This window comes from Lytechinus variegatus, chromosome 3 (assembly GCF_018143015.1).
Source record: "Lytechinus variegatus isolate NC3 chromosome 3, Lvar_3.0, whole genome shotgun sequence".
NCBI lineage: Eukaryota > Metazoa > Echinodermata > Echinoidea > Temnopleuroida > Toxopneustidae > Lytechinus > Lytechinus variegatus.
Genome location: NC_054742.1, coordinates 62,146,353 through 62,290,531, shown reverse-complemented (window position 1 = coordinate 62,290,531; position 144,179 = coordinate 62,146,353). Strand labels below are relative to the sequence as shown.

At 35.4% G+C, this 144,179-nt stretch overlaps 2 protein-coding genes across 7 annotated transcripts; both read left to right on the top strand.

Annotated features, from left to right (window-relative positions):
* The first annotated feature begins 24,729 nt into the window (after positions 1 to 24,729).
* On the top strand, positions 24,730 to 123,724 carry LOC121411587 (filamin-A-like). Of its 6 annotated transcripts, none has more exons than XM_041604378.1 (40): positions 24,730 to 24,940; positions 31,639 to 32,023; positions 51,282 to 51,536; positions 52,219 to 52,316; positions 61,127 to 61,264; positions 64,372 to 64,584; positions 65,362 to 65,524; positions 67,169 to 67,363; positions 68,965 to 69,102; positions 73,308 to 73,574; positions 73,965 to 74,158; positions 74,525 to 74,782; positions 75,218 to 75,335; positions 76,158 to 76,400; positions 77,316 to 78,191; positions 80,591 to 80,767; positions 81,643 to 81,966; positions 82,652 to 82,822; positions 84,109 to 84,232; positions 85,533 to 85,689; positions 86,172 to 86,361; positions 90,404 to 90,508; positions 92,684 to 92,934; positions 107,550 to 107,697; positions 107,995 to 108,135; positions 108,643 to 108,771; positions 109,226 to 109,399; positions 110,258 to 110,410; positions 111,155 to 111,358; positions 112,254 to 112,406; positions 113,313 to 113,447; positions 114,172 to 114,336; positions 114,816 to 114,917; positions 115,794 to 115,931; positions 116,782 to 116,897; positions 117,483 to 117,615; positions 118,321 to 118,497; positions 119,281 to 119,499; positions 120,169 to 120,369; positions 121,245 to 123,724. In XM_041604378.1, exons 2-40 carry the CDS (start codon positions 31,669 to 31,671, stop codon positions 121,430 to 121,432), a joined length of 7,686 nt encoding a protein of 2,561 aa, XP_041460312.1. In that variant the 5' UTR covers positions 24,730 to 24,940; positions 31,639 to 31,668; the 3' UTR covers positions 121,433 to 123,724. The 6 variants fall into 6 exon arrangements, with proteins under 6 accessions (XP_041460312.1, XP_041460314.1, XP_041460318.1 ...); XM_041604380.1 differs by having other exon boundaries at positions 24,731 to 24,940; positions 61,127 to 61,255; XM_041604379.1 differs by lacking the exon at positions 24,730 to 24,940 and adding an exon at positions 28,524 to 28,540.
* Positions 123,725 to 126,259: 2,535 nt separating this feature from the next.
* Positions 126,260 to 142,054, top strand: LOC121411585. Its single transcript, XM_041604377.1, has 5 exons — positions 126,260 to 126,417; positions 131,841 to 131,974; positions 133,165 to 133,301; positions 137,598 to 137,902; positions 138,953 to 142,054. Exons 2-5 carry the CDS (start codon positions 131,878 to 131,880, stop codon positions 141,147 to 141,149), a joined length of 2,736 nt encoding a protein of 911 aa, XP_041460311.1. The 5' UTR covers positions 126,260 to 126,417; positions 131,841 to 131,877; the 3' UTR covers positions 141,150 to 142,054.
* The last annotated feature ends 2,125 nt before the right edge of the window (positions 142,055 to 144,179 follow it).

Here is a 144,179-nt window from a genome sequence, read left to right as displayed (position 1 = left end):
TATGAACGAAATATTCCATATGCTATTATTTCACTGTAGTACACACTTTATTTTGTCTTTCTCTTTACACTTTTGCAGGGGAGTGTTATTCTGTACATTTTCGTTCCTGATTATTCGTTTATTGATATTTGTTGTTTTTATTTACTTATACGATCTTATTTATTTATTCATTAATTTGTTTACTTATTTGTTATTTACTAATTTATTTATTTATTTATTAGTTATGGACGTATTTGTTTGTTTGTTTTTATTCATTTATTAATTTATTTGTTTAGTAATTTATTTATTTATATATGATCATTTACTTGTTGATTTATTGATTCATGTATTTTTTCTGCTTATTAATTTATTAATCACTTTTCTGTATTGCTAGTAAAGATCTTTCCATTATTTCAATGGTTGAAATAAAAACAAATATTAAAATCGACATCGTGGGACTTGTAATAAATGAAAGTACAGCTAGGGAAACGAAGATTTTTTCAGCTAAAATAAAATACAATACAAATTTTGAAAATTATCTAAGAACATAACGGAAATATAAGCTTGGAACTATTCCGAACGAATGTGACTGCGTGGTTTATGTCCATTTTGGCTTAAGGGAACAGTTATGATGTGAAGGATATGAACTAAAATTGTGTTTGATTTGATAAATTTATCAATTTAAATCAAAATCCTTCTTCTTCTTTTGCTACGGATCCACCTGATTTTGGTAATATTAACAATTACATTGATAATTGTGAAAAAAATGTATAGCAAAAACTGCACGTTCTACTTCGAGTGCGAATGTCTACAGGTTTCATGTAAACTAATTCGTTTTAAGTAAATCATGGTCATCTTGTTCATAGAGAAATCACAAGAAAAAAAACACTTTCGAAAGCATGTAACTATATTTACGATAAGCGTAAGTTCCTTCAATTATATCAAAGAATAGGAATTTGTATTCAAAGAAATGAAAAGAACACACGGTTTTAAAAGTATCGTGGTGATTTATATTGGGTTACCTAAGATTTCCTTATCTGGATGATGCCACGGGTTTCATTTTAGTATTTTGTATTCGTTATCTAGAAAACAAGAAACTAAACTTTTGATTTAAATCGCTTATTCTTAGACCTTATAATGCAACGTTATTTGGTAGACCTGAAAAAGGGTAATTTTTAATTAGCACTTTGTTATCATTAAATTGGTGTTTATCAAATTACAAAATCAATGTCAGCGCGAAGCGTACTTAAGCGAATATTTCTCCGTTTACTCACCCGAAAATGGAATCTTTCGTTTCAAGAACTATTATGGGCGAATTGTGAGCTTGATTTTTGTTATTTTCTGACCTGTAAAAGAAACATTTTAAAGGCTGCAATTAAGTGTGAATACAATTCGTTTGTCCAAAGATGCATTTGTTAAGCCCCAGTCACATAAGCACGGATCCTCAAGGATCTACACGCCACGGCAATCCCCGGATTATGCCGGCATGATCCGGGTTGGTCTGGGATAGTTTTGCCCCGGATTAATATTGTCGACGAGCGTTGATGACTCCGTGATGACTGTAAACACGGCATCTTCGCGGATCATCAGGGCATCAACAGATCAGCTACACGGACCACTCCTGATAACTCTGCCAAAAATGCAGTCCATAGATGACACCGGATGTATTTGACCTCCCCAAAATCACCGTCTTGGCCTCCCGGATGTTGACGGACCCCACCACGGACATCCAAGGATGACCAAGGTGTCTACACGGAACTCTCCCCGGATCACCCTGGATCTGGCCTTGGATGGTTCGGCGTCTGTAATTATGTGTCTGGGATTTTACTTTAAAGGGATGTTCCGGGCTGAAAATATTTATATCTTAATACATAGAGTAGAATTCACTGAGCAAAATGCCGAAAATTTCATCAAAATCGGATAACAAATAATAAAGTTATTGAAGTTTAAAGTTTTAGCAATATTTTGTGAAAACAGTCACCATGAATATTCATTAGGTGGGCTGATGATTTCACATCCCCACTTTCCGTTTTCTTACGTTATTACATAAAATCTTACCTTTTTCATTATTTCATGCTTGTGTGAATAATATGTCTCCCTTATAATGAAATAAGTTGCAGCAATAAATATTTAATGCACTAAACCAGTTGTCAATCCAATTTTTCTAGTTCTTGGAGGAAAACATTTGAATAAACCGAATTTCGGATAAAATACACAAAAAAAAACCAAGTGGAGATGTGACATCATCAGCCCACCTAATGAATATTCATGACGACTGTTTTCACAAAATATTGCTAAAGTTTATAATTCAATAACTTTGTTATTTGTTATCCGATTTTGATGATATTTTCGGCATTTTGCTCATTGAATTATACTCTATTTATTAAGCTATTAATACTTTCAGCCCGGACCATCCCTTTAAAGATTGTATGTTTCATGTCAAATCGTTATCTATCGAAGAAAATAAGAAAATCGAATTTTGGTTACGTGGTTAAACCATGTTTTCTTTACCACCCGTCCCCCGTTTTATTTCCCTATTGATAGCCATTACGTAATATATATGGATTCGTATGAATGTCATTCTGAGAAACAGAGCCAGGTTTAGGTTGACATTGAATGAGTTATTGTATATACATGCTTGGCTCTCCGATTATTCTCCTCATCAAAGCAAACATCGCAGGCATACCGGTGATATTACCCATCATCATACACACTCACTCGTGCGCTCACCCACATCATTGCACGCACACACACAAACGATATAAAACTCATCCTTATAATAATGTAGGAGGAGCAGGAGGAGGAGGAGGGGAAGAAGCAGAATAATGATACATTAATCATAATAATGATAACAAGAAGGAGAAGAAGAAGAAAAAAAAGAAGAAGGAAAAGGAGGAGAAGAAAAAGAAGAACGAGGAGGAGACGAAAAGAAGGAGAAGAAGAAGGAGAAGGAAGAGGAGGAGGAGGATGAGGAGGAGGGAGGGGACTATAAGTGGTGCAAATACTAGGTGAAATGGAAATGAAACGATTTAGTAAGCGTGGAAAATGGCAATAGCAAAAATGTTATTAAAGAGAGAAAGGGAAGGAATTGTAATGTAAAAAAAAACAATAGTTGGGAATCATTATGGAGCTACGAAAATATAACAGTGCAGCTGGGATGTGGACGAGACAACAATGACACCATGGCAACAATGATGCACGCCAAAATGTCAGCATATTCATACCAATGTGAATTAAGAATGTATTGTATGAATATAAAAATGAAGAAAACAAACGATCAAAATATACAAATTAATATATCCAGCTACAAAATATATCACAACAAAAGCAAATTATTATAGAAAGGCTCCTATACGAATTCCTTAGTCGCCTCCTTCCACCTTACTCCCAATAACATTAATTTACTTGAGGTGGTGGTGGGGTCGCATTGTCATTTTAGTCACATTAGCATCAATACATGTACCTGTAGCTTTAATTTGATAAATGTAAACAGAATTATTCTCTTTGCACCCCAATCAAGATACACACAAACAAATTATTGCTTTTATTACTAATAACTTCCTTTTCTTTGACCATAGTTCGTTTGATCCCACCCCTTCTCCTTTTTTTAAGGGACCGTATTCATAACCGAATGACAAAAGCTAATGGTTTAAGTTCCAGTATATGAATTTGCTTATTTCTCTCCTGTTTATTTGAAGGTAACTTCCGATAGATAGATAGATAGATGATAGACAGATAGATGGATAAATGGTATTTATTGTGATAAAAATCAATTAGCAGCCAAAGGCTGAATTACATAAATTTGTACAGAGTAAAATTTCAGGAAACAAACAAGGAAAAAACATGAAAAAAATAAAGAAAACCATTGTATAATATTGGAAAGGGGATACAAAAAGAAATGTATACAGAGGGAAAAGTAATGCCAAAAGGATGAATGGGGAAAGGTTAGGAGTAGACTAAAGGTATACACCTTTACATAATGAATAAAAAAAAAAATCCATGTCTGATTAAAAGTTAGAACGGAGCTATGTGGATGCTGCGTCACGCTTCTCGCCCAGTTCCCCAATACCCTACGATGGCAATATTCCTGGCTACGCCAAGCTGAAAAGGTTATGATCTCTAGCGCGAGTATTTAAACCTATGTCAACAGACCTGAATCCTTTCACTTGAAGGCTTGGAGCCTAGCTTGTGAGATCCTCTCTCTTTCGCTCTTACTATACATCGAGCACCACTGCGACCCAATCAAGACTTTCCAGTCATCAGAATATCGTGAAACAGGGCCATATTTTGGATTCGTTTCCATAGAAGCACCTTTATTTACTCTCTTCATAGGTAAGGAAGCACTAGTTTTAGGCATAACTTCAACTCGCTGCAGAACTTGGAATTCGATAATAACATTATTCTATTGACGTAATTAGTATTGTACTACTACAAAGTAGCAAATATTGCATCTCGTGGACTATATTTCTTTGAATAAACATTCCCCTAGGGGTTCGATGCAATGTTGGATGCAATGTTTTATTTATTATCAATTCAGGTTCTGTATATATTTCAAGACCGTCATATCTTGTCAGGAGCTCAAACATTTTTTTGTCAAGCCATGATATTTTTCTTAAAAGCATGAAATTATTCCACGGTGTATTTCTCATCAATCCGATATTGCTATTCGAATGGAACTTTGATAAAACAGTACCAATCTGGGTGGAGAGATATATGAAGAAACAGTTTATGAGAGAGAGAGAGATAGGGGGGGGGGGGTAGTCATAGATTTTTTTTAAATGAATTGTTGCCATCTCTCTTTAAAGGTCAAGTCCACCTCAGAAAAAATGTTGATTTGAATCAATAGAGAAAAATCAGACAAGCACAATGCTGAAAATTTCAATAAAATCGGATGTAAAAAAAGAAAGTTATGACATTTCAAAGTTTCCCTTATTTTTAACAAAATAGTTATATGAACTAGCCAGTAACATCCAAATGAGAGAGTCGATGACGTCACTCACTCACTATTTCTTTTGTTTTTTTATTGTTTGAATTATACAATATTTCAATTTTTATGAATTTGACAATTAGGACCTCCTTACCTGAAGCACAAAATGTTAAAATAATGGAATTCCACGTGTTCATTTCACTTGACAATGACAAGAAAATAAAAATATTTCATATTTCATATAATAAAATACATAAGAAATAGTGAGTGAGTGATGTCATCAGTTCCTCATTTGCATACTGACCGAGATTTGCATATAACTGTTTTGTGAAATGAAGCGAAACTTTAAAATGCCATAACTTTCTTATTTTACATCCGATTTTGATGAAATTTTCAGTATATGCTTGTTTGATTTTTCTCTTTTTATTGAAATCAAGTTTGTGTTGGGGTGGACTTGTCCTTTAAGACGACGAGGACTTTAATTTAGCTGCCAATGTATTTTAAGATGGTGTAATTCCTTGCTGTTAATTCATTGCCACGTTCCTTTCATCGCATCACTACCTGCCTGTAGTTGGAGGCCATGATTAGGGAACCAACATAAGATGGATGAGACACGCTTGATGACTTGTGTTGTCCTAACCGCTTTCACTCTGTCTAGGTAAATATTGGAGATATGAGACATCTTCATCTCACTCGACGTTTGTCGTGTCCAAGTATTTGACCATTGATATGACTACATGAACTAATCCGGGAAGCACAAAGAAGAGTCACTCTGAGCAACGGCGTGAGTCTGGCCTTCATACTTGGCGTATATTAGCATCCTCTGGGCTGGGGCGGTGCTATGTCATACATGCACAATTCACTTTAAGGCAGAAAAAATGTAGCCCATGAATGCGATCATATCGGCCCCAAGGCTAGTCAGTCTTAAAGGACATATGCTTAGAAACATATACATGCGCCAACTTTCAGATTATTACATTTAGATTTGGCGGAATGTTTCCACCCCCCCCCGAAAATGAGCTCACGCTTCGCGATCAGATTATTTGTTAAAAGAATGCTAACAAACCGTTCTTCTCAGTCCCCCATATCAAGTTATTTTAATATTAATTTCAGTTTGCGCTTCGCGCTCTCAATAATTATTTCGTTTATACACACCATGTTAAAGGTGCTTAGAATTTCCCATTTTGAGGTCCATTTTAATTTTTTGTGTTCAGGAGTTTGGTACGTTGCAAGGCCTGAAGTATAATCAACCTAGATAAAAAGATTGTTGAAAATTTCATTTCTTGTATTCTAGATAATTACACAGGTGCAAAATAGTAAAATGAATCTCTTACCGATAAGGAAATGTAAAGTAAAACAGGTGCTTTTGACCCATATATGACCGCAATACTTCGAAAACCGAGAGTGTCCTTTCCATTTCTTTGAATCAAATTACCTAGTATTGGAGAGATTTCAAGGAACTTATGTTTCCTCACAAACATAATTCGAAAGTGAATAGATTATTTCTTTTGAATTCTATACCATGATTATAATCCAGTTTGAATAATTTTTTTTTAGTGCAAGCATGTATCCTTGGAATTGAAGTGAACTACAGACTTAATGTTTCATGATCGTAAAATAAAACCGTTTGGTGCACTTTTTTTCATTTTTGGTCAAAATAAAGCACGTAATTTCGAAAATTGGCACATAGATATGATTATGTTAGACTTTCATGTGACGACATCGATGTTAAAAATTCCGATCGTCACCCTCACTGGCATTATAGCCCAGTCATTTTAGCCCAAATTTTGACCAAAACTTGGAACAAATTGCAACAGAATTTTTTCTATCACAATGCATTTCTGTGAGGTCTCTAGTACAACATACTAAAAGTCCCAAATTTTCCGAATAGGGGAAAGGGAGCTAATTTGCATAAATCCAAGATGGCTGCCAAAATTAATTGATATGCCTTATCCTTAATATTTTTTGTACAGATAATGGAAAAATCTTGAAATGAATACGCAATTCACTATGATTAAGATATCATAAATCGATTGCAATCGTTTCCGGGACTGCCCGGTTCATATTTTTCGAAAAATGTGAGAAATTATGTCAAAATGTCCATGTTTTCGGTCAAAAAATTGCATGTGCGTTGATATCTTTCTGTTTTATCATTAGCATCAACAACTAATGCAAAATATCAGCATTCGACAAGGAAGGGGATATATCAACGAGAAAATTGATATGCTTCATAACAGTATTAATGTCTTAACTTGCTTAGATTAAGCGCAAATACATCCGAATGTATTATGCGATATTGCGACAAAGTGACACCAAAAACCAACCTCCGTGTCCCAGTCACTTTTTTATATCGACTACAACGCGATCGCTGGCATGCCTTTGAAGATAGTACTTAAATCGGTCTAGCCTCTCCTTTGTTGGTGTGACTAACACGCGTAAATACAATGACGTATAGCGATACAAAGGTGTATATTACTTAAATTGATGTGTGGACAAAGGGCTTTTTCTGCATATTAAAGTAACTTTTATGTTAATGAAATCTCTTAGAAAAAGTTAGAGGATGCATTGCTCTGCATCCTGCATGCAATTACGTTCAAGAACATAACAGCATAGCCCCGCAATAGCTTGTCAAAGTTTCCGTAGCTCAACTATTAAAAATATCCTGCTTTTTGGAGCCCCCAATGTGACAAAGCGGTATTTTGCTACAAAAAAACACTTTTATTGTCTTGAAATCACTTGAAGGCAAAAGAGTAGGCTTTTTCTCTATCAGTTACACATAAAGAAGTGATGGCACAGCAAGTCCTACCCTTTCTGGGGTCTTCCGAAGTCACGAAACCCCTTTATGTATTTTGCTCATTTCTTGGAAAATTCGCACAATTTTTAGCCCCATTGAGGCAAAAGGTGTTTCCCCTTTGCAGTAAACCGATTTAATTGTTTTGTAAGCACTTGGGGATGACAAAATAGATTTTCTTTTATCAGATAAGTCTGGCACAGCAATTAAAGTCTATCCCTTACGGGGTTTGCTAAAGTCAATCACCCCTTTCCATATTTTGCCAAGTTTTGGAAAAATCTATAAATCCGGAGCCCTCATTGAGGCAAAAAGATGTTTCTGCTACAGTGTAAACCACTTTTATTGTTTTAAAACCACTTGGAAACAAAAAAGTAGCCTTTCTTCTATGTGCTACGTATAAAGAAGTGCTGGCACATCAAAGCCTACATCCTTTAGGGGGCTGCTAAAATCACCCCACCCCTTTTGCGTATTTTGCCCATTTCTTGTAAAACTTTGGAGCCCCATTGAGGTAAAAGGCGTTTCCCCTTTGCCGTAGACCACTTTTATTCTTTGGAACCACCTGGAGATAACAAAATTAGATTTTCCTTCATCAGGTACATACAAAGAAGTGCTGGCACAGCAAACCCAACCTCTCAGGGGTTTGCCAAACTCACCCATCCCTTTTCCATATTTTGCCTATTTATGGAAAAATCTATCAATTCGGAGCCCTCATTGATGCAAAAAAAATTGTATATATATGTATATATAGCAAACCACTTTCATTGTTTCGTAACCACTTGGAGATAAAAAAATCCTTTATCAGCTTTATATAAAGAAGTGCTGGCTCAGCAAAGCCTACCCCCTCAGAGGTTCCCTAAGTCTCCCCACCCTTTTTGTCTATTTTCCCCTCCTTATTTTTATTTATAATTTATGGGGAAAATCTGCCAATTTGGAGCCCCTATTGGGGCAAAACGTTGTTTCTGCTCTATAGCACTTGGAGGTAAATAGTAGATTTTCCTCTATCAACAACAATAAAGACGTGTTGGCTCAGCAAAGCCTACCCCCTTAGAGGTTCCGAAGTCTCTCCACCCTTTTGTGCTTATTTTTCCTCTTTCTTAAAACAAAATTGCAGTGTTTGACCCCCCCCCTATTCAGGCAAAAGGCATTTCTGCTATATGGTTAAGTCACTTTTATTATTTGAAACTTAGAGATGAGTAGGTTTGGTTTATCAGCGCATCGACCCTTCCATCTTCAGGGACTCCAAAGTGACAGATTTCCCCATAAATTGGCAAAATACGGCGCATCGACCCCTTCCCTCTTCAGGGGCTCAAAATTGACAGATTTTCCTATAAATTGGCAAAATACGGAAAAAGTGTGACTTCGGTATATAGTTTAATAGTAGTATGATAGGATGTGGCAGGTCTAATAGCTACATCTTATTTTTCTCTTGAACAAGCAAGCAGTAAATGTCATTTTTTTGGTGTACAATGTCACGTGACTAGCATATGATAGTTTCCGTGCCTAGACCCTTTCATGTTAAACAATTGATAGAGTCCAAACAGAATCGAATTTATGTATTTAATGTTAATGGTAACAATGTTCTTGTAGTATAAATTTTTGCTTTCTGATATTTATGATATAGCGATAGTTTGAAGAAGTCGATGTTTATAGTATATCGAGGCCGGAATTGATATTATTTGTAATCGGGTCTGAGTACATAGTATACACTAGCGTCGTCTGCTACGTAAACTTAATGAGCGAATATGGCCAAAATTAACCATTATGTTTATGCAAATTAGAACACTTTCCCCTATTCGGATTTTTTGGGACTTTAGTATGGTCTTCTATGGACATCAAAGAAATGTTCTGCATTGGAATAAATTCTGTTGCAATTTGTTCCAAGTGAAAAGTTAAAATGACTGGACTATTACTTGTTTCTTTCCATACGCTACCTTCATGATTCAAGAAATGCTTAGAATGTCCCGTTTTGAGGTCTTGATTAAAAAAAATAAAACATTCGGTTCGTGCTTTGAGCATGCATTATTTATTTAATGTATTCTGCAGACAGTCGTTAAAAAGAAGTTGATTGTATTTGTAACCTCATTGTTGTCTGCAGAACATGTTTTTTTCTTTTCAACCACCACCACTCAATCCTCATCAGGTTGTCATCGCCCTCTTTCTTTCACCGTGCCATTCTTTCTCTTATTTGTTTCTTTTTCTCTGCAAAATTTTTATTTCTCCCTTTTCTTTGCCGCTTTAACGCTCTTTTTTCAACTACACCAACAAACACACAATCCCACACACTCGCGCGCACCCACGCTCCGTATTTTTTTTAGCCGCGGCGGCCAATTCTTCTATAGAGCTACTAAACAGAACTCCATGATCCTTCCAAAATCACGACCATACTTTAACTATATAATGCATCCCACACACGCCCTTACGCACACACACTCACACACACATACCCTCTTTTAATGGCACCCCTAACACCCATCATTTCTATCACGCTTCTTTTCTTACTAACACGCACACACAAATGCACAGTCTCGACACAAAATACTCTCACGCGCAAACACATACTAATATATATAGACAACCAGACAAACATTCTAAATCATCACCCACAAACACACACACATATACACACACTCTCTATAACGGACCGCACCAAACCCCGCCTTCTCACCACTCCCTCACTAAAATGGCGCCCCTTGCTTGCCTCGATGCCCTCGCCAAATCCAGTTCACGCTGTGCGACTAGGTTAAAATACATACTAAAGCTGCAGCTCGATCTATGGATCTCGGGTATGAAGGCGCCTTCATTGGAATGTATAAGTCATGACTTCTCCGTCTGAGGCTTTGTCAATGATCATGAACTTTTAGCGAGAACACGAACGTGTCATGTGTGGATAGTACTCTTTCAAAGGTATTAACGATTAAGTCAAGCACCCATAGTGTAAAGATGATAATGGTTGATCACATTCTAGTTTTATACTTAATAAAACCTATGAGAAATCATCGGGCTTTGGTGGACTGTAACCAAATATAAGGACCTTTTTCATCGCATTGATGGATCATGGACGGATGGGGCAATTTCGCACTCATTTATTTACATCGAAAATTTTAGTATTTAATTGATTTCCATAATCAATCCTAGATATCAATTGACCAAGTCGTACTGGTTATCCACAAATCCAGCCTAATACAGACTCATTCTTAATTTCAAGATAGATTTAGACTCTTAGGCATGACCTAGAAACTTCACGAAGTCTGCGATTGGTCGTTCAACTGCCGTACATTGACTGTACAGGTGTGATGTCATAACTTTTGTTTTTCCTGAAGACGACCACAAGAACACACTTGTTGAAACGTCCAGTTTGGATGGGTCCTTTTTCAGGACCAGCATAATTATGCCCACGGGAGAATACATGGTGTACCGCAAAATCCACCACACTCTTCTTCGTCGCCATGAAAACCTTCAGAGTTTCAAAATCACTCTTACAGTCAATTTCAAAGTTTTGTTGCTATATATAGGTCCTTGGTATGTTCATATCTTCTGCTGATTCCCCGCCGTCTGACCTCTGACCGTTTGATCTAATCGCCTTGACCTTTGACATTCTGTTTCCATATAGGTGTTTTAAAGTCATTACCACCACTCTTCACTCTTGTTGATTACTTTTACTCACTATCATGACTTCATAGTCATTTTTAATCAGTCTCAATAAATTGGGTGAAGGATTAAATGAATGAATGCGTGGATGGATAAGTGAATGAATGAATAATCTTAACGAACGAACGAACGAATGAATATTGAATGAATGATTGATTGATTAAATGAATGAATGAATACGAGAATAATGATAGATGTAGAGTATTTGGGATGCCCTTGGGCAAGAATTTTTGGATTGCTGGTATATAGAAAGAGATAGAGGAGAGAGGGAGAGATGGTAGAGAAGCGATGTGTCTTGGATAAAATAGAGGGTGACAGAGATGAGTAAGACAAAGAGGGGACGTGTAGTATGCTTACACTATGCTTAATAACTCATTACTTCTCCTTTCCAGCTCAATTATACCCTCCCCATGTAGTCCTTTACTGGCCCTGCATGCCTCGTCATGCTCTTTTACTACACTCAAGGTTCAGTTATCCCTGTAACACCGCGATTTGCAATCAATTTTAAATTTCCAACAATGTTTCTGATTGGTTGGCAGTGGGTATGCTGGACATTAGTGAATGCAACATGGATCTTGATTGGTGAATTGCCATTGCGCACTCGCAGATCTGTGTGTCAGTGGGCCTCCTCAATCTTTTCCATGTAAGCCCCTCGGAAAATTCGGATTCTTAGTGTGTGTAATCAAGAAGGTGACTCGCTTAGTCTAATGAATTTAGTTACTTTTTAATGGTCACTTTAAAGATGGGTAGACTCGGTGAAACTGCCATTTGGTCTATCACATGTCGTATATTTCATGTACGTCATTCTACTTGTATATCCCATATCGTTAACACAAAGTTACCATGCTAGATAGGAAACTAGATGGATTGACAGATATTAGATACATAATTGATTGATTGATAGATAAATAGATAGATAGATAAGACATACATGGATTAAATAATGAAATCAATGTAGAAAGGAAAATAAGTAAGAGTTTGATAGATTTATCAGAAAATGAATTATGTTTGGATGCCTTATTTCGATTTCGCCCTCTTATGTTTGCCTATCTCAACTTCTCATAAGAATTTAATGAGTAAGATGCATTTACACCAAAATCTATTACTTCACTATTTCTAAATATCCTGTTTTGAATGAGCTTTATGTGATCGAAGTGTACACGATCCGATTTTTGGAATGTACACAATACACACTTCGGGCAGCTAGTGTCTGTTACCATGGTAACCAAGTGCGATTTTTGTATCGAAATATTTACCCTTTGGTCTTACATGACAGCATCGATTTGAGAATATGTCATCGAAACCACGGAATGCAGATAGGATTTTGAATTATTCCAAAGAAATCTTGATTTTTTGGGGTTCATGCTTTGGGCCATAATTGAGGAGAGGTCAAAAACGTGTATGTTGCTAAGGTTATTTTAGATGTCAACTTGTCTAACTGACAATACTGTGACACCGGGGGGTCGTGACCTTTAAAGGCAATGTAAAGTCTGCTAGAAAAAAATATAATAGTGGGTCTGTACAATCTTTATTCAATCACTGTAAAAAGTGAAGTGCTAATTTAGCACTTACAGTGCTTGTATAGTGACTGCACTACGAGTGCTGAGTTTCTAGTTCAAATTTAAATTAGAAAATCAGCAGTCGTAGTGCAGTCACTATACAAGCACTTTAACGTGCTAAATTAGCACATCACTTTTTACAGTGATGTTGTAGACCTGTTCCTCCCATTGCGTAATATCATGGGCTAGTATAGGTCCATGGTAATATCATCAACGAAGTATTCATTGTTATTCTGTTTTTCTTGTTCGTTGATGATTTTGTTGAATGAAAAGTCATTGTACACCATTGCTCTATCTACCTTTTAACACGACAGGCGTACTGAACTGTTCTGTTTCAAAGGAAACGAGATCGTTCACCATTTTATCCTGCAATGCATAAAATACTATATGGGTTCATACCCCATGAAAATCCTATTTAACGAATTCGCTGTTTAATTTATAGTGATTTCTGAAGTTTTATGCTGTTGCTCATATTATACCAATTACTTTTGAATTCGACCGTATCGAGCTCCCCATAAAACTGTTATGTAGAAGTAGAATACTTGTGGTTTCTAAGAATTTCGTCCCCCATATTAAAATACTTGAAATATTTATAACGGTTGAATGCATTTGTTGGATATAGGAATTTAGGACGCCGTGCAAGTTGAGAACACTTATCTTTTATCAATCATTATTTTTGATGATGATTATGAAAGCATTTGAATATACTGGATTTGTTTATGTCAACCTTTTGTTTAATTGTCTCATTCAAAGCATATTTATGTATAATTCAATTTTTATGAACATTTTGCATACTATGCTTGATTGCCGGGCTCATATCTATAGGAGGGATGTGGGAGTTCCCTTTACACCACGCTAACCTGTTATTCAATATACCGAAGATTAGAAGTTACATTTTTCAAATCATAGGTAGTGTTTTTTTTTATTATTATTGTAATGATTCCTAATTTATATATACATTTTTATTATTTTTGGATGAAATAATTAATCATGATTATAATTAAAAATTAATCAGACCGGAGCGGGTGAGAGAGAGAGCAGGGGGTAGGATATATTCTTATAGAGGACCATGTTAATTTTTTGTTTCATTGTCAAGCATAATTTAATTAATATTGATAATAACAGGGTCATATTTACCCAGAGTAGCCACTTTAGTTTCGAAACCTGTTCTCCCAATGGGTCCTGCTATTATTATTATTATTACCCTGGCTTTAGCTGGGCTATACCTTGAAAGCATTCGATGAATTCCTTCCCACCGTTACCCACTCACATCACCTGGGTTGAGTGTAGCAAAATGTAGGTAAATTTCTTGCTGAAGGAAAACACGCAATGTCTTAGAATCGAACCCACGTCTCTCAGATTGAAAGGCAGACGAGAGTCTAGACCACGCCGCCCAAATGGAGTTGAAGAGGTGTGAAATATTTTAACTCATCAGTTATATATCCATAACATTATAAAAGAACAACCAAACGGAGATATTTATTTATTTATTTGTTGATTTATTTAGATTTATTTATTTAGCTATTTATTTATCTTTGTATTCATTTATTTATTTAGCTATTTATTTATCTTTTTATTTATTTATTTATCTGCTTATATATATTTATTTATTTATTCATATATTTATTCATTCCTGTTTCTTAAATGTATATTTTAATTATTGTTTATTCGTTTTTATTGTATTTTATTTCATTCATTTATTTATTCATTATTATTAATATCCTTTTTTTGGGGGGGGCGGTTGTTGTATCTCTCATAATCTGTATTGTCTATGTTGATACAGAAAGATGCATTTACACTTTGTATTTATGAACAAGTTCATAAATATTGCCAACTAGGTCTTATATGCCCCCCTTATACCACGTAATTGCGATAGACGGTAATATATTTTCCAATACAGTCCCACCTATACACCCACCCATGCATGCATGCCGTTAACTTGGAACTGAGGGTGAGTAGAGGTTAGCTACATACCAATGTCAATTAGATATGGACTGCTACAACATTCCATTTCCATTGCTAATAACATACCGTTCTTATGTTCAACTCCACCACACTGGCTGCTTATGGTATCTTCGAAAGGAATTATCACCACTGAGTCAAAGGGCACTGTAGTCCTGCTCCACATTTTTGGGGTCTATATTGGCAATAGTTTTAAAGGCACTTACATAATTACGAGCGTTAACATAAACCTACATGCGTTTGGTATGTCGAATATCAAGTGCTTTATTTTTATAATAAAAAAAGATGGCATTGACACACTGGTAATGTTCAGCCTCAGATTTTGTGACATTTCTTGTGACGCAAATGCCACATAAGGGTCATCTTTAAAAGTACAATTTCACACCTTTGAAAAAGGTATAAAGTGTAAGGTTACACTTAGAAGACGCAGAGAGCATGTAAATTCCGCAACAGATAGCACCTCGAGGTGACACCAGTGTGTCTAGACCAGTGCAAAGGTTAGCCTACATTTCCAGAGTGTAGTGTTAACCCATAAAATGAAGCGTATTGCAAAGTCATAATTACCTTGTTGGTAACTCTCCCAAAGCTGCACTAAAAATTTGTATATAATTTATATAGTTGCTAAGTTTTACATTTGTTTTCCCTCTTTTAGCACATCAAGCTTAACCCTAACAAGACTTCTCGCACCAACTACAAATATCATTACGCCAACGACCATACTAGATTTCATTTACAGATACGCCATCATAATTCTGTACTGAAAGAAACAAGCCTTGTTCATTCATTTTCTATTCTTAGGTATTGATTGTTCTTTTATAGTTTAGTAGGAGGGTAGTTATTATGTTCTGATTAACACAACGACCGCTTTGTTGCCAATGACCTTCTGTTTACCATTTTCTGTCTTAGCAATTAAGTAAAGTAAACCATCCAAATAACCTATGTGGATGAATTACTTTCAAATTGCTATTCTTCCTTCCGCACTCGTCAATATTTTGTTGGGGCGGGATATTGGTCGCGAAGGATAGCACACATCCGCGTCTAAATCAAAGATTATAGGCATTTCGCAGAAGGCCTTTTAAACAAAATATAATATATTCAGTGTAAACAAATTTGGCTCTCTTTGGTATACTTGATATCCGCATAAAATGTCCTCGTTTTCACACAAAATTAAACTTAAGACCTATACTCGTGGAATTCCAAGATCAACAGGGGCCGATTGCACGAAAGGGTCTTTGCAAGGACCGTCTTTCGTGTCGCCCATCTTTTATGATGCGCCATGTGAAACGCATTTTAAATAATTATCTGCAAACATATTTTATTCGTCCGTTAAATTAAACAAAATATTTGTTTATAAAATGATGTGATATATCATGAAATTGTATAAAATTCGATTTAAAAGCAAACTAACGAATCTTATTCTTTATCATAAATTTCAGAAACACCCCGCCTATAGCGTATCATAAAAGATGGGCGACACGAAAGACGGTCCTTGGAAAGACCCTTTCGTGCAATCGGCCCCCGATTCAGTTTTAGTTTAGGAGTACATAGTCATGGGAGATGCGGGGGTGGGGACAGGGGGCGACGTCCCAATGACCGCCATACGTGGTTTGAAGTGGAAGGAAAGAGGTAGGAAGTACGGAAACTGAATAAAATGTATGGAAAAGAGATGGCATGGTCGTGTAACTAAACAATATCTCCTGATTTCTTATTTTATAAAGTAAATCAAAATCAATATTGGATCTTTCCCAACTATTTTCTATTGTCCTTCTCTGCTTGCATATATTTTCGCTTATAATTCTTTTAAAAATAAGTGATTGGTGCCACAAAATCTTAAAATAGCGGACATACTGAAGCTTTTCGACGTGCACTCATCAGAGTAAAATCAATCACATGAATGACTATGATTTCTTCTTTTATCTTTCGTTCCTCCGAAATATTGTTTACTATTTTCGTCTGCTCCTAAATCCCTCATTAAATCAGTCCCTTTAGTCAGTCAGTGTTCATTATGATCCTACACATGTATCTTGACCAGATGATTGCCCTACAGACCTGGGTCTTGTCTATTGATTATAAGAGACAGTTTTATCATTATAGGATGATCGGTGTGGGTAAGAGAAGCTGCAGATCAACATTCCAAGCATATTATTACCTCTCAACATCGAAAGGTCTGTTTAGTAAATAATATCTCAAAGTCATGATGATGAGAGTGATTATTTCGGTTTAAAGGATTTGAAGACCAACTTCATTAAACACGGATTGACTAGTCAAATGTATTTTTGGAACGAATAATTTCACCTTCTTCACCCCCTCCCTTCTTAGTCTTTTGGTTGATATAATGTTATAATAAATTTACCCATACCTTTTATCAACTATAATTTGTTGACGGTAATAATATTTCTAAATTATTGGTATACAACTTGCATTCGAATTGTTAAAAGTATATGGTGTATAGGGATGGTATACTAATACTGTCTACGGTGTTGAACTGTAGACATGGAAGTTCAAACTTGATACTACTTCAAATGGAAGGTGATGAGTGAGAGATAATTATCTTCCGATATCCAATACTTCACATCTTCATCATTTGTGAAAGGGAAGAGGGAGAGAGAGAGAGAGTAAAAGGGAGGAGATGAGTTGTTTGATAGAGAATGTGATAGATAAAGAGAGATCCAGGGAAGTTTGAAATCAATGCTTTTCTTCATGCATGAGTGGCTGCGTGTCGTCTCCATCCCAGGTGCATGGGTGCTTCATAAATAGAACGACTGGTGATCCCTTTTTGCGGTAAATGGTACATTCATTTGCGATGGTTTAGCGCGTAAGAAAGGGTCACCAGTAGTTCTTAAAGGTCAAGTCCACCTCAGAAAAATGTTGATTTAAATCAATAAAGAAAAATCAGACAAGCACAATGCTGAAAATTTCATCAAAATCGGATGTAAAATAAGAAAGTTATGACATTTCAAAGTTTCGCTTATTTTCAACAAAATAGTTATATGAACGAGCCAGTTACATCCAAATGAGAGAGTCGATGACGTCACTCACTCACTATTTCTTTTGTTTTTATTGTTTGAATTATACAGTATTTCAATTTTTACGAATTTGATGGTTAGGACCTCATTGCCTGAAGCACAAAATGTTAAAATAATTGAATTCCACGTGTTCAGGGAGGAATGAAACTTCAGTTCACATGACGATGACAATGACGAGAAAATGAAATTAGCTCATATTCTATATAATAAAATCCAAAAGAAATAGTGAGTGAGTGATGTCATTAACTCTCTCATTTGGATGTAACTGGCTTTTTCATATAACTATTTTGTTGAAAATAAGCGAAACTTTAAAATGCCATAACTTTCTTATTTTACATCCGATTTCGATGAAATTTTCACTGTTATGCTTGTTGAATTTTTCTCTTTTTATTCAAATCAAGTTTTTGCTGGGGTGGACTTGTCCTTAAAAGTCGCGAGTAACTTACGAACAGTTTTATGCCGTGTCATACCAAACAGAGCCCTCCATTCTAATTTTAGAGTATGAAGTCAATAATTGTCTCTTTTTTTCAAGAAATCGATAATGATTTACCTGTGTATCCACCACAACATAATCTTCAGACAATATTATACCCGCTTCGAAACGGCTTCGGTGAGTTTTTTTTAAGTCGCTATGAATCTTCAAATATAGGAAATTATAGATTATGGGAGAGCTACTCGCATGCTCTCCTTTAAAACCTTTAAAATTTACCACTCGAGTATATTCTTAAATGTTTTTTTTTTTTTTTTTTGGGGGGGGCAAATATTCATTCTCGAGCTCCTCTAATTATTCTGCGGTGGGTTATTGCTGTAGTGATGTCCAGACTCCTCCTTTAACCATGAATCTGTGCAATATATTGACCTATGCAACTGCCCATATTTAACGCCGTGTGTTATCATCCTATTGGATGGAACGAAATGGGATAAACGATGGCCGGTAATATTGGAAATAGTATCTCTTGTTGATAGATGTTCGTAAGCCGGACAACCAAATCACATCTCCTCAAAATTATTGAGTTTTAATATCAAAAGGCGCTAAATCCACTTTGGCCATTTCGGAGAAAGGGAAGATTTTTCTCACACATTTTATTCGAGCATTTATGGAGAAGTGATCTTGTAAGGTGCCCTTTTTTTCAATGAAATTTGTATTGCTCCAAGAGAATAAATATTTTAGTGGACAATTATTTGATGATATGAAATAAATTTGATTTTAATCGAAGTTGGATTCAGCGCTTTGTGCAAATAAACTTTTATAATCTATGTAGAACGGCCAGCATGGTCAGGAAAGAATATTATAGGAGCAACTGAGGGGGGGGGGTGCGATTTGGGGTATCCTTCATGATATGATCATGGAGGTTGGACTCGAATCCTGCTTTGTAGATGTGTTTAGGCCCTATTCATTTATTTTTTTACATTTCTTTCTTTCTTTCGTTTTTTTTCCTTTGTTTTTTTTTTCCTTTCTTTCTTTCTTTCTTTCTGTCTTGCCTTTTTTTTTTTTAGGGGGGGGGGGGTTATTTGTCATTACATTAATTGATTAATTCATTTACATATTTATGCATAAATCTTATTAACTCGCTTGAAGTTCCACCTGGGGCATTTGCCATTGAGTATATACATCGTATTCCCTTGAATAAAAAATCTTGACAAATATCCAGCAATGACTATCGCATCTGCCCCCCTTGTCTGCGGAGTACGTAAGGAAGGCATGTATTAATCAACGATAGGTATGTAGGGGGTATATATTGATGTCATATTCCCGCTGTCCCGAAGGCTATTGCCGTCTAATGACCAGTTCAGTCACGTGATGAGAGAATCGTTTATTGTTTGGGTTGAGAGCTAGGATGGGCGTGGTCTGATACCGGTGTATATTTTGGCGCCATTAGGGAGGTTTTGCAACCACGACGCAAAACTCTTTCAAGAACATTGAAAGTCTATTATCAAATGCCCTTCGTGACAACGAACAAACTATTAGTCTTTGTCGAAAATTTGTGGAAATCAAGGTAGAATTTTCGTCATGGATTCTGGACTAGCGACCTCATGATTATTTGCAAATTTTCGTCAGCCCCGAAACCTTAAGACGAACTGCTGTCCCAGTTCACCAGTTTTCGACTAAGACCTCCCAGTCGTTCAATGTCATTTTGAATGGTATTTTCAATACATTTACTTTGTTCTAGAATTCGTTCTGCGTAGCAGTGTGAAAACTCGCTAATCTAGACGTTGAAACCTCTGAATACAAGTAGACCTTGTTCTTCATAATGATTGTGTCATGGACAATTATTGATCAACCAGACGATATTCCTGTAGTTTTTATTGTCATTTTGATAATAACGTCAATGATAAACTTTCTGATTTTTTTTAAAAAACATCTGAACCTCGAATTGTTGCTTTAGAAAAAAATCCATTGTTTTACATGCACTTTACGTTTTAACCAATAATTGAACTTAACATATCTGTCCCAGAATGCAATTTTATGAGGAGCTTTATTATACATATTACAATGCACTTATTTCAAAGGGAGCAATAACATTTTCATACCAAACTGTTGGAACCTTTTTCGTAATTCTACTTCTAACATACTACATTCTACTTTCTTTTATTGTGAACACAATATTGAAGAAATATTTCGGTTAAGCATAGCAAACCTACAAAAGATACTTTGAAATTAATACAAAATTGTTTAAAAAAAAACTCAGTCATACACATTTTGACACATTCAGGCCTGATGTAAAGTGATCAGAAGGATGTAAACAGAGGCAGACTTCCGATCATGTTCTTCAAACCATTTTGAAAATGCTTGAACGAGTGGTTTGTGGAAGACGGTTATCATAACGGAAGTCGGATTGTGGATATCCGGAAGAGGTTCGGTATAACCTTAATAGTTCCTACATATCAAAACACTGGTAGGTTTAGGATAAACATGTTTATTAGTTAAAGGAAGTATGTTACGTGAGTATAACGTCCTGCTAAAATTGCTGCTCATTTACCTAAAAAGGGTGAAAGGTAAAAAGTCGGAGAAAGAAAAGAATAGGAAGATAAATATTTAAAGTAAAAAAAAGATACAACAAATTATAAGACAAATATTTAAATACATGAATATCTCTTAGAATATAATGCATAGCTTCGCTTCAGTATTTTCTGAATCACGTGTATGACCTTAAAATTCATGGACTAGTATACTGTTTGATGATGCTCTGTATGGAATTGAATTCTTGACAATATTTCACAAAATTTTGCTTTACTGATAATTTATCTGTATGTAATTTTGTTGGTGGAATTTACATACCGGCTTATAATTGAAATACACCCCATTTATACAGGGGCGGATCCAGGATTTTTTTTTTTTTTTTGGGGGGGGTATTTTTGTTCGAAAAACAATAACAAGCAAAAGGAAAAAGGTCGTCACTCCCAGCTGATGGTGATTAACGTCAGAAAGAAAGTTCCTCACTTGCGTATGCACGACTTTTTTTTTTTTTTTTGGGGGGGGGGCACGGTCCGGATGTGACCGCCCTTACCTGGATCCGTCACTTCCTTCATCTTTTAACACCATCATTCAATTGTGATGACGTCATAATTGTCAGTGCTTTGTTAGTATAGTCGTATGTATCTATCGCTATTCGTAATTTCCATTGGAAATATGGATAGGGCCTACATTATTTATAATAATGTTCCCGTTGAGCGTGAGACGAAAAAAAAATATTAGTATACTTGCCCTTCATTAATCAAGAGGTCAATGACCATGCAAGCAATATATCAACCGTTACATTATCTGACATGTGACCTGATCTGGAAAGGAAATATCTTGCAATGCGGAGTGTGTCATAATAAAAATAATTCCAGCCATGACTGCATGGAATGGATAGATCATCTGTGATATTCGAATCACTGGCCGTACGTGATAGAAGGTCGTTGAATAATCGCACGATCCTTCCCAATTAGCCCCCTCCTCCCTCTCCCCTCCCCCGTGGTCATGATATAATCCCTCTGTAATCAAGATTCTAATTTTAGAGTTTAATTATTTAAATTCACTTACTCAAATCCAAATGCAACCCATTCATTTACAAAGTGAAGTGAATTATAAAGACCATACGTATTTATGTCTATATATGTCATGTTTTGGGGTGAAGTCATGAAATGGTCTATAGTATTATACGGAATATGTATACATATCCAGTTATTATTCAGTTATTTTTTGCACATATAGGTCTACACGTCAGCTTAGATGTTTAGCAATCATTTTTGTCGACGAAGGTGAAATGAAATAGCAGAATGGTTTCATTTCATCTTTAATGGAAGGTCAAGATTTTATCATTTTCTTGAAAGTGGTAAAGTGTGACCCATTATTTTTTTTTCTATTTTTCTTGTAAATCTTCTTCAGATGTGTGCAAAAACGTGCAGTTTTCTTTACTTGTTTCATAGATGAGAGTCGAATCGTCAAAAATTTCAACCTTAACTAAAAATTATCTTCATGATCATAAAGCACATAGGTAATTAAACCCCGTCAACATGATTATGACATCATGTTATTTTGATATATAGGCATCGTCAAAACAAAAATACAATACAACAAATGCATACGTTGCATCAATACTTACATCAACAATTTTGTCTAATAGATATCAATATATCTGTGACATGTGACATTATATGAATATGGATAACAAATTCTCTTCAATCTGTGTCTCGAAATTCAACTTTGTTATGACTGGGAACTCTGTTTTCGTCTACGCCTGCGAGTGTTAAGTAACAAAAATTGTTGTAATTATGGCACCCATAAGTGTCGAATTACGCCGCCATAAATGTAAGACCGGATTAAAAATGACTGGTTTGGACCGTCCTCTGCATGTAATCAACGGGGGGGGGGGTATGGGAGGCATTGACTTTGAAAATATAATGTATGTTAGACTGTTTATTGTTAATTATATTTGCATCTGGAGAATCCTTTTTTGTTCAAACATCAGAAAGACGAAAGAGGCAAGAGTATATAAAACTACTAGATATTCTCACGTAGGGTTAAAACTTTTCAAGATTGTACAATTGACTGTAATCTTTCTCAAAAACCATGAAGCACATCTCACTGAGTTGCATGGTTATCGACCGTCAATGCAATATTACAGATATTAATGATTCCTTTGGTGAATAAGGTCAAAAGTTCATTCGGGGTATACACATCTACCGATGATGGTTCGTCAGTTCTGTCGTGATTGTGTTTGGAGCTTTATTAAATTAATTCTCTCTTGGGGTTTGATTTTGTAAGACTTTAATGAGGCGCTAATCAATCTAATCTTAATAGCGCATGTCTTCCAGTTTATTACCCAAGGCGTTTTTGTTATGTTTTAGTCGAGATAACCGTATAGCCTAGAACTAGGTCCAAGTCCCTCCATATCTGTACGCATGCAGTGCTTTTGAGCAAGATCGCTTCGTAACTATTTAATAGTTCAGGAAAGGAAAATATGTAAGGATGCTTTGACGAAAATTAAGTTTTCTTTAACAGAACTTTCTTTTAAAAATATCTTTGAACTTTCTATACTATTTTGGGAAAATGTTTAAGTTTCCTTAGGCTAAGGAGAATATTTTAGGATGTTTGTGCACTTTTTTTATCGCAAGTTGGATAAAATCATTAAAGCTTCTACAGAACTATGAGTCTGTTGGCAAGTTTGAAGTCCACTCATTTGGACATTCTCAAGTCACGTGATCTTTTACAGTCATGATTCACTTGAGAAAAGACAAAGAGTGGACAAAAGTTTGCCTGCGAAACTAAATTTCAGGTTAGAATTAAGCTAACCTTTCTTTATTATGGCTAATTGTCTATGCATTCTTCATCGCTTCTTGCGAAAGTTGTATTTTTTTGTTTTAGTCGTCCTTGCACACTATTCCATGATTGTAGCTTGATGAGCTTAGTGAGTGAATTTTGATGACCAGTAAGGATTACATCCGGGCCTTAGGGATGTGATGAATACACGAGATTAGTTTCCTCTTTGAATGTCCCTCGATAATTCCTCCTTTTATCAACGGCTCTCGACTGATGGAGGACATGAACTTTCAACATTATCTCGAGACCCAAGGATGCTTCAAACAGAAGGACTTGGAGAACTATATCTGGTGGAAGAATTGAATGAAAGTTGTGAAATTAGGTCATGTGTCCATGTTGTCGCTCGTGGCGACATAATACTTTAACTAAAGAATGATAGTCATTATAAACGTTATCAGGATATGTTTGTATTGATTTGTGTGTAATAGCAAAAGTGTGTATGTTCGTCTTCGGAAGATGGTAAAAGTGTACCGTTGAGTGTGGCGTACAGACAGGGGTGAGAGCGCGGAGAGTTATGTGATGTGTCAGGCCTTGTACACAACCCCGTCAATGACCATATAAGGAGTGCAGTGCTCTACCGTTCTCCAAGCACAGTCTCTGACTGGCCTCAATGCCCAAACGTTCATTTAACTGAGAGGGTCTCCCCCGTCGAAAGTTAGGGCTTGATCGTTAGGAAAAGGTTACCAGCACCAATGTGCCCACTTTCTTCCTTCTCTGAACTCCCTCTTCCAGACGCCATTCACTCAACCCCGCATCCTACATTTCGCAAGCATCATCAACAAACCCTTAAACAATCCTCTTTAACAACTCTTCCTTCCACCAATCACGTTCCCTGATAGAAACCCCGGCTATGTAACGAGGAATCTGATTTGTCAGGAGGGCGCGAAGGTTAATTAGATCTCACTGCGATAGTCGGCATAAACTTTGTATGCTGAAGTTAGTGGATAAAATTCTTGGGACGCCTATGCAGACCCCCAGCGAAGCATTGGTCCTATTCTACTACAGTGGATAGCATCCCAGCCTTTTTCACGTTTTCCTGCTTTGGTTGTATTCTACGCCACTCTCTGGTGGATACCATTTTGACGTGGAATTAAACCTTTAGGGTATATTTTTATACTCCTTGTGGGGGCGCAGTGTATCTGGATCAACATCTACACTTTCTATTGGATTCGGGTCTATTTTATCCACAAATAGATCAAACGTTACGGGTAGCAGCTCAGTCATTTATATCCATTTCATTTAGTAAGTCACTTTACTTTATTAATCTAGTAAAAATTATAAATTTGGTACATTGTTTATGACGCGTCGTTAGCTCAGTAATTAGGCCTACATGAGGACATTTGATTGATATTGTGATACGTAAAGAAAAACTTTTAGGGTATTTAAAGATTTTGTGTTATGAAATTCATTGTTCAAAAATAATATCGTTTACTCATAATCACTGTCGTTCATGTTTGTTACCTTTAGAAACCATTAGCGGTTCGACACACATGCCATGGTTAGATAACACGGTCTGTAGTATACACGCATACATTACAGAGGCTGCATAGTTGATTACTTTAGAATTCAGTTACTTCTCTTCGGTCGGTCAGACTTTGATACCCTGTTGTGATTTCAATGCCATATTGAGTTTATTTTCCTTTCAAAAATTTCTTTGTTTTTCTTCTTCTTATTATTATTATTATCATTATTATTATTGTTGCTATTATTATCATATTATCATTGTTATTATTATCATTATTGTTATTATTATTATCATTTTTATTGCTGTGGGGCATATATATCCATATACTTCCTTAACTATTGACTAATTTTGATTTGGTTTGTTGTAAATCTATATTGTGTTTCTTTTCCCTAATATAAGAAAGTAAAATGAACATTATAGTATCAGAAGTGTTGAATTTAGTATCATTCGACACGGAATAATTTGGATTCTCATATTGATGTAATAATCAGACATTTTTTTTGTAATTTCATACTTTTTGCGAGAAGTACTGTCTTTCTGAGGTAATTTCCAGGATGAGAACATGATTGCCATCTTCAAAGGGGTATAATACTCCAAGCTGGAAATAATATGATTTAAAAAGATAGAGAAAAAATAAACAAAACGCAAAAACTGCCAATATCTGACAATGAATAACGAAGTTATGATAGTTTAAAAGATTTGCATTATTTTGAAGAAAAAACCCAAACAATTCTATGCATGTCTTCATGAATATTCAATGAGCAAATTGATGATGTCATACCCCCATTTGTTATTTTGTATCTTATTATTTGAAATTATGTTCATAAAAATTTAGGATTGACACCCGCTTTCTTGCATTAGATATTCATTGCTACAACTTATTTTGTTACAAGGGAGGCATGTCATTCACATATGCATGATAAAATGAAATAATGATGATTTCATGTAATAACATAAGAAAAAGGAAAGTCGGGACATCATCAGTCCATTATTGAGTATTCATGACGATGTGCATATAACTTATCACAAAATTTGCTAAACTTTAAAATTCAATAACATCGTTATTTGTTATCAGATTGTGACGAAATTTTGCAGCATTTTGTTCAGTGAGTGTTACTCTATGTATTTATAGCTAATTATTTTTTTTATCCCGAGTACGCCTTTAAAATAATGATGCTTCTTAACCCGGGAGCAGTTCCACCATAAATGTATTGAATATCAGAGGTCACCTCTCCAGTCATGCCAGCCATCATGTTCTGAGAAAGGGAGAACTCTAACAGGATTTGGCAAATAGCGCCATCTATGTTCAAACACAAGCATGTAGAAGATAGTAGGGCACACATGAGTATTACAGACCCCCATTCACTCACGTGTTATATCATAGCTCATCAAAAAATCATTAAAAATCAATCCCTCGATAGATTTTGCTTTAATTCACTGACATTAGTCACAATTAACAGTACATTAAGACTTGATATGTTAATCAGGTACTTGACCAGCTCAATCAAAAGTTAATGGCCTGAAATAAGACTAACCATAATTTCGGCCAGTTCATCGCCAGAAAAAACAGAACTGCATTGTGGGTAATAATGATTAAAATGAAATACAAAAATGCAGTCTATCCTTCCCAAACGCCTTGATTATGAAAGAGTATGAACATAGCATTATGTCTATCGTTTTTCTTTTGATATACAAACATTTGATCTATTTTTAATGAATTATTTTAATCAATAAAGTCATGTGATCTTTACTTACGCCTGTCCGGCATGCTTTGCGCGCGGTTGAATTACTCTCATGTGCCCTAGTAATAGTGGTCCCTTATGCATCTGCCTTGAAATTACGTAAACTGTTCATAAATGGGGGGGGGGGGTTATGCGGGTGCACCCCATAAAATTGCAACAAGAGAAAGAGGGAGAGAGAAAAAAATGAAGGACCCAATTAATGCGTTGAATTGGGAGTGATTACCCTTTTTAGGCTTGTCAAAATAAAGTTTGGGGAAAAATGCAGCTCCTTGATAAAAACCCCTCAGTGGATCCGCGTCTGTATATGTATATTGTTTATCGCTTGAACTTCCTTGATGTATTGAGTTATTCATTCTTCTTTCCATAATGATCTATTTACTGATTTTTAATTGTTGATGATTCATTCATTTATTTATTCGTTCTATTTGACAGGTATCTATTTATCTATTTCCAAATTATTCAATTTCGTTTCATTTTATTAATTTATTTACTTATAAATTCAACTTTTTAGATATTTTTTCCATCTATTTATTTATCATTGATTTAATTGTTTAAAATTCAGTTGTTATTTGTAATTTTATTGATTATTTATTTATTTATTCGTTTATGTATGTATGTATTTATTTATTTATTTCTACCTATCAGTTCATGTGTGTATCCGTTGTTTATCAAGAGTTAAATTCATTATGAGTACATGTCTCATATCAATTGCACATCCTTTGATGTACATGATAGAAAAGTGAAACAAAGCTAATAAAAAAAACAAGAGTGAGATTCTATATTTTGTAGTAAGATGAGCTCACTCTCCATATTATAGAGCGTAAGGATTGTATTATGAGAAGTACTATCGTCCTTTGTCAAATAGGTGGATTGCTCTTATCGCTGGATTACGAATGAGTGAAAATTAATTTTAGCATCACTCCTTTACATTGAGATATTGATACTCTCCCATCCCAAGTCACATTCATTCTATCAAAGAATGTTACCCCAAAGTGGACAAATTCCAATGCACACACAAACTGTCATTTCATTTCCAAAGACATGATATTTTATGAGGCTATTAACATTTTTTTTAAATTATTGGTATGAAGTTGATTGTTGATAATTCAATGATTGTGTTAATATCATAATTCTTATTGAATATATCACGTGCAGACTATATTAGGAATTTGTCAGTATATGTTTTCTGTATTAAATCATAACCAATTCCTTTTTAGGTGTAAGCACAGTTCTCTTTACATATTGTTGCTTGAATAGTTTATATCTGTGGTTGAATCCATGCAGGTATACTCTAGATTGTAAGTTTTTATAAACGTTATTCAGAACATAATTGTGCATAATTATGTTTTCTAATACGTCTTTAAAGTTTCTCCACATAATCTGCCATGAACTGTTGATCTATATTCCAGGTTTTGATGTCTGCATCTCTCAATTTGTTTTTTTCAATTCACTTTTAATTATTTTCAAGGACTGGGGAACGTCCCCTATAGCAAGTACAGTGAGCATTACATATTTATCTTATGCATTTTTTTAAATCTCCGAATAACCAAACATGAATAATGAGATTCTATCACTTTGGTATATGGGCAAAATTATTTTCCATAGGATACGAAAGAAGGGGCCGAAGGAAAGGAGGTATGCTTTCACCTTTTCTAACATAGCCGATTGGTATCTATTGATTAAAAAAAAACAACTAACACATTCCTTAACCAATGAACACCAACCTATACAGACCAATGTCATTGATTGTGTGAAATGATTATGACCCTTAACCTGAGGGGGGAATCCTTGCCTTGGTGTAAATCCCTTTCCTTATGATAGCGGTGATATGGTCTTCCCTATATACATATTACTCTTAGGATATCAATTTTTTGAAAACTGTTCATTGACTCTGTATATGAAATAAATTTGCAACAATAAACCAGTGTTAGGAATCCTTACCCCCGTTACCACCCCCTATTCCCAACATTTACAAAGATGCTCTTTACAGTCAGCCTATTCAGAACAACCTCGATCAATATAACCAAGGGCCACGGAACGGTTTAGAAAGTGGAGGGGGGGGGGTGAGGAGGGGCTGACCATGCAAACCCCCTAAATAATCTGATGGTATTTTTGCGTTTTGTGCACGTTTATTTACAAAAGAAATATCTGTTGCTTTAACCAGTGGTTGACTAGTTCATATCAAATGAACTAAACATGTTGGTTAAAATTAATGTTAATTATATTTATATTGTCATAATTAACGTGTATCTCGTCTGTAATATGTATGTATCACCTTTTTATAATGGAAACTATAACTTCAAAATGATTTGTCTGAGTGATTGATTTCAGATATTAGACATACATGTTTGTGCCCACATGCATTATTTCATTAAAAAAAGATAATTCATCAATTCATTTGGTTATATATATGTCATAATTGGTTATTAATTTTTAATTGAAATTAAGTACTTAGCTGTGACAAGCTGTAGATTAATTCCCTGTCCAAATAATCATGATGGTATTATTAATATTTATGATAATGAGAAATGTGAAAGACAAAGGAAGTGTAAACAGTAAAAACTACGGGTTTCTAAATCTAACCCTGTTTATTTTATAGTAGTTGCTCAATTGTTTAAACAAGTGTTTAAAGTCTTAAAACAACATTTTTTAAAAATACTTTTACTTCGATAGATTATGCTTGGTTGTTTGAAATTTCAAATACTTGTTTAAACTGTAAAACAATTTTTTTAACGTTCATGTAGTAAAAGTGTTGTAAAAGTAAAAAAAGTATTTTACTGTGTGTCATTCTTGGAACACCCTTTCTGCCTTTCATGAAAGTGTATCACAAAACGTCCCATTAGTACACTGGCGAATCCAGAGGGGGGGGGGGCAAAGCCGATCCGTGCCCCCTTTTGAGAGGCACAATTAAAGTTTATATGTAAAAAATGCCGTTGAAATAAAAGTGCCCCCCTTTGAAAGTGAAGACCCCTTTTTTTTGCTTGTCCGAATTTTTCGTTGACGAATGTCCTGAATTTTTGGTTAAAACCTTTTTTTTGTTTCCATGTCAAACTTTTGTCAAATTTTTCTTCGGATTTTGCCCCCACCCTTTGGAAAATCCTGGATCCGCCCCTGCATTAGTATAATCAATTACTTTGTTGATATTGCGCAAGTAGATATATTTCTTTCCTTTTGGGAAATTTCGGAGATCGTGTTAAAGGTCAAGTCCACCTCAGAAAAATGTTGATTTAAATCAATAGAGAAAAATCAAGCAAAGCACAATACTGAAAATTTCATCAAAATCGGATGTAAATAAGAAAGTTATGACATTTCAAAGTTGCGCTTATTATTAACAAAATAGTTATATGAACGAGCCAGTTACATCCAAAAGAGAGGGTCGAATGATGTCACTCACTATTTCTTTTTTTTTTATGGTTTGAATTATACAATATTTCCATTTTTACAAATTTGACGATTATATGACTTCCTTGCTTGAAGCACAAAATGTTAAAATAATGGAATTCCATGTGTTCAGGGAGGAATGAAACTTTATTTCACATTGCAATGACGAAAAAATATTTCATATTTCATATAATTAAATACAAAAGGCATAGTGAGTGATGTCATCAGTTCTTGCATACCGACCGAGATGTGCATATAACTGTTTTGTGAAATGAAGCGAAATTTTAAAATGCATAACTTTCTTATTTTACATCCGATTTTGATGAAATTTTCAGTGTTATGCTTGTTGAATTTTTATCTTTTTATTCAAATCAAGTTTTTGTTGGGGTGGACTTGTCCTTTAAAGCTCGTTATGGTTCTGAATTTTTGAATATTGAAAAGGAGAAAAAAAATACAGAGCACAGGACGTAGTCACTATGATGCCCCTTGTACAGTCGTACGACGTCCGCGGCGGTCAAATGTGACGTAAGGGCAGAGTGATATACATGTATTTTGATCTTCATCCCGCGGTGATGTGTTTCTACAAGACTTTATGTCATTTTTTTTGGGATTCACTCTTGACACCTATATTCCACCTCCGTATACCCTATCCATCCTCACATGTCCTGGATCAATATCATACGTATCATAATAAATGAGGAATTTAACACATACTAGTAATGTCGAAAATGTGTTCATTAAAAATCTAACATTAATTATTTTGATAGATGAATAAAAGATCAAATATTAAGGTTGTTGGAAATTAGAACAATATTAAAACAAAGTTGTGTTTCATTTATCACTTTTATGTTCTTTAAATTGTAATCAATATTCCTATTGGAATTTCATATTAGTCTCCCTAGTTTTCCTATTAATTTCCCTGTAAATATAAAATTATTCATATTAAACCCCTTTTCATTATGATGATACTTCGCCATTATAGGCTACAAGCACAAAATAAATTTGATATTTCCTTTCGTGCAGATCGAACATTTAGCAACATTGAAACCAAATGGAAAAGTATTGATTTCCAGAGATAAGACAGAGTTCATTACCCAGACATTTTTTTCGGTCGTCATAGCATCCTTCTGTGTATAAAGTTTGCTATTTCCGATTTTTTTAACCAGAAAATAAGTAAAAAACAGAAGCCGCAAGAAAAAAAAACATTACTCGCCGGTAGAATATCCTCTTTGCTTGAACGCCCACTCTGAATATAAACATCTCTTTTGACAATAGATATTATGCATTATTCATGAAAAATACTACGCTCCGCCCATTTTTCTGAATAATCTGCAAATGCTTGTTTTTGATAGGCTCTCGGGTACCGAGTTAGAGGAACCGTCATGAGTACAAACGAGCCAGGCGACGATGGAGCGCAACAGAAGTACGATTTGGAGGAAGAGGAAGAGATGCCGATGGCAGAAAGAGATTTAGCGGACGACGCACCCTGGAAAAGAATCCAGCAAAACACCTTTACAAGATGGTGCAACGAGCATTTAAAGGTGGCCAAAAAGCATATTAGCAGCTTGGAATCAGATCTTAGTGATGGCTTGAGGCTTATTGCTTTGATTGAAGTTCTGTCGCAGAAGAGGATTTCCAAGTTCAACAAGAGGCCGACCTTCAGGTCGATGAAATTGGAAAATGTCTCCATTGCCATCAAATTCCTTGAAGATCAGAACATCAAGATTGTCAGCATTGGTAAGTGAATCATTGTATATTATTCATGTTTAAAATGAAATTCAATGATATCTGAAAATACACAATGCAACCCGTCACATCACAATACCACCTGTATGAGTGGAGGCGGTGTTGCTTGGAATGCGGGGACTTCCCCGTGCATTGAATTTGAACGCATCGCGAGCCGGCTGAGAATGCTGCTGAGAATTCAGCTCAGAGATTGATTTGAACATTCATATTTCAATTTACCTCTTTTATCTAAACCTGTATGAATAAACCGGTTGCATATTCATATACCATACCATCTTTGAATGCCACTATGCGAGTGAATTATAATATATTGTTGGCATTTTTATGCTTGGCAAAATGGGTGACCGGAATATAATAGAGAAAGTATTCCGGGAAGTACGGTACCGTATTCCAGTGGGCAAGGAAATCACCTACTAGTACATTGCGTATGCGTACTGAAAACTATGCATTGAGTGCTGTACATAATACTAGTAATAATACTGTGTATGCATACATCACACAGTTCATATTCGCTTGCTTATCGCCAATAATGAAACTTATTTATTGACAAAACTGGGGGCAAAACTCATACAGGTGTCAAGTGCAGCTGGTTACATTGTTATCAATACAAGAGCCTGCAGTATGGTAATATTTCAGTCATATTTTGGTCCCCATGTTTTGATATCATGATCATGCTGTTCATTGAATGAGTGATAAAACCTCTGATTTATCATGCCAGGGGATAGGGAAGTCTGCCCACGCCCCCTCCCTCTTCCTTGGCCTCCAGATTTGGGACATGCATTGCATTAAAGGTCAAGTCCACCTCAGAAAAATGTTGATTTGAATCAATAGAGAAAAATCAGACAAGCGCAATGCTGAAAATTTCATCAAAATCGGATGTAAAATAAGAAAGTTATGACATTTCAAAGTTTCGCTTATTTTCAACAAAATAGTTATATGAACCAGCCAGTTACATCCAAATGAGAGAGTTGATGATGTCACTCACTCACTATTTCTTTTGTTTTTTATTGTTTGAATTATACAATATTTCAATTTTTACGAATTTGACGATTAGGACCTCCTTGCCTGAAGCACAAAATGTTAAAATAATGGAATTCCATGTGTTCAGTGAGGAATGAAACTTCATTTCACATGACAATGACGAGAAAATAAAAATATTTCATATTTCATATAATAAATTACAAAAGAAATAGTGAGTGAGTGATGTCATCAACTCTCTCATTTGGATGTAACTGGCTCGTTCATATAACTATTTTGTTGAAAATAAGCGAAACTTTAAAATGCCATAACTTTCTTATTTTACATCCGATTTTGATGATATTTTCAGTGTTATGCTTGTTGAATTTTTCTCTTTTTATTCAAATCAAGTTTTTGTTCGGGTGGACTTGTCCTTCAAGAGGGCGGTGGAACTAATTTGACTGGTGTTCTCTGATAGATAAACTATTGTTTGACTTTCCTTTAAAAATTTATGCCGTCTTGCAATCACGTCAATGTTAATTGGAGAAGTGATGTTTTCCATTGTTACTAACATTGCTGGTGTATTGCCAGACCTAGCAACAAAGAATACCATCCAGATTTGCTAATATGTGTGATTGCTGAAAAGCAATTAATGGATTGTTATTCATGGATGAATTAATCAGAGGATTAACTGGCTTTAGTCGCCCGATGCCCCAGGAAGTATTTTCATCATTCTTAGAATTGATTGTCATTGTCATTATTACCATGTGCATGAGCAGGGCTCAACATTAGCAGTGGCCCGGGGCAACCAAAAATAAGAGAAGGGCCACCGAAATTCTTCCAAAGCCAACACTTGGTGGTCTGGTTGGGCTACCAAAGATTTTATAAATTGTAGGCCTAATGTTTTCTATTGTTTTACTTTATGGCCACCAAATTTGCTTGGCAGGCTCCTAAGAATGTGAAATTAATGATTTTTGGTGTACTGATCAGGCCACCAAGAAAAAAAGTTAGTGTGAGGCCTTGGCATGAGTCATGGTTCTTTCCTTTTTCTCTAGTAAAACTGGATAAGTCAACAATAGTTCATAAATGCTGAACATTGCTTTTATTATCATTCTTAGAGCGATTGAATTCCCCTGCAAGCGCTAACCTTTTTCTCTAGTAAAACTGGATAAGTCAACAATAGTTCATAAATGCTGAACATTGCTTTTATTATCATTCTTAGAGCGATTGAATTCCCCTGCAAGCGCTAACCAATCTCAAAATTTAAAGTAGATTACACACCCTCACAAATTACCTCCCTTCATCAGCATTGCAAAGCTGGGGTGTATTATATTTCACAAAGCTTTATATCAATGACAAATCAAAATCTACTATTTGATTGGTCAAGAGCAAATCAATCAAAAATTCCAAGCATTTGTAAGTAATTGCCAGTTTTGTAAAAGAGGCTCAAATAGTTGTGCTCAGAACAAGATGTTATGATTCCAGTCTTTTGTCAGTTTGTGTTCCTTTTTCTATTGGCATTTATCATTGTGCCTTGGCATGGTATAGGCCTATATGATTAAATTTTGTGCATTCCATTTATTGTATGCATTTACCTTCAAAGGAATGAAGTTGAGTTAACCATTTTTTCATCATACTTCAGTAGTAAAACCTTTAGCTTTGCAGTATTCTTCTATCACAAGGCCATAACATTATGAGGCCACCTGTGAATGAAAAGAATTCTTTTTCTGAAGACCTTACTTGATCTATAGACCAACTGCTTCACACAAAGGACCATGGTCAACACATTCTCTTTATAGGAGATAGCACTGATTTGTAATGATTGGATGCCTTTCAATGAGAGGATGGATGTTCAATCTTTCTATGGCTTTAGCATTGTAAAAGGAATGTAGGCCTAAATACATATTATTCTTGAATGAGTAATGAGATTGGTTTCTTGCATTATTTATTTGACAGCAATACTTTGAATACTTTTAACCAGAAAATAATCATTTAAAATTTAAATATTGTATTATCTAGAGTTTGAATTTCCAAATTTTGATTTTATTGTTAGATTAATAAAATGATATACTGTAGTATGATAAAACATATGTTGTGTGAAGGATGTAAGATTTTTGAAATGTGAAATTTGTTGGTAAATTTACAATTGAATTTTGTTAAACCATGGATCATGGAGAAGATTTAGGGTAGGCCTAAATATTTGTAGCTTTCTGATATGCAACTATTAATTTTGTATGATAAAATGTTTGAATAGTCTTTATTTAGAAAATGAAAAGCATCACCAAGAGATCAAATGAATAATTAAAATGTTCATAGAGAATCAATGTGGAAAGTCTTGTTAACTCTTGTCTCCCAATTCTATATTCCTCTTCTTTTGTCTCCCTCTTTCCTTTTCTCTCTTCCCCACTCCTCGAACCATCACTGTAACTTTCAAAATATGTGTCAACTACGTCATTGATATGAGAATATTTCAATGATAATGGTAAAGCATTCCTCATTCCTGATATAAAGCAGGAGTGAAAGGCAACAGTCATGACCCTTATTGACTTTATGAGGTGTTCCTTCTGAGGTTGTGTAGACTCTTCAGATTTAGTCAAGATAAATCAAATAGCATGAGAATAAAAGATGAGTAATAGATCTATGTGGTGGCGGGATAGTGCTTCCGTTCAGCCAGACGAACCAAGGGCTTCATTCACCAATGGCTAAAATCATTGAGTGAGATACGATCGATTTTCTCAGAATCTGATTGGTCTGTCAATTTCAATAATTGATTTTACAATAGGCCTATGTGTAGATGTTCGTGATTCACCCCTTCTTGATAGCAGCTGGTTAATTGTAAGCTGCGAGGCAAAGTTTGATGGTGTAGTCAATGAAATGATAACAATTTATAATGAATGATAATTCAATCATCCGTTCATGATAATGAAATTAGGAGTGGAGGTAATGAAGTATATAAAAAGTGGTAATGAGTGTTGGTTTCTGGGAGAATCTTAGTTGTCAATCAAAGCCAGATGATCTTTTGAAGGAAAGCAATCTTGATATTCAAACCAAGTGGTATGATGGACACATCCATCTTGAAAGTCTTGTCTGAAAGAAGTCTTAGGAAAAAATCTTACACATAATTACACAGAAAAACTTGAGCCATTCCTTTGGCATTAAAACGATGGACCTAGTCTCTTGTTTGCTATTATCAATGTGTTGAACTTGAATAAAGTTATGATGGAACACACACAATCGTACAACTTATTTCTGTATGTTGAATAGTGGACGGAAACAGAAGTTATCCTGTTGATCCTTTATCAAATCCTTTGGCAATTACAATTATTCAGTAATCAGTAGTCATTAAGACTTTTGAGTTAAAGTAGCAGGACATTTTGATTTTTTATGAGGCAAAATGATAATAATTAAAGATAAGGTAGGAAGGTCACACTTAGCACATTTTTACAAATAAATTGAGTAACATCTCTTTATGGAAACATATTACAAATTTCATCAGCAGTGTTATTGGTTGTTTCAGATTGGTGTGAAAAACTTGATATCTTTAAGTATTGCCATTGCTCTCACTTATGCCAAAGTGCAAACCTGATATGCTGTGGTGTTTTGTATTCTATTGATTTGTCTTAATTATGTATTTGTATAGATTTAATATCATTTTTACAGTCAGCAAATATGAAATGATAGGCCTTTACATGTAGATAGGCCTATATGAATGAACTCTCTATTAGCTAGTGGAGCACATTCAATATGTATTGAACCAAGTTGGGTGCCTTTGTGCACAGGGCAGAAGCTCAGTGAGCTATTAATAAATCCAAGAATTAGTTTGTCAGAATGAATTTCATCGTAGAGAGGATTCAGGGATACAAAATTAAACACATCCATGTCTAGTGAAAGAGGTCCGGATATTAGTACTTTCCTGTGTTATAGATGGGACTGTGGTGGGTAGCCCTCAATCTTATCTTCTTCAATAAGCTCACGAACATGACCATTACTACTAGATTACCCTTGATATAAACTTCTAAATTTGATTTGGTTAAGGCAGTATTGAGTAAAAATTATATATCTTGTAGAAGAAATGATTTTAACCCCTCTTTTAAAATTATTACTAGCATGTAATAATGGAATATCCCTGACTTAATATTGCAGATATTGGAATTATGATTTTGGACCTTTTCAATAATCCCCTGTCCACTTTCCTGGCCCACTTCACCCGTTCTTATTCCTTGGTATTTTGGAAATTCTGATTTATTTTTTATTAAAGATAAATTCCAGTTTTGGTAACGATCTCAAAATGACTTTTTACAGAATCTTATATAATGACCACCCAAGTGTCTGTTTGTATGAATAAAAAATATGTGCCAAAGGATTCTGGAAGAAATTGTGTAATTGCTGAGAAATAAAGCAAAATATGAGCGGATTCGGTCACTTCCGTCGGGTCTTTATTCCAGCAATAATAATACACTGTCCCACGTGTTCCTATCTGTGTTGGTGATCTTCAGTGTGATCGTATTTCAGCTTGGATTTTATGATTTCACAAAGTTCAGTTTATGTAACTGGATCCACGATATACATGTAGTCATACTTAACTTTGGTTTTACAGACTTTCTCACAAAATTAGTGTTTTACTGCAACTACTATCATTTAGCTTTAACTCATTTTTATTGATCTGAATTTAGAGAATTTTTTTTCACTTGGCAGAAGAAAGGAAAATTAGGAAATAACAATTAATCTAATTAGGTCATCATTGTCAAGCTGTTAACTTCAGTGTCATCATGTGCAATCTAATAAACAACTCGGCTTGATGAGGTTTATCCCATGTTACAAAAAAAGAAAGAAATTGAATCAATCAAACAGTATTATCATTATTAATATGCCTGTTCACATATTTTTTTTTACTTTTATAAATTATAGGCCCTATTAGAATTTAAACATACATTTTTTTTAAATGTTGTTAACAACCTGAAAGCTTGTCAGAGGTGTGCCCAACATAGTATAATGTAGTGTAGCATTATTGCAAACTGAATTCCAAGAAGTGCTTTATTTTACCAAGAGGATAGGCCTATATGTACTGTGTCCCTATTAAAGAAATATAGTTTATACTACTAGTTTAACTGATGATTTTCAATCAATTGTAGTATCATGGACCTCATAGGTCCATGCTTGTATGCATCATGATTCAAGCTGCTCTCTAACTTTCCATGTCCCTTTGCTGTGATGACAGATAGGTAGCTAGCAACATAACAGGAAATTTATATGACATCTAATTTCTTCCTCCAAGCTCTTACCAGACCAATAGGGGCTCCAACCAGTTCTGGTCACGCTCTTTCATCATGAGTGTTATGAAGGGTACACGCACCCAGTATGACCATAATGGCACACACGTGAATGGGGGGTCTTTAAATTTATTTGTTCCTGGAGTGCTGTCTGGTCGGTAACCATATGTCATAGACACAACAAGCCCTAGCTTGTCAACAAAAGCTATAAAAAATGATGGATTGGTGATCAGAGACATTGATAATGATTTTTTGTTGTTTTCTGCAGTATTATTCGATCATGTGGGTTAAATATTTTGTCATTAGTCGTGCACTTTTTTTTAGAGTAGAAGACCTCAATATTCATTTAGTTTACTTAGGGGTATAAATAAGCAAAAACTTTGAAGGCTTTTATTTTGATGCATGCACCATCTCAGAAAATTTGTGACTGAGCAAATAAAAAACTAAATTTAGATCGATGATCTAGTTTATATTGAATTTGATGTTTAAGAAGTTATGAAAAGTTTTGATGTTGGATAGAAAAAAACACTTCCACTTTCTGAAAATGTAGGGTTCCCTAAAGGTCAAATGCCAATAAGGCAGCAGTTGTGAGTAAACTGAAAATGATTGTCCACAAACTTCTTATATTAATTCTTCACATTCTTTATCATGTTTGTTTCCAGCTTTGCTCACATTTCCAAATGCCCAAAGAGCTTTGCAAATCAGATAAAGGAATTAACATTTAAACCGGAACATTTTGATTATCAATAACACTTAAGATATATTGTGTTTTTATTTGTATTCTATCTAAAACTCCAAAGTTTATTGACTTATTTAATCTCTAGAATGCTGTGAGTAATGCTAACGTTGATAAAATGGGCACTGATACCAGAGCTCATTATTTGAAAAACATTTTCAGAGAAAACTATGTGATAGAAGTCTAGAGCTCGATATGTTTTGTAGCATTTCTTTAGTAGTACACATAATATGTTGTGAATGTAGAAACTTCACAGACAGAAACATGTATAGGCCTAAGTTTGGTACAGATCTGGGCCCTTATCAATAGACTTTACAACTATGGCAACTTTGCCATTATTGTAACAATTGTAATTGGCTGCCGAGTCATGTTGCCATGGTACTTTCCAAAATGGCCTAGGCCCTGAAGATCAATTCTGCAAATTTGAATCAGAGTCAGATAAAGTCACTGGAAGAGTATCATAAAACACATAGGCCAATGATGTTGGCCCTACTCGGTTTAGAGTCTAAAAAGGAGATGTAGGCCTATATTATCTAACAGTCTTCCATACTTTTCTGCATATTCAGGTAACAGAAAGTTGGTTTCAAAAATCTAGAGTCAATGTCTGATTGTTTATAATGTTGTTAGAATCAATATTTTCACATTTTTACAACTTTTTATAAAGGTTGAGTCTTATTAAAATCGTGGTCCAAGCATGAATGGAATTCCAGGAGTTTGAATGATGAGTCACAGGTTATAAATGTTCTGTTGTTTATCTTGTCTGGTGTTCATAGTGGAGTGGGAGGTTTGTTCCTGTTTAGCATGAATGCAAACCCTATTCTTCAAATAAATCTCACAATCACTCTTGAAAAGTGAGAAGCGGAAGAAAATGAAATGGAGAGCAGTTTTTATCTGATTCTAGATTGCATTGGGATAACAACACCCGTAGGGTTGAAATAAGAGATGTAATATTATGTGCGCATCAGAAACTTTAAAGACTCCCCTGTAAAGTATCAAAGTCTAGAGTGTATAATTGAATATGATTACACTTTGCCCTTTTATCTCCATGATACCCTTCAACACTGTCACTTTATTAGTTGTTACTAACACTTCCCTGCATAGACAGCACCCTGTGCTGTGGTTCTGCTAAATCGTGAAAAAATCTGCCATTTTGTAGTTTGGCCAAAAAACTGGAACAAAAAATTAGGCATACTCTGTACAAGAAAGGCATATTTTCAGTCAAATTCCTGGAATATTTTCTTTTTGCCGATTAAAGACCAATAAAACAATTTTAAAGTGTTCTCTGATTTCTACAGAAAAAGAAGTTACCTTTAATGAGCATGGCTTTGACCTCAGCAAATGTTTGACTGAGAGCAGGTTTCCCCCAACAGTTGTGATGTCATAGGAATTGGAATGCTGGTGGTGGGTTTAAGGTCAGGGGGTCAGACATGTTGTTGGGCGGGGCCTTCTCATAGCCTGTCTCCCTAGTCTTTATTGCAAGACTTTCTCTTTACTTTCATAGATCTTGTTGTAAGTTTTGAAAAACAAGTTCCCTTTTTCGTCATGGGAATGATCTACGGCTTTATGCCCTCTCCTAGGGACATTTTAAAGGAGAAGTTTACCCTGCCAAAGATCTTATTCTTGAGAATAGCAGAAAAATGTTGAAAGTTGTGGTCATAATGAAGTTTAGAAATTCTAGATCTTGTCTTATGTGCCATACAATGTACGGCTAACTGAAAAGTTGCTATGAACTTAAATACAGTTTTGGAACACATAAATTGCTTCATAAATTGCTTCATGTGCCAGATACTAGTGCTGGATAGTTGATAATTCAATTCTCCTTGATTTGCAGATTTGGTGTGTACATGTAAATTAAGAAGAGAATATTCCAAAATCATTGTTTGGCATCAACGCTTGTCAGCAGATCTCCTGTCTAGCCAAGCAGACCGCTTTGTTTGTTATCCATATGGCTTAAAAGCCGCTCAATGAATAATCTGAATGTAATCCAGATTATTCTTTGTTCATCTAGAGCTCTTAAATTCTTAGTACAAAATACTGTTTGTTGTGTTTTTTTCTACATCTCTTATTTCAAGTGCTGCTACAATTATTGGCAAAACAGGAGAATTAGTTCAAAAATCTAGTAGCCTACATTGCTTCCACTGCCTGTAAAAAATGAATCATAATATAATGAATCTTTTGACTTTCCTATAGGCTGAATGTAGAGTTACAATGCGAGGAGGGAAATGCCATTAATCATGAAAGAACATTCCAGGACTAGAGCCACTCCATTGACATTGTGATTAATGACTTATACTTGTTACCTAGCAACTGTGCTCATTATGTAAACAAACATATTGACATTTTGAATTATGTAGAGGAGAAAATGTAACTTTAACCACCTATCCACAATGCATGTGTGGGTCTATGGTATTTGAGGGTAATATGTCAATATGTCGTCTCTCTATTAGCCTTGATCTTCATATAAATGACAGCTTTACTATTGAACTTGATTATGAGGTCTATTGGAAATAATCTCTTCTCTGCATTGGATTGAATGCTTTGAATTCTGGAATGAATGTAATACTCTTGTTGATTGAAGGAGAATCTTATGCATAAGATAATAATTCTTCTTTTGATTTCGGATTAAACAAACCTTGAAGGTAGACTAAGGACCCACAGAGTATTTTGACAACTCCAGTTGAGGCCAAGGCTCAAATGATATTTGCATAACAAAGCCTGGAGTCTGTCTGTTGAATGCTGTAGCCTCCTGTTCGCTTTGCGTATGATCGCTGACGGTTATTTTGTGTGCGTGTCTTGTATGAGATACATTCTGTAGTAGTAAATTGCAAGATATATATTCCTCATAAATTTGCTGACTGTTTTTATTAAGCAAAGGATTGTGCATCTCCGATAGCATAGTTCATAATTGTGGTAGGGTACCCTTGGAATGGCTTCAGTTTATGAAGCTATCGGCTAATATAAAAATCTTAAAATGCATTGTTATGAATTATTTTCAGACTCCCATGATATTTTTCCTTAATAGCACAACTGCGTCATTGTGTTAATGTGATGTTCATTTATTTTTTAGATATTTTCAGTTCTATGAAAAGTATGATGCATGCCTAGGCCCTATATGATTTCATCTTGGATGGCTCATGTTAATAGGCCTTTATGCTTTATGCTTTAATATTGCTATCAGATAACTTCTCAGATTTAATACAATTAATAACCATGACTACCTTGTGCAACTTACTAGTGGATGCGACATACATGTATATGCTAGCGCTGCTATCGATAACCTCTTTATCGCTAGTCTTGTTGATAATCGCTTGTTTTTGCCACTTAAGATATCGATAACCTTCTCTCGTTGTCGATAATACCCGCTAATTTGTAGGGACATGACAGTGATTTTCGCGCCTTGTGAAAGTTGTTTTTCAAACGGCAAATCACTGAAAAAGTATTTTTCCTCAAATAATAATAATAATCCGCTTTTATATAGCGCTTAATCCATCGGAACGACGTTTCTAAGCGCTTTACAGATATATTATTACCCCCGGTCATCGGATTCAATCAGTCATTCCCGCACACAATGTGTGCACATCCTCCACTCCCTGGGGAGTATTCCAGTCAGTCGCCTGTGAGGCGCACACAATACTGGACAAGCTACAATGACTTTCACATCCTACCGGGTACCCATTTAGCACCTGGGTCAAGAGTGGCAAAGTGTGGATTAACGCCTTGCCAAAGGACGCCAGACCGTGGTGGGATTCGAACACACGACCTCTGTTTACAAGGCGAGAGTCAGAACCACTACACCACGGCTCCTCCACATGCACAGAACAGCAACAGAAATTACTCCAAAATCCGAATAGCTACTATATAGTTCCAATAATACACTGTCTCACATGTGCTTAGGCCTACATGTATCTGTGTTGTCGGTCTACAATGTGGTCATTTGTCATCTTTGTTTTCAGGATTTTATGTTATCTAGATGATAAATACAGACTTTCATGCCTTTGGATATTCTGTAACTGCTTACAGCATACCTATGGGGGTGGGGGCAGTCTTCCCCCCACGAGTCACAACCCATGCAAGGAATGTATCCTGCCCCCCTGATGAGCTTGAAGACCTTTTTTTTTTTGCTTTTTTGCTTGAAAATTGTAGGTACGCCACTGACTGGATACATTGTTGCAAATGTACTGAAATATGTAGCCTTTCCATAGATTTGAAAACAAAATCATTCTACCTGTATGAATTTAAAAAAAAGTGGCACAATGATCAATACCACATCAACCTCTCAGTATATGAGTTGAAATGTTTTCAAATTTATCATCATAAATTATGGAAGCTTATGTGTCATTGTCTTGATCATGTTTGAGATATTCTCATTGTCCTCAAAACTACAGATCCCTCCAAATGATGTAAAGGGACATTTTGACAAGCCCTTTGGGAGATGGGTATATGCTCGGGTTCATCTAACCTGTCATAGTAAGTCTATTCAGAGGCATACAGTGTAACCTGGAGAATGTAATCGGCTTTCATTGGACAAGAGGTGTACTTGGCCCCACCCACTCCTCCACATAGGTCAGAGTTAAGGTCAAATATCAATGATACCCTTAGGAATCGTGGGTCTGTCAGAAAATAGATCAACTGTTCTGAAACTGAACCAATTCTGAGAAAGCATTCCAAATCCCACTGGGGGGGGGGGGGATCATAAGAATTGAATGAATAGTATGTAGGCTATCATATCAATTTTTGATTTCAGGCTGAATTCTGAGTAATTATTTTGATGCTTGCTTCAGTATCATATTGTCTGACTTTTTTTTGCAAGTGTAATTAATTAACATTGACTGTATATTTAGGGGATATGTTTTGGTATACACTGTACATCTGTAATATGCTCTGAATATTGTCTTTCATGTAAAAGAGGTTCTTGGTCAAAGTTTTTGGTCAAGGTTTTTGGTCAGTTTCACTACCAACTAGGACCTTAATTGAATATTTAATTAATCTCTTTTTTAATAAGTTGTAATCAGTCTCAGGTTGCTTTCATCTCTGCAGAAGAATACATGCAGTAGACATGTTTGTTATGTATTATGAGGAGGAAAATGAATGACTAAAGTTAAACATATTGAATCAGAACATTCCATGCCAGTGTCATTTATCCTTGGGTTTGATGAGTGTACATAATCTAGACAATAGAGCGATCAGAAAGTGTGAATGGTCTGGTCTGGTAGAATGTTGAATGGAGGGAAGACTCATCTGTGAGCTGTAATCATAACAAACATATTGGTTTATAATTACTATGTCTTTCATACGACAATCCTCCTGAGTCCCCCTCCCCCCAAAATACCTTAATCAAATCAAGGATCCAATCATGTCTTGGTATTGCTTTCTATCCTCAAGTGGTGGCGATGATGGTGCCCTTGTAGAAAGTGTAAGTTTGGATGGGATTGTACTTTTGGGGTAATTGATTTCATTATAATATGTATGGTTTCTTCATTCATCATTCTTTCGAGGTATTCTGCCATCAAGATGTCTTATTCGTTACGCTGTTCGATTCTTTCTCTGTGTGCTCTTGCTGATTTCTGTTTTATTCTGTACACATCAAAGTTCTATTGATAAACAAGGTTCTCTTGCTACTATATGATCCCCTACTGTGAAACTCTTCTACACAGTTTCTTATTTTTCTTATTTCCAATGTACCACTTCTAGAAATGAAAATTTTACTGTATAGTCGTATTTGGAGTTGACATAGTATACTCATCATGAATTGAACCAGTCCAAAAGTAGTGCTGTTGTAATCAACATGAGCTTTACATAGTGCCTCACAGAAAAGGTGATAAATTACAGATTAATACAAATTTCAGTTTCATTTTGGACCGTATCTATTCAGAGATGCCAAGATCAAATACTCGGCTATGCATGAGATTTACTATGACTCTATATGAGATCACGTTCATTGTGGGAATTTGAGGGGATGAGCAAGAGTGTCCCCTATGCATAAGACTTGGCATCATCTGTCTATTATATATTTATGGCATTAAAAAGGTAGGCCTAATAGTACCATAGACCAAAGGTCCATGATATATGCATACATATGTGATGTCACTTTATTCATGTGGGGAGATGATGGAATCAACCCCCCCCCAACACTAGGTATCAAAATATTAAGGTACAAACAAATGCAAAAAACAAACAAACCCACAAATAAAACATCTGAAAGGAGACGTGTTCTACATTGTAGATGCTAATACCCTTCAATTTATCTTTACATGCAATTAATAAAAGCATCAAGTTATTGGCCTAGCCCTCCAGACCACTAGAGGATTTATTGCCATCAGTATCTTCCTAATCCTCCAAGGAAGTACTTATTTACTCCTCTTTAGATCGAGATAACATTTAGGCCTATACCTCCATTCATGAGGCGCCAACTTCTTTTGCTGGGCAAACCCTTCACTCGAGTTCAGGGTCTGAACGTGCAGCCTACTCATGCCTTGTGTACTGAAGGCTTTCTCGCTCAAGTTTTGTATGTGCTAGTCTTTGCGTGGAGGCACACTTGTTGATCAAAGTTCCAATCAGGGTCTGTGCCTGCAGACTAGGGCCAACTTGATTCAGAAGCTCTGGTTGTGTTACAGATAACCATCAACACAGATTAGCAGTGACAGCCACAGTTATATGCAAAGTGGTCCCAATGGAATGCTTATAGGATTTACTCCTGTGGAGTATTTAGAAACCATCATAAGTCTCACCCAAATCCTTAAAAGCCAGAAGCGAGATAACAGGTTTTGAAATTACTGCTATTGTCAGGAATTCTGAAAGGTTCATACAATATTGTTCTGTTTACAAACATACATCTCCCAGTGTTTACATGAAGATTTAGCATTAGTTAATCCATTTGTTCTAGTAGGATCCACCTGGGGTTAATCTTAGTTATTATTAAAGTTCTGTGTATAGGTCAATGTAGCATTTTTTTTCTTTGGTGAAAGAATTCAAAAGTAGAACTACCAATACCAATTAGAAAACAGAGACTTCATTTTCATTACAATCTTAAAATGAGTTTAGTGGTAACTGGATCAGGAAACCAGTTTGGAAGATCGCTTTGCTAGCATTTGTGTTTGATTTCCTGAAAGTGGTTTTCAAAACCACCTCACGTGTAGATATATAAAGCAGTCCTGTTGCTATGGGAGCGCTCTCTTTGGGGGCAGAGGTTTTGCACTAAATTGAAACCCAGCATTGACATTCTATACACAGTGTTTAGTAGCACACCCAACATGCCCAAAGATTGCTTCCCGTAGAATGGTTGTCTTCACCTATGCTAGAACTATTTCAACACGGAAAAGCAGTCTTGAATTTTGTAAACCACATCGCAAGGTGATTTTCCAAACTTGAATGGTGGTTTGAAACACCACTCAAGATCGCTTCTTATACTGCTTTGAATGTTCCCATTACATGTTAAAATAGTTTCCACTAAACTGAGCTTTAGGACTGTAATGAGAACAGGGTCATTGTCGTTTGAAGCCATTTTGGTGATGGAAGCATATCACATCTAGATATTTTTAAAATTTACTTGAAATTTTATGAACTAAAGAACCAAGGAAAGGTTATTGCGTTCTAAAAATAAACACAGACTTTCCAAGATATAAAAGAGACAAGAATAACTCGTAAAATTTTTATTATTTCGATATTTCTTTTGAAATGTGTTTGGGTGTTTGTAAATTGTGATGGGATATTGTCCCAGAGGGTTTTCAGCAACGTATAAGAGAGTTCGATGTGATTTAATGTTAAAGCTTGTTGCTGTAGGCCTATATATATTTCAAAGTAATGCGAGGGGTAGTTATGGAAATATCTTCCCCAATTGATCTGTGAACAACTAATGCAATTTAGAAAACACATTAAGCTCCTTCCCTGGTTGTTGGTTAATGAGGTGAGAGGTGTTACCAAAGCCACAAAAATTTTTGACTTCAGACAAATTAAGAGAAAAACAGAGAATAACATTCGTAAGCTCAAAATATTTTTTGTCATCTCCCGTTTGCGGCTCCACAACCACCTTTTGACTTCCATTTCATACTTGATTTATTTTGTAAATGAGTATATTGTGGTTTTTCCATGTTATTTGTGAGTTTACTATATATGAATCATCTGTCACTCTTGAATGTTTTTAAGGTTCCAGTCAAACTGATCAAACATTATAATACTATGTCGAAAATCGTATTTGCATTGATTGCACGGTTTCTTGGGCATTATCAAGTGTTCTGTTCATCGATCAGCTGAGGTTACAATGTGAGCTGTTGTCATAAATGAGATATTAACCTAAGTGCTTGATCTAAATGACTTCCTTGCCGACACACACGTCATGTTATAGACCCCTGACTCATCTATGCACCATCCATCTTCATTTCTTGTGTTCCTTTCATTAAACACAACCATTCAAATATCAGAATCCTATAAGGGCTCTCAGTATGGGTAGATATTACTGATGTGGTCTGTGGAAAATTTCAAGAATTCAAATACATATACGGTATGTATACATACATATACTATACAGTAGAGGACCATAGGCTAATGCACATGTGCAATATTGGCCTTAACTTAATTTCTGGTAGGCCTATTCCTTTCTGAGCCATCCAATATAATATGACTACGCATTAACATTAACTGTTCCAGGTTAATTTGTCCAATGCTTCCCCCCCCAAAAAAAAAAATAGAATGAAATGAAGTCAAAGATGGTGTTTTGGCTAAATTTTGTATAAAAAAGTGAGAAGTTTTGAAATTTTTAATATGAAAAGTTAATTTTATGATGGATTCTGACAGTATATTTAGAAAACTCTACATTTTTCCACCACTAGATATGCTCAGCTCCAGTATGGTTGTGTATCTATCTCAATAATCAAATTCTCACAGGATAGAAAGTGAAAGGTTAAATAAATAACAGTAGGGCAAATGGAAATAAATCTAATAAAAATATATAAACAAAAAGAAATTAAAACTTGACCCAGATGAATAATTCAAACAATGCAGTGCATACAAGGTAAAAGTTAATGTGAACATAACAAGTGTCAATTTATGATGATTATATACCACATACTAAGAGGGGGGGGGGGGTTTTGCAGCATGCATACATCTCATCACCTGTTTCTTATAATTTATGAATTTTGAATTATGAATTCTAAGGGTTATCAACCTATTGCAGAAAAGTTATCACTAAGTTGTATTGTTTATGTAGAGTTCGATTGCTGTGATATGTTTGATTTTTGTGTGTATTTTATGTGTTTAAAGCCATTGGAAAATAAATTTCTCTGTATGCCTAGCATTCATGGACCAATAAAACAATCTTGAATCTTGAAATTAAATGTCAAAGGAAATTGATGTTTCTGTAATGGGCAATCTAGTATATGAAAATGAATACATGAATTATTAGTGCTAAAATACATAATGATTGGAAATTTATGATGACTAGAAAGTGAACGTATAATCCGATAAGAACTTAATTGATACTACACTGTACGTATTTAAGGAAAGAGTCTAGCAGGCACTGTACTTTCATTGCCCTTCATACAGAGATTAAAGGGAAGTCTAGACCTTAGTTACATCCTTGCCTAGATAATCTAGATTACTCCGAGATTGCTGATTATGAGGTTGATAGATCCAACTATAGTTATTTCTCTATCAAAATGACAATCTACTACAGAGGGCCTGAATGATCTATTGCCTGTTTGAACATATACATGTAGGAACTGATTTTATGAAATTATTAATTAAAAACAACCTTGAAAATTCCTTTGTCCCAAGTATAATGTTGAAATAAACATGTTTTTCAATAAATAATCATTTTTTAATACAATGACAGTAAACGACATTTGTTTCAAGGATTATAATGTGAACATAATACAAAGGATATAAAATTCAGTGGTTTTATGAAATTATATAATTACAGTAGAAAACAAATTGTGGCTCTTTTATAAGTAACGATATGTTTCAATATTCGGGTGTGTATTGAAGCAAGTGTGAATTGAGAAATATGAAATAAACTTGATTCAGTCATGACATTGCAAAAATGTTAAAGAGAAGACATTGTAAACATACAGGAGAGATAAAATATGCCTTATATAGTAGGGCCTTGTCTGTAAGAGCAAATCACAATTTTCTTACCTTCAGAGTGCATTCTTTAGGGATACCTGTATTAATTTGTTTTGGTTATTTGGTAGATCTGTCCCTTTTAACCTCTATGATGTGTCCTTGAAGGCAGATTATAATTTCAGTGATTTTTTTTGTTATGATTCCCGCACCCTTTTCCTTGAGAGGTATTTTCCTTTGAGAAGATGAATCCATGTACAAACATCATGTTTGTATCTTGCTCAAATGGATTACCTTTTTAGTTTGTAATTTTACTTTGACCTCAAAGAACGTTTCTTTTGAATACGGTTCTCTTTGATAGAGGCATGCACTTTGGAACCAGGTTCTATTATGCCATTCAATCATGATCCACTTTCTGCCAACAATCCTTGCGTCTAAATGCGGATCATTTCATTTATGAATAGATGGTGTCTTTGAACAGCTTTGCAAGGGCAGGTCGAGGTATAGCCGAGGCACTTGCTTTCATATTGGTTGAAAGATCTCCTTTGAATTTGAATCCTGCTAGTATTGCATACTTCCATGTTGGTGGGGACACAAAATGTAATTTCACAATGATGCATTATTTACCTTTTCCGTGTTGATCATTTATCTATTTGACACGGAAGTTCATGGCAGAAAAGCAAGATATTGATTTTTATAGAGGATTGTACTTTCATTGACGGTGTGTGGTGTTGCATAAATACAACATGAATATGAATGAATGGTAACCACCATCAGATATCTGGTTTGCATGCACTATATGGCACCAAGAATTATGAATTACATGCTTGTAAAATCAGGTAGCCTTAAAATACTGCATACTCTGGCAAAATGTCTTAGATCGTCAGTTTGATCTGAATTGTACAACTAAACAACCAAGAAATCCTACTCTTTAATCCATATATGTAATGCATTCATCCATGTGACCATTTAGTGTTCAATCTTGCATCCAGTAAAAGGAAAAACGTTCTATTGTATATACACTGAAGATATGCTCAGCTAAATTTTGAGGGCCCAAAAGGGGCAGGGGTACCATAACGATATACCTCACCAGACATGGAAAAGAGAAAAAAATACCCAGTAGATATTCCAGCATATCATGTCATACATAGTTTTATGAAAATCTATATAACATAATACAAATGCCCCATAGGGAATGTTATTCTCATTTTGTGATAGTTCTTGATGACTGAAAATATTCTGCTTGTAAAAACAGGTATGAAATGATATGACTGATGCCATAATGAATGCAAAGTGGACTGCCAATTTTCTGTGAAAATGGCATTTTATGGAATTTAAAATCACATTCCACATGGGGAGTTGCTCGCATGTTTCTTTACATATTAGAAACTTGAAGAATCCCTATAGCTCTGATAATCTTTGATGGGATGGATTTTCAACCAACGTCCACCATTAAGTGTCTTATTTTTCTACTTTCATTAAACCCTATTTTAGGGTGATGTTCCGCTTTAAGCAATACTGATATGGTGCCCTTAGATGAAAAAGTGCAGTCACTTGAAGAATGAATTACATTTAACATCTCCACAGGATTCTCTTTCAGATCAATGCTCTAAGGCTTTGGTTGAAATTGACAGGAGCTTCGCATTTCATAGTCACGCATGGCAAACTAGACTAATGAACACATCAATGTCTTCCATGCATGGTACCCCTGCTCTGACCAATGTATGTTTTCTGAAGGATTGAAGAAATTTACTCACCTTTACAAGGTGTTAGTTTTGAGTTACAATGTTGCAGATGATTTTCCTTCTATCAATGAACAAAATGAGTGATGCCAAGTTTCTTGTTGGTGTTGAAAGCACTTATCAGACTGCTTACCCGAGCTCTAACACCTAATGACAGTTTACAGAAATGATTCAAATAATGACACTGATTTGCTTACACCAATTGATGTCAATGCAAGCACCAGCTGTATTTTATGTTTAGTGCTGTACTGATGTTAAAATTGTGATTTTAGAACAAAAAACCACTTAGGGCATCACTAAACAACTTGAAATCACACAAAGTGCAAAGTCGTAAAGTAGAAAGTCCTTTGACAGAAAAAAGGTAGGACTTTTTGATAGGGTTTAAACTTTAAGAATAAAAACATTCCATTTCGTAGAAAAACTTGCAAATCCAAAATGATTTTGAATGAATTTGTTCTCTATTTCCATCTATCTTTGATTGAACCCAACAGACAGTACTGACATCGTTGATGGCAAGCTGAAGCTGATCCTCGGCCTGATATGGCTCCTCATCTTGCATTACTCCATCTCCATGCCGATGTGGGATGATGAGGGTGATATGGATGCTGACAGGAAGAAGCAGTCACCCAAGGAGAAGCTGCTAGGATGGATCAATGGCAAGGTACCTGACAAGCCAATCAACAATTTCAACAAGGATTGGAACAACGCCCAGGCCATCGGAGCACTTGTTGATGCTGTGGCTCCAGGTATGTAACTTCCTTCTGTTGTAGCCCAGGAGATGGTAGACTTGTGAAGTGATAACTAAAATCCTTTTGTCAACCAGAAATTTGGTATTATATGTCCTGTGCTTTGGTGACTTTTGCTTCAGCAACAAATTCTCAAAGTACACCAATGGCAGAATCCTCCTACAGGTGATGATTATGTGGGAAGAGAACAACTGACAGATATTTTTATCAGATGTCTACCCGAAGTGATATTCGGAGCACTCACACTGAAACGTTCCATACCAAAACAATCATATCTCACCTGTACATCATCATTCATAGTGGGATATCAACAGACATGTATCAAGCAACAAAGAAATAATCTGGTTGGATGAAATCAGGATAAATACTTATAGATGGTCTTAGTTTATTGTGGAGAAATAAAATGAAAGGTTATATAATTTGAGAAATTCCTTGCAGTAATCTGTAAATCTTCTTGAACCAATTGCCTAACAGAATTGTTTGGAACTTGTACAAAGCTTGTTGGAATTACAGAATTTGGAAGTCAACAACTCAACATGTTAGCATGATTAATTTGTTCAATATTCTTGACACTTAAATTATATGGCTTTCTTTTATCTGAATATTCTGAATAATCTTAATATTCAATAGAACTCTGTTTTTAGAGGAAGAATCTTAGCAAAGTTTTGTTTTATTCCTAAAGGTCTTTGTCCTGACTGGGAGGATTGGCAACCTAAGGATGCTCTCAAGAATGCCACAGAAGCAATGAAACTGGCTGAAGATTGGCTCGATGTACCTCAGGTAGGTTTATTAATAAAATCTTCACTTATTGATGCAACCCCTCCATCCTTTCCCAGTATGACCAAAGACCTCTTTTAGAGGAGTCTTTCGAAGGAGCGTGGCAGATTGATTAATTTCAACTATGAAAAACCATAAAGACAATCATATCATCTAAATATTCCTGCATTGTCCATGTTTCATCAGTATGATCATTCTGGTCAATGAAGGGATCGGTCCTACAAGATAAAAAGATGAAAGTGCTGCTTGCTTTCCATCTAACGGAGATTGATTGGATCAATAAAGATAATACAGCCCAATGTCATTCATGCAAGGCACATTAGGGGAAGGCGGGGTAAGTTGTGACAGTTCTTGCTTTTTGCAAGTTAGAATTGATATGATTAATAATCTTGTCGAAATAAGTACCTTGCTTTGAAATTTCATTCTTCTGAAATATTTTCCACCTATTTATAAATTTTTACCCCAACACTGATAGTCATCGTGACCTTTGAAAAAAACGATGTCAAATGGCTCAACTTGCCCCATATATGGGGTAAGTTTGAGCCACCTTCTGGGGTAAGTTGAGCCACAAAAACTATGTACAATATGTATGGGGGAGAACCAGCATGTCAATTTTTTGTTTAAAGTCTTTTCACTTGCTAATTCTCTATAAATACTAACATCCTGTAAAAGGAAAAGAGCAGTCATGTAAATTTGCTCCTTTCAGCCTGCATTTCAATCGATTTTTATGGTTTGTTTGTTTTTTAAGATACATTACCATAGGAATTACCTTGGCTCAACTTGCCCCATGCTGTTTGGCTCAACTTACCCCAGTCCGAACTTAGTGCGATAAATTTGTATCCACACATTTATTATGCATCCATCATATAAAAGACTATGACAAGAATGAAGATCCATACCTGGACTAATAATGTTGTTATCATGTCTTTATTATATTTAAAGACGTGTGTGTTTATAAAGCACTTATCTATTTCACACTCTTTTTTACTTTTTTGGCTGAAATTCACATTTTTCCCTCTAAATAACTACTTTTTGTTTCAAAGTTGGAAACAATGTGGTGGGGTTAGGGGCTATGCTATGGGTCATCAATACATGACACCACCACAATGTCTGACTCATTCATTATTGGCCTGGGGCTGGTGGCTCAACTTGCCCCTATGCTCAACTTACCCCGCCTTCCCCTACACTTGAGCCAGAATTTACAGGAGTCTAGCTGGATTGGTCAGAATGGCAATACTTCTATAATTAAACATACAGGAGATGGTTTCCTAATTGCTATAAAAGATTTTTACTTTTTGCTCTGTGACTCCATGATAACAACTGACTTTGTATTAACCATTTTTTTTTCTAATCAAATATAATAGTTCTTTCAAATGAATTTAGAAATTTCATTGGAATTAAGGAAAAAAAATGTCAGGAAGCAAGTCTCAGTTACATTGTTTAACAGATCATTAGCCAGCTCTCGACAATATTTCCTGTAAAAAAAATGGTGTTTAGCCAAACAGGATGATAATATCATCTAACATACATGTCTCCAACAACCATATTCACATTACTGCAGTTGATACCAAAGTTAACAAATTGTGAAATTTGTTCAAATACAAATTTTATTTATCTTTTGGTGGGGGAGGGGATCCCAAAAGTGAGACGAGGCAAAAATGTAGTAATTTTGATTTAATCAAGAGGAACAAGAGTTGAAATAGGTTCTTACCTGACATGATGGCTCAGTGGTAAAGTGCCTGCCTCATGGTTTGAAGGTGGTGGGTTTGAACCCCAGCCAAGTCATACCAAAGACTTATAGAAATGGATCTGACATTTTTTGCCAGGTACGTGTATTAGAATAGATATTGACATACTAATAGGGCTCAGTGAAGATAGATCAGCTAATTCGGATGACTAGCTAAAGTAATTACCATGGGTAAATAAGAGTTATTAAAGAAAACAAAAATCTGCCAATCATGTGGCCAAGGAGTCTTGTTTTAAAATTAAAGTATACAACATCAATAGGAGATTTATATGCTCGACTAATATGCATTGCTGTGGGATTTTATTGTTCATAAATAACAAGAGAGATTGAATATACTTGCCTGTGTTAAATGTTAATGTTGATTCTAGGGAACAATTCAACACAATATCTCAATTTTTATCAAAAGAATATTCATTTTGCTACTGAAACTTGAGAAAAGCTTTAAAATCATTCACATTTTAATACAACATATTAATGGCAAAAAAGAGAAATAATCAACATATTTTATTCATTCATGGGGCTTGCAAAGGATGTATTAGATGATGGCTGTGTAAGTATATTAATAGCGTTCTTTTTTTTATTGAAGATTCTGCTGTTTTAAATTGATCTGTTTTTGTAACATTAACCATTTGATATCCTTGTTATGGGTGGGTGTGATCTATTCTCATAGGAAACCGATTATCTCTTACACCTAGGCAGGATGCAGGTCCGCATCACCATGGCAATGATGAAACATCTGCTTCTCTGATTTCCTTGGAGATACAGAGAATGAAAAGACAGAGTTTGTATCCTCCCAACCATTCATGCCTTGTTTGGTCACATCTATATTGGATTTCGTTTTTTTTTTAGTGTTGGTTTGCTATGATATGGCTTCTATTAAATTCCCTGTATCCTCAAAAAATATATCAGGCAAATTATTCTGTTTGCTAGGGCTGGAATTCCATAGGTTCAATAAATATTCAAAAACCTATATATTTAGAAGCTGTCTGTGGTTAGCAGCAAAGATCTTTAGAAGCACTCAAGAAATTGTTTTGAAGACTGGATAGTTTTTTTATCCAGATTGTACACCTAATTTAGCCGATACTTTTCCAACAAATACAGTCATGCACATTTTGAATTATTTTGCATTTATAACAGGTATTTTACATCAAATTCTTTGTAAAAGATATCATCCATAGCATTATGTTGTAGCAAATCAATAGTAGTGATAAAAATGTGGGGAATGGATTCAATTTGCCTATGTCAAATTCAAGAAACCACATAAATCTCTTCAATCTTGGTAAAATTCAACTTAGAAGATGCAAAATAATGTATTGTGTGGTTATTCTGGTCTGAAATATGGCTCTGACTTCGATGATTATTTGACTTATGGAAAGAAGACAAAGGCAGACCTGACTTTAGAAATTATTATTTGATTAGGACTGGTTGTTTCCTCTGATCTTGCCAAGAATCAGTTGTGTGCTTATAAAACAGACATAAGATATGGGTTTTATGAGATATCAAACACTGATAAGAACCATAGGAGAACTACTGTGTTGAGCTCTACAAACTCCCATACATTCTTTCCCACCCCATTCAAATATGAAATATGATTCTTAAGGCCAGGTCGCCCTTTGCTCCTTTTATTGGCCTCCATTTTATTGGAAGTGTTATCCCCAGGGCACTGCTAGACATGAACTCTTATTGTCAAGGTTTGTTGGCTAGTCTCATTCCAAGGGGATGTATACTCTCTATGCAGAGCTATGCCCAAGCAGTGAAAAAATTATGAATCAAGACCAGCCTTAAGAGACAATAGGCATGTGGTCTTTATGAAGATTCCTGTAAGCAAATGCTGAATGACAAAATGAGAAAATAAAAACTGAACTCTTATCTTGTTGGGTCCGAGCTTGGGGCTTCGAAAGAAATGAAAAACTTGAGCACTCTGCAAACTGGATATGGGCCCCTAAATCCTATGTACTTTAATACAAATTTATGCACAAAATATCACAAGATGAATCAGGGACATTGCTGTGTCAAAGACAAATACCCTTTTTACACAGGCTAAAATTTCCTTAACCCGTACTATAGGTGGGGTTATATGGCAATTTAGCCCCACCTATAGTACGGGGTTAAGCTTAGCCCACTTTCTTTTACACAGCATTTTTGCAAAGTGGCTAACCCCACCTATAGAACGGGATTATTTGGCCCTGCAAAAAAGCAGGGTTATCCCACCAATTGCGGTGCTAAGAGCAATAGTACGGGTTAAGATCGCATGTGTAAAACGAAAGTGCGCTAAGCTTAACCCCGTACTATAGGTGGGGTTAAATGGCAATTTGGCCCTACCTATAGTACGGGGTTAAGGAAATGTAGCGTGTGTAAAAAGTGTACGAGTGAAGCTCTTGTACTACGAATGATCGACAAAAACCACTAGTCCGGGTTAGCGAGTTTCGTGTGTGAAAAGCAAGCATTCCTTATCCGGGGTTAGCAATAACAATTTGGCATGTGTGAAAAAGAAAAAAATAGTACGGGGTTAAGGATAGAACGGGGTTAGCGATAGTCCGGGTAAGAAAATCCTGTGTAAAAAGGGCAAAAGTGTCGGTTGAAATGAAATTGTAATGATTTCTTGGATTCCTATCATAGAAACACCCCCTAAATAAATTCATTGTAGGTCTACGGATGATCCTTACGGTCAGAAAAGCAAGTTTGGCTATGCTTATTTTCATGCACACGAGTTCTTTAAATTGAAGTGATACTAAGTGATAACTTGCACATGTACATGTAGTTTTGATGACAATTGATCCTTAGACCTTAGGATGTTCATGCACAATTACTGTAGCTGTGTGGTTTGTATTGTAGTCTTCAGAAAGTTATTCAAGAACGCGAGCTGGAAGAGATAAAAAAAGCACTGTAAGATAGAAGTTATGGGAATATTTGACACAAAATGTTTACTTTAGTATGAGTGATTAGATATGGAAGGAATGGAACAGCCGATATTGAAAGTTGAAGTATACTCAATGTACTTTGCTCTTCATGATGTTGCTAACATAAGAACTTTGGGGTGGGCGTTATGAACCTCTTGGGTAGGACTGTGTAGGTGTGGAAGTATGTTTGGGTACACATACTTTAAACTTTACAGAACCATAATTCACGGCTGGCGTCCGTTGCATAAAACTTTTTACCGTAGTTTTTGCCCTGTGTTAAAGTCAATGGCAGAAATAAGACTAACCTTAGTTTTCAGTTTTTACCAGAGTTTTCTCAGGTAAAATGTTTTATGCAACAGGCCCCTGGTGAGACAAAGGGTTCTGTCTCAAACAGTTGAAGTATGAAAAAACAAACATGGCTGCCATGTGAGCCTGGCATGACTCTTGTATCCAATGAGTGGATTCATTTTTACAAGACGGAGAAGCTTGGATTTGATCAGGATTGTCACACTACAGCCTATCTAGTCATGAAAAATGATATACAAATTTGAGACTGATGTTTTAACCCTATATTGTGGTATTGGGAATGTAAGGGTTGGTGTAAAAAAAAATTTGTTCATGTTTGAGATGGCAATACAATAATATTTTATATTATGCACGACTATACTCTAAAATGGTTTCATGACCTTATAAAATAGCTTGGTAAAGGGCGTGAAGAACACCTTCTTTTAGATTTCAGAAAAACTGACTGAATTTTGACTCAGTTAAAGAGAAAATTTCAATATATTTTTTATGATTCATATAATTTCATTCAGATAATGAAATGATTTAATTAATACCAAAGTCATCCTTTGGTGTGAGACATTCTTTCCTGATATTTTATACGCCTTCATGAATGCTTGTCTTTGCATATTTCATAGATTATCATTTGAGTTACATTTAAAACATAAGAAAAAAAAACAAATCATATTTATAAATCAATACCACATCAGAAATGTAAGTAGGTCTAATTTTTATGCTTTATGCTTTGGAAGCTGTTGGAATTTAGCTGAAAATTTCCAGGTTTTGGGAAGTGCCAATATTGTATTTTCATTGATAACATAACCTACTATGCAAGTCATTAATATGTGTTCAAGAAAATGAATATGATATCCAACTCTCCAGTAACTGAATAATGTAAGCACAATTTGGGGTTTCGGCTGAAAACTTTGTTTAGAAGTAGGCCCATATATATTCATGAATTATCCAGTTCGATGTGAACATATTCTGTTGCAAATATATAAAAGATCATACAATTATATCACATGAAATTTCATGTGTCTCTATATTGGCTGAAATTTTTCATCTGATATAACATTCTAACATTCTTGTTTCACTTTGTTACAGTTTTAAAGTTATTATTAATGTTTGAAAGTCAAGAGGCAATGCTTTATTGTTATATTATATTTCTATATTAAAATTTTATATTCACATATGGCCAATGAAGTTCTTCATAATGTTGGGGCCCGGAAGGAAAACCCGGCTTGAGCCCGGACCGGAAGGTTTAGCAAAAAAAATTTCTAGGTCCTGGATCGGCCCGGAACTCGGAGCCACCGCTCAGCACCGCCGCTGCAGCCCCCAGAGGAGCCTGGCCTCGCTAAGTGCAATAGTTCCTCACCCCTATGGTCTGCCAAAGTGTAATAAGGAGTAATACAACCGTTAATACATGATGTCATACTATTCAATGGGGGGGGGGGGGCAGTGGCACAATAGTTTACCCCAACCCCTGAACCTTTTGGTTAATCTCTAAAAAAGAAAGGAGTTAATTTGTGTAGAAGGCAGGCCTATAGAGTGATGTGCAACATTCCAGAAATCAGATAATCACCTACACATATCAGACCAGGATATCCACCCTCTATTTCTATCAAGTTGGGGTCCTACATAAATCAGGTCGGCCATCATCCTGACAAGTTACCATGGCAACTTGATCATATCAACCTTGCATCAATCATATATCTTGGTTAGTGTCTTAGTAGCAAGTAAGCCTACAGGATCCTCTACATGTTAATGTTGGGGATGTTCGGACATGTTAAAGTACTTGAAATACTCCTATATCCTCCTACACCCATTGCAGTGCAATGTCAAAAGCAAATAGACAAGGATATGTCGTATTACCATGACAACTAAAGATCCAGCTAGACAGGGAATATTACAAATAATCCCAAGACAGCTTGTAAAGCTGGTTGTAGGCTTATTTTCATAAAGGAAATCAAATTACATCTGTTTCAAGAGAAATTCCAGTAGTTGCAGTAAACACTGATTTCATGAGAAAGTCTGTAAAACAAGGCTTAATTGTCAGTATATCATCGAGGATCTAGATCTGGTACAGTTACATTAACTGAACTCTGTGAAATCTTGAAATCTACGCTGAAAAATGTTCACACCGAAGATCCCCAACACAGATAAGCGCACGTGGGACAATGTATAATTATTGCTTGGAGCGTCGGGCCCGACGCTCTACCCGAATCCTGTGCTCATTTGCTGATTTATCAGCAATTACACAATTTCTTCCAGAATTCTTTTATTTATACAAACAGACACTTTGGTGGTCATTTCGTTGGATTCTGTACGAACTCATTTTGATATCGTTACCAAAATTAGCATTTACCTTTAAGTAGCATGTACATTCTGTTTGATTATAACTTTATCTTTTTGACCTCCAATGGACCTATGCTCTGTGGATGTGCTATGAGACATAGCTTGAATGCCTTTCCTTAATGGGAGCACATGCAAACCAAGTACAATACGGTTTGAACATAACCTATGTTGTAATGGCTGCAGACTGGTACGCTGTACTCTCCCCTCCTGCAAAATATCTACATGATTGCATTGTGGCAGAAGGAAAATTTAGCCCTCCAAATGGAAGAAAGATCAACTAGAATTTGTGAAACCATCCCCAGTAAATTACTATCATCTCGCTATACATTGGCAGTTTTTAATTTGCAAAAGCAGATAAAAAAAGCCCCATCCAGGAAATGTACCCCACTGTCCCCCCCCCAAGTTCACCCAAGTACTGTCATATTTTTAAAACTGTTAACACGTATAGTCTAGACCAATATAATCCATGCTGTGATAGGATATGGGCTGTTTAAAGCCACCAGGGATGACATCATCCCCCCTTTTCATTTTGGATCAAATTATGTCTTAACCTGTCTCCTGCATACATTCATGTATCAGTGTGTGAATATTATAGGTTTAGATGTACAATTCCTCTTATTCCATATCTATACACTTCCTGACAAAGCAACCAACGATTATCCTTGGCACCAAGGTCCATGGTGTAGGTCCCCAAATATATTTTAGGCCAGTGGCATGATGAGCAAAAAATTTTGAGGGGCTAGGTATGGCGCAAAAGCAAGCAAGCAAAAAAAAATTGACCTTTTTATTACAGAAATCAAATTTTGTGATAGATTTTGGTATAATATTTAGAAAATATTAACATATTTCTCTCTTTCTTTCCTTTCTCTTTTTTGTGGTCGTGATTTTTTTCATGGGGGGGGGGCAGGCACCCCAAGCCCCCCCCATCTGTTTGATAGTTTTTTTATGCTAACAAACTTTTTTCCGTATTGATTTGCATTTCCACAGAATTTATGAAGAACACACCACTTTGATGAGTATCAATCAGGCTATCGATTGCAACTGTTAATTGCAAATTTGTAAAAGGAAATGATTATTGTGCATTTAGTTCATTTTCTTGAAATCCTGACACATAACACAAACACAATAGACAGTCACTGCATACTAGCGCCCTAATATCACTTTGGTTTTTCCATCAATTCCCCCCCCCCCCCACATACACACACATTTATAGTTTGGCCCAAGAAGTGTAAAGGATTGCTCATTAGAAAAATGCCCTCACATTCCAAATTTTTTTTTTCATAGCCCCCTCCCCCCTCCAAAAAAAAATGGCTGAAATGTAGGACCAAAAATCCTGAACTCTTGTCTCATACATTTTGGGCATAAATTTTATTTTGGTGATTCCAAATTCTTCCAGCACACATTCTCATTCCTGTGTATATAACAATCATTTCTCGACCTCTGTTAGGCATGTTATCACAGAATTCAGTCGTAACTAAACATCGATACCTTTAATGATGTGTTCTTTTATTTTTTTCATCTATGTGCAGGTGTTGAGACCAGAGGACATGATAAACCCTGCTGTTGATGACCTCAGTATGATGACCTACCTGTCTGCCTTCCCTAAAGCCAAACTCAAACCAGGAGCACCACTTAGACCCAAGAGTAATGCCAAGAAGGTACAAAATGTATGTAAGAAACCCTTCATTGTTCGCATGAAGGTGTGACGTTTTTTCAGCTATATCAGCAGCATGGTGACGACCAGCTGTCAGCACACAGGAATGACGAGTCAAAAAGGTTCCATTTTGTCATGTAGTAGTCAACTCTTTTGCTTGAGTTGGAGGGATAATTATGAAATCATCGATTTAAAAGTCTGTCTTTTGATGGGGAGGGTGGGTGGGGGGGCGTGAAAAGTGGTGGAATACAATATTGGAATGAAAGAAAGAAAAAATTGAGAAAAATAGAATAAAACAAATTTTCTTATTCATTTAATGATTTCTTTTTGTTTGGTACATGAATGCACAGATAGGCAAGTGAAGAATCTTCAAAACCCCATCTTTGATATGAAATTTTTAATCAACCTTTTTTTCCCAGAAAATTTCAATAAAATATTTTTAAGAAAATGGGGATTAAAAAGAATCTTTTTGACTCAAACCAAGCACAAGGATTGAAGCTGATGATGTAGAGATCATTTGAATATCAATAAATCATTCTAGGATTCGATAGTAAGAATGATTGCTGGCTGTAATTAACATAACTAATGCCATCAGGCCCACTGCTCAATTTGGTTTTTGATTATTGATGTTTGGAAGAAAAAATAGAAAAATCTGAAGATATTTGTAGTGTTTAATTGCTAAGGATCAGAGAATGGAATGGTAACATCTATGCAAGTGTATTAATAGATGACCAACACATATAGACAGACTGACAGATCTACACAGACAGATAAATAAATATCAATGTTTTGAGTGACACAGAAAGAAACAAGGGGTAAGGCCATCAGGTTGGTAAAATTAAGGTCTCTTACCTTCGTAGTAGAAATAAACTTTTCACCTTAGTTCCGATAGATGGTCAGGTCTGAAGTTGCTATACATCTTTGGCCCGAATTCACAAAGGTGGTTTTGAAAACCCATGGTTGAATCCATGGTTTATGCATATTTCCTATATAAATTACGCTTAATTTAGCGTGCATCGGGCGCGTGTATAAAAAATTCCAATGCTGATGTGCGCTTTTGTCACTGTGCGCCATATGGACGCCTGTTGCCGTGGTTATCCACGCTATTTTATTCATGAGTCCACTCTTCAAACAGTGGACTTGTGAATAAAATAGCGTATCTAACCATGGTAACAGGCATCAATTTGGCGCAATGTGACAAAAGCGCGCTTCAGCATCGGACATTTTTGATACACGCACCCTATACGCGCGAAAGTAAGCTTAATTTAGACAGGAGATATGCATAAGCCATGGATTCAACCATGGGTTTTCAAAAACAGCTTTGTGAATTAGGGCCATTATGTTTAATAACTAAACCTTTGCGGGACACCATTTTCGCTGAAGAGATAGTTGTAAGAAATGTGCCGAGTTTTAAATGAGACATGTTTTTTAGTTCCTGTATGTCACAAAAACGAACCTTAACTGATGGACTGATCCATATAAATGTAGGCAGATGAACAGATATGTTTAGATACATTACAAATGTCAAAATAAGATGAAAAAAGTGACTTAACGATACTGTTAGCAACAGTGATGCACAGATAGAAGTAGAATGATAATCGAGGATGAATTGACACATACATGAACAGATACAGACAGACAATGTTACAGATGGCTAGGCAGATAGAAGAGTGGTTAATTTCAAGAAATTTCAAATCAGTTGTAAATTATTTTTAGGTCCTAAAATCAAAACTCTCTTGATTAATTTGCAAATGATTGCTGCTCTTCTCATCAACAAGTTGAAATAAATTAATTTATTTAAGTTAAAATCAATTTATCCCTTGTGAATATGCAACTAAGATATTCATCGAGTATAGATATTTTCTTGCACACTCACACATATACAGGGCGCTACATGTAATAACAAATATGAACATTTGTCTTTAAGAAAAATGATTTAAAAGTATAAAGTGTCAAATGATTTCAGTGGGTTAATAATGGTGTATGGAATTTCTGAAGAAATGATTGATTTAGACAAGTTGATTCAAGACAACTACCAAAACTGCCTAATTAATCAAATCTAATACAGTGTAAATTAAATATAAGAGAAAACAGAATGGATCAATTAAAATTCACCTATCTAGGTATCCCAAATATCAATGCCCTTTGATGTATTCCATTTGAAGGGAATGAATTTCACATCTCATGGAAAATATGTATGTTATTGTCGTGTACACATTGTATGTGTTTTATATGCACTGCACCTGTTGTTATTGTATCAGTGTTGTATGTGTGTCGTTGCTTGTGTATTGATCTAGGCATGAAACAGTAAGAAAATATTTCAATATAGACATAATTTCTCAATTTCACTCTATACGACTCCATCTCATATAATTCAATTTAATGTTTCTAAGAGTAAGATATGATTGGGTTGGATTGGATTGGATTGATTTTAACAGAGTGAGTAGCATGATATAATGTCAATATTTTACTCTCTTGCATTGTGCTGTGTAACACTTAGATACATGTAGAATTATAGAGTTGGGGCTTAGATTTTTCATACATTACAATTTACATTTGAATTGACTAGAATCTGCTGAATTAACCAGATTAGCTTTGGTGGTTTAAGAAATAAAATGTATTTTTGAACATATACAACATTGAATTATCATAGATGATAGCTGATATTCTTGGTCTTTTTAATGTAGCATAGAGTATTTTGTACAAATATTCATATTGTTTTAGTACACTATAGGGTAGTGAGTGTGGGATATTTGACACAATTGGCTTTATATTTAGTTTGATAGGAAAATAGATGAAGGTCATAATTGTAACATTATTTTGAGAAACACAAGACAAACATGAAAACACATTCTTTTTTCAATTTGTATTCCTATGTACATTATTTTCATTTTGACACAGGTATAAATATTTAAGGAAAATGAATTGATAAAATTATCTATGTAGGGGCATTTTTTCCTCTTTTATAATCAATAAGATTTGTAATTTCCTGTGTAGATAAAGCTATGCGTGCTGTGTATTTGTACTTGTCTTTGAAAATCTTTCTGATAGGTTCTAACTTATTTCTGTCTATTTTCCCCCTTTTTTTGCGGGGGCTCTTTTTTGAAAAATCTGCTTTAGGTGCGTGCCTACGGCCCCGGTCTTGAGGATGGTAATGTCATTTCTAAGCCTACTGAATTCACCGTTGAAACATTCGGTGCAGGCAGTGGGAACGTGGAAGTGCTCATTAAAGATCCTAAAGGCAACAAAGTAGAAAACACCATCAGAGCAAACAAGGACAAGAAACAAACATACACCGTAGAATACACTGCCAAAATTCATGGAAAACACACGGTGAGTAAAACAAAAAAATGATGAGCTAATTAAAAGAGAAATCTGTCCTTTAATTGATATCAATGGGGATAAAGTGCAGCATTGAAGTCGAAGTTTCTGCTGAAGTAACTCCAGTTGAAATTTGGTAGCTGAGAGCTTTTCGCTGCATAACACCAAGCTAGTATAACCAATTACGTAGGAAAATTTTTACTAAGTCTAAGTTAATAGTCATAGTGTCTGACCTTACAGACAAAAGAAATTACTCTGGGGTCTTTCTTGGTTAAAGTGGAGAAAATGGCCAAGTGGGGATTCAAACTCACGACCTCATGATCACGAGTCCAATACTCTATCCACTAAAGTAACAATCAGCGCTTATCCTTCTTGAAATTCATAAAGTATTCCTCATATGATGTGACAGTAATTGCCAACCTTGGTTCCCTGATCACATATTCATAGTAGTCATAGTATATATTGTCAAACTGACGATGGCATATTATAGAACTAGAAAAGAAAATTCTATTCATTTTAATAGAGAAATAAACACTTAAGACTAGTATTTTTTTCACTTTCTTGAAGTCCATCATGTTGAGAAGACCACTGTGGCAATCCAATTGTATTGCATGTCTCATCCAGTGATTCCTTTTACAATTAAACAGAAACACCTTGAGATATTTCATCTTTTAATTTTTTGTTTTACTTTCCTTAAATTTTTTCATAATCAGATGAATGTCTGTCAAAGTTCAAACATTTAATCAGAGGATCGCGTCTAAAGATCATTGATTTCATTTACTTTGTTAGATCACAATCACCTTCAAAGGAGTTGATATACCTAAGAGTCCTTACACTGTCAACATTGGTAATATCACATCTGATGCCAGTAAGTGCTCTGCTAAAGGACCTGGTCTTGAAGCTACAGGTGTCATCCTCAACCAGAAGACATATTTTGAGATCTTCACTGCTGGTAAATATTACCCTTTTAACTATCAATGTATCTATTATCCATTGGTTTTTGTCTCACCTGCATAGCAGAGTGAGACTATAGGCGCCGCTTTTCCGATGGCGGCGGCGGCGTCAACATCAAATCTTAACCTGAGGTTAAGTTTTTGAAATGACATCATAACTTAGAAAGTATATGGACCTAGTTCATGAAACTTGGCCATGAGGTTAATCAAGTATTACTGAACATCCTATTAAAGTTTCATGTCACATGACCAAGGTCAAAGGTCATTTAGGGTCAATTACCTTAGACCATGTTGGGGGAATCAACATCAAAATCTTAACCTGAGGTTAAGTTTTTGAAATGTCATCATAACTTAGAAAATGTATGGACCTAGTTCATGAAACTTGGACATAAGGTTAATCAAGTATCACTAAATATCCTGCATGAGTTTCACGTCACATGACCAAGGTCAAAGGTCATTTAGGGTCAATGAACTTTGGCCGAATGGGGGTATCTGTTGAATTCCCATCATAACTTTGAAAGTTTATGGATCTGATTCATGAAACTTGGACATAATAGTAATCAAGCATCACTGAACATTTTGTGCAAGTTTCAGGTCTCATGATTACGGTCAAAGGTCATTTAGGGTCAATGAACTTTGGCCGAATTGGGGGTATCTGTTGAATTACCATCATAACTTTGAAAGTTTATTGGTCTAGTTCGTTAAACTTGGACAGTAGAGTAATCAAGTATCACTGAACATCCTGTGCGCATTTCAGGTCACATGACCAAGGTCAATGAACTTTGGCCGAATTGGGTGTATCTGTTGAATTACCATCATAACTTTGAAAGTTTATGGATCTGATTCATGAAACTTGTACATAAGAGTAATCAAGTATCACTGAACATCCTGTGCGAGTTTCAGGTCACATGATCAAGGTCAAAGGTCATGTAAGGTCAATGAACTTTGGCCATGTTGGGGTTTTGTTGAATAACCATCATATCTCTGTAAGTTTATTGGTCTAGTTCATAAAAAGTGGACATAAGAGTAACCATGTATCACTGAACATCTTGTGCGAGTTAGAGTAGTTTTCAAAGTCAGCACTGCTGCTATATTGAACCGCGTGATGCAGGTGAGACGGCCAGAGGCATTCCACTTGTTGTACTTTGATATTTATAAATGAACTATAAATTTATTTATTCTTTTTTTATTTATTTATTTGTTTATTTATTCGTCCATATGAGTGATTTTTTTACCAAAAGAAGTCGCTTGCAAATGATTAGATGTGTAATAGGGAGCCAGTGTAAATTATGTAACAGGTTCAAGAGGTGTGTCATGGCAGACTTCTAAAACAAGACAGGCAGCTCAATTAAAAAATGAGTGATTTGAATCTATCTATTGGTATAATCTGTGAAAATGTAGGGGTCAAATTAACCAATTCCACTGGTCCAGTAACCGACCCCCCCAAAAAAATTATTGTTTTGTGAGGAATACTATGGAATTCAGATAATTTAAATTCAGAAATTATGGTTAATTTTACATTTGAGTTATGTGACATCTGTACTTAGCAATACACAGATCAGGAGAGTGTCATATGAAATTCAAAGTCAGTTTTATTTTACAGATCAGTATTTAATAGAAGATTCCTGATGTTACTTTTCTAGGTGCTGGAGCTGGAACACCAACAGTGATGATCCTGGGACCGGACGGTAAGGAAGTGAAAGCTACAATGACGGATAAAGGCAAGGGTGTGTATTACGTTGAATACACACCTGCTACCGTGGGTAGCTACAAGGTAGAAGTCAAGTTTGCTGGTGCTCAGATCCCCGGAAGTGTCTTCAATGTTAAGATTGCTCATGGTGAGTGTTAGGTCATTCATTTCACTTGAAATTCAGTCTGTAGATAACCAATGAAAATGGTGTTTATTTATACAGTGCGTCCCATAAAAAAACGAAACCGAGATTTATCGATGATTTATCATAACTTGATCACAAATACAATAGACAAATGACCTACCGTTTTAAAGCTTAGAATCTCCTCTTTCATCTGAAATTACTTAAATTATTTCTTGTTCACGCATGAGTGAGCAAAAACAATTTGAAGAGGGGATACCAAAAAGTCACTTGGTGGGCTGTATATGGGTTTCAAAAGGAAAACCACATTTTTGAAAATTTCAATATCTGCTCTTTAATTTGATACCTCAATTACAGAAAATGGTCAAGAAAAAAAGTTCTGGTTATCTGAAATAAGGCTCGAATATTAATAATTTCATAAAATGAAGAGGTTTCACAGGCTAGCGTTCAAACTCACTCGAGACACTGTTTTGTTGACAATCAGCCATGCATTAAGTCTTGTTAACCATGTGATAGCTTCTGTGGGAAACCGGTGAAAAAATTATGGAAATACAAGCATTTTACTTATTCACCATTTTCTGTGATTAGGGTATCAAATAAAAGGGCAGATATTGAACGTTTTAGGGATGTGATTTTCTTTTTGAAATTCAGATACCCCCGCCAAATGAGTTTTTGGTATCATTTCTTCATATTGTTTTGCTTTACATTGATAGGTCATTTGTCTATTGTATTTATGATAAAGTTATCGCTAAATCTCGGTTCGTTTTTTTGTTGGACGCACTGTATATCAAGGTTCAATAGGGTGTGCAAGAAGATTGATTATGAAACTGCTCCTAGATGTTTGCAATCTATCCTTCCTGGTTTAGATGATATAGTTTCTATTAGTTTTGATTCATTGGAATATAGAAATAAATCAATTTTAATTTTGTATTCATTCATATCAAATAATTTTATTATTAGAGAACAAGTTGAAGTAATGAACATACTGTATGTTGTGTTTTATTTTTATTCTTACAAAGTGACTTGTGTATTGTAGATTGTTACATTTTTCAATTAGAAACAGGGCTCATATTTTATGATGAATTCGTGAAAAATGAAGTCTAGTGAAATTTGATTCTTTAAGCCAAAAATACTATGTATCTTACATATGTGTGTTCCAATGCCTACAGTAATATTTGAATGATAATGATAATACTATATAATCACATATGCTAGTTACATAGAATATAAATTATGGACCTAGAATAATGTAATCAAATATGAAGATAGCATACCCGTATGACTACCTATAAAATTGTGTAAATTTATAAATAAAATAGAGACAGTATTACATTTATGTTGTTAAATACATGCAATAAGACTGTAATGAACTAATTCATATAAAGCCTCTTGGAATCGGTATAATTCCATCCCACAACTTCAGTTTAATCATTCTTGTATTGATGTAATGATGACGGAAAATAGTTTTATTAAACCCATAGTGGTACAGAGTTTTCATAATGTCCACGCTACTCTGCCACTGCTCTTCAAATTGGCAACAATAATTGATTTTCTATTCATAGTGAATATTGGTTTTTCATTTTCTACTCTCACATTGCTCTTTGCAGCCCTGAATTCAAGTAAAGCCTTTGCATATGGACGTGGTCTCCAACCCAAAGGACAGAGGGTCAAGGAGGAATGCATCTTTTTTGTCGACACCAAAGAGGCGGGAGAGGCTGAACTGAAAGTGCAGATCATTGGCCCTGGTGAGCTAGGCATTCTGGGATACCAAAATGGCCGCCAGTCAGGGTGGCTTTGTGATGGGTGTGATATGAATACCTGCATTGCAGTCAGATTACTTAATGATTAGTCCGGGTAATACCTGTACAAAACAATGGAGAAAGAAAGGGGAGAGTGTTTCGTATAGATTCAAATCGATAGCAGTAAAAATATGAATATACAGCCAATATGTTGGCAAATCTAAGCATTTTCCTGTTAATGTAGAGTCCTGTTGAGTAGCAATACCATATACAAAGCCCCCAACTAATCTCCTATATTGTCAATTATTTTCAGAGGGATGTAGACAACAGGGGGAAACAAAAGTGGGCCTGGCAATGGTAAAATTCCCATCACCGGCCCTTGCAATTGCTCAAGAGACTTTATTGCTGTTTGGCTCTGTATCGTACGAGATGAAAAAAAGGAACAAAAAGCCACACCCTGTCCTAATATTTCCCCTTGTAGGTCTACTCATCCTGAGACTAAACAAGAGAGAAGATTTTACTTTCATGTAGCATTATAATGGAATCTTTACCAGTAGAGATGGATATTTGATAAGACAAAGATAATAAAGAATTGGGAATGAATTTTGATGGTGATGATGATATTGATGCTAATAATTATATTGATAATACTGATGGTGATTGTGATATGACAATGAATATTATAATGGTGATGAGGATGATGATATGACGCTGCTAATGTGCAATTTTGATAAGATGGCAGTCATAATTCATTTGATATTACAGAATCTGATTTTTGTATCATATTTGCTGTTCTCCCCTATTCTGTAACTTTGCAAATTAAATGTCTGCTTTGACCTTTGGACCTAGTCAACGCATGTTTTTCAGTGATGACATTACAAAAATGTACATCACAATGCAAATAATAGTGCTTTATACATCATGGGGCATTGTGCATCCCGGGGCATTGTGTATCGTGAGGCATTTCACATGATGCAGAGGGGTATTACTACAGGCTAGAAATAATATGGTTTGAGCAGGTAAAGAAAAATCAAACAAAGCACTGAAAATTTCATTGAAATCAGTATTTTAAAGATTTACACTCGAATTATAGTTTGGGGGTGTGCCTCATGAAATCCATAAATGGAGACGAGAATCGACTACAAGACTAAAATAAGGGGTTTTGGGAACTAGGAATATACCAAGCAGTGTGAAAAACAGTCCGTGGAACAGGATATACTGAAGTCTTGCAATCGCCGACTCTGTATAGGTACGGTGCACTGTGAGCTAGCGGGTGAGATGGAGTGAAGGGATTTGATATTTGTGAAGCCACGCATGCTACTTGGTTGGCTCGCGCTGGACAATTTTGGCGGGCCTGGGGAACGCAAGTATTTCATAACGGGTCTTGAGCGGGGCAGCGTGGCTTCTGAACAGAACTTTGTCATGCGTATAAATCGTATAGAGAACTGGACTTGCCTGAAGAAAGGGGTCATCAAAGCGGTACGTTCTTGTCCCACCAATGTTCCCCCTCCTCTGGGTCATTAGTGAATTTTATTAAGATGTAACTGCCAATTGTTATCTGGAGCACAAACATGAATGCAAGTGGTTTGGAATTTAGAATAGACACAGCAAGTATGATACAAAATATCATGTATCATAAAGGTCCATGCAAGATACACATACTACATACATGTGCATGTGTGGATATTTTACCCCATACATTTATAGTGGCATCATCTTTCCCCTTCTATGAATGGAGTGTGTATATGAGATTGAGCATGGATTGAAGTGAAACTAATACAATATATTGATTTCATTTCAGTATGTTTGTTTATTTGACACTGAAGATTTATTAGATTTATTAGGTGCTTGTTATACTTGCTTGTATTCTACATTTTATAAGTATACTATTATTGTTAAAAAGAGGGTCCTATCTGTTTAGGTGCTATAAAGAAATCTTTTTTAATTAATGGTGCTTGTTTCACTTACACCTAATGATCATTAATTCAAATATATCATCTCTCACATACATTCTGTCTATATCTCTTAAGGAAGAGTTGTAATGTTCATTGAAAATGGATTTTGAATTCAAACTCAACGTTTATTGTGTATAGGTAGTTGACCAACTCATTTTTTTTACAGGGAATAAGAATTGAATATTAAATATTCTCTAATTTTTGAAGACTTCGCCTATTTATACATCAAAATTTAATAGATTAGAAAAGATAGTGTCATATTGTCTATGTAAAAGCAGGGTGTGCTTTCTGTTGTTATAATCAGTTTATATGAGATAACAGGTCTTTCCCCAATGCAATATCATTTTATCAGTTATGTATTGGAGGAATCAAAGGCAAGGATTCTTATTAGAAGTAATGATATCATTGATAACAATTTAATTGAATTGAAGCAACTATGACATCAACGGGGATTATGATAATGTTACCACCAAAGAGTTTCTTCAAATCACTGTATCCATTAGGAATATTAAACTCATTTATTCATTTTAGGTTACAAAGGACTTATCCCTCTCAGTACTTTATAGGTTATTGGCATCCATTCTCGTTTTCGAATCATCAAAATTTTGAAACTTTTCCTTGAACAAACATGCCAAATTAGTTCAGATTCATATTCTTCGTATCACCACACCATACAACAATTTTGATCATGTTTATATTTCCAATGTGTCTTAGTTTACCATTTTTGTTGCCATGTACATGTACACATTAATTGTATATTGAAATTAGTGTTCATATTTTATCAGATACTGTAATAAGGATACTTTAGTTTAGCACTGGTCTGTTTCATAATAAGCTCCAATTATGTTGACTTTAAATGGTAACTAGCACAGGAACCATTATTAGAATTGGCTATTAAGCCCCGTTACCATGGATATTTCATTGTTTACCATAACAACAAAGTTACCATAATTGCAAGTTCTTCACGAATCAGGCCTTAGTTGTATGTGTTCATGTTCGAGGGTCCATGTAAATACATTGTAACCAAGGGATAGTAGGGTTTCTAGTTGTTGACTGCATGTAGTCTTCATTCCAGTCTAACTAAGCCATCCTGTTCCGACTGACGTCCATTTTGTTGTGTTGATCCTGAATGCCCCTGAGACCAGCATCTGATGATCCGCTCTCTCCGTCTTGCTTCTGTGTAATTACTGGGAGAGAGAACCCCCCACTAACACCTCTCTCCCACACTATGTAATGTATAACATGATACTAACAACATGGCATTGCTTTCTACTCGATAAACTCATCTAGATTAATCATATTTTTTTATCAGAAGTTGGTTTCAATTTCTAGCAATGTCTCTCTTTCGGCACAAAATGAATGTGTATGTACATGTAGATATGTCTAGGTTTAGTTGATGACTCTGTTAACTGTTCGCATCAAACTTTGACACTTTTGGTTGTCTAATAAAAAAAATTCCCACTCGTACAAATGAGATGCTACAATCATTAAGATCTTGTAGAATCTCTCTTATACTTGTAGTGATTCTTAAGAATTTTTTCAGTAAAATAATATTCGGCCACAAAATAATACTCAGAAAGTGATGAATTTTTGTTGGAAGGCAATGCCGATAACGTGTATCAATGACTTGCTTTCGGTGTTTGATATTCTTTGTCACTCTCCATGTTACACGCTTGATGTTGCATGCAGGTGAAAAGGAAATATTAACATTGAAAACAAGTCCATAAATAGTAGGTACCATTTCAAAGTGATATTGAGTCTATCAGATTGATGTAAGACTTTCTAGAACTATAACCAGGGTTCATCTTAAATTTTAGTACGAATCTCTAAAGACATGTATATCAATTCATCAAGTAAGTGGAATTTTGCTCTGCTTTATCTGTTGCTAATAAGTATCTTGTTGATAAAACTACCTTTGCCTGGCTGCCTGTCCCCCCCCCCCTGGAAAGCTAATTTCCTATTTATTATGATATAACCTAGAACATATACAGATGAGAAATGAAAAATTATAAGCTCTTCAAATTTTAATAATGGATAAACTCTTTCTTGTTTAAGATATGGCATTCATATGATAATTTATCATTAACAGATTGACATGTATCTGAATGTGTAGTACTAACCCATATCTTGCTGTCTTTTTGTATCTCTAACATCACCCTTATATCTATCTTCCTGATCATCTATCCGATTTAAATGGTATGGTACTTGTATGTATACCATGCCTTTGTCCTCATGCTGAAATCACTTGCTATCTAGGTGGCATCGATGAACCTGTCAAGGTCACCTACAACAACGACGGTCTCTACACCTGCAAGTATTCTCCTTACAAACCTGGTCGCTACATTGTAAACATCAAGTACGGAGGGCAGCCTATCCCCAAGGCTCCGTTCACTGTCAACATTGGGGCTGAGCCTACTGGACCTATTACCTTTGTACGTGCCTTTGGACCTGGCCTTGAGAAGGGTGTAGTCGGCAAACCTTGTGACTTCACTGTTGAAACCAATGGTGCTGTTGGAGCTCTTGGTAAGTCTGCTTATCCTGTCAAGCATCATTGGGCTATGGACTATGTTTTTCAGAAATTGTATCTATTATCAAGATGTTTTGTAATTCTATTGAGTAAAGGATGTTTTCGATCTGAAAAGAATGTAATGTCACTTTGTGTACCTCATTCAAATCATAATTTACACACTGTTCATAAACATTTTAAAAGTGTGAATTAAGAACTTTTCGTATCAGTATTTTATGGAGATTCAGGTTTCACTTCAACTTACAATCTTGGTAAAAAGAGGTTTATATCCCACCGCTGCCACCATAATGTATGACTGAAGCACCAGGATAAACTTAAGGCACCACTTATGAAGTCATGAGAAGAATATTGTTCACCTGTCATTTGATTTTGTTGTCTTTCTACAGGATTTGCTATTGAGGGACCTTCGCAAGCTGAGATCAAGTGCAAGGACAATGGAGATGGATCATGTGAAGTCACCTACTTCCCAACTGTTGAAGGAGAGTACGCTATCCATGTTACCTATGAGGAAGAAGATATCCCTAACAGTCCTTTCATTGCCAAGGTTACACCCAATCCTGGTGGATTTGATGCATCGAAGGTATGCAGTGCAACCTATTTTCAGTTAAAAGTTAACATTTTCCGCTGTTAAAAGCGGAAGTTCACCCTGACGATAGTTAGTTTGTATATAAGCAGAACAGTTAGAGAAATATATTAGTTAAACTCTGATGAAAAGAATAAGAGTTATGACTTTTAAATTTTTTATTTGTGATGTCATATGTAAGCAGCCTCGCTGCCAATCCAATTAATTATACTAGAATACTTAAGAAATTCTGTCAAGCAAGTGAAATATCCAGCCCCAAAGAATGGGAAGAGTGGATGGTACCAAAAACTGTAAGACATGGCTGTGATCCTTTACTTAACAAAATTATTTTCTCAATCATTTTCTGTGTTCAACTGTTTCTAGGTGAAGGCATTTGGCCCAGGCCTGAAACCAGACGGTATCGAGATCAAGAAGAGGACTGAATTCACTGTGGATGCCAAGAACGCTGGCAAGGCTGAACTTGTCATCGATATCAAGGACCAATGGGGCAACAAGGTTGAAGCTGAGGTCAAGGACAACAAGAATGGAACCTTCACTGTCTACTACACTCCAGAACATCCTCTGAAACACACTGTGGCTATCACATGGGGAGGTGTTAGTATACCTGAGAGTCCCTTCAAGGTAACCACTTTACCAAATAGAATCCCCTAGAAACCCACCTGCCCAAACACTGGTATTAGCATTCTTTAACATTAATAAAATACATATAAAATAATTCCACATTTTGTTAAGCCATAAAATGATTAAGTGAAATAGCAGATTTTTGTTTGGTACCCCCAGGATATGCATCATGTTAGATCTGATCATACATTTCTACGATACAGTGATTTCTTCTATTATTTTCTCTTCTTTCTTCTGTGTAATTTGAAATTTGCAATACTGTGTGTAAATGGATAGGGAAAATAGTTCATAGATTTTAGTTGATCATGAATTTTTTTATTCAATATCAAGGTGTTTTATTATAGGCATGAAATAAGTATTGAATTAAGTAATGATTCAATTTTTCTTGATGATCAACAGTTCTTTATTTAATGATACTTATCCTTGTATTGTCAGGTATCTGTTGGTGGTGGTCCGAGCAAGGTCAAGGTATTTGGACCTGGTGTAGAGCAAGGTATGGTGAAGGCAAAGACACCAACTCACTTCACTGTTGACTGTAAGGAGGCTGGAAAAGGTAATATTCTTTTGGACATCCATACAAAATAAAAGAATTCTCCTTGTTATTTGTATGTGTACTTTGAAAATGCAAACGGTATACAAATAGCAAATAGGCTTGAGTGCCGATGGTGCAAGATTTTGCATGAGGTGAAAGAAAGATGCTCTATTCAACAAGGCATTAGCCGAGTTGAATAGAGTGATTCTTTCTTTCGCCGAATGCGAAATCTCACACCATTGCACGAATAAGAATATTTGCTATTTGTGATGTACAACGCTTTGGAGTTTAGCGCAAATATGAAAAAAGAAGAGTTTTTCCCTGCAGTAATGTATGAAAAGGAAGCAAAAGTATTGACCTCGGGCAGCATTGTGCATGTAGCCAGCAAGCTATACGCATATTTCACCTTCATTTTTTACTGAGCGCAATGAATTGAATCGTATTGTGACGTCACCTCCTAAAGCCATGCAACGGTACATTTTGGATGGCACGTCGTGTGTGCAACAGTAAAAATGTTTGACATTCAGTCTTCCATTTGCTCACGTTGTACGATGTTCCTTATCACCCATATGAACACCTCTTAACCTTTGTGAATTGAGAGGAAAGAATGTTTTTTTTACCATTCTGTACTCTCTTTTAGATAAGCATTAGATGTTTAGATGTTGCAATATATGATACGACAATGCAGAGACAGTTCAGCAAACATTTTCAACATTCATCTGTTAATCAGGTGACAGCATTCCTAGCCTACATATACAATTTATTATCCTATGTTGCTATTGCTATGATGATTGGGATATTTTAAAATGATTATCTTGATCTTTTCATATCTAAATCTTCCAGCTCCCATCACGGTGGGCATCAAGTCCAAGGCTGGAGTCAACGGTCCTAAAGAGAAGGAGATTCCTGTCCAGGTCAAAGACAACAATGATGGAACCTATGCAGCAAACTACACCCCAGAGGCTCCTGGAGAATATGCTGTTGGAGTCAAGTACGGAGGCACTGAGATCCCTCAGAGTCCCATCACTGTCGGTGTCGTTCCTGATGTTGATGTCGGAAAGATCCAGATCACTGATCTTCAAGAAAGTAAGCTTTATGGACATCAGTTAGTTTTGCCGTGGATCTCTTGCATGGATCATGCATAGGAAAGGTTTCTCAGAAATATTGTACTTCTTATTCAGACCCGAATGGTCACTTGGGCGTTCAAAATCAAAGTTTATAACATTGAAAAACCTTATCTGAAATAGTAATTCTTTTTCTGTCTTCTGTCAAAATCTCAAAATGAGCTAGGATTATTTTTGTACTGCTGATAGTTTTGAATTGTAAACTTCAAACTCTTTCTTCTGTGAAAATCTTCATGAATTCTCCTACAATGAATCAAGTAGTTAGATGGGTTTTGATTAATCATTTTAAAAGCATGCCGGATTTTTCAAACTGAACAAACACTTCAAAATAATTGACCTATTTTGGGTTTTCGGCAGGGTAGTCATATGCTATCTTTCCTTAAAATTTAGGAAAAATTTAGCAGTTATTCTTATTTTTCATGTTTACACAGATGTACACATGTATGTTCTCAATACATTTCAGAAGACATCATGCCACTGCATTTATGTGTGTGATCTTACAATATGATCATCCCACTCAGGATCTTTAGAAATGAATTTGATCAAATACAAATCAGAACATTTGACTGTCCGTCATATGAAGTTGAGACGAATATAATCATTGCCATACTATTTCCATTTTCATCCATACCATACAATGGTTGTTTGATGACATACCTATTGTAATGGAACCCCCCTATCCCAACCAGTGTGATCCTCATGATAGAAATACATTGAAATTTTTGTCAGAACCATACATCATTATATTCCAGAGTGAATTTCATTGAAGTCCCCTCCCCCCTTGGTGTAACACGGCATGATGTGTGGCAATACATGAATGTAGCTCTGACCATGCATGTTTGTTTCCTTAAACCCTTATTGCATGACTCCATTTCAGGCCTAGATGTAGGCAAAGAAAACTCCTTTCATGTCGATACTGGCAATGCTGGTGATGGAGAGCTGGAGGCTTTCCTCACGGGACCCGATGAGCAAATCGTCCCTGTTAAGGTCGTCCCAGTTGAGTCAGGTTTTGACGTCATGTTCACACCCACGGAAGAAGGTCCACACAAGCTGGATATGAAGTACGGCGGAGTCCCCATGCTAGATAAACCGATTTCCTTAGAAGCCGTTCCTAAACCCGATGCCCAGAGGGTCTTGGCAGACGGCGATGGTCTCAAGAAAGGCTTTGTTGGCAAACCTGCGGACTTCATGATAGACATCCGCAACGCAGGACGCGGAGGATTGGGTGTTACCATCGAAGGACCAAGTGAGGCTGAAATCAACTGCGAAGACAACCGAGACGGAACATGCTCTGTCAACTACACACCAGACTCTCCAGGAATCTACACCATCAATATCCTCTTTGATGGAAATCACATCAAAGATTCTCCATTCTCTGCCAAGGTTGTTGATCCATCACGTGTGAAGACAAGCGGACCCGGTCTTACCAATGGAGCATTCATGGATTTCCCCTGCACCTTTCAGGTGGATTGCAGCGAGGCTGGCCCGTACTTTGATGATGAATACGATGATGAGTATGCCCTCCCAGTCAACAGTATGGTAGTTGGGCCGGATGGAGATATCCTAAAAGTGGACGTCAAACCGCTGGAAGAAGATGTTTACCAGGTTACATACTTCCCTGAGGAGGAAGGACCAGTCACTGTTGATACTATCTACTGTGATCAACAAATCCCTGATTTCCCCAAGAAAGTAGAGGTTCAGGAACCTATTGATTTTGACAAGATTCTTCTTGATGGAGCCGGATTGGAAAACGGTAAATCTGGTAACTCCAGCTATTTATCAAGCTATGCTCACTTAATGCTCTTCATTGCATTCATATACTCATCATATATTCACCAATCTTCTTATTACTTTTCTTGATCATCACTCATATTAAGGTGATCATGACTACTTTTTTTTCTGCAGATTCTTCGATGTTTCTTCTGTCTTCAGCTTATTTTCTAAATATTTCAAGACTTAACTGATGATTTTCTTCTTGTGATTTACTTTTTCAACACACTCTTTGGATGACATTGTAATAAATCATACCAATGGAGGATGAGATCTTCCAGTCCAGTCATTGCTTTCTTTCGTTTTCAAAGTCTTTTCTTGAAACATCCTCTCCTTCATTCATCGCCTTCCATGTCAGAATGTTTGAAGAACATGTGTTTATTATTCTTCCCCACTCCTTAAAATTAACACTGCAGAATTTTCATAAATTTTCATCTTTGTAAATCACTTCCGAAACAAATATAAAATTGTTTTCCACCTAGCTATGAAGATGAATTTTTACTGGGGAATTCTTATCTCTGTGGATGGGGTTTGGCAAAATGATAAAATTCTTTATAACTTAAATATTGAGCTCAGTGAAGTCTTGGTTTCACCATTATAGTTTATCTGTATGGGCACCTTAAAAAAATGCACAACACATAAACATAAATTAATAAAATTTTGTGTGTATGTGCATGATCAAACTTACAATGAAAATGTTGTTGAAATAGCAATTCTGGGTCACATCAATGTGTGACAAATATATATTAATTGTTTAAATAAAATAATAATTAACATATATTGCAAATAGAATTTTAATCAAGAAAGTCCTATTTGGCTTAGAAAGAAGAACATATTTCTTCCTATTTTAGCAGAAAAAGCATTACGAAGGACTAATTATCCATAAATATATTAACCTCGGTGGGTTATGATTTTTTTTTAATTTGTTAATTTGGAATAATTCTGTATGATTGATTACTGTTGCAGAAAACTGTGTCAAATGTTACGTTAACCATCCATATCTGTTTTTGTCATTCCTATTTCCTATTTACATAACTACATGTACTAACTCACTGGGTAATTCAAGTGTCTGACATGTATCTTTGTATCCATTTTATGTCTGTTTATGTACCTGCCTGAATTCACTATTAGTCCCACGTAGTTGTCATCGTCATTCATCTTAACGGTTTTGTGGGATAAAATAACCGGTGTTTGCATGAAAATTTGTGAGCTTCCTTGTTATATTGCTTGGTATAATAAAAAATATATATAGTTGTATTTGTATTTGTTTATTTCAATAATTCTTCCTAACAATTCTTTCTAATTTTCCATTCATTATCTTGTGTATATTTCTGTTTAACTTGTTCTAGATTGATGTTTGTAATTGCATCATGGAATTTTATTTTCAATTCCAAAATTTACTTAGTGGAACGGGAATATTACAGAGCTGTACATAGTATAATAATAATCAAATATCTAATCAGACATAATACTTAAATGTTGTTTATATAGATATGAAACATTCTTGCCAAATATACTGAGTAAAGTCATATGATTCCCATTATCAAAAGATTTTTTTTGTAGAGAAATGGAGAAATGAATTATAATGAAAGATGTGTTCCCATATTGAATCCTGCTTCTCAGTAATATGAGAATTCAATTTACATGGCTGGGGCTGTTCCATAAAGCTGTTTGTAAGTTAAGAGTGACTTTAAGAATGACTGGTGATCCTTTCTTGAGGTAAATGATGTTCATTATTTAATGTTCATTGGTGATTATTTAGCGTGTATTACAGAAAGGTTCACCGGTCATTCTTTAAGTCGCTCTTAACTTACGAACAGTTTTATGAAACACCCACCTGTTTATAAATATTTTCAATATCTTGTGGTATCAACCATCAATGTGAGGATAGCAGGCCTGCCAACTACTCCATTTTTTTTCCAGGAGTTACCCCGTTATGAGATTTTTTAATCAACCAGAAAGAGGAACATTCCGTTTTGCCATTTATTTAAAAAAAAAAAATCAGCCCGTATATTTACTTGTGTTTAGGGGAATGGGTGGAAGAGTAATGTAGTTTTTCAACACTTGAAATTTCTCAATGGTTAATTTAAGAATGCTTAACATGTTTTAATTAAAAAAACAAGTGATGGAGGCACACCTGATATCAAGCAGAAAAATCATTTTTCCGCGGCATTTTTCATTTTCAAATGTTGGCAGGCCTGGGATAGAGAATGATTTTCATTACATGCAAGTGTTTTACTTTAGATTTTCATTAATGTACTACATGTACATGTAGGTTCAGCATTTCCATTGAATAAGAATCAAATAAGTCAGATGCCTTCCAATGATTTTTTTTGTCATCAGCTACACCTATCATACAATGTATATTTATCATTCTGACAGCTGTATTCCTGGAGTGTCCAACTGACTTCAAGGTGGATGCCAAGGCCCTTGATAAACCAATCAACAAGGATCTCTTGAAGACAGAGGTCACCACTCCATCAGGAAAGAAGCTCAAACCAACTATCAAGGACAACCAAGACCAGACATTGACATGTTCTTATACACCTGTAGAACAAGGTAAGATTATAAGACATTTTGTATGAAGTACAATATGCGCAGAAAAGGATTTAAGGTCAGTGTTTGAAAAAGTTTAAATCACCAATATGAGCATAAATATTCATATTTATATTGAAATATGCTTGTTATCACATTAAAGAATTGCAACAAAGTGTTTAGTCAGGTTTGGCTATTTGGCAATGGGTCATATATGATAGAAAATTATATTTGAATGGACAGTGTAATCGAACCATTCCCATTTGTAAATTAAAGTTACCTAAAAGTCGCATCACCTGGTTTTCACAGTGGTTTCTTTATTAGAGTTGAATATCAAAGATTGGTATACTAGACAAGCATACATATCATCTTCTATGGATAAAAAAAACCCAATTAATTGAGTACCTATCCAACTGAAAAAGGTACATGTCATTGCGAAAAGTTGCTGTAGAGATTAATTTCAAAATGCCTAATTCAACAAGTCCATTGAACATCAAGGCATTTTTTAAAAACAATAAACCAAACTCTCATCTTTTTATAGATATTTTATGTCTAAAAATTCAGATCTAGTTCTTATTTTTTTCAGGACAGATTCCTTATTTTAGTAATGAAAGTTGCCTGGCATGCTATTTATACAAATTAAACGATTGATAATATCATCATTGTCAGTATACATGAATTCTTACATGATGTAATCTCGTCACCTGAGCTATAGGTGATCGTCAATGTCAGCATATGTCACTTTGTTTCATTTGTATCTTTTGCTGTAAACTTCATGTATGGTGTTGTGTGAACAACCATTCTCTCAGGACATCACTGTGAGGATGCAACTTGAAAGGCACATGTGTTATGAAACACTCCGTTCAATGGTTTTCTTATTTCTTTGTTTCAATATTAAGGATCTCATAAGGTTGATGTAGCCTTTGCTGGCCAACCCCTTGGTAAGTCACCTTACACTACTGAGGCTGTCCCAGGTCACGATGCTTCCAAGGTTAAAGCCTATGGTCCTGGACTTCAAGCTGGTGTTACCAAGAAGCCCGCTCAGTTCACCGTTGAGACCAAGAACGCTGGCAAAGGTGGATTAGGAATCCTGATTGAAGGACCATCAGAGCCTAAGATGACATGTAAAGATAACAAGGATGGTACAGCTTCCGTTGAGTATCTTCCAGTAGAACCTGGTGACTACGCTGTCCATGTTACCTTCGCTGATGAAGCTATCCCAGGTAAAACTTTCCTTTCACAGTTTTGTTTCTGAGTGTGTAACATAATAGATATTTTACACTTTGTCATTTTCTTTTATTCACTTTAGATTCACATTTGTGATAATAATTGAAAGATTTCTTTTCCGTCACCAGGAATAAAACCAATCATAAATCACTTATACTACATTTCTTTTTAAGGTCATCTACCACAATGCCCCCCTGATTATAAAGCATGTTTCCAAGATACCTCTATCAAAACTTTTTTTGTGTGTAAATAAAGACTTAAAGTCCACCATGCTGAGATTAATGAAATAACTTTTGTGAAGAAAATAGGACTTATGGGTATCGTAAGAAAAGTGCAATCAATTGATTGTCAATTATAGATTTTAAAAATTTAGTTCAGTCTTGCATTTCATTTTTGTTTGCCTCTTACAGCAGGAAGTAAATATTGATTTGTAATGTTCAGTAAAATTGTTTTGATTGCAAAAAACCCCAGGTTTTATGAACACCTTTGAGTTTGTAGATAAAATTTTGACTCATGCAGAGTTGACTTCTGCAAGGACTGTTTACAGTTAGCTTTACTCTCATCTAAAAATGATCATCTGCTACTTTAATTATTTGGTTTAAATATTTAACAATCTATTCTCCCCCTTTTCCATCCAGTTCTTTTTCCTTACCTTTTGAATGTATTTTTGTCTCTTTCCAGGAAGTCCATTCAGACCATCAATTCAGGACAGCATTGATGCTAGTAAGGTTAAGGCTCATGGACCAGGTCTATCCAAGGACGGTGTTAGAGCTAACGTACCTGCCAAATTCACTGTGGATGCAACCAAGGCTGGCAAAGCTCCCCTTGATGTCACAGTCATCCAAGAAAAAGGTGACACTGTCGTCCCATTTTTGCACAAAAAATTGTTGTCTGCCATAACAGAGGGAAAAAATGCAGTTTCGATTGATCAGTATTTTGTTAAATTAAAGCTTAAGGGTGGTCCAGGCTGAAAATATTTATATCTTAATACACAGACTTCACTGAGCAAAACGCCGAAAATTCATCAAAATCGGATAACAAATGGTAAAGTTATTGAAGTTTAAAATTTAGCAATATTTTGTGAAAACAATCATCATGAATATTCAATAGGCAAGCTGATGATGTCACATCTCCACTTTCCGTTTTTTTATGTTATAACATAAAATCATAATTTTTTCATCATTTCATACTTGTGTGAATAGTATGTCTCCCTTATAATGAAATAAGTTGCAGCATTAAATATCTAATGCACTAAACCAATTTTACGAGTTCTTGGAGGAAAAAAATTGAATAAACCTAATTTCATATCATCAGCCCACCTCATGAATATTCATGAGGACTGTTTTTACAAAATATTACTAAACTTTAAATTCAATAACTTTGCTATTTGTTGTCCGATTTCGACGAAATTTTCGTCACTTTGCTCAGTGAGTTCTACTCTATTTATTAAGCTATAATTACTTTCAGCCTGGACCACCCCTTTAAATATTTTTGTTGTGCATGTGGTGATGACTTCTCACATCATGGAGCCTTGTGGTTGCATAACATTGGAATGATAATGACAATTATAGGCATTTGTATGTTGCCTTTTATCCAAAAATAATCTATTCCGAGGCATACTGTTATTACCCCCGTCCTTAGCTCGAGCTGCATTCAAGTGCTCAGTGTATTCAAGGAAGTATTCCTTCTGGATACCCAATCACCTCATCTGGGATGGGTGCATGCAGCACAAAGATGGGAATCATTATCACTAGATCAAACGATGGTTGGTCAGACCTAAGTGTCCTCTACCTAGGATAGATGGACAATAATCTTTGGCACTATTCACCAGTTTGAATGTATTGTTTCTTCTTTTTAAAATAAAAAACGGGGAATAATAACAATTTGAAAAGCAAGGATGGTCAGCACATTTGTAATTTTTTTTTTACTTTCTTTTTTTTTTGGGGGGGGGGATGAAGGATTTCTCTGGTTGGTCTGATTCCACCAAATAGAGATTTTTTTTTTTTTGGGGGGGGGTCAGATATTTGTGTTATCTATGGATGTCCCAACCTTCATATATGATCCCTAATGGCGTAAAACCTGTCGTCAAATTGGCACCATGAAGTATCATCATTTTCATGTGTTATCTAACATTGCAGGTGGTCCTGAGAAGGCTAAGATCGTAGACAACAAAGATGGAACGTTTGATGTCACCTATGTTCCCAAGACAGAGGGACGTTGTCAAGTTGACATCAAATACGATAACAAGAACATCCCAGACAGGTGAGGGAGAAACAGAGAGATGAAGGAAAGAGAAAAGATGAAATCAGTCTGAATGGAGGGTGATGAGGGGGTGATTTCACAAAGTCCAGAGTCTGACATCCAGTATCAGAGCTGCCAAGTAGTACTGATTTTCAGTATTAAAATACTGAAAAGTGAGAAGAATACTGATAGTTTCACGTAAAATACTGATTTCTAAAGTTTCAGTTGTATGTGTGGTCCTATGGTATTTTTTTTAATACTGATTTCCTCACCGAAATACTGATTTTCAGCTTAAAAAATACTGAAATGTTCCTTTTCAGGTTGGCAGCTCTGCAGTATAACTCCGCTTTTTGGTATAATTTTTATAGTCCATATGAAGAGTTGTAATGCTCTCAGACATACAAAAATGTTTATAATTACGGAATTTTCACAAGGAGATGAAAAGGAGATGAGTAGATGAAATTAGTATCGAAAGATGACAGGAGGGCTGAGGGAATAAAATAGGAAAGATGAGATTTATAGGAGAATGGGACCATATGACTTTACAATGAGGAGAGAGATTGATATTAAACAGGAACTAGGAAATAGGAATTGAGATTAGGGAAAAAAGATGAGAATAGGGAAGATGAGATCAGAGGACAGAAAGAGGTTATGATGGATAGTAGGGAGAGATAGATGAATAGACAGACAGACAGACTTAGTCTGTCTTGATTGTTTATTTCCAAATCATTAATGGGAAAAGATGACAGTTTGACACCAAACCAAAAAGCAGTGGGAAGGAATTACTATGATATATTTATGTATTTAGAGCTTAGTTGATTATTTTGTACTATTGAATCAGATCACAGACATTTCTTTGCCAGAGCTGTGGGTTGGGAGATATAGTAAATATATTATAAAGGTCAAAGAGATAAATAGGAATTAAAAACTTTACATCCCATTCCGTTTGTTTGTGAACACCTGTTTATGTTAGAAAATTTTAAAAGAATCAAATGTGCCATGGAAGGTGATTTCCAAGCATGGCTGTACACAGTTGCCCCCCCCCAAAAAAAAAAAAAGAGAGAAAAATTGAAAATATACATTTTTTACTAAAATTCACAAAAAGTTTGCACAAATTCTTCAATTTCACTGTTAATGATGCAAAAGCACCCCCTCGCTTTTCAAAAAAAAAGTTACGCAACTACCCCCCCCCTCTCGGAAAAAACTCTGGGTACAGCCTTGATGGTAAGCTGTTTTTAACTACTTGTTTCACTTTAGTTATAAGTGAGTAAAATTAAATTTATAATGCAGTACTGAATCTAATTCTTGTCTTTTAATTCAGTCCCTTCAACACCAAAGTGCTTCCAAAATCTGATGCATCCAAGGTCAAAGTAGCTGGTCCAGGAGTGCAGAAGACTGGAGTCCTAGCCAGTTTGCCTGTAGAATTCACAGTAGATACCAGGGAAGCCGGTGATGCTGAACTCATCATTTCTATCACTGTGAGTAGAATATGTCCTAAATTATTTTGTTCGCCCGCAGATACTGTCACTTTTGTGTTAATTGTATGCCTCTTTAACTATAATGTAACATTGATTATGTAATATGTTTGCCTGTTTGGAAAGACGTTTTTCCATACTTGCCACTCTCCTCCCAGGTGTAGTAAATGGCTACCTGGTACAGATGAATTGAATGCATGAGCACTTGAACACAGTTGCCATGTTAAAGCCGGGTTAATAACATGTAGCAAATAAAAACAATTTTAAGTGCTTAATGTTGCATATTTGATTAAGTTTCCTTTAACCTTCACTAATTTTTTCATTATTTTTCTACTTTTTTTCAACAAACTTTCTGTAAGGGTGAACTTCCCCTTCAACTTGATAACCTGAAAGTTCTCAATGTCGAGGGTATTTTCATAAAAATAAATATTATATTCTAATGCAGTTTGAAGCATTGATTGATTTGATCATGTTTTATTTTCAAGGACAAGAATGGTAAACCAGTTAAACCTGACATCAAAGACAATGGTGATGGTACCTTCACTATCTCCTACGTACCAACTGACGTTGGCCAGTACACCGTCACTGTTACCTACGGTGGCAAGAATGTACCAGCTTCACCATTCAGTGTCAAGACCAGTCCTACAGGAGATGCCAGCAAGTGCAGTATCATGGGTAAGAATTCTCTTGTTTTACTGGTTTCTTGTGAAGCCCTGGGGATGTTCCACAAGGAATGGAGTGTGACTCTAGTATGGAACGTTGCAAGAAAGTTGATTTGCAATTATCAACTACGTATTTGAGGACCTTAAGACCTATCCTAGATAGCTAATTGAATTCAAGAGTCTTGCAATGCCCAACTATACTTCATTTCCTCAGAAAATTTGAATTTTGAATTTTTGGATATTCAGTGCCCTCACCTTTTCATTGTTTTCACTATGAGTGGAGTGTGACTTTGATATGGGATTTTGCAAGAAAGTTGATTTGCAATTGAACATAAAACAACTACATATTTGAGGAAGGACTTACCCTTGATTTGGAGACTTACACTGGATTTATAATTGAACTCAAGTTTTTTGCAATTCCCAACTATACTTCCTCAGAAAATTTGAATTTTTAATTTTGGGATATTTAGTGCCCTCAATTGTTAATTGATTATAGTTTTATATAAAATTGTCATTTGAGCAATTATCCTAGAAATTTAATGATTTGATATCAGAAAACAAATTTGTGGATATTTTCTTTTGATTGAGAACCCACTTAAAATAATATTTCATGTGAAAATATTGGCCTGACACATTCTCACTCTATATCCTCTATATCCTATTTTGATTAGAAAAAACTGTCACCATCCATATATTTTAGTAAATAGAGTAAAAGTGATGATGATATACTGAAAATGTGCTGTTGAGATTATAGTGTAAAGCCTCATTTCTTAGGAGGAATTTTGTTGACTTTAGTTTTTTCCTTACAATTTTCCCATTTTGGTAAATAAAAAAAACAAAGGGAATGTGGGGAAAACCGCTATGAATTTGTTATGTTGCCTAAAACAATTTGAATGCTTATTGAGACTCGTGCTTTATTTGTCAAAAGTTTCATCGCTCTGACCTAAGAGTATTTCAAGGCCCAAAGTTAATACCTTTCCCATACTTTCAATATTCATTGACCATGGATATATTAGAGATGGACATTCATCCTTTAGTTAATGAATTCACCAACATGTAACAATCATTGACCTTTGAATAACATTCTCTTCATATTTATCTATTTTGATCCTATCATCAGTGAGGCCATGAGCTAACAAAAGCGTTTCGTGATTAGACATTGATATAGTACAAATTGTATGCGATAAAAAAAATCCTGTAAAATCAATATGCAGTTCTGGTTTACCTCTGTGAATCTTAGTTCCATGTGTTAAGAAACAGGCAATATTATGATTGATATAATAAAATTATATAATAAAAATTATATAATAAAATTATATAATAAAAATTCCTGTAAAATCAATGTACAGTTCTGGTTTACCTCTGTGAATCTTAGTACTTAGTTCCATGTGTTAAGAAACAGGCAATATTATGATTGATTTTTTTTAAGGTTTTCGAAGTTTCCTCCTAATATTCCAGAGAAAGTTAGCATGTCGAGATCATTGTTCTTGAGGTCTTTATGTGTGTAGGAACTTTACAGATTGAATAATAACATATTTTATATCTTGGAACTTTGCAGATTGAATAATAACATATTTTATATCTTGGAACTTTGCAGATTGAATGATAACATATTTCATATCTTGGAACTTTGCAGATTGAATAATAACATATTTTATATCTTGGAACTTTGCAGATTGAATAATAACATATTTTATATCTTGGAACTTTGCAGATTGAATGATAACATATTTTATATCTGGAAAGTAAACTGCTTCCCTATTTCACTGCTCCATATTTGAAGCATGTTGATTGACAAGGCATATTCTGAGACAGGGCATCACCCAACAAAAATCAAAACCAGGAAAACACTTTTGTAAACGATCAGATATGCCTTGGCAATCGCTAATTTGTCAAAATACCTGTTCTGGCTACACAGAAAAATCGTTAGTGCTATCAGAGCACGAACAGTAGACCCCCTCACCACTTTCGGACTTTGATGTCAAACGGTGATAATAATCATTGCAACATTATCGGTTGTACTAGATCAATGAGGTCTCAACTGCTGTTACTGTATGTTCTCATTAAGATGCATATAATCGTTAGGCGTCGGATCTCGTTCAATCATCTAAAGCATCTCACTGAATGTCCATCTCTAATAGGTCCTTGCGTAGTAGACCTTGCACATTACAGTACTTTAAACTGAATATTGATGACATGTTTTTAAAATTTTAAGAAAAAAATAGTCTTGTTGTGTGGTAGTTACTTGTGGTCTCATTCACTATGTGTTCCATCTGTATGTGTTTCATTTGTGAACATGGTTCATTGTCCTCTGTGATTTAACATGTATCTACATGTAGTAGAATATGACAGTGTTAGGTAGGTAGTCAGTATCACCCCTTATTTGAATGAGAAATCAGCCGAGTATGAATTGATAATGTGATTTATAATCATTTAGAAGATATGCAGGGGAAAATATTAAAAAATAAAACCAACAGAGATGATATTTTAATATGTTTCAAAAGCCGCTCTTATGATTACCTGGGGTTACATGATGTTTTCTTTTGATGATTTTTACTTTCATTTTTGATGGTGTATTTGGGTTAAATTTTAAATATTTTTCGTTTAAAGGTATGGTCTGGGCTGAAAGTATTTATAGCTTAATAGAGTAGAATTCACTGAGCAAAATGCTGACAATTTCATCAAAATCGGATAACAAATAACAAAGTTATTGAATTTTAAAGTTAAGTAATATTTGTAAAAACGGTCATCATGAATATTCATTAGGTGGGCTGATGATATCACATCTCCACTTGTTCTTTTCTATTTTATTATATGAAATTAGGTTTATTTGAATTTTTCCCTCAAAGAACTATACAAATTGGATTGACAACTGATTTATTGCTGCAACTTATTTCATTATAAGGGAGACATTTTATTCACACAAGTAGGAAATAATGAAAAAAATATGATTTTATGTAATAACATAAGAAAACGGAAAGTGGAGATGTGACATCAGCCCACCTAATGAATGTTCATGACGACTGTTTTCACAAAATATTGCTAAACTTTAAACTTCAATAACTTTATTATTTGTTATCAAGTGATCAAGGCTCAGTGACCGTCTTGTTCTTTCACAAGTGCTTAAATATTTACATGTACATCGATTATTGAAGTATTTATTTGCATGGTGTTCTGCATGTTAGCCATTATTATACATATAGGTTATACATACCAAAGAAATAGACAATACACAAATACCCAAATATATCATACTTGCATCTATAAAACTATTGAGAAGCAAAAGGACATTAAGTCAATGACTTTAGATGACCTTTGTTTCTTTGACTGGCAAGAAGAACCCATGCATGGCAAGATTTATCTGCATCATGCTTTAAACTGCATAATGCATTCGAGTGCTCTTTTTAAATATAAACTTAATAATCATAATCATTATTTTTGATATTTTTAAACTAACTTAAACTCTCCCTATTACATCGTTATCTTTTCCTAATTATAAAAAAATAATTTGATGCTCGTTTTCTTTTTATTTGAAGAATAGATTAGGATTTTTTTTTCAAATTGGGGGTAGGCTAGGTCAACACGATCGTTTGTAAGATACTGTACATAAAAAGATATAAAATTAATGATATAGAAGATAATTATCAATATGAAAAAAATGTCTTCCCCATCTATTGTCAGCCTCATTGACTCAAGAAAATGTGCTCACTTGCTCATTCTTGTGTTTTTCTTGCCATAACCTTCGGTTTAAAAAAAGAAGATTGGGGCTAGATGAATTCATTCAATTGCTTGATGACGTTCACAATTCCATCTTGTTTTGTGTAAAACAATTTCTCTCAAACCACATTTCTTTGTTGTCTTTCATATCATTGTTCGAAAATCGTTCTGTCGTAATACACATTCATTGTTATTATTTCAATATAACTATTTGTGACTACCTTGTTCATTGTCAACAATCTTTATGTTATATAATGCCTATGGATACACAATCAATGTTTGGTAGATTTGAAAGTGAGCAAGATATGAAAGGGGCATGATGTATCCCCCCTCTCTAGGTTGTAAGAGCGGCAATTACGAGATTCCGGTTAGACGTGGTAGCCTAAAGAGCTCAGAGAGTACGACCACAACCCGTACCACTACCACACGAACCACTACCACAAGTAAGCTGTGCCATCTATGCCTGTCTGGCTTCCAACTCCAGAGGGCAGCCTTCGTGTGTGTTTTGAAGTGCTGAAAGGCATGGTTTGATTTTTCTGTAGTCTAGTCTTGGATGTGAAACCCAGATGTGAACAACGTTATTCTAATCAACCGATCTGCAAGCTGAGAATCATTAAACAGGCATGTCAAGCACGCATAGGAGAGTCAGATTTTGATATAGGCATGGCTGTTTTCAAAGGTCCACTACTGATAAAAATTTTAATGAATATAATTTAAAAGAGGATTCCAAAACGAAGGCAAAATTATTTCAAAATAATACAAACAAAATTTAGAGATTCTTGTTCATGTTTTTTAACTTTATAAATTTGATAATAGTTTTAAAGTTTATTTTCTTGAAAACATGAAGCAGAGATATCAGCTGATTTGAAAGTTTTTACTGATGTGGCCAAACTTTGTCATGTTTTCCTGTTTTTTGAAGAGGGCACATGCACCTTAAAATACTCACAGTACTATTTACAAGTTTGGCATTCCTGGTTAAGAAAAGAAAGAAAAACATTGTGGATGACATTATTATTTTTATATTGTCATGCTTGAATGCATGAAATAGAATATAAGTGGGATTTAACAGCATGTTTTTTTCACACCACTTGAGATGTGCCTATACATGTTTTTTCCATAGCAATTATTGCGAGAATGAAATCAAGAGATCTATGTCTTATACTACCATGATTTGTGATTTGATTAGAACTTTTTCTGATACAAAATAATACAATATCTTAGGAAAGGCTTTAACAATTAAAGAGAAAATGCATTTGATGTGTAGTTCATGCTTAAAGAAATAACTTATTAAATTTTCATTGATTTGGGACTCTGTACTGTGTGAAAAAGGTGATGAAATAAAGAATGTTGATTGAGCATTGGTTGCCCCCTTGAAATATACTGGTCTGGAGTTAAACAGCATGTAACTGTGTCTGATAGATGATTATATGTAGTGTTTAAAGTAGTTTTCATTACTGGAGCTGCAAGCTACATGTATACGTGTATTGCATGTTGATGGATTCTTAAATTTTACTAGTTATGTAGTTGGAAATTTGGAATGATATTCATATTTGATATATATGTTTTATTTTTCTTTCAAACTAACTAGTCATTTTCATCTATTGTGTTTCCTTTCTCATAAAGGAAAGAGGATTTGTTGTTTTTTAATTGTATGGTGTGTGAATGATGTAACATTATCTTATATAAAACAGATATGCATATTGATATCTCTTAACAGATATTATTTTATACTGTTATTGTCTGCAAGAGTTTGGATAGCTGTCTATGAGTAGACTTGGTTGATTTTTTTCTAACCAACTTTATAAGGGTGTACAAATGCCAATATTGAAATATGTAAAAGAATATTTAAGACCCTGTTTTCATCTACTTTCTTAAAACCAGTTTAGTGGAAACCAGTTTAGCATGTAATGACAAGGCATGAAGTGGTCTTAAGTGGTGTTCCAAACCATTTGGTAATCCAACTCGTGTGATTTTCAAGGCCAGTTTGGCTTGTTAGACTGGTTTAAGTATTGGTGAGGATACAATCAGTCTTTGGGAAGTGATCTTCACACAGAAGTACAATTGTGTTTGCATGTTGGGTACGCTGCTCATTATACATGTACACATGGTGTGTAGATGAATAAAAATATGATGCAGTTTCATATTTGCGTGAAACATGTGACACCATTGAGAGCATTGCCATAGCAACAGGACCTCTTTCAATCAAGTGGTTCTAGAAAACAGTTCAGGAGATGGTGAAGAGAATGCTAACAAAGCAACCTTCTGAACTGGTGTTTCAAAGTTGTTCAAGTGGAACCAGTTCAGGAAAGTAGATGAGAATAGGGTCTAAGGTGTCAATTTAGTAGCTTCACAAGTTTGAGAATCAATATGAAAGCGTATATGTTAGTTTCCTAAAAGATAAGTTTAGTGACCATGGAATCCTATAATCTGCTTCAAGACAAAGCAGATGGATTCTTAAATTCATTACAAATCAACATTGCAGAAAATATGATTTCCTAAAACTTGTCCTTACATTTTCAAATTTGGCCTTCGTCGATAGGTAGTGAGCACTTGTATTCTCTTCAATTTTTTATGTTGGTCGCTAAGCATGGTACCGTATATCTTATTTAATTGAGCAGAAGAGACCATCACCAAGACCGTAGTCGTTGAGGAAGAGACTGTCATCAAGGTCAACTCACGGGATGCAGGTAAAGGTCGCGTGACCTGTACAATCACCGGTCCTAATGGTCAAGAGATCCCTGATGTGAAGGTCATTGAGAACCCTGACGGAACCTTTGATATCATCTGGACATGCCCCGCGGCAGGAAACTATGAAGTAGATCTGAGGTTTGGTGGTGTTTCTCTGACCGGTGGACCCATTACAATCTTTGTAAGTAGACTAAATTCATTGATCCCTCACATCCATCACATTTACTCCAGCAAAAGTTGCTCCTGTAGAAAAGCTGCGTGAATTGTACCATTTGAGACAAATAATTAACTTATATTTCTCTCGTAGAAGTCATCAAATGGGTTAAAAATATTTCCTTTGTGGGAATTTCATCATTGTATTTCTCAAGCTTGTCCAGAAAAGACAAAATATATGACAAGTGAAAGATGGATGGGGGAGGCATGCATGGCCTTCTATCTGGACCGTACCTCACATGCAAGAGTCCACCCCCATCGACATGTCATTTAGACCACATTTTAATATTTTTTAGTCTCTAGAAGTTCTGATACATGATATCAAAAAGTGCATTCACATATGCAGAGTGATGAAAGTAATCTGGATGTAATGCACATTCCCGGGATTGTTATGGTAAGGGAATGCACAACATATCGTGACTTTAAAGGTAGTTCTTGTAACCAATATATTTGAATGTTCTTGCATGGATGTTCTGTATTACCTATAGCATTTTTAGTCCATGTTTGATGATTTCATTCTCTTATTTCTTATTCAGCTTTATCTTTGCATTCTTTTATTGTAAACTTTCCTATTCTTCCTTAAAATGTATTAACAAATATCGAAATTTCAGTGTGGTAATTTGAACCTATGACTTACATATGGAATTAGATATAAGTTACCAAATGTCAAATGTGAATCAAATCTCTATAACCCCTACATCACACTTTTTGTATTCTCTACAGTCAAATAGAGGAAGAAAAATATAGAACTTGATGTGAATTTTTTAACTTGAAAAAAAAAGTCACACACCATTAAAGGCCTATTCTAACCCAATAAAATAATAGATTAGAATACACTGAAAATTTCCTCAAAATCTGTTACGAGAAAGTTGATCTATTTTCAATTTTTCCTTATTTTCACAAAATGGTTACATGTATAATACAGAGAGAATCAGTAATTTCACACTCTCACTTATTCTTAAAATATAAATGTTTGAATTTTAGCTGATTTAAGAATTAGGAAGCATGTTAATTGATCACAGTTGGTTGCAACAGTGGCAATCCCAGACATTCAAACAAAACTTGTAAATGCCATAACTTTCTTATATTATCTGCATTTGATTAAATGTTCAGCCTTATATTTGTTACATTTGCTTTCTTTTTATTCAAATTAATTTTTGTTGGGTATACTTGACTTTAAAGTTCTGAGTAGTCATACAATACAATAGTTGAAATTTTGGACTGATACAAATCTGCTTGACTGTGTATAGAAACAATTGTTATTCCTTATAATAGTGATGCTACAGAACAGACAGAGCTTTAACATTTGGATTGTTAACCCACAGATAAGAAAACTATCAATCTTTTGATTTTATCTGACAAGTTATATTTCATAGTGCTTACAATTGTTAATTATTTGGTCTGGTCTTGTCTGGTACTGTGAAGGACAAAGTAAGGTGTTCGATCTTGGCTATAAAATGATACCTCGACAGAAGCAAAAAGTCATAACAGCTCTTTATTATAACACGTAAACCCTTCTCTGAGTGGCTGTTTGATCTTGGCATTAAAATGGTACTTCAACAGAACCAAAAGCGTTTTGCAATCTTTATTTTGTGAGGGCTGCCTGTTGATGTTTCGCCAAACCCTTCACGTCCTATTATTTGAAGTATATCCTTTCTGGTGAGGAGAATTTTTCAAAGTTGCCAACCGATCAGTTTTTAATCAAATTGTCCAGTTTTTTAAGTTTGAATTTCTAAAAAAAATGAATGTACATATTTTGGGGTATTTTAGGACATTTGGCTATCCATACTTGCAAAGTGTGTTTTCAAAAAATATAAATCAAATTTTGGTATCTTGATTGAAAAATCTTAACACACCCAGATACATGTACAGTCATTCTTGAGGCTGAATCTTCTCGCAATAAATGGTTCAGTTTTCTGTGTTTCACATGTTGGCAAGACTGGTTTTAACCTTCATTGTAATATGAAGAGAGAAACAAAAACATGGTTATCAAATTTAAACAAACAAGAATACAAATTGGGTCAAACCAGCAATTAATCATTTTTCGAATTAGAAAAATAGTGGTGGGTCAATTAATTGAGTTTTGAGAGTTTTAAAGCTCTTGGCAGCTCATTATGAGGGTTGTAGTTGTTTATGAATTAATAAGCATATATCAGGTAGATGCATCCAATTATCTCGTAAATGGAATCGGGTAAGGTTTTTATGATTTTTGTGATTAATGTCTTTTTGACCGTGTTTCCACATATATCCTGAGCTGTGTGTGTGTTGTATGTATATCATGTTTTCTATTAAGTATGATGTTGTTAAAATGTCAGGGACGTGGGGTATTTCAAGTTAACATCGCAAAGCAGATGGTTTTTGTGAAATCCCAGCTGTAGCTCATCTCTGTTGTTAAGTCCTCAATCCTGTTTTGATACAAGCTCATCATTTTGTTTACCATAAATCCTTGCTAACTGTGAAGAACCAAACTGGAGTAACAATACACATCAGTTGTGGAAGCAAGGCAGACAGTCCAAATACATAAGTTTTTATTGTTATCTATTGCATATATAAGGAATGCAAAATTTAATTTTCATTTGTAAATGAGAGACTAAATGATTTTACCTCCTAAATTTTATGTCCTTCGACTTCAATAATACTTTAAGTCTCTATTTATTGAGTTTTTCTATTGCTCTGTAATAATATAGAGAATATAATCCTTGAATGTAACAACACTTACTATGACCGAGCTCTGTTAATACTATTAAAGCATAGAGCTCCCGCCTACAGTTAGGTCATCACTTAGTCGGGGGATTGTTGAATTAATAAATGACCCAAATCTGTGCCCTATAATGCCCATGCTAAACTTAGTATATCTAGTTTCAGACTCTGCTGTGATCATTAGCAGCAGATTGATTGGCTAAGGCAAACGTCAAGGCTGTTAAGACCTAATGAAACTCATTAATGGCAGTCCATTAGTTAGTGCTGGGGTGTAAACATATTTTGTCTGGCGTGAAGCCGATCGCCTCGGTGCTGTCAAGCCAGGCGATATCTACTCACGTACAGACGGTTTGCAACAGTTGGGCCGAGATGGAGGGGTAGAGAGGGTGTGTGCCTGCCAGCGCTGTTTAATAGTGGCTGCATACATGTGCACCAGTCACTTCAACCTTATGTTTGATGCATAGGCATGCTAGCTATGTAGTGTAGGGCACGTCACTAAGTCCATTTTAGGGCATCCCCATCCTTAGCAACTGGTCCAATAGTGAGAGGCAAACTGCCAGCAAATAAAAACCGATGATTTATAATTCACTTCCAATCTAACCCAAAAGAAACAAGAAATGAAATGACTGGGACTGCAGTGTTTGTCTCCATCGGGGTAAGCCAGTCAATTTAGGCAGAAAATGATCTCAATCTTATGTGGAAGGGAAGAGGGGGGAGGATTATTGTCTGAAGGTTTTCATCTATCTGCTATGACTGAGTGATTGGTGGGTGATGAGGGGCATGATGCCAACCAATGAGCTTGTCTACAACCTCTCTTGGGATCACATATATCACTCATCTACACCCCTACCCCTACCTATCTAAAAGATCCTCCATAGTCATTTAAAGACAAGCCCATGTAGACAGCAACCACTCCCCCACCCCCTGTCCTTGTACCCCCTTCACATTCTTGCTCCTCTTAAGTGTACTATTACAGTTGATTGAGCTATATATATGTGTGCTACCTTCAACCTCCTGGTTACTCTGGCCTTGACTGCCATGCCACTTTCCCTCCTAACTTCAAAACGAATATGATGATATTGTTTTGACATCTATTATATGTTTGTTCATGGCTTCATCGCATCGAGAGTTGTGATTGATGCGATCATCCTCAACTATGGAAAACCATCAATGTCATAATTTTTATTCATTAGAGGCATCTCGCGCATAAAAGATTCCCCATAGACTTGTGTGTTAAAATGGCACTTTTGAAAAATTCATAAAAAATAAACATGAAATTAGAGGGTCAAATGTTTATTACCATTGAGTAGGATATATATCTGACATTCAATATCTGACCAGAGAAGGGTTTTGTAGCTAGCTCATTTAAGAAATAAATCGCAATTTATGAAGATATCTATGATGGGATCAAATTTATCAACTGAAACAGTAAAATAGCCCTAATTCTTTGCCAGTCAAGAAATAGTTCCAATGTCATTTTATATATTCCCAATTTAAGCAAAGGAAGTTCAGTAGTTGCCATTTCTAGAATCGGTGTTAGATTTTCAATTATTTTCATACACTTTTGTCAATCAGCAATATCAAATTGAAAAAAAAATTTGAATGGGTTGGGTCGAATGAATATCTTTAGCCCTCGTGTTGCAATGTGGCTCATGGAACCTATGATATGTACACATGCTTTCTTTGGAAACTCTGAGAGGTTGTTGGCTTTACATAGTTTTGATTAACCAGATGAATCGTAACTCTTTGTAAGAAGGGGTCCTGAGAATAATGAAATTTGAATAATGTGAGGGTTATTAACACTATTTTCATATTGGTATTGATAAATTTCTAAATGAAACTAAGGGATTTAGTAAAAAATTTTTTTTTCTTAATAATTAACTTGATTATCATTTAAACACACCATTTAAAATGAATGACTTAAGCAGATTATTGTGATTATTACATTGCTATCATCTTTTATCTCTTTTGTAGTACCATACAGTAAGAAAGAAAGATTTTGTACTGTTAATTTCCACAATCACAAATAATACTTCAATTGAAATATTTTATACAAATTATCTTTCCATGTTTTTGTTTTACTTGCAATGATCTGTGGATCATTCATCTAGAACTTTGAACTTAAGATTTATTTTATCGGAGAGTTCATGATTTGGTGTAATCTAACGTTGATGTGAAAGTATTTCATATTACCACTTATCACTTGAGGATGACATAAAATAGATATGATTTGATTGATGGGAGGCAACTGCTTCTCTTAAAATGAGTTGTGTATGAATGTTGAGATATTGACTTATTGATGTGATCCCGATGTCACTTCAACATTCATCACAAGTTTGAATTGTCTACAGATTTCGAAATGAATCCCCAGCGCAACGCATTCCCATGGGTTAGGGGCCCCCAGGAAGGATTGTGTGCATCCCAGTCAATGCCTGACTGGTAAACACAGATGTTTGATATTAGATGCATTTGATCTGTTTATATCTCAATGGGCAATGTATTCTAATTCTGTCTGTGTAGGGTGTTCACCTATTCTATCAACATCAAGATCGGATATAACATGAGGGGATAGGCTGGTGCAGTTGGTTCCTACCAGTCGAAATTACCTAAATTGTATGATTTGTATCCTTATTGCATATGACCAAATGTCAAGTTTGACTTGTTACTAAATCTTTAAGTCAGTTTATTCATTCATGTAATTGTCAAAAAAGATGAGCTTGTATTTTTTTTTCATTGGTAATAAGGCAAAAGATACATTAGTGCATTTGACTGAGTTTCAGTTTCAGATGAATTTAGTTGGTGAAATTGATGGACAGTTGTCTTGTTAAGGAACGAGTTGTCTTTAGATGTAACTAAAAAAAAACATGAACACGAGTCCTAGATGTGCTACTTAAATTGTTTGGAAATTAATTTATTTTTGGAGTTCCATTAGATTGTGACCCATTCTGCAATGGCCAATTACTTGTTCTATAATAGTGAAAAATACATTGAAGTAATGATGATGTATAATATTTAAAGTAGGCAACTTTATCATAAAATAACAAAAGTATGAGAAACATTAACAGAGGCTTTGCTAAAATCCATCAAAGAGTAAAGAGTTGTGGTTTGTTATGTTAATCACAAGTATGATGTTTGAATACACACGAATCGTCAGCCCTGCATATTCACCTGCTAAGAGCTGTAATATGCGGTAAAAGACTCTGATGATATTCCATCTAAACATGAAAAGAAATTTATAACCAGCAGTGATTTTATCCATCTCTCCCCCAACTTCCAAATGTCTTTACTTTCAATATAATTTTGATTATTAATTGCTTTGAAGATAATTTTCTAATTTTCAATACTAAATTGAACACGTAATGATATGTTATGGTGGTTTATTTGCCATGAATTATAATGATGGTGAAGATTAGTGATATTGCCATATTCTATTCATTCTTTGCATAAAGACCAAGAAACCAATCGTCTAACTCCTGCAGGGTAAAAATCCTGTGTATTCTCCTTCATACACATTACACAGGAGGGGGTATTTTAACATATATACAGTACGTCCCAAAAAAAGGAAACCCTTTTTTTAGAGATAGATTTTATAATTATTAAAAAGTTTTACTATAAATTTGATACTCGTGTTAAGATTGGAATCTCTTCTCTAATTTGAAACCAACAGCTTAGCAAATCGTTTACGCATGACAGATAACAAATAATGAATATTGAGAAATATCAGAAGCAATTTGTGCAGGAACTCCTATGAATCTGAATCCATTCACATTTGAAGGATCAGTGAGAGAATCTTGACAAAGAATACAAAAATGCTATTGAACCAGTCGTTGAATAAGCATGGTCGTCGTATCACGAACCAATCTTCTCCAATTTTTCTGTGCAATTTGGTTTTGACTTAAAAATTTCAAACTCGTCTTTCTCATTAATGCCTGAAGTGTTTGTCACACATTAGGTATCAAAATAAAGAAGGATAATTTAATTATATGAAAATGTAGATGAAATATCATAATTCTTTTGCCTTTGAACAATAAAGACATGGGAATCCCAGTTTCCTTTTTTCTGGGACGCACTGTATATCACCTTCAGTTGGTCAAGGGTAAATGTCTTGGATCTTATCTACGAAGAAGCATGCTAAGATCTTAATGAGTGTCTTGATCTAACCAACTCGTATGGTAATCATTGGATGTGGTCTTCCATCCGGAGTTATTTGGGAGCAATGCTCAAGTTTGTGACCACGATTCATTCAGGGTTCATCCACAAAGCTCCCATTTACACTAGATATTATGGGTAATTTCACTAAGGCTAAGACCAGATGGGCAAGAGGCCATGACTGGCTTCAGGCTGATATCCATGCCGGTTTACCCTTTTTACAGCTTGTTGCTTCTTCATTTCTGCTTTAAATTGGGATTGATACATTAAGATTAGTCATAATGAAAATATGAAAGGAATTTCACCTTGGCTATCGAACAGACATAGTTGATGAGATGAACATGTAAACTAAGAAAACATGGGCGTCATACAGTTTCTTTGCTTCTGACAACCATGTTTCTTTCCTTCTCATAGATGTTAAATTCTACTTTGAACTTTTCTATAGAACAGGTAAATACATTTGAAATTTAAATAAAAAAATACATTGATGATCAGTTTACCCAAGACTTGTCTGGATTACAGGAGATACAGGCTGCTAGCTATAAGCTGGACTGCATTCTTTAGGAAGTCAAGACCTCACTGGTATAACAATATTTGTTTTAAATTAAATGTTGATAGAGACTGCACTCTGTTTGATCAAGCGTTGACAGAACACAACTAAGGTCTAATCATCTTTGTACAGCCCTCTCTATATTATCTATGTATACTGGCCCATCCTTGCAAACCAACAGTTGAAATTAAATTCTCCCAGCTGCTCCCATCCCCCTCCTCTAATTGACTTTTGACTCACACAGAATGATGATGCTGATGATAAACATAGTGGTGGGGCCCAGTTTGCACACTACTTCAACCTCAGGTTCAAAGGAGTGATTGTCCGGAGCATGGATGGAATTCCTACTCGGTCTTGAATTACCAGCTGGCTGGATAACGCCCCCAAGTGGCCACTAAGGCACCTTATTGGCTGAGGACTTATATGGAGCTGGCTGCTATGCGCTGCTATAGACGTGACATTTGGCAGCCTTTGTTATAGTAAGGCACAAAAAGGAGGAAGGAGGCAAATATATGAAATAAAAATAGAAATAGAGAGAGAGAGATGGGCAGGGACTGGTGTTGGTCATGTATGAGTGAATATGTAAACAGAGGATCACTTGTGGCAAAGAACTACTAACGCTGGTAGATTCAAGGAGGTACCCCCTGTTCAGGTAATCGTCATTGATACGTACATAGTTGCATCACACCTCTACGTATCTTGTTACAATCGACAGATTTCTATTCTTTGTAGTGGCGACATAGCTTCAGGTCAGCCATTTTTAACCATTCCACCGCCGCTTATCCTGCTCAGTCATTTTTGTGGATTATATTGGTATTTTGGATTTTCATTCCAGGTATGATTCTTTCATATATTTCCTTCCGTCTGTGTCACTGCAAAATGACAATTGTGTCATTGAGACACTGACCTTGTCTCGCTATGCAGATCTGTGTTCTTTTGTTTCAGCTGACATTGTAATGCAAGGCCTGGTTTATTTAAGAACATTGTCTCTGCAAACAAGGTCAGTATTACAAGTGGCAATGTAAGATGCTCTTCTTCAACAAAGGATCTACCTTTTCCCTTGCTGAGGGATTGGCATGTAACTTTCTACTTTCACATACTTTCTTCTCTTTTGCATTGATTTTCCAAATTTCCTTAGGCTAATTAGAATGTTTTTATTTATTGAAAGTTCTATTCAGTTTTATTTTGTTTGATGTTTGTTAGTGTACCTTCTGTATAATGCTCTCAAATGTTTACCATAGACACTGACATATTCCCCCTATTTCAACATTTCCTTTGATTTCTTTCTTTGCTTCTGTACTTTTTAGAGCCCTTTTTGCTTTTCATCATATTTCAGTAATGCAAACTTTTTTTATATTTTCTCTATCTGTCAATGAAATAAAATCACTTAAGGGAATGATTCAAATGACCTACTTTCTTTTTATGTTCTTGACAAACATCTTCACAAGACTTGTATTTTCATACTTGAAAAACTTCTCAAATATATTACATTGTTTCTAAAGAAACCGATGCTAATTTTGTGTTCATTCAAGAAATGAATCATTATCAGCTAAAGATATGAAAACATCAAATTTAAAATGTTCATCTATCCACTCCCCTATTGCTCTCTCTCTGTTTGTTCCCTACTTCTTTTGTCATGTTAGCATTTTGTTTTGCACCCACATATCATCCCTTCCTGTTCTTCTTTCTTTCCCCGTCCCATTCCATTTTTCTATTTTGCCATCAGTCCCTTGCCCACCATCCCCCTTCTCTCTCTCTCTCTCTCAATTTGGTCCTCCCTTGTCTATCTATTTGTCCCACTCCTTCACATTCTCTTTCTTTTTCCATCTCCCCATTAATTTTAAAGCTCTCGGTCCTTCACCCCAGTTACACTCTAGTGTTCACTGTGAATTTCTATCCCTCTTCCTGCCCTTCTTTCTTTCTTTCTTTCTTTCTTTCTTTTTCTCTGTCCCTCCATCCATATTTGATTTCTCCACCTATTTTTCTTGCCTCCCCTTCTCCCCCTATCTCTCTCTTCTCTTTATCCCATCCATAACCCCCTTTCCCTCTCCAAATCACCTTTTTATGTTTTGCTGTCCACTGTAGATATGAACATACCATCTACCTTATTTAAAAGATGCATGTGATCAAATTCACCACCTTTTCTTTCTTTACTTAAACCACTCCCATTCTCAATGCAAAAATAACTTGGCTGCAGAGAATCCCCTTGGCTTTAAGAAAAGAAAATGACATTCTTCCCTTAAAAAAGAATGAAATTCTTCTGGAACACTGCCAGTCCCTGTAATGCTTACCAAGACCTATTAATAGGTATATATCTCTACACCCACCATTCTACATCCATAATGAGAGACGATGATGGTGTTTTCTCATTAGCTGCCTGTCAGGGGATCAGATGTCCATGGTCTATTAAGAAGTCATGGTCTCTTTCATTCGTATTCGTCTGTGTTGACTACATATATATTCTAAATGGGAATTGTCTTGACAGTATTTACTTGCATCTCCCAGTCTGCATTCCTATCATATATGAGTGCTATATATCACAGCATGAGGTATCAGCTAGTGGTCCACCCAGGTTCCTTGCAGACAAGCCAATTTCACATGCCTAGACTCCTTGTGATAGTCGTACCAGTTATGTGAGGATTGGCATGTAATCAGTGCTATTAAATGATTCCAGGTGATTTACGTCTTTGTTTTGACGAGGTGAAGTAATGGTGCCGAGTTTCTTGTCTTGTTGCCTCGTAAAAAGTGATTAGAAATCGTCCGTCATGAAGTAGACATCCTAAATATCCAAAAGATTTAGATTAACATTTCTATACAATGTTTTAACAGCGTCATAATATTTTCTTTGAAAATAGTCTTATACTATTTAAGGAAATAAAATTAATATTATTTTTCCAAAGAGGGAGGGGGGACTGTTGGACTTCTTGTTAGTATCATTGCATCGGCAAAAAAATACAATCCTGATTTATTATACAATGTTCAAATATGTTTGAATAATGGGCAGAACATTCAACATACAGAACAAGACTTGCAATGTAATCATGATTTGTAATAACCATTTTATTATATTGTTTAAGTGTCAGTAATTATCTTGTCTCCATTATTATAATATTGAGCTCTTGGGAAAGGACTAGAGAAAAAGTTGAAAGGTACCAAAAAATGCAATAATGAAGCTGGGAGTACTGCTTCTCTGTGGTAGTAGCATTGAGATCATCAACAGAATAAACTAAGTCACCTTTTACATCAAATCTCCTTTGCCTCTACGCAATCCATTTGGTGTGGTGATGATAGATGGATCCTCTCTAGCCTTAGGTTAACTAGACCACCGTCTATACCTCTGGGAGAGAGATTGTTGCATCAGTTGCTTCAATTTGCATGCTTCAAGCAGATTGGCAGGGACAAATGTTGATTTGTTACCTTCAAACATTTAAAATAAAAAAACAGGCGGATATTGTAGTCTCTCAACGTACTGACCTTTCTCCCGGTATCTGTGTTGGTGTAGTAGGGCAGAGTATGTGCTTGATTGGTTTTAGAGAATTCACAGATCTTCTGGTATTCTACCTACTCCATGTGCATCATTTTGATGGCTTTCTCTTTTTATTATTGTCTTTGCATTACTCCTGCTTTTATCGGTGTGGTATATATTATGAACAAGATCGTTAAATTAACCCAGACTTCAGTGACCACCAACATACCCGTGTAAGAGTGCTTCTTGACAGATATTGGTTTATTGTTCAAACATGTATTTTATGTAATTTGTTTTTGCTATTGTTCCGCTCTGAAGTGCTTTGAGCATTTAATCAAGATAGAGGTACACGATACAATTCATGTATTATTATTATTATTCAATTACTCTTTTTTAATATAGTGACCAATACTGATTTATTAGTTGACCTTAATTGTATTGTGTTTTAATTGGTTGATCTTTTATTTTTTTAACAAAGTTATTTTATTTGCCTTGACTTGTTTCTGTGATCATGACGAAACCTTGGCAATTTGAAAAAGAATCCCCTGACATCACTCTCTGTGCTATATTTTGTTGATTGAATGATCCACAACATTCAAACATCCATTAGGTTAAGAATTACTGTATCCACCTTTTAATGAAGTAAGTGACCTATAACAATTTGAGTAAGGATCCTTTAAGTTACGATTTTCTTGTATCCCCCTGTTAATGGAGTGTCCTGTAACAGAGCAAGGATCCCATCAGTTACGCTTATCTTGTGTCCCCCTGTTAATGGAGTGACCTGTAACAATTAGAGCAAGGATTCCTTAAATTACCCTTTTCTTCTATCCCCCTGTTAATGGAGTGACCTGTAACAATTTGAGCAAGGATCCCGTAAGTTACACTTTTCTTGTATCCCCCTGTTAATGGAGTGTCCTGTAACAGTTAGAGCAAGGATCCCCTCAGTTACCATTTTCTTGTATCCCCCTGTTAATGGAGTGTCTTGTAACAGAGCAAGAATCTCTTAAGTTACACTTTTCTTGTATCCCCCTGTTAATGGAGTGTCTTGTAACAGAGCAAGAATCTCTTAAGTTACACTTTTCTTGTATCCCCCTGTTGATGGAGTGTCTTGTAACAGAGCAAGAATCTCTTAAGTTACACTTTTCTTGTATCCCCCTGTTAATGGAGTGTCTTGTAACAGAGCAAGAATCTCTTAAGTTACACTTTTCTTGTATCCCCCTGTTAATGGAGTGTCTTGTAACAGAGCAAGAATCTCTTAAGTTACACTTTTCTTGTTTCCCCCTGTTAATAGAGTGTCGTGTAACAGTTAGAGCAAAAATCCCTTAAGTTACACTTTTCTTGTATTCCCCTGTTAATGGAGTGTCCTGTAACAGAGCGAGGATCCCTTAAGTTACGCTTATCTTGTATCCCACTGTTAATGGAGTAACCTGTGAAAATTAGACCAAGGATCCTGTAAGTTACCATTTTCTTGTATCCCACTGTTAATGGAGTGACCTGTAACAATTAGAACAAGGATCCCTAAGTTACCCTTTTTTCTTGTATCCTGTAAATAGAGTGACCTGTAACAATTTGGAAAAAGATCCGTCAAGCTACATTTTCTTGTATCCCTTGATATTGGACTTCAATGAATAACGAAGACAGTAGTATTAGTATAAAGTGAATAAAATGTGTTTGTGCAGTCAGTAAATTATCCAAGTGAATCATGTTCATAGTTTATCTGGTAAGGTTATATATTTATGGGATATACAGTAACCGATATCCACTCTCTGGTATTCTTTTTCATGAGGTAGTCAATTACTGACTCATCATATGACATAAATAACAAACCTGACCAGCCCTTGGACAACATCATCCAATTTAAGATGAAAGCATTCTGGACAAGCATCCTCAGAGAGTGCAAATTGATCACAATGTCTCATTGGCTCACTTCATTGTCAATTAATTCAAATTATCAAAGGGTTGGCTCCTATTAATTTGTCAGAATTATTCTATTGAATTGATATGACCTCTTTCCATCTTCACTGCTTCAGTATTGATTTGTCATTGGCAGGTGATACTGATACAGTGAGAGGCAGAATGATTAACCTTATCACAATAAGATGTGTTTTGTAGATCCAAAAGACCTCTCCGTTTCCCAACTGGTTTCTGTCAATAAATTGAAATGTAATCTTAGCATTTGTGGCTGCCAAATGAATAAGTGCAGGCACACTAAAATAATATGTTGTCTTAGAGGCAAAGAAGATAAATGAAATTGCAGTCTTAATGGTGTATTAACATTGTTCATTTATGTCTCTTTGAAGACGAGCCTAGTTTAGTGCTTGACTGATTGGCATTAAATATTGCTTTAGAAAGATTGTTTGTTAAAGATATGAGAAGATTGTAGTCAATTTAATGCAAATCAGTGAGCTATATAAAATGGATTAATGCTAGATGTTTACTCATACACAGTGGTATGGGTACTGTCAAATCTTTGGGACTGCATTCTTTATTTTCCCCTTGCGCAATTGGACCCATTCAATTTTAACATATTTTGATGTTTGATGGTTGGTTTTGTTTGTTGAATTGTTCTGTGAGCATGAAAGTGCGTGGTACGATGTGGAATTCATTATGACCTATATCTGTCACCCTGAAAATTTCTTTTATGAATATATGTCAAAGATTTTTTTGTGATTGTAAATTGGACATGGTTTTGTTCTGCAGTATCGGATGTCTATGGATCAAATCCTTAAAATTTTTCTCTGATATAAATCTTTGAGTAGTCAAGACTTGCAGCTATGTTTATATTTTATTTGAAGACACAGACTGGACAAAAAATGAAATTGAAAATTTGTTTAGCAATATGAAAAACTAAACACGGCAATGCAAGCTTTTTGCATTTTTTCCTTGTAAAAGCTGAGTATTTGGCTTAAGTTCTTAAGCAAAATTCTCAGCTGGTTAGTGGTAAAATGTGAAATGCTTGCATTGTTCTAATTATCTGGCTTCGAAATTAGAGTTCCTATGCTTTTCACCTGCCTCAAACCTGTGAAGTTATGTTGTGTTAGAACCGTGGGGATTCCATAGGTTTATACACAGAAAAAAAAACTTGGTGATTTTCTGCTTTTCAGATCACACTTTTCATTTTTTTCACTTTTATGAAATAGAGACATAAATATCTTTTCCTGCACGATTGAATTGATGAAATCTACACCTTTTAGAAAATTATTGCCATATTTATTTCCCACTTTCCAGTGCTATCTGCCTTCAGGTTATGTGTGACACTTTTCCTTACATGACACTTTATATATATGTGTTTTATACTCTTAATAATAATCAGATGTTATGACAAGATTGAGAGGATATGCTTATCATTTTGAAATGTATTTATTGCAAAGGATATCAATTTTGTTTTCTTTTAGTTTCTTCAATGTGTTAAAAAAATTTATCAAGCAGTTTCTCTTGCTGCACTGCAAGCAGGATTTCACTGCAACTATCCCAAATCCATGATTGGTTTGTTGATGCAGAGAGTGGAAGGTTAGAAGAGAAATGACTCTCAGCTGGATTCCTACTGGCTTTCAAGTGCTGCAAGATGTTGCTCAGGCTATAGTTAGTGTGCCTACCTAAAAGAGATATGAGCTTATCACCCAATATTATACTTTTTATAAAAAAAACACAGGACATCCTAACTCAAAGAAGGACCTGAATCTATCAACTAAATATTGTATCCTATTTATCCAAACAGGCACAACCAGGACCACCTGAAGACTTGATCCAACCAGACACCATCCAGCAAGTCCAAGCAGCTCCATTACAGTCCGCAATGCCTCAGGATTGTAGACCTCTTGATCTGGTCATTCCTGTGATCGGTGCAGGATTAGGATGCATCTCAGGTAAGACAATCTTAAAACTATCATCTGTCACCATCCAAGACTGAGAGTGAGTCTGCCAAATTGAATAGTAGTTGAAAAGAAAAGCTTATTATGTTAAGTGATATTTTGATCAACTAACACTCATGTAATTTCTTTATTTTTTCTTAGTTTGACAATTTTACTCACCATTTTTTCAAAAGCATTTAACAAGAGAAACTCACGAAGAAGCTGATCCAAAAAGGATTCAAACAATTTGTCATCCAAATTAAGTTTTATGACCCCTGGCAATCTTCTTGAAATCCCAATTGAATTTTGTAGGTGAGGTCAAGACACCAAGTGGCCGAAAGGAGACTCCAGTCATTATAGAGAACAAAGATGGCACCATCACTGTCAAGTATTCACCATCAGAGACTGGACGTCATGAGCTAGCTATCAAGTACAATGGAAAGGATGTACCAGGTATGACTGCCTTTAAAGGCTCTACAATATTTATTTAGTAATTTATTTATTTATTTTTATTTTAATAGGGTAGCTCCGTCAGTAATAAAATTCTGTTTGTTTCTAAAATACAAACATACAAAACATTACAAAGGAGCAAACATTATTAATCAAACGTATTGTGAACAATTTTGAGTGCGACACTATTCTATTATACTTTATTGTGTAATGCTATTCATGTACTATTTTGTTATGAAATGTTAAAATAAATGAATGGTTCAATCAATCATCTGAAAATAATCAATATGACTTTATGATGTAATTTAGTGTCCAATCATGGATACTTCATTTCATCTGAGTTGATGATGTGATATTATTGTCGCAAATGATACAAATGCACCATTGGTGTTGGTATCTTAAAGACATAATTCATCAAATTATGGTTTTATAAGTTCTCTCAAAACTAGGTTACAAGTATTTCTTTACTGTACTGTGAACTTCAATGTTTTTCATCCATCTGACTCACAGGAAGTCCATTCCACTTCCACGTTGATGAATTGAAGAGCGGTAATGTTACAGCCTATGGTACTGGTCTAACTCACGGTATCAGCAACGAACCTTGTCATTTTATCATCAACACCAAGGATGCTGGTGCAGGTTAGTAACCAATTAGATACTTAATACTATCGTTTTACATGGACCGCCCATTTCCAGTAGGCACATGCTAAAGTATCCACTCATACACATAAATCCTATTCCAATTGTATGTTCACAGTTCATTTATTAAGGCCACACCAAGTTTTTAAAGCTCATTTGAATGCATGATATTCTATAAGTTGGCAACAATAACTTTCAATTCAATACTACATTTTAGAAAGATTTTAAATGGTTTTAAGTTGTCAAAATAATTGTAAATGGCAAATTTTGATTAGAAAAACCGACTTTGACTCTCCAACTCTGTTGCCGATCCTTTTAGATTTCTGAAATATTAAGTTTTAACTCCTGCCATGCAATTCCTTTCAGCGGTCTATACTTGTTTCAGTCTTTGTAATGATACATTCTAATAACGCCCGTCAGCTAGTAAATGATTTTTGTTTGTTTTTTTTTGCAGGTGGTTTGGCCCTTGCCATCGAGGGTCCATCAAAGGCTGAGATCAAATGTGTAGATAACAAGGATGGCACATGCAGTGTCACCTACTTCCCTACCAAACCTGGACAGTATGATATTGTTGTCAAGTTTGCTGATAAACACATCCCAGGAAGTCCTTTCTCTGCTCAGATTGTTGGTTAGTTACTCTATCCAAACATTGTTGTCATTTGAATATCTTTGCAAATATTTCTTTTGTTTTCATGTTATAGAATATACAATTTACCTAAGAATCTTTATTGGCCAATTGAATTTATATTGACTGGTTTGAAATGTTATTGACTAATTGTGAAATGAATATTGACTGGTTGAACTAAATACTGACTGATTAGATTTTTTACTGAATGGAATAGATATACAGGGAATATTGGATGGCCTTGAGTCAGATGCGGAGAAATATTTTACGAGCTGAAGAACAATATTAGATGAGTTGGAGACGAATCCAATATTGTTATTCAGTGACTAACAATATTTCTACACATCCCTTGAAAATTGGTCATCCATTATTATTATTATTTAGATAATAAATAAAGCTAGACATCAATTAATGAAGCAAAAAAGGGGTTTATTTACCATATTATGCTAATCTTGTAAATCATGAGCATGGCGACTGAGTAATGTAAAGATGCACTAGCGTATATAGTGCAAGCACACTTAAATTCAATAAACTGACGCAGTCTTGTTCCTTTGCCACACCTGGCAACTCATACGCAATGCAATTTTATTATGACATAACAATAGCTTCATGCGCACAATCATTTATTAACCAATGATAATCTTGTGGGCGGGGAAAAAATATTCATTTCATCCAATATTGAAAATATTGGACGGTTTTCATAGGCATACACGTTAAAAATCAGTTTTTTTATTTGTCTCTTTGAAGCAACCTCACAAGGACGTCAAAAAATATCGGCGCCTCTAAAACCATACATCTAAATAATATTTACTGATATTGATTAATTTGAATTGATGTTGAATGATCTATTTGCTTTGACAGATAAGTCTGGCAGTAGGATGTCTATTGGTACACCCAGTGATGTTCCTCTTAAGATCACTGAATCAAATCTCAACGAACTCACAGCTACTATCCGTACACCTTCCAAACATGAAGAACCATGCGCACTAAAACGTCTTAATAATGGCAACATTGGTAAGGAAACCTTCATTGAACAATTCCATCATTGATAGTGTCTATGTCTTACAGAAAAATATTTTTTTGTTGCAAAGCTGTTAAGTGTTTGTGTGGATATTTAACAGAATCCTCAAATGTCAAGTAATTTAGGAGAAGAATGTTCATAAAAGCTGGGATTTTTAATGACGATGTAAGATGATTTTTGATGATGTTCATCCAAGAAAGTGTGAAAAAAGCAAATTCACCCAAGGTTCATGGACAAAGAACATTATTCAGCTTCTTAAATAAGATAAGTGGTTTCACATATTTTTATATGAAGCTTCCTTAGAAAGCAGCTACATTAAAAGTGTTTATAAGGATCCATATATTTAAAAGCAACCATTTTAAAAGTATTTCATTCTTCACCATCTAATTTAAAGGTAAAAAATTCATCAGTAAGGTACAAAATAGTCCTTGTAATATACATTCCTGCTCTGTTAGAAAGTGTAGCATCTTTAAAAGTCTAAACCATATTTGGTCACATCTTTCTGCAAGGTTTCCAACTCATTATATTTCCTTTTACAATCTTCAGCATAGACAAAACATTTCAGAATTGGAAGTGAAAATGAAATCCTGCAGTAAAGCCTTCAAGGGCGATGGTTATTGTTTTTGTTATCCATTTGGAAATAAACAGGTGGGAATTAAGGTTATTACATAGAATTTATCATGTATCTGAAAGTGTGTATGATGTAATAAGAAGAGATTGTTTCTTGTCTTGTTTAGGTATCACCTTCACCCCTAAAGAGATTGGTGAACATCTAGTGAGTGTTAAGAAGAGGGGTCAAAACATCCCTAACAGCCCCTTCAAGATCATTGTCGGAGCTCAAGAGGTCGGTGATGCTTCCAAGGTCAAGGTCACAGGTCGCGGTATCAAAGAGGCAGAAGCAGGTCAAACGGCTCAATTCCTGGTCGATACAAGGAATGCTGGTAAGCTATCATATACTTAATAATTATTAGATATCCTTGTATTGATATTTACCATATCTTTCAATTCTTTCAAGGTACAAGAAAATGAGGGTAATCCTTTAGTGCAGTGGTGTCATATCAGCCATCCCTTAAAGATATGACCTTGGTAATCCTACAATGTCCCCAAAAAGAACAGAGAGCTGTGGGTCCTTTGAGCTCTTGAAGGAATGATGGTTGGTAGAGCAGGGGTTTCGGATTCCTGTGACGCGGGTTCGATCACCACTTGGTATGCCAGTGCCCTTTGATGAGTCATTTATCCTCATTACTAGGTCCCTTGGAGAGGACCTTAAGCCTTTGGTCCTCTGATTGCTTGCTTACATTTATTCATACTTTCTTAGCGATAAGTTGAAAAAATATCACAATCCATCCCTTGTATGATTAAAGGCCACCATACACCTTACGACTGTTCGTGATCAGATTTTGGAACAAATCGCATTTTGCTCATTTTCTGAAAATGTGAATGGAACATATCATTTTATTTGAGGTCAAAATTAATTGAAAGAATACTAATATAACCATTTTGAAAGAATGCAAGCCTTTATTTTGGAGTAAAGGCCAAATTAGTTTCAAATCGTAGCCAATCGTAGGACTTCTATGACGTCATTACGACTAGATATTAAATTTGCTTTTATTCTAAATAGGATGATAGGATAGGTAACATAGGTATTCGTACAATGATTTAGAACATTACACAGTAAGATATTCCAAGTCTCAATATTAGCATCAAATTATACTACATTTGATTCTGAAATCGAGTTGCAGACCAATCGTAAGGTGTGCGGTCGCCTTAATGATATGCATTCTTGAAAGATTATGAATAGCAAAAGATAAGCAAGTTTCCCATATTATCCCACAGGCTATGGAGGTCTTGGTGTATCCATTGAAGGACCAAGCAAAGCAGATATTAACTGTGAAGATAACGGTGATGGTACCTGTCTAGTCACATTCACTCCAACTGAACCAGGCACTTACAATGTCAATGTACACTATGCTGATCAATTGGTTCCAGGTAAGGAGAGAACTCCAACTCAATCTAAATGAATTTTTTTATCTCTTTATACCATTTTTGGTCTCCTTTTAATCAAACCAAAATGAGCGACATTTGTTACAATATCCCTTTTTCCAATCCCTTTTTCCAATCCCTTTTTCCAAAATGAAAAAAAATACCCTCTTGTACAATCATTTAAATTGACAAATAAGGGAAAAAAGATTAAATACAATGATAACAACATATCAAAAAGAGCTGAAGAAGCGTCCCGGATCGGACGTGAAACTGTCCTCTGTTTCAATCAAAGTAAGTCCAGATGAATATCAACATATCAAAAAGGATTTATAGTAATCTGAGGACCCTTTTCCACAAATTAATATCTTTGTTTTACTTTGTACTTTTCTAAGGACAAATAATTTTTTTAAATATCATGTGTCACCCTTTTCAATTAATTTGTTTAATTATGGCCTAATAAACAGAAAAAAATTGCATAGTTAATTAACAATCTTGGATCATTCTTATTTTTTCTTTGTACCTAACTTAATTTGGTATACTGTGGTGAAAACAAAAAATTCTTACATGTTACATATTACTATTTCTACAGTATTCCAGTTTGACTTTACTGAATCACAAAAGAAAAATGCATGCATTAAATTTCCCTTTTGGCCACATTAATTACAAATTTCATATTCCTCCAATTTTCATTAAAATTTGGATGGTACTGGCAAAATATACATAAACTTGAAATTGAATTGTATGAGTGAATTATCGCAAACATATTTCAATTCATATAACCATAGCGATTTCTATTTCATCGCACGATTCGGAGTAAAAATTTCATTCCAAAAACAAATTTATCCAGAAATCTGTGATTTTCATTTTTTCCCATCAATCGTGATAACTTGCTATATTTTGTCATTTGTGCAGGGAGTCCGTTCCAGGTTGCAGTTGGTGGGGATTCCTCAGAACTGCCATTGATCAGTGAGACATTGGTTAGACCTACTAGCGCTACTCCAGTCTCTCAGGTCAATAGTGAATGTGAACTCACCGTCAAGATCCCAGGTAATTATTCTTAAGTCTACATACCTTGTATTGACTCAATGAAAGGCACCATCATCAGTTACAGATTGGCAAAATGTGCCATCATGTATACAAGCGCTGCCTTCAGTGCCCTAAGCTGTTATCAAGTGCTTTTCTTTCTTCTAGAGTTTTTTTTTTATTTTGAAGTTCTGATTCTCCTATTGTTCTGTATTCACCATATCCAGGTCTATATTGTGGTGATAATGCATCAGTCGAGTAAATTTTTGAAGACTTTATTTTCATGATTGTGTTGCATTTTTATTAATATATTAAGAGATTCATCATATGGGCAATTCCACAGGTTGGGACAAATCTGTAACGTGAGTAACCGACACATTCCAAAGATTTGCCAGGAGCATAATAGAATTTCCCAAGTTTTGTTTTTATACAAAGGATAGTCAGACTGTGTACTTTGTTGTGATACGGAGATGTTTAGTTCCTATCAATAATAATGGAGTTACAGCTCCAAGTATGAGTCAAGGTGTCTCCAAATGTAACGTGAGTAACCCTGGAATAGCCCATATACAGTTTTTGTATATATTTGAGTAGATGAATGAAGAAATTAAATGTCTGCTCATTACTCTTGGCCAATAGTTGCTTCATATATCCAATTTCTAATTTTTTATGACTTTATATTGAGAGAGGGTTATGAATAGATAATTGACTGTGTCTGTCTGCCTGTCTCTCTCTCTCTCTTTGATCTTAGGCACTGATCCACTGGATATGACTGCCCAGGTAACCAACCCTGCCGGCCGTACAGTGGACGCTGAGATCATTGACAGGCCAGACTGTAAATACTGTGTCAAGTTTGTACCTTCAATGGTTGGTGTACATACAGTCAGTGTCAAGAACAAGGGCTTGCACGTCCCAGGTAAGTGAACTTCTCATTAATTATCTCGTCAGGATAGGGGGTTTTACAAACATTTTGACCTAAAGTCGTGCATACTAATTTGCAGATCCCACAAATGGCATCTATCATCTAATAATTGATATTACAATTCTTGGAACTACCGTAGTACCAGGGTTGAGCTTTCAATCACATTAGTGGTTAGTTCATTATAAAATGTGCCCAGGGGTCTTTTTATTTGCATGTAGAAAATGTTTATTCCTACAAAAAACAAAAACAATAAAGCCACAACCAGCTTGCTGTTTTATATTTTTTCACAATTTTCAATCATTACCTTGAAAAATTATTAAAACTAGGTTACCTCAGCTCTAGAGATTAGTGTTGTGTTTTTATGTATTTAAAGCTGTAATGTGATTTAGGGTGCTTTATTCTAATTACTCTTAGATGTTAAGGGACTATTCCTTTCTCTGTATTATTTAAGTTGTTGTGTTTGTCCATTGTAGGAAGTCCATTCATGTTTACTGTTGGTCCATTTGGTGAGGGTGGAGCACATAAGGTCCATGCTGGTGGTCCAGGACTTGAGCGAGGAGAGGTCAAACAACCAGGTAAGACCGAGTCCTATGAGAAGACCTGGGACCCGTAACACAAAAGCAGTGATTGTTGAACATTTTTCTATGATTGATTCCATTGACAACACTGTACAATCAATTGTGAAAATTGAGCGTACGATCAATCGCTAACCTTTGTGTTACAGAACCCAGGTCCATGTTTTCATTTTAAGTTGTGGATGATGAATTACAATACAGGGAGAATAGCTGGGCCTCATCGACAATAAAGTTCAAGGATTTCAAAGATGTAATTGAGAATACTCTTTAGATGTGGTATTGGTTCAACTCAGCTTGTAATTCTATAAAAATCAGTTGAAAAAATATCTTTTATTTGAAAATGATTTCTTTTTTAAAGACATGGAGCACAAGACATATTTCAGAGGATAAGGTCCCACTGATTTGCTATGTGGCAAAGAACATGGAATGTTTTGTAGGAATTTTTTCTTTTGTTAGTTAGATGTTAGATCAACCAAATGATTTGTTTTAATAAATAAATCACTTTGCTGCTTCCTATGTGGAGCATTGTGGCCCAGTGGATTAATCATCTAACTTTGAAACAGAGGGTTGTGGGTTAAAATTCCAGCGGTGGCATAATTCCTTCAGCAAGAAATTGATCTACAGTGTGCTGCACTCAACCCAGGTGAGGTAATTTGGTTACCTGGCAGGAATTTATTCTTTGAAATGCTTTCGTGCTTTAAAAGGCTGTTGGGCTTTATCTTACTAATTTGGAAGCATATAGGGACATTATAATCATAATGTGATATGCGTTATACAGGAACTGTGTTATAATTATGATTGTATAACATAGCGAGTGCATGCCTTACTTACCCGTCCCCTTTTATGATCACCATTTGTTCTTAATCTAACTTGCAGCCGAGTTCCAGGTCTGGACTCGTGAAGCCGGCCCAGGAAAGTTGGGCATAACAGTATCTGGTCCAGCCAAGGCTCCAATCAACTTTGTAGACAACAAGGATGGATCATACATGGTCTCATATGTACCTAGTGTACCAGGTAAGTCTCGTCTTTTCTTAATCCTGGTGCCCAATATACAAACGTATGGGGCACTCTTGTATATTGGTGCACTCATGTGTATTCAGGGGATTTAATATTGCCCCCTCAACAGATTTTTTACTTTGATGGAAAGAAAAAAGGTTTCTTGTGTAAGTGCCCCCCTTATGGGGGTCAGATGGAAGTTGAAGGAATATTTTTGATAAGCACCCCATGTTTGTCTCGCCTGCATAGCAGAGCCAGAATAAAGGTGCCACACTCCATGGCATCTTCAAAATTGAAATCTTAACCAAGGTAAAGTTTTTGAAATGTCATCATAACTTAGAAAATATATGGACCTTGTCATGATACTCATAAAGAGTAATCAAGGATCCATGAATAGCCTGCATGAGTTTCAGGTCACATTATTAAGGTGAAAGGTCATTTAAGGTCAATGAACTTTGGCTATGTTTGGGATATTTGTTGAATTGCGATCATATCTTTGAAAGTTCATTGATGTAGTTCATGAAACGTGGATAGAAGGGTAATCGGGTATCACTTATCATCTTGCACAGGTCCTTTTAACAGGGTGTAAAGCCTTTGGTTTTTTGCCTATGATTAGTCCTGATTCATTAGAAGGCACTTGACATTTTAGTAAATTGTAGTTTGATGTTGAAGTGCTTCAAAGCAATGTCTTGAGACTTTCCTCTGTCATGGCATTCTGGCCTACTTGCAAATGATGTATGGCCTTCCTCACTGAGCTCTATGAGCAACAAATTCAGTAAGAGCTACAAAGCTCAAATTACTGAATAGTACATAATATCTCGGAAGTAGAAAAGTGTGATGACCATTTTGACTTTCCTTTGTGTTCTAGGTGAATACCAGGTTGATATTAAGTTCAATGACAAGGCAATCCCAGACAGTCCTTACAGGCCATTTGTTGTTCCACCCCTGGGTGACGCTAGGAGATGCAGTGTATCCAGTCTACAGGTAAGTTTCAAGCCACCTTTAAAGGATAAATGAAAATATTTGGCAGTAAACAATGCTGTGATGAGAAGCAAAATTTAATTGTTATTTTATCAATAATTAGCACTATATCATTGTATATCTTACTCTGATACAGTGACATAAACTAAACTTTGTTAAATCATGAAATCTTAGCTGAAAAATGATCACAGTATAGATCGCCTACACAGATGAGCACACATTGGAAAATGTATTATTATTGCTTAGAAAAATACATTTTGCTCAATCCTATTTAGCTAATTTTATCAACAATGATACAGTTTCTCCCAGAATCCTTTGACACATGTATTTCATTTATTGAAACAGGAATTTGGGTGTTTTATTGTAAATTGTATGAAATGAAAACATCTATTTGTTGGGATACTTTAAGAATCTTACAGAAACATTTACTTTGATCTGGTAACTGATCCAAATTAATATCCACATATTTTGAATGCACCAAGCACCTTTAGCAGCTGGAGCTAAATCCGGGGTAATATATAGTACCCCATTGAAATTGCAATCGGCATCTTATAAATGATATATTATTGTTATTTTATTATTTAACAGGAGCATGGTATCAAGGCTAATCACCCGTGTTCATTCGTTATTCAACTCAATGGTGCTAAGGGTCATTTGAAAGCCAAGTGTAAGTCTCCCTCTGGTGCTGAGATTGATTGCATAGTCACAGAGATTGATGAAGGTGAGTAGACTTGTATGGCAATGGGTGATTTCAAGTCCGGTGTTGGCCGTGGTGTTGGAGTTGAAATTTGGATTGCTTCCCCTAGCTCCAAAACTTATTCACATTTTGTAAAACTGATCCAGATCACATCATTGACATCTGAACAACTTAAGTGAGTGACTTTTCAGGACCATCTTCATGTTGTGTTTGGTATTATAAACACCAACACTGAAAGGCCAACACTGAACTTGAAATCACCCAATGTTTCACAAGATGTTAAGTCTGACCAAAATAACATATGCTTATATGCTAATTCACACGTGATATATAATGAGTGACATCTGTTGATTTATTGCTTATTGAGGTTATGATATCATACTCATTTCATTATGAGCGGATATAATTTGTATTGGATTGTTTGGAGGCAAATTTTGGTCTGACGTGCAAGTTTGAATTATTGCGTAAAATTTGAAGCTATTGCGTATTTGATTTTAAAAGATGAGTGAAATCCATTCAAAAAGTGTCGAAATTCAGTTTTGATTGCTTTGCATTTAGTGGACTTATGACATAAAATGTAGGAGGTAAAAAGCCAACTGCATGTATACAGTTAGGTTTATCATAATTTAATAATCCGTTTGAAACATACCACATATCCATAGCACTGATACAAAAAAAAAGAGAGGTAAATACAGCACTGCAATATCATCTGGTGATTTCTCTTGGCAGAAAACTATGCTGTGCGCTTCCTACCGACGGAGAACGGTATCCACAGTGTGGATGTGTACTTCAAAGATTCACCAATCCCAGGTAGTCCGTTCAGGATTAGAGTTGGAACGGTTGAAGAGGTCGGTGATCCAGGTCATGTTCATGCTTATGGAGAAGGATTGGAGAGAGGAAAGACAGGTTAGTTTTACTGTTACATCATTTATTCTTGATCAATTGGATGAAATACGGCTATCAGTGCCAGCTAGTTTCTGTCTGCTGTCGACAATCCACATGCACAAATTATATCGTGTCATTTCCACTATGTTGACACCATTTACATTATAGTCCTCTGCTGTACTTGTTGTAATTAGTTATTGATTTAATTTCATATTGCCTTAAACTTTGCATTCCTATCATTGGTAAGATACTGTTTATCTCTTTGACCTTTATAACAAAAAACCCACAAAAAATACATACATACAAAATGAAAACCTTGACTAACAAAATGGTATTATCTGGTATAACAGCCTTGTGATATATTTTTAATAATCCATCTTAAAGAAAGAACTTTGGAAAAGATAAACATTTTTTTTAATCATGTTATTTATCATTAGGAAGAATATAGGTCCCATCAGCTATGTTTTGCATATCCCCTTACATTCATTGCTACATTCAACATAGAAACAACTGAAATTTTGGGCAGAATATTTTTGTGTAGTCCCACATATGTTCTTTTTTCTGATTGTACCATATACTTTGTATATTATGACTAATGTTTCCTAATTAGCTGAGGCAGTTTCTATCTCTAGCTAACATGAAAATTTTATCAACTATAGTTACAGAAATCAATGGATATACTTTGCAGATTACACCAAACTATTGCTACCAACCACAATGAATGTGGTGACACCATAAGAGTAATATCAATTTACAGTACAATATGAAGTGAGCTTATGATACTCCATATCATTTGTTAATCAGGAGAGAAGTGCGAGTTCATCGTTAATACCTGTGGAGCAGGAGCTGGTACCTTGGGTATCCAGATTGATGGTCCTTCCAAGGTTAAGATGGATGTCACAGAGATTGGTGAAGGTTATAAGTGTGTCTATGTCCCTACCCATCCTGGAGAGTATATGATCACTATCAAGTATGGTGGACCTACCCATATCACAGGCAGTCCCTTCAAGGCTAAGATCACTGGTAAGAAATCCTAACTTTTTCCATCATTCAGCTGATCAATTCTTATTGAATTTATTTTTAAAAAAACCCTGAGTTTCCCTTTGATATTGCTAATAGGTGTGTTTTCATTTTGGAAAGAAAGCACGATGACAAATGTGCTTTGCTTTACTTCCAACTGCCTACTTTTACTTTCGATACTGCTAAGAGTTGCCCCCGAGCTTCAGATCTTTACCTGTAATAACAATTGAACCCCCTTGCCTGGTATACAAGACACTGAATTACTCCACTTTTTGTCTGTTTCTTGCTAAGATAATGACATTACATCCAATTCAGAATAAAACATTAATTTCCATTAAGCATATTTTGAATTAATAACACATTCACATAATTCCAGGCAAACACAGACCCACCATAGTGAACAAATTAATGTAAAATAGACAAAATTTGTTGTTTTGGAGTTCTTTCATGTCCTAAACCATATGGAGAATTTGAATTGCCAAAATTTGCCATTTTTAAGCCTTTTTCAAAATTGTTAAAAATGCCTGTAAATAAGGGAGAGATAAAGGATACAAAATAACAAGTTGCTCACTGTACATGTTCTTATGTCAAATTTTGCCTGATTTATCTCTGAAATGACAATTACTGCTAGCTCAATAACTATCTTTTTTAAAATCCCTTTTATTCTTCTAGGATCTGCAAAGGGAGGCAAGGCAGGTAGCGTTGAGTCAGCCCAAGTGATGGTTGAAACTATTGTCAAGACAACCACTACCACTGGGTTCCAAGCTCCAGTCTTTACATCAGATGCTAGCAAGGTTGTTTCAAGTGGAATGGGCCTCAAGAAATCATTCTTGAACAAGAAGAGTCAGTTCCAGGTCAACTGCTCAGATGCAGGTTAGTTCTTGTATTGTCTGTTTTTGGCAGAGGAGGGGGATTGGTAGCCCAGGTAGTAGTAGTAAAAGTAACCCAGAATACAGGGATGGACGGATTCACCTTGCATTCACAGAAATCACTTTCACTCTCTCTCTCTTCACTTTACTCTGATCAGTGCATACTCCCTCATCCCAACCCACCTATTCTCCCCAACCACTTGCTTCTTCCATGTCTTCTTTGGTCACCCACTTCCTCTGACCATCATCCTCCCTCAACCCTTTTTCACTTTTACATTATATTTTCAATTTAATTCAATTCATTTATTTTCTCTTTCAATCTTTTTACATTTACAATGATAGTTCAATATACATATTTACAAAATATAACATATAAATCATTTCTATAATACAATAATACTATGAAATCGAAAGAGAAGGAGACCAACTAAAAAGCAGAGCTTGTAGGGTGAAGGCCCCTTTTCATAAGTACATTTTATGAATAAAAATAAGATAAAATAAAGAAATAAACAATACATATATACAATGAATAGAAAATAAACAAAAATAATAAATAAGAAAAAAAATTAATGAATCAGTATACACTGTATACAGAAATCATAAAACGATTAAACATATATACAAAGAGAAACCCTCCTACTCTCCACCACTTGCTTCTTCCATGTCTTCTTTGGTCACCCTCTTACCCTTGCTCTGACCAGCAACCTCAAACTCAAGTGCCCTTCTCAAAACATGATCACCATCCCTCCTCAATAGGAGGAGCAAGGAACATGCTGATTGGAATGTAAGTGATTTTTGTCGGACTTATGTCTGTAAAATTCCCCCAGACATTAAAAAAGACGATTATTTAACTATTTCTCCATTGTTTGTATATATCAGGAAACAACATGCTGATCGTTGGTATCGCAGGGCCAAAGACACCTTGTGAAGAAATCCATGTAAAGCACACCTTTGGACATCGCTACACTGTAACCTATCTACTCAAAGAGAAGGGTAACTACGTCTTGGTGGTCAAGTGGGGAGATGAGCACATACCAGGCAGTCCATTCAACATCCAATGTGCTTAGATGCTATTGGTATAACCAGAGCAGTATCTGGGATGGCGTCTCGGCTCCGGGGTCCTTCCGGGTTTGAAGACATCGTTAAATTCTTCCTTGCGATCTATATATGCAAAACTGCAACGGCGTTGAGGCTTGACATACGTATGTGTCCGAAGACATTTTTATAAAGCTCCAGTTTGGATGGATCATTATTATCAAGAAGAAATAAAAAAGAATACTGCCAGTCATTCTGTGTTCTTGTGAATGTGATGGATCTAATTGTTCTTTTCTTTCCACCGTAAGTTGTGTTATATATGTGAATGATATAATAAGTTGTGGACAAGCAAGTGTGAGCAATTGCGTATGGTCATGTTTCAAAATTGATTTTATTTTTCTTCCAGCTCATTTTAAATAAAGTAGCTTCCAACATGGAACGTCGATTGAGTGAATGATATTGTATAACCTTGTTTAGTTAAAACAAACATATATGAATGAAAAAAAATATGTTTATTGCCACTATGTGTACAATGATTAGCATAAGCTAATTTCTAATGCATTGATCTACTTTGATCTCAAAAATGTATCTACTTATTAAAAAAAAGGGAATGGTTGGAATAAATTTAACAAGAGGTGTATCATTTATGAAGTTTAAGTGACTGATAACCTGACTCATTCAGAAGACTAATGTAGATAATTTACAAATGTAAAAAGGAATTTGTTTGAAGAGTGAAGTAGTAGTCTTTCAGAAGAGTGTTTTGAATTAGCCTAAACCATGCACATAGCCAAACTTGGTCTTATTTAGGATGATAAATCATGGCCCGTTATATAGACATGTTCATTGATTGCCTTCATATAAGTGAGATTGTTAACTGTATTACCAAAGTTTGCAGCTCGCTTTGAAAATGAAATTGAACGAAAGAAATTTCCAACTTGTATTATATATTCAGTTTTGTTAGTACGGCCACCATTGCCTGGAGATTGTATAGAAAATGCAAAATTAATCATTTTTTTTTATAACACACTGCTAAGCAGGAAAAAAAATGTATTTTTCAATATTCTGAATTACACTTTAAAGATAAATATTATTGCTGATATTGTATTCTTGTATTCATATTTGTTAAACTTTTGATAAACAGTGTTTCAATACAACAACAGTAGTATAACTCATCTCATTGATAATTTATTTATTGTAACCTATTCAATCATTAATATGGTTTAGGGAATAATTTCAATGATATTAATCTACTTAATGGCAGTTTATGACAAGAACAAATTTAGAAATTATTATTATGAAGCTAATTTATACAAATTTAGATATAGTAGAAGCTAAAGAAAGAATTTGCAAATTATTTTGTATATATATATAATTGTGAGTCAGACTTGCAAAAAGTTTGTATTTGCAAAGATGCATTTAATAAGAATGTTATTTTAATGACTTATATTGGAATTGATGTATCGTATGATGTGTTATATATTTTTGTGGTACACGCATTCTTCGTTAAATGTTCTTTTTCAATGTTTTTTTCACTTTTTTAAGTTTCTTTTTTTTTTTATAATTTGGGACTATGGTTTGGAATTCAGTACTACCTGTGTATGTAGCACTTACTTCCTGGGGATCAGGTAAGGGGGGCATTTATCTCATAGAAAAGGTAGCTTAGAAGGAACAAAAGCAATAAGAAATTAGACTCATTTATATTATCTGTGTGACTAATGTCAATTATATGTGAGGTATCATTTTCGAAAGGATTGCATCTCGTAAAAACAAAATATTGTGCAAAATATTGACATATTGTTATATCGTTTTTGTTTAGTAGCATAGATGGCTGAAAAGAGTGATTACTTGCTATTTCGTGTAGATTTTTTTTTACTGTGAATATATATTAAAACAGCATTAATATTATTGAATTTTATTATAAAGCACAGCTTCTTTTTTTGTTATGTAATTGTTATTTTGTAGAACAAAATGCAATGCTTGTTTAGATTTCATGCAATTCAAAGAAATCAAATAATGTATAACCTTAAGATCTTTACGCTTGAATTGTCATATAATATAGTGAAGCTTTACTAATGTAGTTATACCAAAAAAAAAATAGATTATTATTTAGCTGATTTGTAGAATTTATGTGAAACTACATATTCTGATTATTGCAGTAAGATATTATTTGCCACATTGTTCACAATGAAATAGATAACTATTGGGAATATATAAGATGGAAAATGAATTCTGGTTATGTAATGGGTTTGAGATCAGTAATCAGTGGTGATACAATGGAATAGCCCAGCAACGGAAAAATAAAAAAACTTTTGCATTAAAAGGGATTATGGAGCATTGAAATTGTAAATCTGTCTATTGCTGTATTTTTTCAAACATGGTCTTGAGTGAAAGATGTTGGAAGTGATCATCTTTATCTACTCCTCTGTTTAACCCTGTATTTCCGGGGCTATTTGGAATTTACATAGCCCAGTGGTGGGGGGGGGGCTTTTTTGCCCCCTCAGATCTCAGTCGTTGATCCCTAATTAGACCACTGATTTGTTCCATGGTTAATTAAAACTCTATAAGTTTTATTCATAAAGGTCAGAGAGTGGGTGGTTGATAAAGTCAGTGGGGTCAACTAGAGAAAATGTTCAATTTGGATCAAACTATTAGCGCAGTATGTCCCATTGATTTGAGAGAGTGTGAAAGTGTGGGGCATGGAATACAGAGAGAGAGAGAGAGAGAGAGATGGGAAGAGATAAGATTTGAGGAGGTAGTTAGTGAATATAGAGTGGAAAGAAGCAAAAGGAGTTGGGAAGAAAAGGGATAAGAGAGATGGAGGGAGAGAGACATAGATGGGAGGGAAACCATGCATCGGAGTTAGGTGTAGGAATTGAGGAGGAAGAAGAGAGAGAATGAACGAAGGGGCATCGGAGATTGGTAAGAAATCACAGATTTGTACAACAGAAATCTCTATAGTTATGCATATCAGCTGGGATAAATATAGTCTTGGACTGTGCTATAGAACAGTTAGAGTGAGAGAAGGGCTAGCACTTCATAAAGGGAAGAAGAGATTTACAAGATGTAAGGATTTGTAAAAAAAAAACATTGATTCTAAGGCGAGGGCTGCAGATACACTTTACTAGGTTGCATGTAAAAAACATGAATTGATGGCAGATGAAGCCAGCTAGACCCCCCCCCCCAAAAAAAAAAAAAACCGAGCAAATAAAATGCGATATGACTTCTATTAATGTGAATTGTAAGGATTGTGATTTTTTATAACAAATTATTGTTTATCGCTTTGTACAAACGTTAATCAATGCAAAACAAATGGACTGAGCACGAAAAAGTTTTTAATGAATTCATGACCGCCGATATTCCGTTTTTTGTTCTTCTTAAAGTTGTCCAAGCTTGTCAGACATTGCAACGACTTGTGTTAAAGTATGGATTCAATCCGTATCGTGCTTTCATAGCTTGTGAATTAGATTACATTAGCATCCTAGTATGACCGATCGTGTATCCGATTCATAAATATCAATAATTTTGATGCTCCTCCCCCAGGCCCCCAAATCAACATTACAGTTATAGAAGTCCTTCGCATAACAGATGCTAACTGTCCACCAAATTGGAAGGCATTTTTTTTATATTTTATTTTGAAAGAGTAGATCTTAGTGGACACATCTGGGAAGATAATCATTGTGTCAACTGTATATAAAACGAAAATGAACACAAACGCTTACAACAGATGAAAGATTGACCCCAGTGATAATTTTTTTTCACCCATGAATTAAAATTCAATATTACAAATTTGAAAAAGAAAAGTACTCCAGAATTATGATGAATTGAAAAACACCCAAAGTATACAAATAGTACCTACTTTAAAAAAAGAAATGAAGAAAAATGTGATGATTATTGGACTAATTGATAAAGAACGCAGATTCGATCGAAAGTCAAATTGCATGCGTTCGAGAATACGTTTGCTCATTTGCCTTCTAATAACGTAGTCTGCTGGTTTAACTACCTCTGTTTTCTCACAGACAGTGTTGCAGAAGGAGTGACTGTCGTGAAGAGACGAAAGAACAATCGCTTTTTGTTGCTTTTACATTGGTAATTATGAAAATGTGAGGAAACTACAGGGAAAAGTAAAAGCCTGCACTCCTTCGTTCTTAGTCCATTTGTAGTCTGGTCCATATTCAGAAGTATAAAACACATTTATCTTGGAAGGACTGTTCTTCAATCGGTCTTATTTATTGGAATGGGTAAATATCCATTTCAATCTAGCAACTGCCCATCCCAGTTTAAAGGGTGTCGAAAAAGATAAATTGAGTTGATAGGGGGAAAAACACCACATGACATATCAATGTTCAAAGATTGGTTGTAAAGTTGGAGATACAGAAAAATGACAATCTAGCCATAATAATACCGGTATATAATTTATATATACATGTATATATTTAAGAACAGATTAGGATACTTAAATCATAAATGAAAGTTGGCAAGATATATAATTAAAGAATGCAGTCCGGGTTTATGTCAGCTGATGTTCCATCAGGCGATCCACAGACTCATTCTGATGTGTAGGGGATGAAAGCGCCCGGAGGAAATAGCGTTACCTGATATTCGATATGCCCGGGGGTATGCCTACCCAAGTTCAATTTTAATTTCATTCCACAGCGTACCATGAAATCAAAAGCACATTACATAACACCCATCCCCACCCCCCATCTTCAGACTACGGCCAGACAATGGATTTAAACAATCTCTAGACGGTTTCCCTGAAAGCTACATACAAGAAACGGATTAAGATGGTCAGCTTATTTGCATATTATAAGAACTTGTAGTTTCTGCTGTCGTTCGGACCACTGAGCAAGACAAAGGATAGCATTGACCGCCGGGGTACCAGTGTAGTCATGCTTCAATGGTCCAGCCTTGGTAGATCCCATCATGTCACTGGCGGAGAAGAACTGGAAATGAACTTGAATTTCAAGGATAAATAGCAAGTTATCGACACCTCATCAGTTGTTCAATTTTTGTGTTGGTAAGTGTACTTTTATATATATATCATTAAAACTTTTTTTCAGTAATTTCTATGAATATAAAATAGACTTTGAAAGTGCATCTTGTGGTCTTGGATGTGAGAAGTAGAAAGGATTAATTTAGATGTCTGGAGCTTTGTCTGGTTCTGTGCTATATAGTAGTATATTCACACACCCCATGAATATAAACATATAGTTTTACGTTGTGATATTGTAATATGCCACGTATCCGTGTATTTTTTTTTCTGAAATTTTTATATTAATTTTGTTGTTGTTGTTGTTCGTTTAGGGCCTGTTTCACGCCCTAGTAGTCTCCTCGGTAGACACTTGGTGTTAGGAACTTAAAGGTAGAAAAAACTGCTAGGTAATTGAAATATTAATTTACGTTATTTTTATTAAGTTCATCCACGGAACTTGATAGACATTAATTTAAAAAGTTATATTTTCTAATTGCAATAAAATTAAGCTATAACTTGCACATATGCATTCGAAATTCCTGTACTTTACCAAGTATTTCACAGATTTGAACTATTAAAGTATTACATTCCATCTGAATTCCTTGTAAATAAGAGAGAATTATGCAAAACATACATGTACGTGTAGGCTAGCTATTTTGCATTCGTTCCGTTTTCACACTTTTTTTTCCAGTTTTAAGAATATTCTTTCATTTATTTATTTATTTATTTATTTATTTATCTGTTATTTATTTATGCATTCATTTATCTATGTATTTATATTCATTTGTTTATTATTCATTCATTCATTAGTTAGTCTTCCTGCAGTAATGTTAATCCCTCTGTAATTGTTAACCTTTCGGGTTTACCTTTAGAATACAACGCAAATATTAACAAATAAAGGAATGTTTAAAATGAATATTCTAAAAAAAAAAACATAGAACTACATGTATAATGAAAATACACTTAAGTTTGGTATTTATTATTCTTTTGAAGAATATGGGAAGCTGTAGGGGTGATAATGACGTTTATACATTAGTAACAGCATGCAGGTAATCAAGTAAATTAATTTGGATCTTATCAATTGTGATTTCATTGGGTGTCATATATATATCATAATTTGCCCCTTAGCAAATAGTGCATGTACTACATACATGTATGCAAACATGTTTATGGGGCGTGTTTTTAGATATACGCTTTTATTCATATTTTTATTTACTTATTTATTTATCTTTATTTTATATAATTTTTTTTTGGGGGGTGGTAGCACAGGCCACCCTCACCTGAAATATTTTGGGGATATGTCCCTCATCGACACTCATGATTCTGCAGCATTTTTTTTCTGCAACAGTCAATGTATGACCAAGGAGCTTAAGCTCCTTGGTATGACTGAATACAAAAACCTCCCATCTCCCCCATTGACAGGCCGTAGGTCACCTAGCTGCTTGCTTCTTCGGAGTGCATGTTTTATTTACAGTATGATTTCGTATCTAACTAAAATAATCAGAATGTAGTTGGATATCATAACATATATTGATAATTCCAGGGTCATTCTCAGAAAAATGCAACAATTGATGGGGGAAAAATCGTAAAAGTGAAGTCTACAGAATGGGTTGAAAGATGCATATTGTGAAAGTACCATGTATGAGAAAGTGGCAACAGAAAAGGGGCAAGTCGCTGTTGCGTCAATTTGAAGTACTGACCGGATTAACTCAGGCACTGTTTATCAACGTTACGGAGGTTAATCGTTAGCATTGCCCACTTATGTTACTCAATTAAATCACTTTTGAAATGATTGGAATTGAAATGCACACAATTTAGTTTAAGTGTGGTATCAACAATTTTATTTCTGAAGCCAAAATGTTTGCAAGATGGAAAAATATTCAATATTGTTTTTCAGACGCAGGATTTTACCAAATAACATATAACAAAAAGTACCATAAAAATCATTGCACATCTTTCGTTCAGTGTAATGTTCATAATTTCAATGAGGCAACCTTAAAATAAGTTTCATCCAAAACCTAGGATCCTAAGCAATGCATGACCAATGTTGGGAATCCAAAGATAGTCTACCATTAAATCCTCTCGATGGCATTTAACTTTGTCAATCTTCGTTACGGAAGTTAAATCAAGTTACAAATTGCAATATTTATTTATTAGCTTAGGAAAATCCATATTTAGGTATTCGTATTACATTTTTTAATAAATAAAGATAAATGTGGAGCGCATAGCTTAATTTGCCACCCCCTAAAAATGTGAAAACATAACAGGAAACGGAAAATGTAATTTTATTGTCGTTCTTGTTCAAAGTTAGAATGAGAAAACCGAATAACAGGGCCACAGAATTGCAGTTCATCTTAAAAAGTTTCTGGCAATAAACAAAATAAAACAATCGTAGTCCCGTAACCAGGATGAGTTCTCTGGGTTACGAGGAATCCCGCCGCTAATTGCCAATAGCCAAAAAAGATAGAGAGAGAAAAAAAAAGATGAAAAAAAACATCTAAAAACGTCATGGGGAAACGAATAATAATAAAGTGAGGTGAATGAAACAAGAGGCTAAAAAATCACAAATACATAAATTATTAATGGAATCTATATGATCTAATCGCGATTTTTGTTTCATTATTTTGTTTCATCGAGATACACAATTACGCATCCTGTTCGTGATTTACGAAAATGATGAATAGCCAAAATGTTTGATTATCGAAATACGTATTTCATTACTAAATTCCAACAAACGTTGAGTGTTTGAATACCCCTTTCTATGTTTTCATGTAAGTAGACCTATATCAAATATTTCAGCGATTTTCATGCGCATTAAAGGGATCATTCAGGCTGAAAAAATATGTTCTGAACAGATAATAATCTGACAAACAAAATACTAATAATCTGACAAACAAAATAACGAAGTTATGCCATTTTAAAGATTTGCATTATTTTAGTGAAACAGTTTGGTCTATGCACATCTTCATGAATATTAAAAGAGTTGATTGGTGGTGTACGTACGTGTAACCCCCACTTGTTCTTTTGTATTCTATTGCATGAAATTATTTTTTATTCAATTCATATCCTCTTTATTCGAGAGCGTGCTTAAAATGTCTGGTTTTTATATTGGAATGACACATATTTTCAGCTCGCGCTTTGCACTCGCTGCGCATCTGTTCCTTAGCAAGACACCCATCCTTTTTATGATTACAAAAAGTTAATAGAATGTCCCGTTTTGGGTTCTAAACCTCAAAAAGCGCGCGTTTTACCTTTTCAATAATTGTTTATTGGATATATATCTTGTTCTCAAATTAAAACTTCAAAAAATGATTGTTTTCAGATCAAAACATAAAAAATTTACAGTCGCATCAATTAAGATACCCATCCTTGTAATTGGTACAAACACTGTTTAGAATGTCAAGGTTTCAGTCAGAATACTAAAAAATCAGCTAGCACTTTGTACTCGCATTAATAGTTTATTCAGATATCATCCTGATCATTTTTACCAAAAAAAAATGCTAGAATCTCAAGTTTTCAGGTTAGACTATACGCAAGTTTTAGCTCGCGCTTTGCGCTCACATTTTTGATCGTTAAATAACCCTTCTCATGAGTCATTGCAAATAGTTTTCCTTTCTCTGCCCTTATCCATGAAAGCTTAATTGTTTCTCCTTCTTCCCTTTCTTTCCACCGTTTCTGCCGACTTCTGCATTAGACAAAGCCATGTCACCTGTTCTGGAACTAGAATCGTACTATCAATCTCAGCAAAGTACAGCAAAGAAGTGTATTAACTTCCGTAACAGTAATTGTTACGGAAGTTAATGCAATTTATATAGCAAAGAAGTTAGAAATGTTAAGTTCTAAAGAAGATGCCAATATTCCACATTTGTAGTATGAATTATTTAAAATTCCAAAAGCATTAAATATCGTATATAATTCTCGGGAAATTGTTTTCGCTGGCAATTTTCCCTCTTTAAAAAGTGATGTTAAAAATAAGATGTGTAATAATAATTTTACAAGGATGAAGAGCTATCATTTTTATGGGTAAGAAGGTGGAGGGTACCTTATATGATTTATATCTGTATGATCCGGAGTGATTCAATATAGCACAAATTTGTAGCATATTCAACAAAAAATGTTACGGAAGTTAATGCGTTACGGAAGTTAACGTCTTTATGCTTTAAGATCCAACGTGGTCCTTATTTAGCAGCCCTACCTTTGAAAACTGTATTTATTATGAAAGGTGTCTCTTATTTTATATAATACTGAATTCTCAACAGAACTGCCAAAGTGCATATTTTCTTAAGGTGCGTTACGGATGTTAAAGCTGTTTAGTCATACATTTCATTTTTTAAGAATAGTCCTTTATTTTCGTGTAAAACAGGAAACAGATATGATAATTCCCTATCAATTATTTATTGTTGATTATCACTCTACTTGCAGACACATTATCATATTATATAATTCAGTTTGAAAGGGAGAAAAAACTTGTGGCAGTATTCGTTACGGAGGTTAAAATGAATTTGGGACAAAGTTAAAAGTGAAATTAATCACAAAGTGATCATCAAATACTAGGATAAGCGCAGTATGTCAGATGTTTACACCATGTTGCCCTCACCAGACATTAATGTAGGTTCGAAATACAGAGTAATAAAAAAAGAGAATGATAGTAAAATCTAAAACTGACCCGAGACAGTGTCTATTCTAACAAAAAGCAAAACTTAAAGGCCTTTGTAATAAAATTAGAGCTTTACAAATTACTGGTCGCATATGCTTTGTGAAGCTAGTCTATTATTGTCATTTTCTTGATAAAAATTTTGTAGAAAATGTTCAGGGTTGTGAAGCTAGCGGCCATTAGATAGTCGAGACACGTTTTTTGTGAATTGTATCATTTTTTTGAGAATGACCCTCCATCGGGTTGGTCGAGACATACCACTAAAAACTGTGTTTCAATCTAGAAAAATGTCTGCCGATAGAAAATGGTGTCTCAGTACCACGGTTAATGGTCCAGGCTAGAAGTATTCATAACTTAAGAAATAGAGTAAAATTCACATAATCGGATAACAAATATCAAAATTATTGAATTATAAAGATTTGCATCATTCCGGTGAAACAGTTCTAGGCATGTCTTTAGGAATATTCATTAGGTGGGCTGATGATGTCCCCACTTGTTCTTTTGTATTTTATTATATGAAATTTGGTTTATTAAAAAATTTCTACCAAGAACTAAAACAATTCGATTGGCAACTGATGAAGTGCATTAGTTATTTATTGCCGCAACTTATTTCATAATAATGGAGACACATTATTTACACATGTATGCAAAAAAGATGAAACATTTATGATTTCATGTAATAACATAAGAAAAAGGAAAGTGGAGATGTGACTTCATCAGCACACCTAATAAATATTCATGACGATGTGCATCTAACTGTTTTCACAAAATATTGATAAACTTTCATGATAATTATCCATTTTCTTTCATTCAGACGAGAGGATTTAGATGGTGGCTTGTTCGTATTCATCATGGATGTCGATCATGGATTCCATGTCATAATGGAGACACATAGATCAGGTGGTCTCAAGAGATCACGTGACGAGCAGATGGGACCAGGAGCAAAAGGTAAAAAATCCGAATTATATTTATGATAATGATGTTGATAATACTTATTGAAATATGCAAGAACAAATCAAATGATCATGTAAAGGAGAGGACAGACAAAAAATATGGAGAAGAAGATGAGGAAGAGGAGAAGAAAGGGGATGAGGAGGAGAAGAAGAAGAAGAAGGAGGAGGAGGAGAAGAAGGAGGATAAGAGGAAGATGAAGATGAAGGAAAGAAAGAAGGAAAGAAGGAAAGAAAGAAAGAAAGAAAGAAAGAAAGAAAGAAGAAGAAAAAAAATGATGCTTATTAATATTTCATTTATTCTTTGATGGCTTTGTTGATTATGTTTTATTGATATTAACAGTAATAACTCAGTTACTTTCAATTCAACCTTCTCAATCGGATACTTAGGGTTAACAAACATCTTTATGATACAGGCCTGTCTGAATCTATTTTTTTTAACATTCGTTTGCGACGGCTCTGTTATCATTTTTTTTTCTCCAAACTTCCAAACATCTTTTCTTTTTACCAAACTTTTCAGTTCAGTTCAGTTCGTATTTATTTCATCTCTAAAAACAATGAGTACATATTTGCATCAAATATACACATCAAGTATTCAGATTAATAATAGAGCGAATAAATCATACAAAAATAACTTGGGATAGATACAATGATATAATTTGGCCTGTATGGTCATAGAAGAAATGAAATAGGAAGACTTAAAATAAAGCCAGCAATGGCCTTGTGAGATAAAGTCTCCTTAACTATCAAATGCATATGTGGAGGCTATACTTTGCATATTATAATAAAAACAAATATATATACATAAAAAAACAAAGGTGACTTTTAATTCAATTTACAATAAAAAACAAACAAAACAAGGTACAAACATGCATTTGACTATGTATGTGTTTGGTTGCCCAGACGGTCAATAGTCTACTGTAAATCATTTCATTCTCCATGTTAAATATTTTATACCATCGATATGTTGTAAGGAAGATCGGTTATCTTGTAGTTCCTTAAAGAAGATATTAAACGTTATTGTGTAATTGAACGGGTTCTTCCTCAAGATAATAGTACTATTGTAAAGCTGTTCTAAGCATGATTGCTCTTTTATATTTTCTGTAAAATGAATGTTTTTCGTGTTTTATTTTTACTGAAATCTTTCAATTACATGTACCCCCCCCCCCCCTCTCTCTCTCTTTCTAGAACGCCGAACACGTACTATATTCAACTCTGCTCAGATAGAGGCTTTAGAACGTATTTTCATGGATGTTGAATACCCTGATGGTGATTTGAAAGCTAAGTTAGCACATCGTCTTGAGGTCGATGAGAGTACTGTACAGGTGAGCTCAGGGGACCGTTTCATGAAAGGACTTGTCGGACGTTTTATCCGACAGTTATTATAGTAACAGTGCCTCTCAGCCAATCAGAATCCAGGAAAGTTGTCAGATCTGACAGCTTGTCGGACGAAAATCTTGATGAAACGCCCCCCAGGTCAAATAAAGATGTCTTAAAGGTCAAGTCTACCCTCGCAAAATGTTGATCTGAATAAATAGAGAAAAATCCCCGGGGGCCACTTACATTGACGAGTGGATACCATGCGCGACCCAAAAAACACGTAAAAAGAATGTCTTTTTCACGATAGGGCACGTTACGTACGTAACGTGATAAGGGTGTCAAAAACACAAAAATAATGAAAAAAGGGTATCTATTTCGCTAGGAAAATTACGTGTTTAGGGTCGAATTTGCGAGGATGATAAAACAAATTTAAAATGTTTTATAAAGGATGTCCTTTTTGCCCCAACACTTCGTGTTTAGAGTCCGATTTGCGCGAGGTGTAGAAGGTGGGGTCGTACTTAACCAATAAGGTAAAGCAGACGACCGAAGGACCCGTAACAATAAAACATTCCTGTACTTGTTTAGGGGTTCATTTCAGGGAATATTTGCCAAGAGTATCGTTTTGTTTCCAATACTTGTTAAGGGTAGGGTTTCACACGCCAATACTTGTTAAGGGGTGCATTTTCAGAATATGGAAATTACGTGTTTAGGGTGCTTTTCGAGACCCCATGGTCGCGCATGGTATCCACTTGTGAATGGAAGTGCCCCCCCCACGGGGGAAAATCAAACTAGCATAGTGCTGAAAATTTCATCAAAATCGGATGTAAAATAAGAAAGTTATGGCATTTCAAGGTTTCGCCTATTTTTCACTAAATAGTGATATGCACAACTAAGTGACATGTAATTGAATCAGTCGATGATGTCCATCACTCACTATTTCTTTTGTTTTTTTTATTGTTTAAATTATACAATATTTCATTTTTTACAGATATGACCATAGGAACCGACTTGACTGAATCATATAGTATTAACACTATATAGCCCGGGCTATTTTGAAATTGCATAGCCCGGGGGGGGGGGGGCCTATTAGGCCCCCCTCAGATCTCGGCCGTTTATCGACCGATTGCGACCAAATTTGGTGTGTGGGTGTCTCATTATGTATTTTACAAGAATGCGTTGTCAAATTTGTGATAGTTGTTATCATTTTTTATTTATCTAATTAATTATGCAAATATTCAAATTTTTTCAAGGAATTTTCATTTTTTTTGTAGTTTTCCCCCCATTTTTTTGAGAAAATGCAATGGAATCAAGCATGTTAGTAGCCAGTCATGTAATCTAAAAGAAAGCTCACTCAACTGTCTTAAAATTGTATAATTATTAGATTATAATAGTAATTAATTATGCGCATATGCTAATTTTTCTCGATAATATTCTTGTTTCCTTCCGTGTTTCAAAATTCTTATGTATTTCTTTGTTTTTAATTTATTATGTATTTCTTTGTTTTGAAATCTCTATTTTTTATTGTTTTTTTTTAATCTAGAATATTTGGTGATAGCCCAAAAGAAAGTTATGTGAAGAAAAACAGAAAAGAAAACATTCATCTGACAACACTTCTTGTAAAACCCATATATTGTACACACAAAAGTCGATGGAAATTGCCATTTTCGGTGACATTGGTCACGAATATGTGCTATATCTCCGCAAGTGTACCCCCGATTTTCGCAAACAGGGTCTCAAATTGTGCGGGAAATGTGAAAGCAAAAAGTCATGAAATTTCAGCGTATTATTTTTTGCATTTATAAATAATCGCGAAAAATGTCGAGGGGGGCCTTTTAGCCCCTCCCCCCCTGGCTATATAGGGTTAAGCAATGCTGATATCACATGTTCAGGGAGGAATTGATCACTGTTTCACTTGACAATGAGGAGAAAATGAGAATATTTCATATAATGAATTGCAAAAGAAATAGTGAATGGATGATGCTGTCAGTCTCCTCATTTGCATACCAACCAGGATGTGCATATTACTTTTTTTTGTGAAATTAAGTGAAATTTTAAAATGTCATAACTTTCTTATTTTACATCCGATTTCAATGGAATTATCAGTGTTATGCTTGTTGGATTTTTCTCTTTTTAATCAAATCAATTTTTTGTTGGGGTGGACTTGTCCTTTAACGTTAAGTGTGGATTAACCTTTGACAAATCATCATATGAATAAAAAAAAAACCCATGATATTTAGCTGTCGATGTAGCTCACCCGAGCCACGACCCGTGTACATTCATGATAAATCTTAACCTTAATAAGACGGGAGTGGGGTACATTTGAGACCGAATTTGCGACCCATGGGTGCGTGGTTCCAGAATTACGCAACATTCTGTAAGTGCTTGCAGACCCTAAATTGCTAAAAAAAAAAAAAACGTGAGTTCGTATTAAAATCCAATGCAAATTGTGTTTTTAGCCACAATTCACAAATTTATCAATAAAGCCGTTAATGACGACTCAATCAATTTTCTTTATGGTCAGAATAAAGTCGCCGAGGATTTCCACTGAAAAAAAAGTCGAAATACAAAGACATACTTAAGACAAAATTGTGATATTGATTTTTTTTAATTACATATGATAAAAATCTTACAAAGAGTCTATAATTGAAAAAAAAGAGTTTGAGGGCTATCATAATTAATAAGAACAAAATTTTTGTATTAGTAATGAGATTTTTCGAGGAATTTTATCTTACGGTTTTGGAAATTATGCCAAGGGTAATGCGCGTGCCGATTTTCGTCCTGATCGTAACATCGGCAGCCGAGATCATGGGGGGGGGGGCTAAATCAGCCCCCATTCTTCATAGGTGTTGAAATAGACCAGTCATTTTAGGGTTAATATAACCCCAGTAGTGCAACAATAGCCACGGGTTATTTGACTTCACCCTCTCTGGACAGAGCATGCGTACAGACGAGATGTGACGTAATACATAACTTTTATGGAGATCTTGATTCATCTAAACCCCTCAAAAAAAGTTCCGCAACTCAAGTTTGACTGCTATATAGTGAATTTCTTAGTGTGCCATCATCATATGTAAAAGTGGTATCATTTGAAAGTATGATTATTCTTCTTTACGATCATGTGTCATTTGTAATGCTAGTGTTATCATGAAATACACATACATGATAAATATGCAGCAATGTAAAAAATGAAATGTTGCAAAATTCGTTGCCATGTCATGTTTGAGTTCTGCAACTCAAACTGCAAGTTTGAGTGCTAATAAATTTCTTAATGTGCCATCATCATGTGTAAAAGTGGTATCTTTAGAAAGCATGATTATTCTTCTTTACAATCATGTGTCATTTGTAATGCTAGTGTTATCATGAAATACACAGACACGATAATACGCAGCAATGTTAGACATGAAATGTTGCAAAATGCGTCGTTTGCAATAGCGAATTTCCAATTGTTTCGAGGATGGACCGAGTGCATTCACTGTCACCTGCATGGTGGAAATTCTATAGAAATGGAGACTCTTGTTGGAAATCAATGCATTTTGCAACATTTAACTTCTGACTTTTCTCGATGTTCAGGGTGATTGCATATTCCATGATTACAAAATCACAGCAAATGGCATGTCATTGTAAAGAAGAATAATTCAGCTTTCCAATGATACTAGTTTCATCTTTTATACTTCATTAACCAGAAAGATATCATCCCCCAAAACTGAGTTGCAAAACTTTTTTTGAGGGGTTTATATCCTTTTTTAAAAATCTTTTTCTACTTATTTTTTTTATGCTGTCGACACATCATTTGGGTTCATCATCAGCTCACTAAAACGGAAAATTTACCCGTTTTTTCGCCTTAAAGTGGTGTATGAACGGTTTGATTTAATTCTGACCCAGTTGATACACTCCTTAATATGGGGTGAGTTTTTTTTTAATCATGGGGGTGTGTCTTCTTTCGGTCACGCATTCGAGATATTCTAGAGAAATAAATGCTTTGTTGTCCCGGATTCAAAAAGGGTTTTTCATTTTTGCGTCGTTTAGGTCGTGCCAATTAGTGATAAATTTTGGGGGTTGCTTATTGGTATGGTACTTAAATGTTCTTTAATTTTCCGTTCAATTTTATGTTTATGTGTTGTTTCATTGTAAATTCCTTGTATGCTCTTTGTACCTCGCCAAGAAAAGGCGCTGTAGAAATGGAATTATTATTATTATCATTATTATTAGTATTATTATTATTACAAGCTCAAATGTCAGTTGGCTCTTTCGTGATATCAAAGCGTGTCGTAAACATATTTTTATTTTTATGTCCTTTACAGATTTGGTTTCAAAATCGAAGGGCAAAAAAGAAGAGACTGCAAAGAGGAGTTCCAGGGCTCAATTCCCAAGGGACATACCGTCCCCATCATGGCGTGTCCAATCTCGGACATCTACTACCTATTTCCGATCGACAAAACTATATGTGGAGCACCGCAGAGGGCGTTGCCCCCTACCCATCAGCAATTCATCCAGTCACAAGATCAAGCCAGTGCTATTCTGTTCACGGTACTGAGATGGGAAATCAAAATCTTCCGATTACCTGGACCGACAAGACGAATTTCAGCAACATAGAACATGACCCCAGGTAAAGTGATTTTAAAAAACCCAGATGCTATGAATTCCCGGATATAATAATTAAGCAACACCAATGCTCTTAACAAATTAATGACATATAAAGGACTTCGGAAGCATTTATAAATGCTTCCAGGGGAGGGGGGGGGACGCAACTACGGCTGTTCCGCAGGATATTTATGGGGCAACGCGTTGGTATAATACTTTTCTAGAAACATGGCAGCGAGAAGCAAAGTAAGTGCGAGAGAACTATTAGATCTAAAACAGTGAAAAGTAAGCATTTAGTGCCCAATTCCTGTGAATTTTGATAAGAATTTGAGCAAAACGTGTGATAATTTTTTCATAATTAGGGGATGGCATCTGCCCTTTTCCTACGTGTAGGTGAATCCACGTTTACGTAACATTTGCATAAAGGTGGAATCTCACATGCATCCAGCACTGCCAATAGCGGAGGGGCCGAAATCCACATTTTCCTCCCCTATTTTTTGTTTTTGTTTATTTTACGCCACTAATGGGGTACGCGGTCGCTTCGTCAAGGTTTTTATACCTAGGACAGCTGCCCATCCACTTTCAGAGGCTTTTCGATGGACGTACTAGCTTGGGAATATTCTTAAATGGCTGAAGCATGCGAAAAGCTACATCAGAGATGCTTCATAATAGAATTCGATTTGAGATAATGCGTGGATTTCTTCATTTTTTTAAAATGTAGATCTTATCTTTCAAACAGTTTGAGATAGTAAAAAACAACCCTTTTATTTGAAAGGTATTACTTGAATATGTTTTAATCGCATGTGAAAGAGATAAGAGTAAAATTTGCACGCTTATAATCTTGTTTGACGTCAGAACTTTAGTCCAAGGCTATCAGCTTTGCGGCTAAAGCATGCTTTTTAAATATTTCATTTGGCCATGAACCTTTCATAATTGAATATCCAGATACATTATCTGAAGTATTCCATCTTTATAGTATGATATCATTTCAATGTTTGGATCAGTATCATGTCCTAAGATCAATGAAAAATAATTTATGCCAGTTATTATTTGGATTGTTTTATCTCCCCCTCAGATACTCTCTTCAATCGCAAGAATCACATGTCGCTTCCATCAAAGAAAACAGTTCTTCAGCAGACCCTATCGTGAGTTCATCTAGTCTTCCAACACCCACGAGTCCTGTCAAATCACCAGCTGGCTCCGAAGGGGGAACCATTGACCAAATCAGAAAGTGGCCCGTCAAAGAAACTCCAAGTTCAAGAAGTGCCTTTGGAAAATTAGACTTTCCCAGACTTCCACGTGTATGCATCAGGCATGACACGGTTCAGATGAGAAGTTCTCCTAATGGCGTTTTTGGAGCATCTTCACCTGTGACCTCTAAAGTTGGTAAAAGGGACATCGTGAAGTTGCGCATGAACGTTTTGAAGAAGGATCCACCGAAATCGCCACCTCCAAACCAGACGTGTGCTGCTATTCCCCGCTCTCAACGGAATGAACTCGAATTGGCTCTCGTGAAACATGGGTTGGTAGAGGAAACGAGCCCAAATGGACCAAGTGGGTCTATTTCTGGCCATCGTGGAGGATACATATCTGAGGACTGGTCGTCGAGTTCTGAAGAATCTTCCGACTCTGAAGGATTAGCACCCCCTCGCCGGAGAAGAAAAGTATTTCGTAATATACAGAAACCACCACCGAATGCAAGCTGTGCTTCTGTCCCTCTTCACGATCGCACGCTTCCTTACTTAAGCAAGATACCTCAGTATAGTTCTGAACAAGTTCCGAAAGGTCAAGCAGTTGGAACTTCAACTAATTCGTCGAGTTCAATGCCGCTCCAATCATTTGATCAATCAGTACATAATGAAAACTTATCCGATTGGGATACTGATAGCGACGATTCCACATGGGCATACTTTGACCAAGGACCAAAGAAAGAAACAGACAAATTAAAAGCCAGTCAAAAGTCACCTCATGATGCTAAGACTGGGCAGTTAGGAACTCAAAGTGCACCACCTGCCCTTGTGCCTGAAGAAGGTTCCGACGTTAATTCCATGAGCGCTAATAAACACAACGAAAGTGCAGGAAATGTTGCGGATTGTAATGATGATGACTTTTCAGAGATTTTACTAGCCCGAGAGTTCGCAGAAATGTTGCCATCACCTCTAGGAACTTACTTGCCGATATACCACGAGGAACCCTCTCTAAGCAGTAAGGGATGTGAGCCATACAGACGTCCTCGTATTCTAAGTGACTCGGCTCTGGTAACGCCACGTCTTAGTGATAACCGGCCTCAGCCCCCACTAGACACCAATCCAAGGACCTCTCCCGTCTCAACTCGGTCTTCGGACTCTTCTCTCAGTGGACTTTCTCTCTTCAACATCCCAGTGTCTCCAAGTGAGTTGGTGAAGCACCTTACAGACGATGTTGTGGGGACAGACCAGAGCACAGTCTTGGAAATCCCTACTAGTTCCTGCACCACAGAATCGAGGAGGCACCTTCCTGAAACGTTGCCCAAAGACATTCACGATGAAGGTATGGTTCAAAACTTCCAACAGCCAATGGCTAATGATGACATCCGTGACCAATTAGAAGAGCAAAATCAGACAGGGTCCTTCTTTATGAATGATTCTGCAGGAAACCACAGTGAAGCACACTTGCGGACGTCAGAGTGCAATACCGTTGGCGGAGGAAAACTGCAAGAACCAAATAGTAGAATCAACATACCAAGTCAAGGTATCATCAGACCGATTCCAACCCGTCCACATCAAGTTCCCACACCAACATCTGATCTGTTGGTACATGATAGCGTATCCGGTACCCACAGGAACAATATGATGCATTACCAAAATAGTTCATCCAATCAAGAGGCAAATCTTCAGCAGGGTGCCGCCTATGGCCAACTTCAGGCACACGGACATCCTTATCAGATACATTCAGGTCCGGGCTTCCAGGACCATGTCCAACCTTGTCCTGGACACTTCAGAGTAAATGACCAACCTCAAGGCGTAGTTCATCACCAGCCCTCTTCTATGTCGACATCACAATATCCATCACGATTTCCAGGTGATGCTTATAAAGCACGCTTTCCTCGACATTCGGCAGGCGCCCCTCCCAAAAATGTATCCCTCCCCATTATGCCTCCTCAGCGGTCTGTTCCGTCTGACAATAACCTTCCTCCAAATCAGGTATGTACGGTAATACCTGATGCGGTGTCGTCTCAAGGACTCATGGCACGTTATCTGGCTTGGACACAAGGAAGATCTCTTCATGCCTAACGATAAATACTTACTGATCAATCGTCATCACATCTTTTATAGATAAGTCGATACCATTTTAGACTGAAGACAATCCAGAAGAGGCAGTGATGGCAATATGTTTGCCTTACCCCTATCAGTAAAACTACACCCTGCTTTGCGAACCATTAATGTATTCGTTATTTATGTATTTCAGTTTACCAGGGTAGCCCCTTCGGTTACGTAAAATGATTTACAAGAGGGCACTTGACAACGATCAACATGTTAAGACTTTCCAACCATGTTAAAACTTTCTAAATTTCGTCCACACCAAAATTTCAGGACATGGCCATCTCTCTGTGTCATATCTGCATAACTGCGTCAAAATGTTATGGGGGGGGGGGGTTCTTGCTCAAGCGTTCTTCCATTTGACGGATATACATGTACTTGATATGAATGTATTCACTTAGTAAGATGGATTTTGGTAGGAGGACTGTTTTTTTTCTTGTATTTATGTTTCGTAGAAGAATTTTCTGTTGTATCTTGTCTAAGTGAACTTATTATGATTTTATTTCTTGTGGATTATCATTCTCGTGTTAAAAGATCAAACCTTTTCCTGAAACAATTGTGACCGACAATCTTTTCCTTGTAATCATCGAAGCAAAAAAAAAGAAAAATACATTGATTTATCATCAATACGACAAAGATTTTTTAGTTTGTTATACTAGTTTGAAAAGATCAAACCCTATTTCTGAAATGAACAGTTTTCTCCAGGTAACAATCGAAACAACATATTTACTTCAATCTCTCACAGAGTTTCCCAATGAAAAATCAATGATGGTTCCTTGAACTTTTTAAAAATAATTTCTTTATAATTGTTTCCATGAAGGAATCTTATCTCGACAATTGCACTACAGCGTGATACAGATTTGAGACTTGGCAGTTGCTCCCCCCCTCAAAAAAAAAAGGAGAGAAGTAGTTAGAATACTGAGGATTTTTTTAAAGAAACATTAAAAGGAATGGAAATAAAAGTCGAAAGTGTAAATTATGGAATTATGTTCAAGATATTACAGTGTATATCGTAAAATTAGATTTTCATAAAAACAGGTTATATTTGAAAGACAATTTTCCTTTCCACTATGTTTGCTTACCGCCTCCATGGCCTCAATATTTCAACCCATTGCGCAACTGGCTAATGGTATTTAAAAATTGAGATAATCAAGACGTTATCAAACTAATATCCTAGCTAAGTTAGCTTAGTTTTAAAGATGTATCAGACATACATGACTTTTCGTAATAATTATGATAATGATACTCAAGGCCTTGGGAAGAAGGGGGGTGAGGTATCCCCAAACATTTTTTCTGGAGGTGTTGCATACGTTATACACCATAGGTATCACCCCAGGTTGATATGATAAAACGTATAAAATAAGACCACAATTATCATTACCTTGAATAATTTTTTTTATTGTTCGTCAACATTTTCTGACCAGAATCATCTTCATATTTGAGCGAAAACCCTGTTTTTTGCTTGTCACTTTTATTTCAAAACCAGCACCCTCTCCTCTGAAATGATTCCCTGGACCATGATAGTAATACAAGGCGACTGAAGTATCACGTATTATCATAAACTTTGTCATCTTCTTACAAAATTAATTCTGATTCTATTCTTTGGCAAATCGTATCCGTATTATCATGCAATATGATGTTTTCTAATCACATACTTCACCTATATATAACAGAGGCATAAAACGTTTTACAAGCATACATGAATTTTGATAATACAACCAGTAATTGATTGATAGACGTACCATTTTATCGACTTTACCTCAAATATTCCGTGCCATGATGTAAATGTATGTAGTATATATAGTTTTTTTACCTGTATGGTTGTATAGTGTTCTGTACATTGTTTCCTTATTACATGTTTGAGAAAAAAGCGGGTAGACAAACGGTGCTTATAATATATACGATATAGTTATTAATAAATGTCTTGAAAATACCTCCTCGCAGCTCTTGCATTGATTCTTGAAATATTCAATTCAATTTTTATCTATTACAATAACACAATCAAGATGTTACAAAATAAAAGAGAAAAAAATATAAATGATCCAGGACCTATATGGCTCTTAAAGCAGCATGCACTTGTATTTGAGGCCATGAATATCAGTTTTCATGATGAAGGTGTATACTATATGTTTTCTAGCGTGGTAGGAATGTTTTCTGAGTAAATTATGACGTGGTGTTATGTATATCTTGGATGATGAATTCTTTCCCCCAAACATATTGTGGACCTATTCATGTGATGAGGCATATATGTGATGGTATATGTGCGTTCTTCGTGATTATAGGGGCCTAGAGGTGATTGGGGACCCAAAGATTTTGAATAAGAAATAAGGGATATTACTAAGTTACGCAACTAATCCATCTATTTTCAACATTTTTTCTCATTCTTTTCTTTATCTTATCCTTTCCCATTATTTTTCATCTGTGGAAATGTCATATGGAATGTCGCCCCTTGCCTATACGAAGATGTATTATTCATAAAAGTGGGGAGGTAACACCGTGGGGTTTTTTTTGGGGGGGGGAGGTTGATCAAGATGTGCCGCTAAAAAATGAAATTCTTTTTTGACTTCGGTTGGAAAATATCCCTATAAAAGCAAAACAATAAGGCCCAAAATAGTGCGTGCACGCATTAATAAGACATGCATTATGATTATACAGTGTGTATAAAAAACGTGACAGTTTTTAAAAGTCTTTAAAAAATTGTTTCAAATAATTATATCCATATTTTGATGTTAATAGATGCTCTGAGATCTTATCTTTGAAATGCCATTAAGAAAGAAATTTTTTGTTCATGCTTGAGCGAACACGGACGTTTTTGTCAGGGGTTCAAAAAGAGGCTTGCGACAAAATGGCAGAAATTAGAAATTTGATGATTAGACTTTTGGCTAATCAGCAGATTAGCCAAAAGTGTTCGCTCAAGCGTGAATGAAACTAAATTATTTCAATGGTATTTGAAGGATAAGACCTAAGAGCACCTATTGACACCAAAATATAGAGATCATAATT

Bases quoted from the DNA above. Each gene is read 5' to 3' on its own strand.
- LOC121411587 (XM_041604378.1), top strand. From the start codon at position 31,669: ATGAGTACAAACGAGCCAGGCGACGATGGAGCGCAACAGAAGTACGAT. The intron at 75,336-76,157 runs GTAATATTCTTT...TAAATCTTCCAG, and splicing joins CTGTAAGGAGGCTGGAAAAG to CTCCCATCACGGTGGGCATC. The intron at 116,898-117,482 runs GTAAGTTTCAAG...ATTATTTAACAG, and splicing joins GCAGTGTATCCAGTCTACAG to GAGCATGGTATCAAGGCTAA.
- LOC121411585 (XM_041604377.1), top strand. From the start codon at position 131,878: ATGGATGTCGATCATGGATTCCATGTCATAATGGAGACACATAGATCA. The intron at 131,975-133,164 runs GTAAAAAATCCG...CTCTCTTTCTAG, and splicing joins GATGGGACCAGGAGCAAAAG to AACGCCGAACACGTACTATA. The intron at 137,903-138,952 runs GTAAAGTGATTT...TCTCCCCCTCAG, and splicing joins AACATAGAACATGACCCCAG to ATACTCTCTTCAATCGCAAG.